We start from the raw sequence: 144,179 nt of genomic DNA on the forward strand, positions 1-144,179 counted from the left end.
AGTGCCGGAATTTTTTTTTTTTAATAGACTCATATAATTCCACATCTTCAACACGATCATTAGCAACAAAATAACTCCTCAAGATATATTACTTCAGTTCTACATTTGCTACCGCACATACTTAGCACGCATCAGTGAAGTTAACAAAGGCAATACAATACAGCTAAGTTGCTTGTTGGGCGAGTTGGTTGGACAGTACGTTAAAACAGCGCTAGAAACATGGCCAGATAGAAAGACAAACACGCAATGTGCGTTTGTCTTTCTATCTACCCGTGTTTCTAGCGCGCTAGTTAGACGCATCTGCAGCTCAACTTCGGCGTGCTGCTTTCACCATACAAAAGAAGTGGAAAGTTACTTACTGTTGAGAAATATAAGCTCCATATGACAGCGCAGCAGTGGTTGTAAAATACAGTGAGGGAAAGCTGCAAAATCAGCGTAAATGTTCAAGCGCGGGAAACGAAGACAGCACACCGAACACACACCATCGAGAGCACGTTGAGTGACCGTTGAGCATGTCGAAAGACTAGAAAAGATGAGTTGAACGATCGGTGCGCGCGGGTAGCAAGCAGTCGCTAGCGACTGCAGTGCCAAAATGGTTATAAAGCAAACCCGGCCTACAAAACCCAACTATTACAAAAACAATTATGAGTTTATTCTATGTTTTAATTTAATTTGTATGCTTTGCAAAGAAACAAGAAAAAAAAAGCCTGAATTAATGAAGCAATGCTGACAAATTGTAAATTACATCGGCATCGATTAGAGCGCCACCACGCAGCAGGCTTCAGCGTGCGGAACGATGTTTGAGCGTACGATCGGCTCTCCTGCTGACTGTTCTCTTGCCCAAGCAACGAACAACAGTGCGGCGGTTTTGTCGTGCTCACAGGAAAGCCGGAGTAGAAGCATGTCATTCGCGTGCCTCCCGTCCTCTTTCAGGACCCGTATGCTACCCAAGTGCGGCCTTACGAGCGGCAATACGGTGGTTTTCTGATCTTGGCCAGGCAAGCTGGAATGAAGAGGTATTCGTAGCATGAAAAAAGTGTTGCCATTCGCGTGCCTCCCCTCGTCTTTCAGGACCGGTGTGCAATCCATGCAGCCTTACGAGCGGTAGGTTAGCTGAACCGTAAATGACGGGGCTTCGGTTCCCGCTAGAACGAACCGCAGTTTCAAAGTTCGAGATTATTTTAAAGCGGTCTCTTACCTTCTGCTCCTGATTATCAAATAATCAAGTTGAGACATTGGAATAATGCAAAGCCGTCTAACAATTTATGTGCCGTAATTATTGTTTAATTCCGTGGCTGCAATAAATCATGCGTAGAGAATGTTTGCTGTGATTCGTGAACATTCTTTGAATAGGGATTCAACATTGTGAACAGGTGGAACATGGAGTATTTTTTTGCGGACGTTGCGGTTTAGAAGTTAGTAAACCCTTTCTACAATAGTATTTGTGAAAAGTTTCTGAATAAACATCGCTGAGAGGACTTTGGAAAAATATCTAATTGATGTCTCCAAAAAACATATCTGAGATGTCTTTGAAAAGGCGTCTTAGTATAGACGTGCTAAAGAAGTTTTCCAGGAAACTTCTTTCTGTCGACGTCTGTGAGACGTTTTGTTGTAGAACAAGATATTTGTAGCCTTCCAGAGCTGTTTAAAGAAGTTTATTAGACGTTATGTGTTTCGTGGGTATCGGGAAATGTAAATAATCTAGGGCTTCTGGCCAGAGTTTCTGGCCTAAACAAGGATGTCTCTTTAAGTAAGTAGTTCGACAAAAAGTGAGACGTTTATTGATGATGTCCAGAAACATCCAGTTCGAACGTAGCCTTTTAAAATCCTGCAAATAACAGCAATCGAGCACAGCAATAATTATCATCCTGCAAGAAAACGAGAACGGTGGAGCGCTATGTGTTTGAAAATATGAACAAAATTAGTACAACAAAAAGTACAAACAACGAGCAACAGCCACACAAATAATTTCAAGATAAATAACAATGGGCTGATCTGCGCAACAAAAAGCCAGACATCCGAAATATCGCCTGGCACCCCGTGGGCGCCAGATGGGCAACTTGATTTTATCTGTATTCGTTGTGTGTGTTTAAATTTGATGCCGCCACAGGCTTCTCATCATGAGAGTAATTCATCACGCTGATGACTCGCAGTGCGTCGAAGGAAGCATCTGCTACAAAGCGGTGATGAGGGATTCGACCTGATTTCGTCGACTGTTAATTCCAGCTTCAATGGCCATGCTGTAGAACAGGGACGATGCGTCAGACAGCAGCGTCTGCACGGTGTCGAACTCCCTGACTCTGCCGTCTTCCATCACAAGTATCCTGAAATCAGATGCATAAGCATGCAGTAAATGAATGGAAACGAATAACTGCTAAACGAAGAATTGTATAAGTTTTACTGGACGGACAAAAGTGAAGCGCCTATGCACAAATTTTGTGATAATGCAGAGTGAGTGATGATTGGAGAAGGTTAAAAACCGTGCCAATAAGGCGCTGACATAAACTTTACGCCAAGTAACGTGTTAAGAAAACAAGCATGCACTTCTACGCAAAGGCTTCCTCCCATTGTCGTAGCTGCGGAACAGTTTTCTTTTGTTTCCTTTCAACGATTTTGTTGCTGCGTTTTCTTTTTGCTTTCCAATTCGTTTAAATACATTCGCGCAACTGCAATTAGACTTCAATTCGCAATCAGCGTTCAGTGCTTGTATATAATTAGTGTAGAGATGGGAAAAAACTAATAGCTCTCGAGGATCACGTTATTTCTTTCATTACATCATTTCATTACAAGTACATCACGTTGGAAGCATTTACCTTTTACAGGCTAAAACAGACGCTTCGGCAAGTTGGTAATCCATTGAGGGTAAACAGCGCAAAGAAAACGAGGAGATAAGAAGTGCACAAACGAGCGCTGACTTTCAACTGATGCTTTATTGCTTGTGCCACGAAAATATATACTGGGAACAATCAACAAAAGAAAACGTAATGACACTGATATACATAGATACATAATATCTCCAGCTGCGGATGACAACAGCGGCGTCATTGCCTTGCGTTCAGAAACCTCAATTCCTTCGCTGTTAGAGCCACCAAAGCACTATTAACACAATCATCATCTACCCTCGCGATTTCAACGGATTCTAGAATGTCACGGATTAGATGATTGCGGTGTTTATCATTCGCGTATGTTCGAATTGTGGCGTGCAATTATCACAGTCCCTGCAGTGAATGCCGAGGTGCCTTTTCACTTCTTCTTGCACATTGTAGTGATGCTCTTTGAGGCGTTCATTGAGGCAACGTCCCGTCTGCCCGATATATTGTTTCCCGCAAGAAAGCGAAATGGAATAAACAACACCTTCCTTACAGGGCACAAATTGATTTTTGCGTCTAACTGTGCAACGTTGCGCAACTGACATCGCACAGCACACGGGCGATTGCCCTAGTGCTGTGCAATGTCAGTGCACTTTGAAGAACCCTACGTGGTCGAAATTTCCGGAGTCCTCCACTAGCCTGACTTGCTTTGGGACGTTAAACCCCACAAACCAAACCAAATCTTTCTTTCCAGTTTCACTCGCACCTTCCTCCCTTCCCTTACGGCGCAGTTGAGGTGTCCACAGAAACACATTGAGACAGTTTCCGCGCCTTTCCCTTCCTGTAAATCAATCAGCTTCCCTTACGGCGCGGTTCAGGTTTCCACAGGCCAAGTGTGACAGATACTGCGTCTTTCCCTTCCTGTGAACCATTTATTATTATTATTATTATTATTATTATTATTATTATTATTATTATTAATATTATATTTATTATTATTATTCATATTATTATTACTATTACTATTATTATTATTATTATTATTATTATTATTATTATTATTATTATTATTATTATTATTATTATTATTATTATTATTATTATTATTATTATTATTATTATTGAAAAGTTAGTGTTATAGAGGCTGTCACTGCAACGCTCGCAGCTTTCGCTCTAGCACTAGGTTCAGCCGTGTTAAAACGAGAGTGAGGTGTTCATTGGAGCGGTCAGCTCCTGGCCCTGATGGGGCTGGGATAGGTAGGTCACCACCGCATGACGCAGGGGCTATCCTGCCACCGAATGTTTATCTATTGTAGGCCATCATCCCCGCCTGGATGGTGCAGTTGTAAGACGCCCGACTACTGTGCCGGAGCACACGGGTTCGATCCCGACCACGGCGGCTGCGTTTCGATGGAGGCGAAACGAAGAGGCGTCCGTGGCTGTGCGATGTCAGCGCACGTTAAAGATCCCCAGGTGGTCGACATTACTCCGTAGACCTCCACTGCGGCTCCTCTTTCTCTCTATCCACTTTCGCTCCCACCTTCCTCCCTTCCCTTACCGCGTGGTGCAGGTGTGCACAGAAACAAGTGTGACAGATACTGCGCCGTTTCCTTCCTGTGAACCAATTAAAAAAATGTAGGCCGTCATTGCATCCGCTACCGCTTAGGTGGTAGATGACGACTGTGGCGGGGCGCGGTTTTCGCTCCCTCTTCTTTTTCTTCTATATTTTCTCTTCTGTCCGCACGAGGCAGCGGAGGTGGCTCAGCTACAGAGCCAGTAGCAGGCCCCTGCATTTTCTTTTCATTCTTCTTTCAATCGCAACAGAGTCGGGCTAGTTGGTATTGCATATCTAAATAACAGCGCTGGGAAAGAGACGAGACGAAGAACAAAGAAGCGCCTGTGTCTGTGTTTCTTCGTTCTTCTTGTTTCGTCTCGTTTCCAGCGCTGTTATTTTCATATACAATACCAGCTGGCCCGACACCTCACTCTCGTGAACCTCATTTGTTTTTTCTTCGGGCTCTGTTAATTGTTTTACCTGGGACCTTAACCTTCGCATCTCCCTCGCGGCCAGTGCGATCTGCCGGTCCCGGCCACTCTCCTTTTGCATCCCGAACAAAATAGTGCCACCTGATGTCCTTGCCATGTTTTGTGAGTTCGCACCTTCGACAGGATACGACGCCTGTGTCTGTGCTTCTCCGTTCTTTGTGTTTCGTCTCGTTCCCAGCACTGTATTTAGACATGTTAAAAACCCCGCCGTTTTTTCAGCATTGCAAACCAAAATTATTTGTCATAACGGCGGCTCATCAACTCCCTTTTGACGACCACATGGATGTCTTAGTAACCGCTGATTGAAAACTCCGTGTAATGATAGCTGCAATGTGCATGTGCATTCCCTGTCAGGACACTTTCGCAGTTTAACTCAGTTGCCGCGGAACGCAATGGCATGTGGAGTGTCGTAACTCAAGTAGAGCGCTATACTCAAGTGTGGATGCGAAACTCAGACGTGGCTGCGGATTAACTAAATGCCTTCACGACCACACGCACTATACATTGTCATACCAACAAACATATTTTGGCTTAACCTGGTTCCTGTCACTATTATGAAAGAACTCCTAGTTACCTAGCGTACCCATCACCTTGGCTGAGCCTCTAAGGCGCTCTAGTATTGATGGCGATGTCGCGAGCTTGATCCCCTGCCGTCATCAAACACATTTCTACAGCAGAGACACAAAAACTGTGATGTATTCGGGCCTTTATGCTCACCTTACGCAAAACTATATTCTATTACAGCGGTAGGGTGCTTCTCATAGTCGGGCCTCTGCACTGGCACATGAAAAGACATTATGATTAGTCATGTACCCTTTATAGTTTTTGTATATAACACAAGCCTTACAACATGACTAGAGAACCGTAACCCACATCAGATGACGAAGGTGAAGATCATCGAACGGTGATCATGGTAATCATCTGTGGGGGAAACCTACAGGCACTCCGTTTTTTGTCGGACCTGTACGACCTGCACGAGAAACTGTGACTTTCTAGCGTGGTTTTCGCCTACTCACAACTTTTGCCCTTTTGCTATTATTTCCTTCTCATCTTTGTATTCCTGTCTTCATTCGTTTTCTTCCAGTGCAGCATGGCACAGCGGTTGCTTTTCCCGCTTAACCAGTCAGCCTCAACTCATCTATTTGCGGCGATGACCCGGAGCAGGATCATCTATAATTGTTTCCTCTTTCCAGCCGCCTTTCCTCTTTCTTGTCTTCTCTGCCTCTTATGCTTTTCTTCACAATGAACGCATAGTGGTTTAAGTTCCAAGCTTACCGATCGTAGTCGAGGACTGTGTGAATGCGGTGGGCGATGGTGAACAGGGTGCACTTCGCGAACGCCCTCCTAAGCGCAGTCTGGATAAGGCGGTCTGTGTCGCCGTCCATCTGTGACGTAGCCTCGTCCAGGAGGAGGATCCTCGTTCCGCGAAGCAGAGCTCGGACCAGGCACACGAGCTGTCGCTGGCCTACACTGCGATGGAACGTCCAGAAGAGCATATGTATTACCTCAAACATAAAAATGTTTACTTGGTTCTGGAGTGCTCTTGCGAAAAAAACTTCATATCATCTAATGCCGCACACGCATTATCCCAATGTCATAAAACGTCTACCTTTTCATTCGTTTTGTACAATATCTGTATGACAATGTATACCATCTGAATTATATATTTAGGAAGATGTGTTATAAAACATACATGAGGTTGTCTCAATATGCCGTTCTTTTCCAGTAGATTATACTACGTTATGCGGTAACATGTGCAAGTACTAAACCCACAGGTGCTAGAGCAAGAGGTGCCAACACATGAGCGAGCAGAATATGCTTACATTTGTTTATTTATCCCTCCTTAATAGCACACCTAGGTCGTAAGCCCTGCTCAATCTCATTGAAAAATTGCAGAATTTCATAAGGTGGGTTTTACGATTGCTCCATATTCGTGCATGCCTCTGCATATAAGGAGTGCAAACCTATTGAAACACCTGCGGTATCATCGAACTAAGGAGTGTTTATGGATTACGATAGGACAAACGGAAGCTAACGTATGACAGTGTATGATAAGAAAACATAAGATTACTTCACTCAGCCTTTTTTTTTTTTCAGTAGGTTATACAAAGTTATATCTGGATGCACGGTTGATGAAATATTTGAAATTAGCTTCCCTTACATGGCTTGGAGCTGTAATGAGAAAAATAATCAGAAAGAAATGTCAAGCTTTGGTCAGTCCTCTATAATCCTTAGAAGCTGTTTTCAGCACTACGAAATACAAGGCTACCTAGCCCAGTGAGGAATATTCGCGCTATAATAGAGGACTACGCTCCAAAGCGTCTTTCCCCTACGCGCTATAAGAGAAAATGTTGCTCCTAATGCCACTCCGCCATTTAGAGGCCCAGAAATACTTAGGAGCGCAATTATCGCAGAGTGCACCCCGCCGAGGTGACACATTGTTTAAGGCACTCGATATACTGGACCCGACGATGTGGGATCGAATCCCGGCCGCGGTGGTCACTTTTTGATGGAGGTGAAAAGAAAATCGCCCGTGTGCTGCTCGATGTCAGCACACATTAAAGATCCCCAAATTTTCAGCATTTCAGGAGATTCAACTATGTCTTCTCTGATAGGCAGAGTCGCTTTGGAACGTTACACCCCATAAACCGAAACCAAGCCAACTTTTTTCGATTAAGTATGGTTCTGAATGTGTCACGTGCACTCCCCTTTCTTTTTTTTTTTTATGCTGAAAGAATCTCTAATATAATATAAATTAACATTGTTTTACGCCTGAAAGTTGTAAATGTTTTGTTCTAATATAATATAAGTTAACATAGTTTTACGCCTGAAAATGTTTTGTTGATGTCTACTACCAGTATCTTACACTATAAGGAATATACAAATTTAAAGAAAACGCAAATTACGGCACTAATTGCATTCAGTTTGCCGGGTGACACATGAATGCGTAATCATGTGTGAGGAATGGAGCATTTACTGTAGGTAGGGCTTCTGTTTAGGAAATATTTTAGCATGCAAGCTCAAAGCTCAAACGCACAGTCATGCTAACAATTTTTCGCTGGCTGCACAGTCATTCTTCTTGCTGTTGCTATCGAAATGTTATATATGAACAGCAATGCTGTTGCCACAAAAGGAGCTTAGAAAAGAGAATATACGATATTATTGTTGGGCTGATAGAGGGTACTAAGTCCTAATAAAACCTAACATCTGATTGCTTCAAGCTTTACTCAAATAGTGACTACTGCACTCCGTAGAACACTATACTGCATCTATTTTGTATATGCTGAACCACCAGTATACCAGTACTCCCAACGTATTAGCAGTACTCCACCAGTATCGCCAGATTACCAGTACTCCCCAACTAGCAGGAAAATATGGCTGAAGCGAATGTTCTCGGGAGACTGTGTAATATTAGCTGACAAAGGATATCAACATTGCTTCTCAAGCACTGGTTGATGGTAATGCGTGCTTGCTGTACAGGTGTTATCTGAACGTATTTTTCTGCCACCTTTATCCATAATCCCTCAATCCGTGCCCTCCTCGCTCACATCTACGCTTTAGCATACAGCCTTAAGCTACGACAATATGTGAAAGACCACTTGACATGGATATAAAAACGCTTTTAACCGAGCCCCGCGAACGGGGCCTCAGTCACTTGTAGTTGTAGCGTGTCCCACTCAAGACCCAGTGGTCAGGGGCTCGATTTCTACTTCCCTCTAGCTGTGGTTTTATCGCAATTCCAGTATCTTGAAGTTCCGCTCTTTCCGTGCCACAACAAAAGTTTTATTCCAAACCGGAGTTTTCTCCTTAGATCGCCGGTGCCATCTCTTCAATCTCCACGACGCAGCGGTATATTCCTCAGAACAAAAGTTTCGTAGACCACAGTTTGTAGCCAAAATAAAAAAGTGCTGTAATATTTTATAATATTGGTTACATTGTTCACAGACAAACGAAATTAAAGGAGTAAAAGTTTGCATTTACCGGTTTTGAGCGGGTTTTGGGGCTTCCTGTTGCAGGTTTTTTGTTTTTGATTTGCCAATACGACTGTGATAAACCACATTATCTATAGCGAAACAAGTGCACGCGATAAAGCATACAGCTCGTTCTGTTGAAGCGACGTCGTCGTAATGGAGAGTAGACAACCATGTGTTAGAAATAATAAGAACATAACTTCATATTGTTACGAGGCACGTCGAGATGTTAGGAGGCGATGGTACGTCGTAGCCGCAACAGTTCACCGTCAGGGACACACTCACTGGAGAACCAGACGTAGCTGCAGCGTCGTCTTTCTCCACTGGCCCAGCACTTCGTCATCGTCTCTTTCACTGCGTACCGTAACAATACCCCCCCCCCCCCCCCCGCGAAAGAAGCACGGCCCCAGTGCGTAGACTAAACAGGTGAGCGCGAGATATAAGGTTTGAGACGGGCGACATGCCCGACTTCTGGATGATGGTTTGCAGGAGAGTGGCGGTTCACAGGGATAATGTCGTACGTCACGTCGGTAAGTTGCCGCAAGACCTGGTAAGGGCCCACTAGCGGGGCAGAAATTTCTCGCACATGCCTACACGTCGAGCAGGGAGCCAGAGGAGTACGAGGGAGCCAGGAGGGTAGTATGCGTCACGGTGCTGGAGATCGTAACGGTGCTTTTGAGAACGCTGGGACGCACGAAGCCGGTCTCCAGCAATATGACGGGCGGCATCAGCGCAGGCGATGGCATCACAAGCGTAACTGCAGGAGGAATCGTCAAGAGGCAGTAAGGTGTCGAAAGGAAGTAGAGGGTCGTGGCCGAACAGTAGATAAAAGGTAGAGTATCCGGCGGTATCATGCCGGGAGGAGTTATAAGCGAATGTTATGAAAGGTAAAGAGATGTCCCAGTCACGGTGATGGTCAGAAACATACATTGACATCATATCGGTCAGGGTACGATTAAGGCGCTCGGAAAGACCGTTCGTTTGTGGATGGTAGGCCGTTGTGAAGTTGTTGCGCGTAGCGCATCAGCGCATGAGCGCAGATCATTAACAACTTTAGAAAGGAAGCAGTGACCGCGACCGGTGAGCAGTTGACGAGGAGCACCATGAAGCAAGATGACGTCATGCAAAATAAAGTCTGCAACGTCAGAGGCACAGCTGGTGGGGATAGCTCTGGTTATGGCATACCGGGTGGTGTAATCGGTCGCTACGGCAATCCATTTGTTCCCTGAAGCGGATGTGGGAAATGGCCCAAGTAGGTCGAGACCAACTCGAGAAAAGGGCCCAGTTGGAACTGCGAGTGGTTGCAGGGGTCCACTAGGGTGAAGAGACGGGGTCTTCCTGCACTGGCACAGCTCACAGGCGGCGACGTAGCGACGAACAGAGCGGTAGAGGCCAGGCCAGTAGAATCGCCGTTGAACATTGTCGTATGTGCGGGACACTCCTAGGTGCCCTGCTGTAGGAGCATCATGAAGGTGCGCAAGAACAGCAGAGCGTAGATGTGTCATGACAACAAGCAAAACGTCTACACCATCTGGGCGCACATTGCGTCGGTATAATGTGTTATTGAGCAGCACAAACATACTGATGGACGGATCGGTGCTGTCGTTGCGCAGGTGATCAATAATGGGGCGCAGGGAAGGATCACGACTCTGTTCGACGCCGATGTGCATCATGAAGGTGCGCAAGAACAGCAGAGCGTAGATGTGTCATGACAACAAGTAAAAGGTCTACACCATCTGGGCGCACAGTGCGTCGGTATAATGTGTTATTGAGCAGCACAAACATACTGATGGACGGATCGGTGCTGTCGTTGCGCAGGTGATCAATAATGGGGCGCAGGGAAGGATCACGACTCTGTTCGACGCCGATGTGGAGAAAGTTCGAAATGGACAAAACGCAGTCGTCAGCAGTATTGTCAGAAAGTTCAGGAGGGTCAACGGGGTGGCGGGACAAGCAGTCGGCGTCTTGATGTAGGCGGCCTGACTTGTACACAACAGTAAACGTGTATTCTTGTAATCGCAAGGCCCAGCGACCTAAGCGGCCAGTAGGGTCCTTAAGTGATGACAACCAACACAAGGCATGATGGTCCGTCACTACGCTGAAGGGCCGCCCAAACAAATAAGGGCGGAATTTAGTCAACGCCAAAACAAGTGCAAGGCATTCGCGCTCCGTAATGGAATAATTATGCTCGGACTGGGATAGAAGGCGGCTGGCATAGGCAATCACACGATAGTGGCCGTGCTGGCACTGGGCAAGGATGGCGCCAATATCATGTCCGCTAGCGTCGGTGCGCAGTTCTGTAGGCGCAGACGGGTCGAAGTGCGCCAGTACAGGGGGAGCGGTGAGCGCGGAAATGAGCGTTGTGAAGGCCTGAGCTTGTTCACGGCTCCACGAGAAATTCACGTTTTTCTGCAAAAGGGAGGTAAGGGGACGTGCTAGGTCAGTGAAGTTCCGAATGAAGCGACGGAAGTAGGAGCAGAGCACGAGAAAACTTCGCACATCACTTGTATTACGTGGTGTAGGGAACTCGCGGACTGCACGAACTTTATCAGGGTCGGGCTGCACACCATTTTCGTCAACCAAATGTCCCAGGATTTTGATCTGGCGGCGGCCGAAGCTGCATTTTTTTGCGTTGAGTTGAAGACCGGCGCGGCGAAAGACTGCCAGTATCGTAGAAAGCCGTTCAAGGTGACTTATGAACGTGGGAGAGAAAGCGACAACGTCATCTAAGTAACATAAGCACGTTGTCCACTTGAAGCCACGAAGAAGCGAGTCCGTCATGCGCTCGAAGGTCGCAGGAGCGTTACAGAGGCCAAATGGCATGACCTTGAATTGGTATAGTCCGTCAGGGGTGACAAATGGGGGTTTTCTCTCGATCCCGTTCGTCGACAGCTATTTGCCAGTAGCCGGAACGCATGTCGATCGAGGAAAAATAGCTGGCACCATGCAAGCAGTCGAGGCCGTCGTCAATTCTCGGGAGCGGATAAACGTCTTTTTTAGTGATCTGATTGAGGTGGCGGTAATCTACACAGAATCTCCAAGTTTGATCTTTCTTTTTGACTAAAACGACAGGAGACGCCCAGGGACTGCAGGAAGGCTCAATAATATTATTTGTCAACATCTTGTCGGCCTCCTTCTGTATCACGTGGCGCTCAGCAAGAGAGACTCCATAAGGCCTTCTGTGAATAGGGCTGGCATCACCAGTATTGATGCGATGGGTAACTACAGATGTCTAGGCCAAAGGTCGGTCCCCAAAATCAAAAATGTCGCTGTAGCTAAACAAAAGGTCGGAGAGAGCACTGGCTTGCTGAGGTGTCGAATCCGGTGCTATCATGGGAGTAAAAAAGGGGCGAACGAGAAGCTGATACGGGGGGTTCAGACAGAGGCACAGGCTTGAGGGCAGAAACTTCGCAGTCAGCCAACAGAAGCAAGTCAGCGAGTGCAATGCCTTGGGGCAAAACTTGGCCACAGCGGTTAAAGTTAAGGACGGGAAGATAGTTTCTGTTATCCGTGACGGTCAGGACAGTGTGAGGGAGTATGACGTTACGGTGGAGAACAACATCGGTGATTGGACAAGTGACGTATGTACCATCAGGAATAGCAGGAAACGGGGCCAAAGGAACATACATGGCAGCTTCGGGTGGTAGACGAACAAACTCGACGGAGCAGAGGCGTGGCTGGATATCTGTGCGGTCGGAGCAGAAAGGCAGGTCTAAGCGAAGGAGGCCACTTGAACAATTAATCAGGGAAGAGTGCGTTGTTAAAAAGTCGATGCCGAGGATCACATCGTGGGGGCAGCGGTCGATTACAGTGAAGAGCACAGGGGTACTTCGACCACAAATGCTCACGCGCGCAGTGCAAAGTCCCACGACGGCAGCGACGCCTCCATCGGCGACACGAACGGCTGATGAAGAGGCGGGTGTGACAACGTTTTTGAGTCGGCGGCGATACGAAGAGCTGAGGACGGAAATTTGGGCACCAGTGTCAATGAGGGCGGTAACAGGCAGACCATCTACACAGATATCTAGAAGATTGCGGCGATGAGCGAGGATCAGCAGAGGATTTTCGGGCCGGGTCGTCAATGCAGCTTCACCTCCGGGAGCTGCATTGATCAGTTTTCCGGGAGCGGGCCAGAGAAGTGAGGGGACGAGGAACGGTGAGGTAAGGGCGAGTGAGAATGGCGGGTGTGGGGAGACGGCGATCGGCTGGACATGCGCGGGGATGGCGGGTTAAGGTCACGAGAGGGCGTATCACGGAGAGAGGTTGGGTGTGGTCCGTAGGCGGTGCTGCGATCATGATAGTAGCGAGGTCGAGGTGGCGGAACCCAATGGCTGCGGCAATGGCGAGAAATGTGGCCGCCACGTGAGCAGTTGAAGCATATGGGTCGGTTGTCCAAGGTCCGCCATTCTTCTGGGTTGCGGTAGCGTCGGGTAGATTCGGGGTATCGCGTCGGGAAGGGCGCAGTCGGAGCCGCAGCAGCTGCCACCGGAACGGTGGGCTGGACATGGCTGTGCGGACGGCTGACCAGAGCTGAGGCTCACGCTCGCATTAAGGCCCACGTTCACGAATTCTTGGCGAACGGCAGCTTGGATCAGTGCTATAGTAGCATCTGCCGGCTGAGGTGTGAATGCGACGGGGGCCATTGCCTCCAGCTCTCTGCGAACGATTCTGATCAAGTTTGGCTCATGGGACGGCTGCTGCAGTGTTGGCAGATCTTTGCACGAGGACGTAGCAACTGTGTTTGGCAAGCTGTGGAAGCGGGGAGCAATACGACGATGTTTAGCTTGCTCAAACCGCCGGCATACCTCGAGGACGGAGTCGACCGTCGTACAATCTTTCCAAAATAGAAGGTTAAAAGCGTCGTCGGCAATGCCCTTTAAGATGTGGCCCACCTTGTCACAGTCGGGCATGGCGCTGTTCACTTTGCGGCATAGAGCTAGTACGTAGTCATGGTGAAATGCGCAACACATGCGACATAAAAGTAAGAGGGACACGTAACACGGGACGAGCGCAAACTACCAACTATTTATTGAAGGAAAAAGGGAACAAATTTATACTCTCGGCCACTCAAGCGTTCATAGCTCAATCGCTTACCACCCCTCCGCCATCAGAATTCATGAATGACATGGCTCAGCACGTATGACTGAACACCTTAAAACAAGGTTAACTAAAAATAACTGATAAGAACCTTAGCAAACGCAGTCAGTTGAAAGACTGACTGCGTTCGCTAAGGTTCTTATCAGTTATTTTTAGTTAACCTTGTTTTAAGGTGTTTAGCCATACGTGCTGAGCCATGTCATTCATGACTGACTGCGTTTGCTAAGGTTCTTATCAGTTATTTTTAGTTAACCTTGTTTTAAGGTGTTTAGCCATACGTGCTGAGCCATGTCATTCATGAATTCTGATGGCGGAGGGGTGGCAAGCGATTGAGCTATGAACGCTTGAGTGGCCGAGAGTTTAAATTTGTTCCCTTTTTCCTTCAATAAATAGTTGGTAGTTTGCGCTTGTCCCGTGCTACGTATCCCTCCTATTTTTGTGCCGTGTGTGTTGCGCATTTCACCATGACTACAGTAGACATTCACCAACTAGCCCGCCAACAGCTCCTGTTAGAGCTAGTACGTCTTGTATGTACGACAGATATGATTCGGTCGACGACTGTGCTCGCGATGCCAGGTCCTTTTTAGCGCCGAGCTCACGTCCGATCGGCTTGCCAAAGAGATCCCGAAGCTTCTCTTTGCACATGTCCCAGGATGTTAGATCTTCTTCGTGCGTCTCGAACCAGACGCGCGCCGTACCAGCCAGGTAGAAAATGACATTTGCAAGCATCAACGTTGCGTCCCATCGGTTGTGCTTACTGACTCGCTCGTACATAGCGAGCCAGTCTTCAACGTCGATGTCATCGGTGCCGCAAAAGGTTCCCGGATCACGAGGCTGCGCAACGACGACAGTGGGCGCTGGTTGTGCCGCTGTAGAGCTGTAGCTGCGTCGGACTGCATAGTGCTAGCACCAAGTTGGCGGCCACTACGGAGATCCAGCTTGTGGTATTGGTGTCTTACCCAGCACCTCCACCAAGATGTTACGAGGCACGTCGAGATGTTAGGAGGCGATGGTACGTCGTAGCTGCAACAGTTCACCGTCAGGGACACCCTCACAGGAGAACCAGACGTAGCTGCAGCGTCGTCTTTCTCCACTGGCCCAGCACTTCGTCATCGTCTCTTTCACTGCGTACCGTAACAATATCATCATTGTGAAGCAATTGTTTTCTCTGCCATTTTCAGGGTGGTGTCATGTCACGTTGCTGCCTATTTAGCATTCAGTTGTTAGTCAAGTTTCAGTCTAGTTTCCGTGAGAGATGGTTTGGTTTTATGGGGCGTAACGTCGCAAAGCGACCCAGGCTATGAAAGACGCCATAGTGGAGCGCTCCTTAACTTTCGACCACCGGGGGTTCTTTAACGTGCACTGACATCGCACATCACACGGGTGCCTTTGCTTTTCGTATCTATCGCAAGGCTACCGCCGCTCCCGAGAATCGATCCCGCATCCACGGACGCAGAATCAAGCGTCCTAACCACTGCACCACCGTAGCAGGGCAGTTTGCGAGAGAGATTTGAACCGAAGATATATATACCTCTAATTGTATGCCACTCATTTAAGCGCAAGTGTTCACTGATAAGTGAGGCAGCTAATTTAAAGAAACAGCGCTTCTTTGTGTTCGTGTTTGTGTTCATTCCGTGCGAATAGCTAGAGCTTTTCAAAATTACGCAGAGACAGCTACCGCGCCTTCTTTTATTGAGAAAGCAAACCAACTGAATTCATTTAGCCCTTTGCCTAACTCTATTCCACTTTTACTGTGCCTAAACTTCACGGAATGAGAAGGCCGTTAATTTCTGTGAGTCCGTAATACGTAGGCGCAATGTAAAGGAAGTATTGGCGTTTGTGATTGTCGAGACCAGATACCGGCTCACACGCACACAAAATGTATACGCACTTACAACTGCAATAGCGTTAGTCTCAAAGTGCCTGAAATGCCTGCATCAAATATCCCCCATGAATTCATTTTAAAGCATCGGCTGGTTATGGGACAAATTCATTCGCCAATCACGTGTACAGCCATCGCATACCGTGTATAGTTTGCTGCGATCAAGGGATATGAGTGCAACGTGTCCCTCGATCATGCTGTTTCTTTTTTTCCCCAACGAGTGGAACGATCCTTCAAACCTTTCGTTGAAGATCCCTTTGACCACAGAAACCCGTGTGGTTGCGTTGGCGTCTTCAATCCTTCCGCAGAAATCCAGATTTGTCCACAGTATCATGACGTCACAACCGGATCAACCCACGCGGAAATTTTAAGCACCTTACGATGCTCTTATTGAATACCCGAAACATAGGTTATGCCAAGTATGGACAGTGGATAACATTTCATCACTAATAGCAAACAAATTCGCCATTTTTCTCAAGTAGTTCACCCTTAAGAAAATCATTTTATCTGAAAAAATTAAAAGGCATTCAGATTTAAGATGGGTTTGGAACCCACAATTATCTTGTTGGGAGCCAGCATCGGTATCGACTAAGCAAAGCTCGGCTTTTTTTTTTCTTTCCTTTATTTTCGCAAGTATCCTGAAAACAAGAGATCACGATTAATTGCACGCCACAGCTAAGCTTCAGCTGTTCCATGTGAAGCTGATATACAGTTATTTTCAGGATGTAATTCAGAGGTCCTGCCAACAGTGTTGGATTAGTCTGCTCCCATCGAATAGACAAAAGGTTTTTGAACAAAATATGCACGTATACACCGTAGAGTGTTAAAGGCATTAGGCCTTAAACGCCTGCGTGTTTTCGACACACCGTGGAGCTCAAGACGCATAAACAAGTTAAATATGTATAGAGCGTATCTTTTTACCCTAGTGTTGAAACATATATCATTATAGTCTGGTGGGATTCTTTATGTATTGTTCGTAGTAGGACGTCCCAGTTACATCTCATGTCCCATTAACCTAAAAATAACGTGTTCCGCTGTCTCTGGTTGCTTACACTCGTTCGTTATCCCTGGGACAAATACATATTTATTTCTTCACGCCAGGTGTTGACACGCGTAGGCCATGCAAGGCCACCTTTTCAATCCAGCATGATTTGAGGGCTATCGCTCGAATGTGAACCAGCCCCCGACCATTTAACAAGGCTGGCGACCAAATTTGCAACTCTGCGACCTGAGTAAGCGCATTCTTCTCACTCTATTTGGAGGTTCCGTGCCGCAGCAGTTATCCGTGCGACGAACTCACCGTATGTTCTCCGTTCTAAGCTTTCCATTTCTTGTAGGGATGTGTGAAATTTGTTGCTGCTTTTTTTTTCGCGAGCGCTAGCAATAATAATGAGAAAGATGATTAGCTGGTAACGGATGGCTCGGCACTGTTTTCTTCGCACCAGTCGTTTAATATATATATATATATATATATATATAGCAAACAGCCCGCCTCAACATTGTCTTTGCCCACAAATTAATTTTCACAAAAGAATATCGGTGCAGCGTATCACTGCCGTTTATGGTTAGTGCGATTCCAGACCACTTGTCGCAAGAAAATGCCTTTTAAAATCGATGCGCAAGCGAGAGATGTCCCGCATTATCAAAGAACCGCGGAGGACTTATACTTCAGGTAACATTAATGCGGGCTTCTACGCAACAAAATCTCTCACTTTCTGACAACTATCGCCATGGTGATAAAAATATGGATCATGCTTTGCCATTAAAAGCCGCTCACATTTGCGGTGAGTCATGACGACCGAAAGCTCAATTTGCTCACAATTATCGGCGATCAATATCAAATAATGTTCTTCAAACGGCAGTGCATTTCTGGCCGTAATATGTCACAAAACAGATGCAAGTCCATAAGGAAAAACGAGAAGCTGAAGTATTTGTAGAGATCGACCATTTTGTGTGTCACATGCAGCCCTAAACGTGGTCAGCTCTCGTGCACCATCCCATCGAGGGGGCGAACATTATTACACAATTTCTCCTAAACCTCTTGGTACGCCTCCCTTTATTCCCCTGACTGCCTACCTCGTGGTGAGTGGGCAACGCTGTACCACATGGTTTGGGCGTGCCAAGTTACCCCTTCTCTAAGCTCACTCCCCCACCCCTGCATGGAGATTGGGAGGCCGCCCTCAGGACCTCTGCCCGGAGCGCCAGCAATGGCTGGATGGCTGGCTCGCCGTGCTGTTACTGCAGCCACGGCCAACGGGACCCTGGACTGCGCCCTCACTTTTGCGAGGATGGCTGGCAGAATCCAAAGATGCGGCAAGAGGTACGAGGACAGCGAGGCAGCCAGCTGCTGTGACTACCCTGGCCAGGAGACCCCTCAGCCAGACTGTCCCAGCGACTACCTGTAGCATCTCTGGCACATGCCTCCTGAGGCATGTGCCAGAGATACTAAAAGGCCTCCCAGCATGCCTTTTAGTGCACACCCCTCATCCGGTACTGTTGGAAGATGAATTTCCTCACAAAGAACATCGAGAGCCACGAGAGCTTCTGCTGCAAAAGGCTGACTTATCACTGTCTGATGATGGAACGAATCACTAAACCATGAGCGCAGCTCTCTTTGTCGATGACCCTTTTTCCCAGCTTTTCACCCCAGAAGAGCTGAGCACCAGGCCGGATGATATATTTCACCCGTTGGAAACCCGTGGCTTCCACGGCGGCACAAGGTATCGAACCTGGTACCTCCCGAAAGCGAGCTGGATGCTCTACCAAAACAAGCTCGGTGCTCTCGCTTCGTTCGGCCGTCACAAGGAAAGTGCTTGCGCCTCTCGTACTGTAGCACCAACCATGACCTACAACGCGCCGCGATCCGCGAAATCGGGACGGCTCATCTGTTCCCACATCTGTTGTTCCCGCGACATGCGTTGGACCCGCTGTGCAGACGGAATGTTCTTTTTTTATTTTTATTTTATGTTCACCTTCATTTCCTGATTCGGTTCGCCTTCGTTTGGCCCCTAAGTCAGCCTGGCAAGCACACGAACGAAATTAAGCATTTTGTATTCACCAATACATTTCATGGGACAAGCTTGCTGCGCATTGTGCAAAAAAGGCCAGCTGGCCGCCACTCGAACGTTTAGACTAGAATGCTATTAAATACAAGTTATCATAAATGAAAGTGCAGTAACGTCATGACATACGAAGGTTGAAAATCGCACGTCGCTACTATGAACTATCTGGCATTAAAAGAAATTAAAAACTTTAATTATTTAAAAAAAGAAATGAATGACTCGCATACTGACAAAGGTAAAAGAGACGCCAAAACAAGTTACTAAAACTTCAGCCTACCTGAGATTGCCCCCGCCATCCGTTACTTCGAGCAGCAGGCCTTTGGAGTCACTGGAGACCATCTTCGTGAGGTAGGACTGTTCCAGTGCCTGCCAGATCTCTTTGTCCGAGTGGGAATTAGTCGGATCCAGGTTCATTCGCAAAGTTCCTCGTACCAGGCTTGGGTCCTGGAAGTTGAACGGGGCTAGTGCTTCAAAGCATGCTTTAAACACGAAACACTGCGTCAGTGGACTAAGAATGCTTGTGCTAGGTGCGTAGTAGCCCTACTCAAAATATGCGTTGAAAAACTGTGATGAAATGTACAAAAACAGTTATAAACCATCTGACGCTCAGAGCTCACTAAATTTTTTCCTTTTTATTCTGGCGGGAAATTTAGACACGCACTTCCGAGATGAGCCTTGATTTAGTGGTTCTTTAAGGAAGCGCAACTCCATGTTGCGTTAAAATAAGATAAAATATGTCCTATTACACTATCTCGTCTGGCAGAATGACGGGCACGTTTCACTTTAATAATTTCGAAATAAGCCTTGAATACGAATTGAAAAAATATTCATGTTTTTAACCACACATATGGTAACACTATCTAAACTATGTTTGTTCTATACTAACTGTGCACAATATTTCAATGAAAAATTGTGCGTGTAATTTTACATTTTTTATTATACAAAATTTGGATTTGCCTCTTTGCGATGTGAACCCGTGTATGTGATGCAGGCTAATTATTTGGAATGCTTTATTTCTGCACAAGAAATACGAGCCCAGTTTATAAATATCATTATTAGAAACATTTATGCGTCAAATGAGCAACGAAACAAGGAGCGAAGTTCATAATAATATTTGGTTCACAGGAAGGGAAAGGCGCTGTATCTGTCACACTTGTGTCTGTGGACACCTGAACCGCGCCATAAGGGAAGGGAGGAAAGTGGGAATTAAAGTGAAAGGAGAGAAAGAGGAGCCATAGTGGAGGGCTACGTTTTGTTCTGCGAAATGACACTGGGAGGCAGGGAGGCAGTACCTGAAAGCCCAAACATACGCTTTGAATTTCGAAGTACCAGAGGCACATCCTCGCTGACGAAACTAATGACCCCGTTGCTCTAGTTGTGTTTAATACTGAGACCTTGAGTCGATCGCTTAATATTCATCGTGCAATTGTGATAATAGTGCTGGAGAATAAATAAATGGTGCCCCGTTTTGATATATCCTAGCTATAATGTTCAAAGCAGCAAGGAAGACAATGCTGAGAGGATATGACTCATTTTGATTCGTACATACACAAGTTTTTTTGTCGTTTTTCATTTGAAATAGACCTCATACGCATGAGGTTTAGGCGTTGCGAGCCCTCATTAGATCTTAGGTTTTCAGGAATAAGATGTACAAATTGGCTTGCTGTGGCATATTTCCATTGTTTCCGTTTCTTGATCTCTCTCACGTCGAGAAATTTTTTTGTGCGTTTGTAAATAAAACATTTTGCCTAATGATGAATGATATGCGAGATAGCAATTATCGAATGTTACTCATACGAAAAGCATGCCATCGGCTTGCAATACTTTATCACTTCATGATCTACGCAGCGTTCATAGTAATCTTTCTAGATTTTTTAAAACGAGATATAGGATACAAGAAGCGTTCCGAGCACTCATTGGACACGAAGGGAGAGCATAATTTTCTTAAGATGCTGCAATAAACAAATCGCGCACTTTGGTTTGGAAGAAAGTTTGTGGTGCATATTTCGGAGCAGTCGAACTGCACATCATATTCCATCCTGCCCACTTCTTGCACCGCGTCAGAGTTCCCACGTTTTCTTGTCCGAATATCCAGATGACTTCTTGTGATTCAGCATAGCATGCATCAGAAACTGTAAGGGATAACTGTTTCACTCTCACTTCAGGCAAGTAAAATCGAATAAACGTCAGGAGTACTGTACTGTTTCGTACGCACTGCACTTACGATCAATGACATACTTTGGCAGCTGCACACCATCCATACCCACCACCCCTCAATGACCACCATCATTAGTTATATGTGTTATGAGACTGATGATGAAAAGTATCCACTCAATTAGCGCACATAATGTCACAAACTCTCACAAAAAGCCGTGCCCGCGGATCGTTCAGCGTTTCTGTAAAAAAAAACATAAAGTTTAATTTTGATTACTCTGCATGTTTTCTTGCCATTTGGTTGCTGTCCTGTCTATACAGATTCAGACATATCATATTCAGAATAATGCTTGCTTTTGCAGTGATATCTGCGAGTAAGAACTGCTGTCAACAGCTTTGAGCCCGAAAACACAAAGGTACTTCATAGTAACGTCACTTCTCATCCGTTGCGCGGGTGTGGCTGCGGCGGTTGGTGATCACGGAAGAGGACACTGTGAACTCTGGTTAAATTTTTATCCTTTACCCGCATGTGACCTCTCTTTTCAAAGTTCTTTCGCCGCCTCAAGCCTCAAAATATGTGCCCGGATCTCGTTAGCAAAAGGAAAAAACGCGCTAAAAAGTAAAAGAAGAAAGAGATTTGACGACAGGAGAGAGCGCTAACTTCCAACTGGTTTTATTTGGGCAACTGTACTTACATATATAAAAAAGTGAAATCATATCACAGCGATCCAAGAATAAACGCGTGTTCACACAACCAGCGAAGATCCACTACCAAGCGGGGCAGAAACTGCTTAAATCTCAGATTGTCACTGAGGCCAAATGTCGCTTGCAGTACTACGAAAGCCGAGTGATGAGGACAAAGTTGTACCAGCAAATGCAGACAGACATAACCACATGCAGGACTGCGCGCGCGCGCGCGAACAACCAACACACACACACAAATGCACACACAAACACACAAATAGACAAGCACACGTAACAACGTAAAAACGCATTTCTATGGCAAAGCCAAGTTAGATCTAAAAAGAAAGTAAAACATGCCGTCGCAAACTAAAACCGATAAAACAACCAAAAGGGTTTATACAGTTCATTTGGTACGGTCCAGTCAATGGAGTACACCAAAGGACTTGAAGAAACACCCACGACCAAACGCATATTTGCACCTCCTCGCCGATCTTCCGGTTGCGCTGGTCGATTCTCGCTATCACGATCACGATCTCGCTCTTTCCGATGGCGGCGGATGTTTCGATATCGAGGGTAAAGCATCCTTAGAAAACACCGCTGGTCGGCTTAACTTTCTTTTGCGAAACCCATTTTATTCTGCAAGGATTGCTATGCTCAAATATTTACAGAGTTGTGCTTAAATTCTCTTAGCTGCTTAAATGCCTAAATGCGAAACCATTGCGAACTCCTGGCCTAGTTCCGTCGTCAGCTCTCTGAATTTGGTTGATTCTGCGAGTGTACAAGTGTGCTTTTACTTTATATGCGTTACTTTTTATTACTTGTGATTTTGTTTTAGTTTTAGTTCAGTATTCTTTATTTTTCTGTTTTCATTTCTGCGTGTTCTATATTATATTTTCTGTTTTTGTTGCTGTTTATTTTTGTTTTTACGCACCTGTTGCATTAATTTTTTTGTCAGACTTCAGCGTCATCCAGAGTGCTTACTCTAAGCAAAGAGAAATATGAACGGAAGGATGGTGTCTCGGGCTCATGCCTAAACGCGATTACTTTTCTTAATAATGTATAACAACAGAATGTGCGCAAACTCTGTCCATACATCCTGTCGAGACCTTGCAGTGATACACTCTGATGACGCCACTCACGCAGCAAGAAACTCTTTCACCTTACAAAAACTTCAGGTGAGAGGCGTTGTTCTGCCCCTGTCCACCCCGTCAAGGCTGCTGGCCGGCACGTTTCTTATCCCGAGGGCAACAAGGATGGAACTCATTGTTGTTGCAGCTGTGTCATTAAGCTATGCTTAGTCGCTAACGGTCCGCCTTCTGTCGCCCTATTAAAGCTGCTGGCTGCAGCACACTCTTTCTGCCAAAAGATAATTACCCCTCCCTTCGTCGTGGCGTCGACGCTTTAGGTGTTGGCAGGAGGTCGACGCCCGCTTGATGGCTCGTGAACACCTGGCGCATCTCTGTGAAAACTAGCTGGTCAACCTTAACAGCGCTATATCTACTTCCAGTTCATATCTCTCTTCCGGCAATCACATTCGTCTTGTTGAAGCCGCCAGTGCTCTTGATGTACTTAGGCGGTGAGTATCCTACTCTCCTACTCTATAATCTTTATATTATTAAATTCTTCTATTTTACACTGTGGGCCCATGATTCCTTAAGCGGTTTGACGGATTTCCAAAGCTCAATGACCACCAGGTGCAGACTAAAGCCTTGCCAACGGGGCCGGCACGAACATGTTTCAGACTGTTGGTCTTTCCTTGTTGCACACTCTACCTTGTTTCTTAGTTGTAGAACTTCGCGTCGTGGCCCTCTGAACTGATGAAGTTATCGGCCCTTTTACCAAGAAGCACATTTTGTGACTAAATCAAATTGCCAAATTGAATTCTCAAATGTAATGTTATCACTTTAAAACAATGCTCCCATCGACAGGGACGCCATCATTAACAGCTATGCATTTGCACATCTCCACTCGATCAACAGGGATGTAGTCAGCGCTCCCGCTGAGGTTGCCCAAGATACTATGGTTGCACGATCACAATAAAGAATACTCCGTATCACACAACACTGACATGTAAACGGCGCCGTCGTACACAGCAATTCGATCACAAACAATTTACACCGCTGGTCTCTTCCACACTTTTATAAGTATCTCCGGGCAGTATGCAGCTGCTTTTTATTGTAGTTAATAATTTCGCGCTGGTCGGTATAGGCCAGTTGTAAGCATGCGCCATTACTATGGCAACCGAAGAGGAGCAGCAGGTGCGGGGTCCGGTTCGCCGTGGCCGCTCTCCCGCAGGGGCCGCGCGTGGCGTCACGCGTATGAGCAGTTGTGTGCATTGCAAGATTATATAATCCAGAGTACCCCTTTTTCCGCAGGTTTCGCCTTTATCGTCCGCCTTTTCCTCCACTTGCGTGTGAAACAGTAATACGGGACTTGAAAAATTCCCAGCTTGCAGGCGCCGCCAAGCGACGGCCTCCTTGTTATTAAGCGTTCGGTCCGGTGGTGTCAGGGGCCTTCTGCTCAGTCTATAAAGTTCTAAGATTTCCTTATACGTATGCAGCCTCTTGTCCATCCCATTGCCATCAGGCGGCTCTACGGCTGCCCGGCCCGCCAACCAGCAGCAAGCTATACGCCTGGCTGCTGAAACCGCGAAGAAAGACTGTCGCTTCGCCAGTCTTTAGTCGTGGAGGCCCCGGCCTCCGTCCCATAGGCCTGCGTGTCGGGGGTGGGGAGTAGTGTACCTCCTAAATCGGTGGAAAAATAAAAATCTTAACAGCAACAGTTGTGTGGATGCGTCGGTACTCACATGCGCATGCGTAACCAGAAGACCCCACAGGTAGGCCGCGAATTTTCGCTCCGCCTCGCCGCACGGCGCTCAGTCACTCGAACCGAGCGTCGCATTTGCAGCATTACCAGATTTTTTTACCCTCACACGCAGGCTGCTATCACGCTCCTACTTTCGACACCAGGCGCCATCTGTAGGGCGCGCGCGGCCAGGGCACCGCGGGTCGCGTGGGCCATTAACGCACATTACCGCCTACGAATGTAGGTGCGAGCTGTGTATCTCTACTCACATTTCTCCCTGTTCCACAGAGTGCTACAGCAATATGATGCGCGATGTTCTCTCGGTGACGCAATATACGAAGGTAGTCTACTATGCATGGTTGCGAACTGTAAATCGCCGTTTATGTGCAGCAATAACGTTTTTGTTTTCTGTTTTTTTTTTTAGAAGGGGGGGGGATAAGTCCACATGTTTTTATTTGTTGATTTTGCGTACAAGGATGTAAAGTTTTGGACATGACTCCATGGTATGAGATTTAACCGGATCGACGAGCTTCACGCACAAGCTTTGTAGACAAAACGTGGTTTTTCGGCCAACAGTGGTTGTCTTTGGCTTTCATTTTTCCTTTAAAGGAATCTAAGTACGACTACCAGGGCTCCAAATTGTTATTTCCTTATTTCAGAGAGAATTCGGCGTGCTAATCAGTTGAGCGTAGTAGCTTTTTGCTGTTAGTATCTACCTCGGATTCACTGAACACGATTTCATTATTTGATACGACCCGGATCAAATGGCTAAGCAGCGCTTTCACACACACCGGTAACATCGAAATTAAATATACTCATCTTGTCGCTGCAAAACAAACGAGAGCTGGCTCCTGTGTTAATATTTGTTCAAGGAATGCTACAAATAGCGAAACGGGGTTGTGCCCTCCAGCGGTGGCTCTGTGCACGGTTAGGGCTCTTGACTGCTGAGCCCGGAGACATAGGGTCGATCACAGAAGCGACGGCCGCGCTTCGATGAAGACGAATATGAAGGTCTTGTGTGGTGTGGGATATCAGAGTACCCCATGGACAGTCGATAAATTTCTAGAGCACTCCGCGGCGTATCTCATATGCCGGATGCCACGGTTGTATGCTAAACTTCATATGCCATATTAAAACTGAGTTGTTATGCTCCAGATAGCATTTATTTGCTGCTGCTTCTTTGGCATGTATGATAATGTACGTGCAGGATATAAATTGAGAGGTAAATTATGCTTGACATGCAGGCGCAACAGAGTTCCAGAGATAAAAAGAAATAATCATAATGCGGCCGTGTTGATAAATAAAGCGCAACAAAATATGCTTGCCGTTAGCTTGTCAACTCAGATGAACACAGCGATAATTTGTTGATGTGACTTCCATAAAGCACGCAAAAGACAACACATACTAATCGGGGAGGTACGAAATAGCTGGCAGGAAGAAAAAAGAGCGCATTGGAAGGGGAATTATATGCGAGTCATACTGAAGAGTGATGTTTGCAATTGTTCACGAATATTTTATTGTCAATAAGGGGCCGAGTTGGCATATTATTAGAACAGGTGCGCGATGACCACCAGCACAGTTAACTTGGACGTCAAACTGAACCCCATAAATAACAAGTCGATTTTAACTCTACGAGAATTCAAACAAACTCGCCCGAACACAACCGTGCTGTGAAGATACTTTTTGGCAATGTTCTCCAGGGCCCGAAGGTTAAGTAAACGTAGCTACCATGCAGGCGCGGCCGCGGCGATAACGTACGTGGCCCCGCAGTTTCCAAGGAAGCGCCCGCGAGGCGGCGCGCTAATCGGCGAACAATGGCAGCGCCCGGGAGTGGGTAAAAGCCTAGTCTATAAAAGACGCATACGAAATAGGCGACTGTGTCACAAAATGTCACATGGATGCAGAGAAGAAGAGTCCAGCCGCTGCTAAACGGTGGTATAAAAAAGAGAATATTAAGTTTTCCAGCTGAACTGATTCCTCTACGTTTCTTGCACTTAAATATTTTTCCGACACTTGTTCGGTAGGGTGAATTCGCCAAATAACGCAGCTGATAACATCGGTACTCGTTGATTTGTGTGAATCACATTCCCAATAACCTTTCTGTGTTGGCAGGCCGCAGTCGGTGGAACAAAAATGTTCTAGCTGGGAAATGTTTCAATCCAGAATTCATTCCCTCAGAGCACTTGCGATTTGCGTATTATCGATAGTGAAGTTTCTCTTGCTTACGTCTGATATTACGGCACCCCGCCCATTTCAGGTCCAATCAGTTTATTTATTTAATTATTTTTCAACTTCAAGACAGCCTAATTATGCTCGTGCAGAGACGGCGGGTATGCCACCGAAAAATGGTCACTGCACTGACCGAAATATGCGTACTATCTTACAATGTCCGCAAAAAATGGAAAGTTTTCACAATAAAATAATGTTAACAAAAGAAGTATTAAGAAGAAATAAACAACGTTGAGAGCAACGATGATATCAGCCTAAATAGAAAATAATCGCTAGGTAAGAATCGATATCCGCGTCTAATATCTGCATGCAGCTGAGTCAGGGCCTCCACTGGCTTCATATCGAACGATTTAGTAGTCGCTTTGTGTCGCAGTTATTTTAATCCTGCACATAGCAGTAAGGGAGCTATACACAGCTTCCTTATAGTCTTCATGAGAAGCGTGAACACGCTTCTTTTTAAAACGAATGTTGAGGGGAAGATTTTTTTGGCCTCTGCATTTCTAGAGCGCGCTAGGAACCTTAGGCTACAACGAAAGCTTTCCATCAAAAAGCACACTTTTTGCTCAAGAAAGCGAATATTCGAGCTACAGCAAAACACCTTCACTCAGTTGCGCACTCTCACCTGCGGAATGACGGTGATGCTGCTGCGAAGTTTCCGGAGGGGCACCTGAGCAATGTCCACGCCGTCAATAAGGATTCGACCTTCGGACGCTCTGAGCATGCGCAGAAGTGCCAGAACAAGTGACGACTTCCCTGCTCCAGTGCGGCCCACCACTCCAATCTGAAATGGGGAAGTGAAGCAATACCACCGTCACATCGCTGTGATCCGGCTGCAGTGTGCGAATATAGGACCACTAGACGGACGCTTCGTAAAATGCTGGCCCGTTCTCTAGCCAGTGTCTTAAGGCGCGGCTAAATACGTCCTAGAGGGCACAAGGAGAAGCATGCGGATTTGTGAGAAATTCAGAATGAATGTCAATGGGACTTCAGTCAAGCAATCATTCAATATGCTGCATTTTCTAGTTTCCAGCAATTCCACATTGATAATAATAATTCGACGCGTTCTTCGGACATTCTACTTCTAAGAAGCTGGTTCACCGCGCTAACACTTCGAACAAAAATAGGCACAACACAAATCGCGCATTTAAAACTAGTTTTTAATGAAAGAAACGGTTCTTTTATACACGAAACCGTAATCGTCATCAGTGCAACATAAAGAAACGAGGGCACCTGAAGAAATTATTCGTCGTAAGCATTAATTATTATGCGTTCGAAAGAACCGAAAGAAGGAGAACTTGCAGAAGCCGAAATGTGTATCAGCAATGTATCTTTGTCGTTGTCTGAGAAAGAAGTTGGCTTGCTTAGACTGTCGTGATGGGTGTTTCCAGCAGTGTGCTTTTGATGCCTATGATGATTGATTCCTTCAGGTTGCCTCGTTTCTTTATGTTGCACTGATGACGATCACATTTCTGTGCACAAAAGAACTTCCATTTCTATCATTAAAAAACCGTTGTAAGTTCGCGCTCAGTGTTGTTGTGTTTCTTGTTGTTCTAGTTGTCAGCGCGGCGAACCACTATGAATCGCCAACAAGACCCAATTCTCGCCATTTTACTTTTACATTTTACACTGGAAGCAATAAGAGCAGCAGGCTCAGCGAATGGCTGAAAACAAAACTTCCAGAGTAAGTTGGATGGGGCCCTTACCACCGTCTTTACATTCCGCGTATATTTGTAATTGAGAGTCTGCCTTAAAGTTTGGCAGTGTTAAACACCTTAAGCGAAATTGCAAATTAGTTTGCAGGAACGGAAATGCGCCGCATCTCTAACATTTCTTGGTGGGCACCTGACCCACCCCAGAATAGAATGGAGGAGAAAGGTGGGAGTGACAGAAGAAAGAGAGAATTAGGTGCCGTAATAGAGGGCACCGGAATATTTTTGACCGCTTCGGTTGTAAAGGGGTTCGCGTTTTTTGTAATCTTCAGTTGGTTTGGTTCAAGGAAGGGAACGAAGGCGCAACCTCTCACACGTCTCTGTGGACATATCATACAAGTGGAGGGACATATGTCGTCGTTTAGAATCCCCTTCGCAAAATGACCTTTTACTTGACTAAGAGACGGATGCTACTTAGGAATCGAAATTTGAAGGCGTCACCCTGAACACTGTTTGCGTCACTGTTGCAATCCGAAAACACGTGAATGTTTTTACGACATTTTTTTCATCACTACGGTACGGCAATGGCAAAGATGTTTCGAACCCTTAACGTAATGTCCCTGCCTGACTTCAGCTTCTATTTCTAAGAACTGTACTTAAGACAGAAATATGTTCATATCAATATTAGAGCATAGATAGCACGTGTATTTTAAGAGCACATGATAAGCGGATGAGCGGTTCATTCTTACTTCATTGTTACAGCACTAATGCTTCTTGATACACTCAGCTGTCCAGCAATATGGTTCTCATTGAGCGTGAATGTTGGCAATGAATTATTTTTCGTATTTATCCTCCACAAAATGGGCAGTTTAAAAAACATACAAATACATGTCACATGGCAGCAAGGACCCGGTTGAAAACACTACAGACTTGTGTCAAAAATACGACAAAACATTTCATAATTCTGCTGTAAATGGCAGAATTTTATGTAGCTTCGTAGTACCTTTTCAACAAGGGCTCTCCGGGCGTCGCCATACTGGACGCTGAGCTGTTGTGTGCGCATGATGCTAGCACCGTGGAAGAGGCAGCGGACCCGGTTCACAACAGTCCAGAGAGGAGGTGTTTTGACATCCTCCTCGCCCTATGCAACTATCTATAGGTCCGCACTTCTTTCTGGCATACGTTTCTGTACTCTAGTTCTGTAGGACTTTTCTGTCGTTACTACAGAAATTTCTGACGTTACTGCGGAAATTACTGTTGTCACAACAGGTTCGCTGTCAAAAACCGCACAGAAAGTCTTTTGTCACCGCAAAAAAATTTCTGTATCTTTTTTTTATTAAGATCCTAACACAGGTGTCGTAAAAGAGAAAACCGTACGTTTTAGTTCTCTGCGAGTGGCGAAAAACGAGCAACGAATGCGACTTGACCCATATATTAGGCGCTGCGAAGAATACAGCTTGGTTTTGTCTGTCATTTAACTTTCTGGATTGATTTAAGATATTGTTCAACCCTCTCGGCTTCTTTACCGAACACTGACACTGGCACTTTGTTTTTCGCCTCTATATGAACGCGGCCAGCACGACGGCCACGAGAAACGGGTCCCCCGAGTCGACTACCGTACACCGAGACACGAGCCGGCCAAAAAGGAGTAAAATACTGTTCCATTTTAGCATGCACTAAAGTGATTTTACCTAAAATCATTTTTGGGGAAAGAGTCCAGCACTAGACGTCAGGTCCAAATACACAAGCGGCAGCACCCTCCGTAATATAGATGGTGTTTTAATAATATTAATAAATTTATTAATGTAACCCTGAGTGTAACAGCAGTGATAAAAAAGCACAGGTTTGCTTTAACCTACTTTACCCGACACGAAAAATAAACAGCGTAATTTCTTCCAGCCCGTGTAATGAATGGTATCGTAGCGGAAACCTTATGTCTGTATATTTTGAAGAAAAAATATGGCTGTGGGTGAAGGCATTTACAAGTTGCTCATCTGTGGCATTAAACAACAAACGCATTCGCCCTGAACAAAATAATTTGTCGAAATTCACTTCAATACGATAGGGTGAGGTTTCGATTTGTTACCCACCTTTTCCATGGGCTTCACAACAAATGTGATGTCGTTGAGAACATTTGGCAGAATACCGGGCCGGTAGGAGGCTGAGTAGTCCTGGAACTCAACCTTTCCATTGCTCGGCCAAGTGGACAGTGAATCCGCTGATGTGTTGTTTGCGCTCTTGGCGTCTGCAACGTCGCTCTGCGTTGGGAATTGAGATTACAGTGACCACAAGTGCTATACAGCGTGACGCTGTCGATTCTGCACTTTTTGGTTGCAAACAAACTGTTTCCGCGTGTACTCAATGCATTCCCTCCTATTACATGGGCGGTGTCATCATGAGCGACTGTGTGGTTGGAAGAGGAGGCTGGCGATGTGCGAAGGACGGGCCTGGTTGCCGGTTCTGCTCGAGTCCATCCCCCATCATCTGCTCTCGTGGCACTTGTGAATACTCTGCAGTTGACACCCCGCCTGGGTGGCGCAGTGGTTAGGGTGCTCGACTACTGTGCCCAATGACGTGCGATGGAATCCCGGCCTCGGTGGCCGCTTTTCGATGGAGGCGAAAAGCTAGGCGCCCGTGTGCTGTGCGATGTCAGTGCACGTTAAAGAACCCCAAGTGGTCGAAATTTCCGGAGTTCTCCCTACGGCGTCTCTCATAGCCTGAGTCGCTTCGGGACGTTAAACCCCAAAACCAAACCAGCCTGCAATTGACACTAGACTCAACAGGAATGCTCCCAAAGTGAAAGATATATGGAGGTACTTGCTTCCTATCCCACTCATGTCATGCTTTCATACTTTCTACTTTGTATGCTTTTTGTATAAGATACGGTCACATCACAATTAAAAAAGCAGAAATGTCATTTTGGCATTCTCTTGGTTTCAGGGTCTGTTCGCTTTCTTCATGCGTGCCTCACTGCGAGCTGCCCACTTTCCAACTTGTGTCGGCAAATTTTACACTTTTTAAATTTTGCAAGCAGTTATCCTCATTGCTTATAATTGCTATATGACGCATAAATAGATTTTCCACAATATTGAATACATTTTGTTTATTCTCTGATCAACATTGTGCTCCCATGTTCCATACGCACAGTGGGCTATTCTCTCGCTGATGTAATTGCCAACATTGTAGAATGGTATTTGCATGTGTTCATTAATTTCTGATTACTTAATAAATTTTGTTAGGGCAAGCGCTTTCGTGAGAGCAAAGTTATTTGAATTCTGTGCAAGAAAATTAGCCATCTTGCCTCGGGTGGAAGCTCTGCGTAATGAATGCAACGCTCCAAGGCCACGATCATTTGCAGCACGGTGAATAGTGTCACTCCCAGCGACATCAGAGAAAGTGGGACCTGAAAAATATAGCAAAGAAAAATACGCTGGAGGCACTTAAATCACTCTTATGTGCGGTATACGGGGAAAGCCTTTCCTGCGATTCTGCATTCATTGGCCGCTTTTCACTTTTTCTGCTTTCTTTTCCGTAGCTTTTCCTCGATTTTGCTTTTTTTTTACTCTTTGTACCATTGTCTCTCTTGGTTGTTTCTTTTCGTTTTTTATTGTTTTACTGTTTTCATTTTTTAGTACTTTTGTTCTCTTTTACTAATGGCTGGCTGTTTTCAGTGTTGTAACGCAATGATAAGGCCTGACATTACAGCTTTAAATGCTTTTGCATATTTTTTTGTGAAATTTCGAGTCCGTGGCTGTTTTGACGCCTGTATACTATATCGAGGCCATTGGCAAATTTCACGTCTAATCGAGTTTTTTTGCTCTGAATAATGACCTAATTACTCCACATCAAAGAAATTTTGCATACAGACAGTTTTTGCCCTCTATCTCCCACAAAAATTCTTACAACTCATTAATCAATTCATTTTTCGACAGCGATCCTCCGCGGACCACAAATCCTGTCTACGCTCATGAGCTTAAAAAACGCTTTTGCCTTACAAGGCGCAGAGTGACAATACCTAGTCTTGTGCGGACAGTGTTGTTCGAAGCTGAACTAAGAAAAATTCATCCTGTTTCCATCCCGCTCGGGTGGCTACATTCGGAAGGACGCGTTCTATTGAAGCAACCTGCGTTGAATATGTTCGCGTGGTTCTATCCCAACTGTATACCGACGAATTATATCTGTGTATTTTAACGCCTCACAGTCTATTGTGAAGCCCAATAATGGGGCTGATGACATTACCGAAGAAGTAGGCAGATCATATAAACCGTTTTATCATGGGCGCTGCCATTTTGTGTATGTGGCGCCATCAAGCGGCCGAGTATGAACAACCGCCATGCTGGTATGTGGGGTCTCATCCGCGGAACAGGCGACAAGTAGCGCAAATCGGCATTTTGGAGCTTTCGCATGAAAAAATTTTCTTTCTGAAAGAATCTAGCTGAAAGAAAAAAAAAATTCAGTAGCAGCGAAGCCATTCGGTCAGAAATTACAAAACATTATGCTTTTGATCAGGTCGGCTGAAGGCTACAAGCCTGATTACAATTAGTGTGTAACTTTTATGTGGAACAGAGAGGCGGCAGCGCACCACTGGACGCGAGGGCAGCTTTCGATCTACGTTTTATTCTTAATGACTTCTAGAGACGGCTTACCGTAACAATTTGAGGAAAGAAAGAAAGCGAATGTAGCCGTTTCTTGTCACGTTTAGGAGCAATGTTAATCGCGCTACATTTGATGGGTAAACCGATCATTCATAAACTCTTTACTGCTTGAGCGGCTACTGCGGAAGTTCCCACACCTCCACTGGGGTTCTATTCTTAAGTATCCATTATCCAATTTGGATCCATTTACTCTACCCTGGCTACTTTTGTTGGGTGATAATCAGGCAGGGTGTTCAAGCTTCCACTACCAGGCAATCACATTTCAGCATTGCCTACATAACTCAACCACCTGTTTGCCGATATGAGCGGGGAGTGGTGATGACTTTTCAACGGCGGGAGCTGCTATCCTGCAATTTCTCTAACTGGGCGTTAGTTGCGTTTGTCTCACGCTGCCGTCATGCTGACATCCGAATACAAGATAAAATGGACAATTGATACCTATGGAATAGTGAACTTAAATTATGTCCCATAATGACCTCAAATAAAGTTGCTTTTGTCAACAATTATATAGTTAATTTTTCGTCGCAAGGTTTGCTTATTGCAAGCGATTTCTGCTATTCCTATGATCATATTTTCATTTATTATCGGCAGCAAAATCTTACGAGATGCGTGTTTTGAAAAAACACGCATCTCGATATATATATATATATATATATATATATATATATATATATATATATATATATATATATATATATATATATATATATATATATTGTACTGTGATAGTCAGCACTTCAGCCATCGACATGCACCAGTGCGTTGTGCGACGAAGACAAAGAAGAAGTACGCTGGGCTCGCCGTTGCAAGGTCCTCTCCTCACAGCTCTCCATCTGAGCGTCAGTAAACGCCCCATTACAATTGGCGGAGGTGCCGGAAACGATCCCATTCAAACTGGAACTGCGAAGCCGCACACTACCCTCTACGACCGCCATGCAAGACGAGTCCACTTCGACGCTGCCGGCCCTTCCACCCACGATCATGTGTTCTGGCGTCGTGCGCCAGCGTGACCCTTGCCTCTTCAGTGGCACGGCCGACCAAGATGTCGACGACTGGCTGTCATCGTATGAAAGAGTAAGCAGCTACAACAAGTGGGATGACTCATATAAGCTCAGTAACGTCATATTCTATCTGACGGACGTGGCGAACCTCTGGTTTCGCAACCATGAGGCTGACCTGTCATCTTGGTCGACATTTAAAAAGAATTTCGCGGAAGTGTTCGGCCGCCCGGCAGTGCGTAAGCTTCGTGCCGAACAACGTTTACACGATCGTGTTCAGCGCGCTGATGAGACTTTTACCAGCTACATAAAAGACATCGTTGATCTCTGCAAACGAGTCGACCCGGCCATTCCGGAAGCGAACAAAATCCGCTACATCTTCGAGGGCATTTCTGACGACGCCTTCCAGATGCTGGTAGCGAAAGATCCCACCAGCGTTAGTGAACTCGTGAAGCTTTGCCAGAGCTACGATGAGCTCCGCAAGCGCCGCGCTTCTAGGCGCCGCTCCGGTGTGTGCGACGAAGGCGTAGCCGCATTAGCCCTGGGTGGTTCGCCAACTTCTGAAAGGAGCCCGCTGAATCAACAGATCAAAGATTTTATTCGTGAAGAGGTCGCACGTCAAATCTCACTCCTTCCCCATTTTCAAGACTCGGGCCGCCTCGTTCCTGAACTGGCTCCATCTTTGGCCCCTACTATACGCCGTGTCGTGCAAGAACACGTCGCTGATGTCTTGCCGTCCAACCCCGTGCTGCCGCCTGTGACGGCACCTCTCACGTATGCCGAAATAACGGCCAGGCCACCACCTTCGCCCACGTCTGGTTCCTATGTGCAGGTCCCTGCCTACCGTTCACCGCCGCATGCTGAGCCTTCGTTCCAAGCCCCACCCTCAAGGTTCCGCCCACATCCTATGAAACCTTGGCGTACTACGGACAACCTTCCGATTTGCTATGCCTGCGGTCGGCCGGGCCATGTTGCACGCCTTTGTCGCAAGCGCCTCCTGACATTCGACTTTACCCGTACAACACCGACTCACGCTCGCAAATGATTCCGCCCGGTTCTCAATTTGTCTCACAAGATCGCCAAACCTATGCCACTCGTCGATCACATTCTCCTCGGCGCCGATCGCTTTCTCCAGTGCTGCGACGTTCTAACAACACCGTTGAGGGAAACTAACAGTCGCAGTTCCGGGGGCAAGAACTGCGCTTGTTTCGAATTCCTCAAGTCCTCCGTGTCGTCCCGCTAATGTTATCAAAGTTTCTATAGAAGGCGCCACAGTTCTCGCTCTCGTCGATACCGGTGCAGCCGTCTCCGTCATCAGTGAAGCGCTCTGCCGTCGAATTCGCAAAGTGACCACTCCGATTTCCGACTTTTCGCTCCGCACCGCCTCATCACAGCACATTCACCCCTCCGCATCTTGCACAGCCCGTGTGCTCATTCAAGACGTCTTGTACCCCATCGAATTTATTGTTCTGCCAAACTGCTCGCATGATATCATCCTCGGATACGATTTTCTATCGACTCATCAAGCCGTTATTGACTGTGCTCGTGCGCAAATTGCCTTCGCCCCCCTCTGTGATGCCCCCTTCTGTGATACCCCTCCCCGCACAGCAAAACTCGTCGCCCATGACACCGACATTCCTCCGTTCTCTGGTGCCCTCGTACCACTGTCTTGTGAGTGGGTAACTCGTTTGACTGCGATTTTTACACCTTCCGAAGCCACCTCCCGTCATCCCTGCCTCCTTTTTCCATTCGCAGTTCTCGAAATTCAAGACGACAAGAGTGCACTTTACGCCTCGAACCCATTTTCTTGCCCAGCAGTCCTGCTCCGTGGCGAATGCATTGGACGTCTTGAAGAGCTTGATCCCGGTCATATCACCACTCTTGCTGACTCAACCCCCTCCTTCGACGTTAGTCTGTGCTCTTACGATGTTGCGACGGCTTCGACGCCCTCCGACGTTTTCCAACATGCTATTGATGCTGATCTTCCACTTGCGCAACGTGATCAACTTGTCGCCCCCTTGCGAACTTCGCTTCTTCATTCGACCTTCCTCAAACTGACTTGGGCCGCACGTCTGTCGTAGAGCACACCATTGACACCGGTAAAACCGCACCTTTGCGCCAGCGCCCCTATCGCGTGTCGGCTTCGGAGCGCCAAGTAATTGCTGATCATGTAGACGACATGCTCCGTCGTGGTGTCATTCGGCCATCCCACAGTCCCTGGGCGTCTCCAGTTGTGTTGGTACCTAAAAAAGATGGTTCCTTCCGGTTTTGTGTCGACTACCGCCGGCTCAACAAGATCACGCGCAAGGACGTCTATCCTCTGCCACGCATCGATGACGCACTGAACTGCTTGCAGGGCGCCGAGTTTTTCTCCTCGTTGGATTTACGATCTGGCTACTGGCAGGTGCCAATGGATGACGCTGACCGCTCTAAAACTGCCTTCATCACACCAGATGGATTATATGAATTCAACGTCATGCCCTTTGGGCTTTGCAACACCCCGGCCACATTTGAACACCTCATGGACACTGTGCTTCGTGGATTCAAGTGGCGAACCTGTCTTTGCTATCTCGATGATATCGTAGTCTTTTCTACCAATTTTCAATCCCACCTGCTCCGTCTGAAGGACGTTCTCACTTGTCTCGCTACTGCCGGCCTCCAACTGAATCTGAAAAAGTGCCGCTTTGCTGCTCGCCGACTAACTATTCTAGGTCATGTCGTTTCTAGGGATGGCATTCTTCCCGATCCCACCAAACTTCGTGCAGTTGCCGAATTCCCACGCCCAAAATCACTGAAGCAGCTACGAAGTTTCATCGGCCTGTGCTCCTACTTTCGCCGCTTCATCTTAAATTTCGCATCTATTATTGCTCCTCTTATCCAGCTCCTCTCCGGCAGCTCCGACCTCTCCGCATGGACACCTGCTTGTGATGACGCTTCAACACTTTACGCCGTTTCTTGGTTTTGCCTCCCATCCTCCGCCACTTCGACCCGAATGCGCCAACTGAGATTCACACTGACACTAGCGGTATTGGGATAGGCGCCGTTCTCACCCAACACAAACCTGGTATCCGAGACTATGTGGTGGCGTACGCAAGCCGCACCTTGACCAAGGCAGAGTCTAATTATTCTGTTACGGAAAGAGAATGCTTGGCCATTATTTGGGCCATCGGTAAATTCCGTCCGTATGTCTATGGCCGATCATTTTATGTGGTCACTGATCATCACGCTCTGTGCTGGCTGGCGTCCCTCAAAGACCCGTCCGGCCGCTTTGCTCGCTGGGCTCTTCGCCTCCAAGAGTATGACATTCGTGTCATATATCGCTCAGGCCTCAAGCATACTGACGCGGACGCTCTTTCGCGCTCACCGCTGTCTCCCTCTTCGTTGTCTGATGAGATCTGCGCCTACGATTTGTCTTCGCTTGCCACTATCGACATGGCCACGGAACAGCGGCGCGACCCGTGGATATCTACACTTCTGGACTTTCTTTCAAGTCACTCTCCAGGTCGTTTGTCTAGGGCGCTTGCCCGCCAAGCTCACCATTTTTCAATTCGTGACGGGCTGCTCTATCGCCGCAATTATCTTCCCGACGGAAGGAAGTGGCTTTTAGTCATCCCCCGTCATCTCCGCCCCGAAATTTGTGCTGCTTTCCATACTGATCCTTAGTGCGCCCACGGCCGAGTGTTGAAAACCTACACGCGCTTGCGTCTACGCTTCTTCTGGCGTGGAATGTACCGCTTTGTCCGCCATTTTGTCCGTTCTTGCCTGTTTTGCCAACGCCGAAAAACTCCTCTCAAGTCTCCTGCTTCGTTGCAGCCGTTGCCCTGTCCTGCCCGTCCGTTTGATCGTGTCGGCATAGATCTATACGGTCCCCTTCCTACAACTTCAGCTGGCAACCGCTGGATTATCGTGGCAGTGGATCATCTGACCCGCTACACTGAGACATCATCATTGCCCTCTGCTTCCGTACGCGACGTGGCTGCCTTTATTCTGAAAAACCTGGTTCTTCGCCATGGTGCCCCTCGCGAACTGCTCAGTGACCGCGGACGCGTTTTCTTATCAGATGCTCTTGAGCTCTCCTGAAAGAATGCCGCACCATACACCGCACCGCTACCTCGTACCACCCTCAGACGAATGGACTGACAGAACGTTTCAACCGCACTCTCGGTGACATGCTGGCTATGTACGTGAACACCCATCATTCCAATTGGGACCAAGTTCTACCGTTTGTTACTTACGCATATAACACCGCGGCACAGACCACTACTGGATTCTCTCCATTCTTTCTCCTTTACGGGCGCGAGCCACCCTGTACTATGGACACACTTTTTCCCTACCGCCCTGATGTTTCCGAATCTTCCCCGCTATCCGATGCCGTCACGTACGCAGAAGAATTCCGTCAGCTCGCCCGCTCTCTCACAACAGATAATCAGTGGCAACAAAAATACCTCCGTGATACCGGCGAAGCTTCGTCATATCTCCCGAACTCTCTGGTGTGGCTCTGGGTGCCCTCCACAACCCCTGGCCTTTCAAAGAAATTTCTTGCTCGCTACCACGGGCCATATAGGGTCCTCCAGCAAACATCTGCAGTCAACTACGTAGTTGAGCCCATCACACCCTCTGCGGACTTGCGTCGCCGTGGTCGTGAAACAGTTCACGTGAACTGATTGAAGCCGTTCTATGACCCCGCTGTGCTTTCCGCGCCATAAGTCGCCAGGATGGCTCCTTTTTTTTACCCGGGGGGAAAATGTACTGTGATAGTCAGCACTTCAGCCATCGACATGCACCAGTGCGTTGTGCGACGAAGACAAAGAAGAAGTACGCTGGGCTCGCCGTTGCTAGGTCCTCTCCTCACAGCTCTCCATCTGAGCGTCAATAAACGCCCCATTACAATATATATAAATATATATATATTTATATATAAATATATATATATATATATATATATATATATATATATATATATATATATATATATATATATATATATATATATATATATATATATACACATATTAGCGCTGTTTCACTAAAAAGGTTGACAACCAATTTATTGGTATATCGTTGCCTTCAATTGGGACATGTTCTTTCATGCTTGCATTAACCTCAGGTGACTGAATCGAAATAGTTCTTCTCTACCTGGCGGCATCTCGTAAATATTTGCCGCAAGGAATATCATTCGCTTGTTGCCCAAAGACTGCCATTGTTGCACGGGTACTCACTTTTTCCGGTCCCTACTCTACAAACACAGTGTTCGGAACTCGAACGAAAGGCTGCCAAAGCGAAACTATTTCGGTTGGGGCTTGAAATTCAGAAGCTGCTCGTCTTCGCCCAATTGAGTAAGTTGCAAGAGGAACAGTGTAGAGCGACACACGCGCATACCACCGCTGTTAATCTTTCATCTTCTGTTAATCATCTCCTTTTGGTCGTTATTGTTTCGTAATGCGAACAACTGAGTAAAAAAAAGATTGTGCTAACCGCGGCAGCTCTTATAGCAGCTAAACTGCGGCCGGCGGAAATGAAACGATCAGGGAAATGAAGGAAAGCAAGGGGCGAAAGAAGAAAAAGAAAGCACATCGCTCACATGAGCTAATCGGCTTATATACTTTGCGGCTATTCAAGGCACTCTGTGTGCAAAAGACTGCAACGTGTGCCCTTTCTCCGTAGAATGCCCTGCCGCCCTCGCTGCTATCCCCGCGTCCCCACATACAAGACAGGAGGAGCCACGCAGCGCGTTCCGGTTCGAGGCTATTTTCCTCTTCGCCGCGAAAACGGTCTATACTTCGTAAAGGAAATGAGCTTAACGGGAGGAGAAACAGTGACTATAGAGACTGACGTAGGACGAGAGCTAATTTAAAACTGAACAACTGTAATGAAAAGTACGTACTTGAGGGACGAAATGTTCCTGTCTCGCGATTGTTATGGAATGTCTCATCATAACCAAGAGATTACTGCCTATAATAAACTGAATAAAACAACTAATATTTTTACTGCGGAACAGTCAATATGTCCTTGACGAAATTATTATTTTCTATCTTATTGTCACGTGGTGACGATAGCAACAATCGTGCTCGTCGATCGTAGAACAAAGAATGCCTGTCGCACACGTCCAATCTCAATTTAAAAGCGGCTCAGAACCATCTAGATAAAGTTGCATAATTACTAGCACAACCTGGAACATTGTAGAAACATGCGCGAGTGGCCTCGGCGCTTCTTTCGCGACAGAGGAACTGATAAAGCAGCATCTCGCGACACCGAGCATTAACAAACAAAGAATACGAAATTGATATGAGTGCCAGAATCAGAGTGATAAGGCCGCATGCCGGCGGCTGCTAAAAACAACGAAGTTTTGAAGGTTTTGCGGCATTATGAACAAACTATCCCTCATAGATCTCTTTGACTAGCTGCGATGTTCATTGGCCAATGTCTATTTTTTCTGCACAAACCTATTGCCATTCGTAATATTCACCCTGCTTATACTAATTGCTGTCTTGATGTAATTTAAAAAAGCAGCCTATTTTCCTATTCTCTCATTGAAGCCGTGACCTGTTTGCGCTATGTAGAACACGCAACAACCCAGAGGGACATTGCCACTATGTAAATTGTCGTGTCAATGAAAGATAAATGGATTATGCCGCATCTTTTGATGCGCAGCACCACAGGCCTGACCAGCATTGTATAGCTTGCGAATGCCACCCACTTACCAATGTCTTCGTCCAGTGTCACTCTACAATCAAGGGTTTTTTCCGAGGTAAGGTTTCCGTTTAGACTTATAATCTACCAATTATGCAGAACTTACAAAAGGCAACGCCATCTGCATAAATCAGCGCTGTCCATCCTAGGCGCGATAATCATCACGTTCTTTCGCCTGAGAGGGCATCGATCCTCCCATTATGCTCTGTAAGGGCAGGGCAGTTTTTATGTTTATGAAACTCTTTCATAACCCCAAAACTAAAACTCAATATTTAGGGCTGTTGACTCTAAGCTCAGGGATCCAGTTATATCATGACCGCGGAGGCCGTATATCAATGGAGGCGAAATGCAAGGTGCCTTTATACTGCGCAGTGTCAGCACAAGTTGAGAAGCCCTGGTGGTCGAAATTTCATGGAGCTCCCTACTACGGCATTCCTCGTAACCTGAATAGCTTTGGCAGTTTCAACCTTATGCACCCCTACCAACCAAGGCGCTTCTAGCTCATCTATTCTTTTGATTGACGACAAAAGTCTTTTTTTTTTAGAATGAAAGCCTTAATCAATGCTGCTGTTGCTCGCCAATTTCATGCCTTCGATGGCCATGGCTGGACCTAGGAAACCGAGCATAGCAAAAAAAAAAGAACATCGAAGCGCAGCGGTTTCCAACAAAAATATTTATCTCGAAAAGCGAAGAAATCATCGTTGCCATTGCCGCAGCTGATCATATCAACATCCTAGGTCACTGGGCTTAGCTGCCGAACTGCATAGCCTCAAAAACACCACAGGCGCTGCATTTTGCAGACGCAACAACACTTTTTGTGTGCAAACTGTCTGTTCGTTTTCATTATCTAGCCGCTCTAACGCGATTTTGTTTCCCGAACTTAAAACTCTTGAGCGCCATCAGAGTTTTCGTTTTAGGAGTGCGACCAAGAAACGGTAAAAACGCCCATCGGCAGCTCCAATTACGAATTCGCACTCAGTACAGGAACTACGTTACTTGCCTAATTACCAATACAGTTATCTGTACATCTGTTCTCTCACGAACATTCAACCTGTAGCAGTAATTTCTCACATTATTTGAAATATCACCAAAGGTAAGCAAAGCCACGTTTTACCAAGCCGTCCGACCGGACCTATCTGGTCTTGAATACGTCTGCTTGACAGGGGGATGCCACGGTCTTTGAGACTTTGATTCCCATGCCATTTCTTTTATCTGAAAGAAGTTACCCGAGCAGAGCCATCTAAGTCCACTATGACTTGTGCTGTTGTGCCACCGCAGAATCAGTTGAGCAATTAATACCCGCCTATATCGCCTGCCAGCTACTACTCGCCAGAGTCTACCGTCTATTTTCGTTCACAATGCTGACGCAGACGCCTATGCCGGATTTTAAGAACGGCATGTTTTAACTCATTTGCTTTCCATGAATGTGCAGTGTAATATCGACGATTCTCTCACCGCTCCAGCGGAGCTAACAGCCAGACCTAGGCTGCTGGGGTCGGGACCTTCAGGACCGGAGAATGCTGTGTTGGCCAGAAGGGTGGACATCACTATCACGAACCCACAGGTGGACGTCAGTGTGCGTGTGAATCGATACACGGTGCCGAAGCACTGGAATCCGCGCACGGCTTTGTCCGTCAGGAAGCAGAAACGATCGCGGAACCACTCGCTCACTCCATACGCACGCACGCTGCTCAGTGCGTCCAGGGTTTCTGTCGTGTGCTGTAGAATTTCCGATGTGCCCAGGCTCTCGTAGTAGCGAGCGCTGTGAGAAGCCTTGACTGCGAGGCTCTGCAAGAGAAAGCAATTTCGTTTCAGAGAAAGGCCACTACCAAAGTAGTCCACTCATTTTGGCAGTAACGGAATGCAGTAGTCTAATGCTCGGTGTCGCGAGATGAACCTTTATCAGTTTCGTTGTGGCGCAAGATGCGCCGAGATCCGTCTCGAAGATTCCGATCACTCGCGTATGTTTCGATAATGTTCCTGGTTGTGCTAGTAGCAGTTTTCGACGTTATTTAGATTCTTCTGAGCAGCCTTTAAATTGAGCGTTGACGAGTGTGACGGGCATTCCTTGTTCGACGATCGACGAGCACGTTTCTTGCTTAGTTCTTTTGCGGGCGCAAGTCAGCCCAATAAAGAGTTCCTTCCCTGCACTATAAGATTCTTCATTTGTGTCATCGACCTTGTCACCACAACGTGACACCATTATTGAAGTTGTTTTCTAACGTTTGTGGGTTCTAGAGTGCAGCTTTAAGTACCCATTTCTCCATTGAGCAGCGTCTGCTCTGGCGTAAGTCTTGAGCAGCTATAAGCTGTCCCAGGGGCCACTCTATAACTGTGATACGATGACCCAGGACGTCACCTTCTCATAGTTGGCACTGACCGACATGGAGCGCAAGACTTTTATCGCCCCCCCCCCCCCCCCCCCCGAAACCCACCATGGCCATCTGAAACACAGAAGGCTCAAATAATTTTGTAAATGACAGTGGTTATTTCCTGAAGGCGCCCTGAAATCTATCGCGTCCTCATTTAAAGGTGAGTTTAGCTTTGGGCTTCCTTAGAAAGCGCGTACTCGCCTGAGCCGAACGTGTGGTCCTCGGCCTCCAAGCGCATTTCAACAACCGCAAGTCATTTTCCGGGTCTCCGACATCTGAGACAAATCCCCTACTCTAGGCCGCATTTGAGAGTCTCTATCCCCCCCGCCGGTTCCTCCACCCCGTTCCTACTCAAGATATCAGAGAGATGGATTTCGCCGCCGTGAGTAGTTTTCATCTCTACTCTAATGTACTAAGCAAGTCGTCACGAGTACGGACTCTACCGCACAGTGGGGAATACTCTTAAACCGGTTGTTTTTCACGCTAAAATAGTATGTAGGATGGTATATCGTCCACAGAGACCAGTCTTGAAGTCCCATAGCAAGGATGGGCGGTGAGCCGGGTAACATGTACCCTCGCTTCCTATATCGAGAACTCGGCCTACGAGGATTTAACAGACATGATCCGTGGCCCCGTTACGGAGAACAGCCACAGGAGATCCAGGACTATCTTTGACGTCCTCCATCACAGGTACAAGATCTATATCATGTGAATCATCATCACGTCGCTAAGTTTCCTTTCCTCGCGGGTCTCACGTGTAAGCATCTCCATCTTCCTCGTCGGCAAAACATTAGGGCTATGCCTGAAGGTGGCGTTGCAGAAGTGGGCCGGCACAAAGGGCCTCTATGTATGTTCAAACGTCGTACAATGAATTATTGCCCCCTCTGGACACAGTTCTGCAGTTTCCAGCGACGTTAATATAGTTACGATGATCACGAGCTAGCTACGCTCGTTGACACCGGTGCTTATTAGTCAGTATTCAGCTGAAAATTTTGTCGGCGACTGCGAAATTGAGTACTGAGTGGGGTGGCCCTTGAATACGAACAGCAAGAGGTGACCTCGTATATCCTATTGTCAAATGCACCACCCAAATCAGTATTCGCAATGAGACGCACCCCACAAAATTTGTTAATTTAGAGCATTGCTCAAAGGATATTATTTTTGGAATGGATTTTCGTTTTAGGTATGGCGCAGTGATTTTCACATAGGTCAGAACAAACTGACACTAATGGGACTTCAGAACTGGTCACCCTGAAGAATGAACGGTATACCATCCTATATACTATTACAACGTCAAACCCGGGAAGAGTATCCACCAGTGCGCGTCAGAGTCGGTAATTGTGACCACACGCTTAGTACCTTAGAGTAGAGATGAAAATTTCAACGATGACGAAATCCCCATCTCTGGTATCTAGAGATGGTAGGGGATGCGATACCTGCCACGGGTGACTTGGAACCTCAAAAGCGGCCTCACGAAAGGGACTTGTCTCGGAAGTCTGAAACTCAGCAAACGCCTTGCAGTGGTTGGAATGCTCTTGGAGGTCGAGGGCCACATATTCCGCTAAGACGAGTGCTCACCCTTTCAGGATGTCCGAAAGGAAGCTTGATTCATTTGGATTAATTTTTTGGCCAATTTTTTCGCTGTCTCCAGTCATTCCCACTCTCATAACCCCTTGCCATCAACCCATCCTTTTTACTTAGTCTGACCCCCTCCCACTATACTTCCCAGAGGAGATTAGGGAAGTCTCCCCGGGCCCGCTCCCCCAGCTGATGGCCGCTGTAGTAGTTTTCCTCCTTTATTTTGTCACCTTTAAATCAAAAATACTTTTCTGGGCGGGCCAATATGTTTATTTTTCAATTGACCTAATCTTTATCTACTCGCGATACAACAGTGGTGTGGGCAAAGTCTGTCCTTGGACTTCAATCTACCGCCTGGATTGGGTAGAACAACGATCAAAGCGCCACACCCCTATTACTGTTAAGGGTGGCAAGGAAAGCACTTTGATAGAAAGGAAGATGGAATGTGAAAGAGTATCTGTTGTGCATACCGTCGTCACACTCGCCGCTTCGGTGGCTCAACAAAGGCGGACGTCACAGTGCCCTTTCCAACTAAGACGCAAGCGAGCCATGACGGATGTTGAGCGAGCAGTAGGGCACGACGTTATGTCCCTCCTCCATCAGCTCTCGTTAAAAGATACTACGCCGTCATCTACTTTATGCCTAATTGACGCAGCTAACTTCTGACTCATGACGTACTGTTTCGAAGTGTGACTTTTGATACCACCCCTTCTGGTGACATGTTCTCAGTGCCAGGCGCTAAATATTTGACGGCAGCTCTATGTGAACAGTTGGGGAAGCAACACACAACGCAGTACTGCATTCCTGCAGTAGACACGTCCAAGCGAAAACATTATTGGCGCCCATCCATGAGAGCATCCAGACGAGAAAGATTTCTGGTAACGCAGTTATGCCTAACTTAGGCCCGTATATTGTAAAGATAAAATATAACATTCCAGTTGTATATTCTCTCTGACGTGGCGGACAAAATTTTGTAGGAAGCTTATAATTATTTCTCTAATTAATTAAAGCCTACTGATCAACATCTTTCATTATCCAGTTGAGCAGTTGGCACAAGTTCTAAGCCACAAACAAGAATATGCCACATGTATTTTTGAGAAAAAGAAATGCTCATATTCTAACGCCTTGTAGCGTGTGAAAATCCTAAGCTTTTTTAAGTACGGAAGCGAAACTTGTCATAAAAGATGCTCCACGTGATGCCACGTGAGGTGATAATTTCAGCAGTAGCAACTGCACCCAATTCAAAATGGGAGGCATTGCGCCACATCATGTATATTCTCCTGCCTCGCAGCTTGGTACATGGGAAAAGTCAGTCATTGCCAACTACGTGGTCATTATACTTTAGGAGCGACTGAGAGAAGCAAAGTCAATGACATGTCATGTCACAGTAGGCAGTTAGAATTTGGCGTCCTTGCTGCTCCATCAAGTCATCACAGGACGTCGCGTCTTTACCCAGCTTTCAGCTTGCCTCTGGCGGTCAGGTTTAGTTTTCTGCCGAAAAAAACCTATTTCTTTGCTTTTAAAAATAAGGTTATTTTCTTTTCAAAACCTGATATGACATTGCCTTGATCACGGCTTCGAACTCCCCATTTGAATCAACCATTCAACTGCAATAATTAAAAAATTTTGCAGGTTTTACTGACCTGAATAATTACAGGCCTTTCGCAGTATATTGCGCCTGCCGCGGGAGCGAGTTTGTTCCTGCAAGTATTTTTGGTGTACTTATAGACCCACAACTTTTAATTTACTTAGTTTTTCCTGAAACACTATGTAATATTTCCATGTTCTGTGCATCTAAGATAATACGTCCGTTTCCGGGACGATTTCTGCTTTGCATAAAGGTATAGTATATTCTAGGCACTATAATAAAAGGAAGACAGAAAGAAACATGTGACCGCCTGGCTGAGATGCCGACTTGTAATCAATCCCTCTTTCGCGCCATAAGCATTAAATCGCAACAAATAAAAGCAAACCGAACACTGTGCAAAGATATATCAGCAGTTTGTTTGGCCAAAAGAAAGGGTTAGTTTTTTTTTTTTTTGGCGTTTGTAAATAGTGCAGCATGCCCACCATTCCGTATCCAGCCAACAAGGCCACGAACACCGTGATGCCGACCACGATTGGAGACTGCGTTCCGACGACGGCCACCTTGGCGATGGTGACGAAGGTGTTCTGGACGCTCTGCTTCCCGCTGAGGAAGGCCCGCGTGTCGATGTAATCCATATCCGATGAGAAGCGGTTCAGGATACGACCTCGAGGGGATGCGTCAAAGAAGGACACCGGACTGTGTAGAATGTGGCTCAGCATCTCGTCGTGCAGTGACTTTGCCAGGCATTTTCCACTAACGGCGATAAGCACGCTGCCCACGATGCGCAAGCCAACTGAAAAGGAAGTGACGTTCAGGCAAAGCTCTTTAAAAACGTTGTTAATTTATACCTGCGCCAGCTTGCACAGATGCAGTGAAGTAGTCTCTCCCAATTTGCCATTATTTGTATTATAGAATCCCCAGCTTCATTTATCCTGACACGATGGCTCAGTAGTAAGAACACTGAGCTTCTGATCTCTACGAGGCGGGCTTCATCCCGGCCAAGGCGGTCGCATTGCGATAGGGGCAAAAACGCAGCGTGTCATAGTACACTAAGGTGTCAGTGCACGCTAAGAAACATCAGCTGATAAAAATTTCTGAAGTCACTAAGACATCACTTATAACCTTACTCCCTTAGTGAAGTGCAAACAAGAGACCGGCGAAGACTACATTGCAGCGTGGACCTTCTTGGAAAACCTAACTAAAACTTCGCTGGATTTGAGGAAATCAAGGGCGAAAAACTGCGACAGGTCTCCACATCGACTAGCTTCTAAGAACTACTGAGGGGTAAAAAACAAGCTAGAGCTTTTGGTCGAATTACGCGGCTTCTTTTCTTCTCACGACCCACTTGGAGTACCCATTAACCGTGGTCAGTGATCAGGATACATGCCAATAGGCTTCCCTAAAATCCAGCATTTGGAATATGAGTGAGATTAAACTACAAACACGTAGCGCTTTGTTAATATGCTGCCCGCCTTCTTAAAAGGACCATGTTATACGTGTGAGGGCCTATCCTCCACTACTATAGCAAAGCCCTTTTATATGGCTGCAAATAAACCGCCTGTTTGAATCCGAACCCGCGCAGTTCGTGCTGGTCACAGGCTCACTAAGCATCGACAGCAAGCACTTCGTGAGCATATTTCTCACCTAGTTAAAGCAGATCTCAGATTCGGTATTCACGTGCATATGTTTCTAACCTATATCCAGCAAACAGCCCATTAACAGCAATCCTCCTCGAGCTGAAGCTGCGTTTCACGTCCGATGTCATACCGTCTAGGACGCACAGCGACACCAGGACCTCCACCCATGGCGTTGATTGCTCAGATGAGCTCCCTCCACCGGCGCCGGCAGTCGTGGCGTCTGTCCAGCGCTTGATCCAAAGCTGTCCCAATGTGAACGCGCATCCAGCCGCCATGAATACGAGCACACAGACGGGCGCCGGCCACTGCGCCAGCCGCAGCAGGGCGCGGAACAGCTGACAGCCTGTCTGGCGAGAGGAAAAGCGCGGTGTTCTTTAGTCCGTATCTCTTACGTTTCATAAACAACTTTCTTTAGCATCCTGGAATGTGAGGCTAATTCCGAAGCAAAAAAATAAATAAAATGGAAGGTCTCTTAATGTCTGTTAAGAGGTGAACGGCGAAAGCTTAGTCATCGAAAGCCTATTTTCGTAATCGTGATGAATAATGCCTAGTCATTGTAGTCATCATCACTCATCGCTAAGCATTTTTACTCATTTTCAATCCGTTGCAGCAGTGTCAGTACAAGACGCCGTTTGACACTTGGTCCTTTCGTAGTCATTAGCAATTATGATGAGTCATGTCTAGCCATTGTAATCATTACCACTCATCGCTAAGCATTTTTACTCAATTCCAATCAGTTGCCGTCATTACAAGTCGCTGTTTGATATTTTGGTTGTTTCGTAGTCATCAGCAGTCATGATGAGTCACGCCTAGTCATTGTAGTGATTACCACTCATCGCTAAGCATTTTACTCATTTCCAAAAACCTGCGGTCATTACAAGCCATACTTTGAAATATTGGTAATTATACGTTATTTTTAGTCATTATTAATCATCATTACTAGTCATTAACATTAGTCAATAAATTTATTAATGTCCATTTATAACTTTCATTCATTACCTATAATCATAAATCGTCTACATTCGTGATCTCCTTCCTCACATGTCCGCTATTTGCGAGTGACATCAGCGCACAAATCGGGCGCACAGATACCGCGCGTTGATTTTCGCTACATGAGCCTAGAAAGGCTTTCGACGTAAAAGTACATTCTTCCCCGCAATATTTCGCTGTCGACAACGCCACGTAAAGAGACACTGAGCAGAAAGCGAAGTCGACCAGTATCGGTTGGCTACAAAGAGTACCATGAATCTAATTATAGTTGGTGCCGTCATCGCTCTTTTTTGAAAATATGCGTGCGTCAACACATTTTTTTTTCAGCGTGGATTCAGGGGGAATGCTACCAAGCCAATACTTTCAATATGTAGGCAACCCGTTTTCCTCACTGAGTTTGTCATGAGTTTGAAGCGTTTGGTAGAAAAGCTTTCAAATTCAACGTTTTGGCCGATAAATGCGTCCTTTGCCAACGGGCAAGCACCAGTAATAAATAAACAAAATGCTAGAGAATCAATTTTTGATGCAAATTGAATTGAATGCAAATTTCCCATGGTCTTTTTAACGGCATGCATGCGCATCATACCCACCGCGAGTTAATATTTTGAGCTGTTCGCACCTAGGGCCGTCTGTCTACCAAAATCATCGTTCTGCTCAATGCTTGTAGAAGTGACTGCTGCGCACAACACAAATAGTTACTAAAATCTGACGCACACTCGGCTATAGACCACCCGCACATGGGAGTGGCAGGGAACAAGAAGGCCTACAGGATAGCTCGAGCATACACTACTTTCCGAGTATCTGACGAGTCCATGGAACTTTTACCAGCACCTAAGGTATACTCGGCCATACTAGAAAACTATAGAGGAAGAATGCGATATCCCCCACCGCACAGTCCTCTCAACAGAGATGAAGCGGTCATTTCGAGACAACTACAGACAGATTCATATCCAAACCTAACATACTAATATACACATATAACATACATACTAATATAACATACACCATACTATATACGCGGACAGATGTCCGTGGTGCGACGAAAAGCCCAAACTATATCACATTACATGGGCCTGTCAAAACATAGACGTGGTCCCCAAGATTTGAAACCCGAGTGCGGAGCAATTGGAAACTCTGCTGTCCACCGACCGCTGCGAAGACCAGCAAGGTCTGCTGCAGCGAGCTCAACGGGTGGCAATGGCCAGCGGAGCCCTGGACTGAGGGCATCCGACCATTGGGAGGAAGTGGACGAGATCGACGGAGGAGACTCCTGGGGATGCGAAAAGGAGCTCGAAGACGCCTCAAAAACCGCCCAAAAATAACATAGGGCTGAATAAGGTTTTTCCTTCCTTCCTTCCTTCCTTCCTTCCTTCCTTCCTTCCTTCCTTCCTTCCTTCCTTCCTTCCCTCCTTCCCTCCTTCCTTCCTTCCTTCCTTCCTTCCTTCCTTCCTTCCTTCCTTCCTTCCTTCCTTCCTTCCTTCCTTCCTTCCTTCCTTCCTTCCTTCCTTCCTTCCTTCCTTCCTTCCTTCCTTCCTTCCTTCCTTCCTTCCTTTCTTTCTTCCTTGAAAAAAACTCGAATATTTCGGTTGTAATACGTACGCATTTTCGTGTGTCGATAAAAAATGTTTTTTTTTTGTTACTTCCTACAACAAACCTTTATTCTAACCGTCCTAATCTTACGAAAAAGCAAACCGCGTCATAACCTCAATCGCTTTTCTATTCCATGTACCCATTCGTATTCAGAAGAAGCTTGTTTTTATTAAGTTTCGTAATCAGGCTTTGATTTTCTTCCTAACCATTTCTTCCTGCCTCGCCAGTTGCATCCTTCAATCACCCACATATGTTTCAGGATCACCAAAAACACGCGAGACCACGTGATTGATACTTGCCTCCAGTGGACATTGCGCACTGGAACAATGTATCAATGAGCTAGCCCAGTTAGCTAAAAAAAATTATCCACTACATTTCTGGCAACGCTACTGCAGTGCTTACAAACACCTCATTCCGAAGTGTAATCGGCTCATTAAAACCAAAAATGTGACGAAGACTCACCTTTGTGGATTTGCCGTACTCTTCTTCAGTAATCCTCCCAACGATGTCGTTCTCTTCGATTTCCTCCGAGCCAAAACTGCAACCATTGCGTTGTGTCAATTTCCAACCAACGACTAAATTTAGCAGCAGGACCATTGGGTTGGTGAAAAAATTTTCCTTATCGGCCCCATTTCTGAGTAACCAAACTCGGTCTAATGCTGTTTTTCCGGCAGATATATGGTATAGCAAGGCTATTTAATATTTATTGCAGGCACCGCTGTTAAACACCATATGATCCACTGAGACCGAAGTCTGTCAGCAATTGCTGGAAATTGTCGCTTCATATGGTTTCACTGAGGTGACACTCTGGCCAACAGCCCTAATTCGCGGATCCTAACGACGTCGCAAACACGATCTGAGAGCGGCAAAGTGAGAGTCGTTGGGCATGCAAGCAGGGCAGAAGTGCCAGATTGCTTTCAAAATGTCCAGCTTGCGGGATGAAACCTTGCAAATGAGCCCTTGTGTTCATCGAAATAGGGCGGGATTGTTTACAGCGCACACATGTTATGTGAGACTCTCTTCGAAATATAATATCAGAAGTTGACTCAAATTTTTTATATACTTACTGCTCTGGTTTCTACACGGGCAAGGTAGTTTCATTTATTGACGTGTACAAAGCCAAGTTCCCCTAAGGACCTGGTGCTTAGAGGGCACCTGACTAGAATCGAATTACGAGCAACGAATAACGAATGTTAGCAAATCTCGGATTTGTACAAAATAGCTATTGATGCTTTTTTTCACCACGCAGAAATTATTTTCACTCAAAGCATGGTTAAAAACATTTTAGGAGGAACTTCAGCCCACTAAAGTGCGATGAGGTGAAAGCCTTTGTTTGAAAGGCCACTGATTACTGCTTTACTGCGTCTGCTTCTGTATGCTGTGTAGTGCGGCATTCGAGGAAGTGGCTAATGAAAGGCGCAGCACGACCGCCTGGATCGAACGCCTGGCTGTATCAGTTTTGTATACGTATGAATCGCGTGATGAAGGCAACGTGATGTGAAGTTGTGACCGGATGTGACATCACATCCGGCCATGACTTCACGTCCGGTTATGGGTGATGACGTCGCGAGTTGATGACGTCACAATCTCGCTTTATCCTGTGGAATCTCGCGATGAGGTGTGACACTTCTCGCGGAAAATTATTGAATTGAAGCGTGATTTCCGTGATTGATGTCAGCGAAATTATAAAACCACAGGACACAAGAAAAGCAGGATTTGGCGAACTGGAAAGAAAAGAGAGGGAAACAATTTGTTTTAGAAACCATACAGCAGCCTATGTTGAATAGATGCTCATGTGGGCCTTTCATCGAACATTCCCGCAACGTTTACAGAGAAGCAATATTTTCCTACATTTTCAGCGTTCCCTCCTGAAAGCAGGGCATGAGGACTTAAAAACAAGACTCTTACCCGGTTTTATTCAAGGAGTCTCGCCGCTCCAGAACTTCGCGAAAATTATTGGGCGATTCTGGGTCCCTGAGGAGGTCTTCCAATCTATCGTACACCCTGATACGCTTGTCATTCACCAGGACAAGTTTGTCCATGTGGTACAAATAGCGACCTTGGTTGCACACCATAATGCGAGTCTGAAACAGATGCGGGTGATTGCGTACATCCTCAAGCTGAGGGGTCGTGAAACATTAGCTACAACACACGCACTGCAAACGCATTCAACGAGGGTGACCTTCTTTAGCAAAGAGCACAGAAACACTTTTAAACAGCGCACCATAAAATTTCAATGTGAAATATGCTTAGGAGTACGGAGGACGAGGGCATTCCTTATAAATAATTAAAATTTTGCGAAACAGATGTTTCACCGGTCAGGGCATTACTACATTCATCTTTTATTGACAAGCGAGTTACGGCGATTCATAAAGGAAGAACGCTTAAACTGGTCTTCCAGGGACGAAATCAAGATAAGCAAAGCTAGGTAAGGCTTAAAGTTAAACCTTTAGGAGAAGCCATCATCATTGTCACCTTCAGCTTGCAGCTTCAACATGCCACTAGCACAGGACCAGGTTAATTGAAGGATTATGAAAGATGTATTTGCCCCGCTGTACTATAGGCGGGCTGATAATAAGGTAATGATTCAATTTTTGGACATATCGGTAAAAAAAAATCTGAATGTTTCACTGTCAGCCTGTATGTCTTTGTGATCTGAAAAATTAATGCAACTTGTCCCCCTGACCCAGTGAAACAATTTCATCCGCGAAAAGAATAACCAGATTTATTCTACCACAATCGGTCATTCTGTCATTCTGTCCCTCAGGGGCTCCGTGCTTTGACCGTTGGATTTCCTTCTGTATGTTACTTAAATCGTGGCATCAAATCATGCATCAGAAAATTTGCAAATGTCCGTATTATTTACTGCTGCTTTTGAAGTCATCATGCCCATAAAGGCATGGAAAATTTAAATCGCAGTCACTGTCGCAGCGGATGGCGGAGAAGATTAGTTTAAACAAACCAAAAGCAATATTATTCTCCCCAGACGACTATCGATAACTCAATTACATAATCAATAATGCCATCATTCAATTTCTCTCCTCGTGGGCTACCATACATCTCGCTTTCCGTGGGTGCGTAATTGTTGAAAACTCGCTTTGAAGGCAGGTGTTTAAGGCATGAATATTGTGTGTTTGAATCATGATAGCCAAACGGCCTCCACCTTTATGAGCAAATGCATGTTATATGCGACGAGAACTGGTATGACACTATCCGGAATGATATATGACGAATAGCTGCATCGAAATTTCGATATAAAAGTTTAGAAACGCTTGCAATGAGAAGTACAGGGGCAGTCAAAGGTTCCCAGGCCACAGGGTCTCTTTCTGGGCAGTATAATCAGGCAGCTGCGACGGCCCCAAATCTCAAAAATACCTATGGAGTGTAGAAGAAGCATTATTCTAACCTCCTAAATAACTGATATATCTTTAATGGGATCTCACGTGCCAGAGTATCCTTAGCAGAAGCAAAACCTGCGGCCTGAGAACTTTTGACTACCCCTGTACATACGTAGTCGGTTCGATTCGATATAGCGAGTCGCTTCCAAATTGACTGCCATCTGCTGGTAGCATACGGCATAAATGCGTGCATGCTATATTCAACAGCAAATCATATGGTACTACAGGATGGTGTAAAGACCAGCGGTTCCGTCACAGTTCTGATACACTCTCAGAAATTGCCTATGTGAGGCGAGTTTGATGAACTACGGCCACAAAATTGCCTAGCCAAAATGAAATATTTGTACCGTGGGCAAGAACTGCTTATTTTGTAATTATGTTGAAACTGTTGAACACATTTACAAGCATTGAAATAATGCAGTATTCTTTTGAGACGTCTTTCAGTGTGCCAAAGAAAGATTACCTTCTGTCACTGCACGACACTGGGATCATACCTAAGGGGGACAGCTGAACCTGTCATTATGTAATTTATCTTCTTGAGTTACACCCTGTCTGGCGGAGTGCAATGCCGCACCATAAATGCGACTCCGCAGCCATATCAGTGTACGAATGTTTGTAGAAAGTTTCGCAAAAGTAAATTATTTATAAATGAATTAATGCTTTTGATGACGATCTATTTAGGGCATCTAAGGATTTGATCCATATCAATTTTTTTTTTTTGCTGTGGCCTCAGTCGCGCATTGGTCATAGTGCATCACGTGGTTCATCGTAGGTGCTCGGATTGCTTTGTGCATCATGCGTCCTACTGGTGACATCACGCTATTTTTTTTTTTGTTAACTTTGGGATTTTTATGGCCATCTAGCAAGCAGGCATAGATTCCCAAGTCTTTTTATGAAAAAGTAATGCTTTATCATAATACGAAAAATTCCATTCGACAAAATTAGGTTTGAGAGGAAATTTCCACACGTGCAAACAGTGTGTAGTTATAACCACGTAATGTGTTTCGTCTGAAACGCAGAAAAAGATTAACTCTTCTTCACAAAAATAGAATAGAGTTAAGGTAGAACAAATCATAAAATGCATAATATCACATTTGTGTACAAAATTGGCGCTTCAAAACTGTCGGCATATCCTAGACAAGAATAGAAACAGCATCAGATGGACACACTGGACACGCCTCGAACACCCACCTTGTGGCGCAGGAGTCCTTGTTTCCCAAAGACGTCCCTGAAAACACGGCTGGCCACTACTGGGTCCAAGGCGCTGAGGGGGTCATCCAGGAGGTAGACGTCGCTCCGGCTGTACACTGCACGGGCGATGGAGATGCGCTGCTTCTGGCCACCGCTCAGGTTAGTGCCCTGGCGGTACGTGCAGAGGTAAGAGTACCGTAAGCACACGCATACTTACCTGCCGTTTACAAAGTTGTGAATTTAAAAAAAGACCATAACATCTCTTTATCCCAGTGTTTGGCTTCTGTGTTAAAAGGATAGAGAAAACGCGTGGCCGTATCGTGTTTGTGGCTCAACAGTTAGCTCATGCTATGCGGTATCGTGGTTACATCAATATATATACTGACCCCTCATGAGCTTCAACATTTATTTGCTCTATCGCGTTTATGATTCCACAGCTGGATGAGAAACGGTCACTTAAACTGATAAACGTTCTTAGAGTTGAAATATTTCTTTGGCCCTTCAATTGTATCATCGATTCCTGACCCACGTATGTGTGGGTGACCTTCAGCGAGTACCAGCCCGCCCTGAAATCCTTAACTGGCGCAAGCACAACCACTTTAAATGATAAGCTGGTATATGAAGCACATAAGTTTTGTAACAGTTGCCAAAAAGCAGTACACTGAAGTATTTCAGCGGATACCCGAGCATTGATTTATTCCTGGAAAATCATAGGCGGGTGCCTCGACTAGGCAAGCACACACAAATACCTCCTCTTCTGGCACTCCGTTCTCGAAGTGTCCATTATGCAGCGTTTGACATGCGCATTGAAATGAGCCAAAATAGTAGTTTAAATGAGCGTCATCATCATCACCGCCATCATCATCATCATCATCATCAGCAGCAGCAGCAGCAGCAGCAGCCTGACTATACCCACTGCAGGGCGAAGGCCTCTCCCATATTTCTCCACTTAGCCCGGTTCTGTGCTAGCTGCATTCACGTGACCCCTGCGAACTTCTTAATCTCATCCGCCCACCTAACTTTCTGCCGCCCCCTGCTACAATTTCCTTCCCTTAGAATCCAGTTTGTTACCCTAAGCGACCATCGGTTATTCTCTCTTCGTACTACATGCCCTGCCCATGTACATTTCTTCTTAATTTCCACTAGAATGTCGGTAACTTGAGTTATTTCTCTGACCCACTCTACACGCTTCCTATCTCTTAATGTTATCCCTACTAGTTTTCGTTCCATAGCCCTCTGGGTTGTCCTCAACTTAAGTAGAGCTCTCTTGGTTAGCCTCCACGTTTCAGCCCCATAGGTGAGTACAGGTAAGCTGCAACTGTTGTATACCTTCCGCTTGAACGATACCGGTAAGCTGCTAGTCATAATCTGCGGGTGCTTGCCAAATGCGCTTCCGTCCCAATCTTATTCTTCTTGTTATTTCCTTTTCATGGTCCGGATCTGCGGTTACTACCCGTCCTATGTAGACATATTCGCCTACTACTTCCAGTACTTAGCTACCAAATGTAAACTGCTGTTCCTTCCCGAGGCTGTTGAACATTACCTTAGTCTTCTGCATATTGATTTTCAAGCTTACCTTTCTACTTTTCCTGTCTAGGTCATCAATCATTATTTGCAGTTCATCCCCCGAGTTGCTTAGCAAGGCAATGTCATCAGCAAATCGCAGATTACTGAGGTATTCTTCATCTACCCTTATTCCTAACTGCTCCCATTCGAAGTCTCTGAATACTTCCTCCAAGCATATAAATGAGCATATACATGTCCAAAAATTTTACTTGATCAATTTCATCTTACGTTTGATATTTTCCTCCACTATAAATTCTGAAACACTGTAGCTCAACGCTTGCTTTTGAAAACGACCTTGACGAAACATTATGTACACAACATAGGCCACGAGGACAGCTCTACAATGTGTGTGTGGCCGTGAAGATGAGGATATACATTAGCTGCTATAGGATTGCCCACAGCACGGTAATCACAGAACATGATTCAAGAGAGACATGAACGCTATTGAAAAAATGCCGCTCTGCCTTCAGAAAGCTGTTAGGTTGTGGCTCACATGTGCCCTGCAGAAACAGGAGCTCATGATACTCCATGACAGTCGCTTCCTTGGGAAGTACCAGCTAATACTTCAATCTAATTACTTAGTGTTAGAACTACTTCTTCCCCTGATCGTTATCTCGTCAGTGTTACTAATATTTTATTCCCTGCTTATCATTACTAATATTATTTGTAGATCCTAACAATTAATATCCTTCTGCCTGTGTTATAGTCATTCTCGTGTTCACGTGTTCTCGTCCATTTTGGTATCTTATTCCAGCGCTCGTGTCACCGTTATAGGTGCTTGGTTGTGTGTTGTTTACGATTGTGCTCATTCAATATGACCGCTCATTTTTGTTTTATCTTCTGAAGTGTGTACTAAGTTGTGCACTCTGTGTTGCAGTTGCGTTGCTTTGTCAAACTGTATAACATCTGTGCAGTGGCCTCGTATTCTTCTCCAAAGCAGTAGCCAGCATCAATATCACGCACCCATCTCTCCTTATATGCCCATGTAAATAAAGAAAACGCCATTCAATTGAGTTACGCCCTGGTCGCCAGAGAATGCTGAAGCGACGTCGGCCTATTGGCAGTACTTTATTTGAACCTATTGATCAATAATTCTAAGCAATACTCTATAATAAACACGGAAACCAATTAAAAACAGCTCACAAACAGAAAGGTCAAAACGACAATATAAACGACGCCAGCTCAGACAGTTAACAAACTGTGTATTAAGCAGGCACATAATCTTAACTATTCGTGCCAACAAATGTACAAAAGAACTCTAATAAAATTTAGAGTACTGCTATTCTAAATACACGTTCTCAAGGCTGCTAAATTTCGGCTTCTTAGCGATAATGACTATTTCCTCATGCTTGTGTGATCCCCCTTTGCATATGCAATACGCTTCAATAACTATCATGCAGTCTGATCCTTGACTTTGTAGATGGCAGGAATTTTTTGCAGCACTTTTGTACACTTCCGTGTGCCTTTTTGAGAGTGAGGAATGAAGATTTATTCGGCCACTTAACACAGTAAATAAATACGCCCTAAACAACCGCCTGTCTGACTATAAAATTATGCTCCGCAATAGCCTTTTATTCGGAAGGCAACTAGTTTTATGTAATCTGCCATCAACCTTACGTCAAATTACAGCCATCTCCTGCTCACTTTCTTAAGTTCGGCTGTCGCCTCCATCGCACTTTGCTGCAAGTATTATCTCGCTTTCTGTAAGAGTGACTACGTCAGCATTGTACTTATGGCTTGTGTAGGAACAGATGCTTCTCGTCTTCTAAAATTCCTACAGGACATTAATAATGGCTCAAAATGATGGCGGAAGCAGTTGCCTAGGGTTAGGGATTGAATACATGGAGACTTTGATTCCTAACTTTAATTATTATCCAAGTGTAAGTGCATATGCGGTGGCGCAGGTCTGCTGCAAGTTTAAACAAGGTCGATCCGACAGTAGTTAGGGACAACCGCTCAGAAATTTGTAGCTGCGTCATCAGGTTACTGTCAGTGAGTAAAGCCAGTCTCTTGAACGTTTTAACATTCGCTTTTCTCAAGCACCTGCTCTATTACTGATTTAATTATCGGAAGCACTCTTTCGGAACATGCTACTATCACCAGGAGCCGACAGCCCGCGTCTCTTAGCTTAGAAGCACGGTCGTGTATTTACAGGATCGTCCAATCTTGACATGAACACGCCAGCTCTTGGCCGCTCTTTTCCATGGCATCATTATGCCTGAGCCGTCTGAGCATCGAACTGAAACAATAAGTCACGCGAAGCACCACTTCTGAGTCCTTCCGTGTCCACGCTACTTTGCTCCGATGTGCTGCCATGGCGTCCAAAGACGCCATGGCGCGTTGAAGAGAACAGCGATCTGCCTGCTTTTTCCCTCAGGGAACATGAGATCGCGTGGCCTAAACACTTTGCAAAACGCTGCCGCAGACTACTGGCAAGAATGAACGGCACCAAGTGCATATTCGGGAAGAGCAGTCTACGGTGCTTACTGCGCATGCATCTTGTACGATTGTTTGTCGCTGGCTCTCTCGGGAGTGCTTTGTAAAGCGCGGCAGCAACGTGGTCTCATGTTCCCTTTAACAGTGGACCGTACTGTATTTAATCAATGTAAGCAACACTTGTGCGATGCGACGCGGAAGCAATGTAAGCGTCAAGGCTGAAATTTAGCGATTTGTTTTTTTCGGGCACAAGGATCAGACTGCTAGAGCATTATTTGTTTAAGCACTTTGCATGCACTAGTGAGAAAACAGGTTTTTCATGTTTTTGTCTATACTTCGTTCTGCTGCACTATACTGTGTGTATGAGTTTCGTGAACCAATATTTTTACGCGACATCGAACAAACGTAATTCCCATATTAGGCCCCGAATTGTTGCTCAAAATTTGTGTCAACAACTGCTTTCCGCACTCGGCGATAGTGCTGGTAATGTTACGATTTCGTATTACGTAATGGGCGGCAATTTCATATATAGCATTGCATATTAACTATGGTGTTTGTGCGCGCCACTCGTAAGGAAACGTGAAAAGTGAGCGTACACATTGAAGGGTCAAAAACTGAGCATCGCTTGGTTAGACTCCGCTGTTTCATTCGAGCCATCAACCCATGACAAACATTTTTACTCAGGAACTTGTCTCTTGTCCTGATCGTCGGACACGCAACAAAGGGCAACGAGGAAGGAATAACGAAGCATAGCACCTCGACAAGTGCGTAAGTGTTCCCAGATTTCAGCCTCTATTTCGTTTGCGTTTAGGTTTAGGCTTATAGGGTGCGACGTCCTAAAGAGACTCGGGCTATGAGAGGCCATAGTGGATCTCTCCGGCAATTTCCGCCACCTGAGGCTCTTTAACGTTCACTGACAACGGACAGCACATGGGCGTCTTGCTTTTCGCCACCATAGAGAAGCGGTCGCCCCAGTCAACATCTACCACTGATTGAATTCGGCATATTGAAGAACGCTGCCTGTGCAACGAGGGATAACTCAAAGCGAGTCTATCGCAGCCAGGTGCAGTTTCGACGCTGTCATCTGACCTACTGGTCTTGATAGAACCGTTCGATGCCTCCGCTAGCGATAGTGCAGCAATGCAAAGGAAGGTCAGCATCATCCTCGATCGTAAACCAGGCTCCTCAAGGTTACAAGGTGCCCGCATTTCTGAGTATTGTAGGTCGTAGATTCTACAGTCTTCAGAAATTGTTGGTAGACCATGGTTGTGTTCTCTTAACAGCTTCGAGGTACTGCAGAATACCGTCCGTCAGGTATTTAGTTACCTGTCTCCGATTCCTTCAGTCATCAACGAGCGGGCCAACTTTTTAGAGCGACGACAGCACAAATGCCAGTCGATTTCTAACTACGTCGCCTAACTTCAAAAGCTCTCGCAATCACGTGGTTTTGCAAGAGCTTGAAACTATTCCTTACGGGAGAGCTTCTTATGTCGTCTTTTTGCGTTGCGTCATGCGCATAGACACTGTAAACACAAAAGTAAAGGGCAACAGCTCACGTAAGCTTTTTTGATGCTGTTCATTCGTTGATCGTCGTCATTAAGACAGCCTTGACTGCAGCATTTTGAATACAGCAATGTGCAGATGGAAACAGCTGTATGCAGTGAGGACAACCAACTTGGTAGCCACTCGCAAAAGTATTCGTGATAAAAAAAATGTAATCGTACCTTTTCACCAACTTCAGTCATATCACCATACCTAAGCTTGTTCATGTCGTCCACGAGTTGGCAGCAGCGTATAACGAGCTCGTAGAAAGCAGGATCCATCGGTTTACCGTAAAGAATATTGTCTCTTATCGTCATATTGTGCACAATTGGGAGCTGCGGGGCTAAAGCTACACGTCCCTGAAAAAAAAAACAAAAAAATGAAATGGCTACAGCTTCTCTCCCCCCCCCCCCCCCCACTTCTATAGCAGAGATTCAGATAACATTAGGAGCGCCATCTTGTGGTGCAGATCACAACTTGAGCAATGAAAGGGGAAACGCGATAAGATAAGCCTACGGCCTCTCACCGGGCCACATGTATTATGAAACAGCGTCACTGCGACATACCCCTCATCGTATTCCAAATAGCACTGCATCATATTTCTTCATGTTGTAAGCTGTACATCAGCAGGGAAGACTTGGCAAGGGGAGCTAGCTCAGCCCATTGATTGTTGTTTTATAGTTTCCTTGTTAAGCTTTTCCTCATCACAAACATGTGCGGAGGCATCGTTATTGCAACGGGTAACTTCGTTATATTGCGCGCAACCCATGAGCACATCTATGTCAATAAAACAAGACGCGTTCAGCAGCTTGTTAAAAACATCATAATCCTTCCCAGTGAAGTTTTAAGTAGCAGCTAAAATCGAATATATAATGACAAATTGCTGTTTGATTCGTGTCGGTAATCCATCTTGGTAACTATAGGGAAACCAAAAGCGAGGTAAATGAAAAGTGCAGAGATTTAGGTAGAATTACACCTCCAACTATCGGTCATCATGTCACACACCATTCTGCAGTATGCACAGTATGGAAGTGAGAGCATTTTTATGCAGACATGCCTACAAAAGTACTAGAATTTTGAATTTGGTGTCCTTTCGCTGCGTTTTAGTATGTTTAGACCCATTATAAATATTTGAAAATAAACTATTCGGTCCATTTTTAACTAAGCATAACGGGCTTACTAACACGCTGAATTCTGATCTAAACGACTTATGAAATACTGCTATCTCGTGAAGCTTAGTTTTGTACATTGTGTTTTAAGGGTGAGGTAGTAGAAAAATAAACCGATCGCAAATATAGACTCCAGCTGTACTCACAGATATATTAACTTGTCCTCCGATAACGTCTATGTCTCCCAGCATAGCAGCCAGCAGCGATGACTTGCCGCTTCCAACAAAGCCCACGATACCAACAAGGGACTTGGGCTGTATCTTTAGGTTAATGTCAGTTAGTTGGACTTCAGATTTCTTTCCAGATGACAGGGCCCATGAGAAGTAGCCTTTTTTTATTGTTACGACACCTGAAAGCGCGAAGCGCATGAAAAAAATATCCGGATGTTCATTACAGTGAAACCTAATTATTAGAGTGTAAACTCTGTTAAGCATCGCTACCTATACCAGTCTCACGCCTGCGCTGAAGCGTTGACAAACTCGGATCGGCACGCAGCCCAGCCTTGGCAAAGGTGAGTTAAGTGCTGCCGAAGCAGCTGCTACCCCCCCCCCCCCCCCCTTAACCAATTAATCAGTGGACGTTAAAGAACCGCAAGAGGTCGGAATTTTCGAAGCCCTCCACTACGACGTCTTTTGGGTCACGATAAAATTCGCAGTGCCTCATGACCACAGGAGGTGCAGTGTTAACAGTGGTTCTCGCGCTTAAATAAGTCCCTAATCAATTATATTTATACAGGCGTGAAATGCTTCGGCATTAGCGTCTCCTCAGCGGACCTTCTTCGGGCGTGCGAGCGGCTGGCGTGATGTAGTCGATTAGAAACCATATGACAGTATCTAACCTCTCTCCACTCTTATAATTAAATCTAGCAGTCGCGGTGTGACACCTCGTACAAGGGAATGTGAGGTACGCACTCGTCGACTGAGTAACAGCGGTCTTCCTTTCGCAACTGTTCGACTCCCACCCACGGTCATAGTTTCCCCTCCCACTTGCCTTTACCAGGCGTTCTCTTTCCATACTAGTCCGGGTGTCTCTACTTCGCCTTATATGTACTGAGGCTTCACATATCAACGCTAATGGAGGCCGTTTTAGTGGCAGTGGGCTTTCAAACATTTGCCTTCACTTACATTAATACTTAGCGCCTTTCTACGAAGCGAATAGCCTCACAGCCCTCGGCAGAACGTGTGCGTCAGCTGCCCAAGAAAAATGCTGCGCATTTGTATCACCCGTGAGAGCGATATGCTGCCAAATGTGATCTTACCAAACAATGCGCTTCACCCTTTCCAAGTGGTGCAAGCCAGCATTGGAGAAGCCGCACGCACAAGAGACCATAGGGGACGATTTTTATACTGATATCGCATTCTTCTTATGTCCTTCGTCTCACGCCGACATCGCCAGATTTGCCTTTGAACGCCAAAACAAGTGTAGGCCGTTTTTTGAGAGATAAGAAACAATGATGGATAATTATGCATTTTTCATTTCCGCAGCCAGAATCACTGCAACAGAAGGACATTACTCACCTGTGATGATTTAAGTGTACAAGTTTTTCATCTCTTTATATTAGCGCACATATGTACCCTTCTGAGTAAGTTGTTCAAATTACTATATTGAGTATACCAGTAAAAGAGGCGCTGCACTCAGAATCTTTCATCGGATTCCGCGTTTTAGCTACTGCGTTCTTGAGAGAAAAAAATTTCTCCAATAAAAACGTCTCGCCATTTAGCGCTCAAAATTCCCATTTCTAATAGTGTCTGAAATGTATCTGGCTATTCGGCCCGGTACATTGTTCTTGCCACCTCTCTCCAAGGAGTCACTGCATGTGAATTCTCTCATTATGCATGCATTGTTGCCATTTGCAGAAATTCTGAATAAATTCTTGGAAGCTGCACATATGAACGTACTGTTTTCCCGTACAGAAATCCCTCATAATGGCCATTATATCTCCAGATCCCACAAGGTGGGCTTGTAATCTCACTGAGAAATCTCTACGTCATGACTTATTTAGGAAAGCAGGGATGTATTAGGCGGGATCGACCTTTAACCTTTTCAGAAAAACATATCTGTCGAAGAGGATTCGGAATCACATATTTACCGTGAGAAACGAATATATACTCTCAATGCTGGAAGTTTCCCTACACCCGTACTATGGCCGCCAAATATTGAAGTACGTACTGCCACAGACTCTTAATTCTTCTACTGAGCCGTCCAACTACCCTATATCATAGTCTATGCACAATTGTTCAAGCAATACTGCACCCTCAATATTAGTCCTATTAATAAATGCACTCTCATACATATGTAAAGTCGTCGCTATACGCATAATAGATTTCGCTTGTTTTGTAACATGTTATCCACTGCTTTACTGCTTTAAAAACGGGCTGCTTGCCTTTTTGAACCGTTTGAAGGCTTTTTAATACCGCAACTGTATCATCACAGGCTTTGTAAAGTTGATGTTGACGCTCAAATAATTATTTGTAATTGTGTTGGTTATGTTATCGCCGCCTTTTTTTTATTTGTGATCTTGCGACGAGTTTCCCTGCCCCTATTGCGCTGTGCATTGTACTTCGTCCTCACCAACATCCAACTGTGTGGAATGGATTCATTTACACGTCTACCACACTGCCGCCCTAAGATGCGTTCAGCTGTCGGAAAATTAAGAAGGTGCTACCACTGATCTCACAGCATCGGACGCCATCTTCAAAGGTCGGGGCTTTGGTTCTGATCAGAGGGGCGTTTTTTACTTCTACGTTGTGTTTAATTATATTTCTCCCTAAATTAGTAGTGTTAATGTACGTCAATACCAAAACGTTTTTTTTTTTTAATTTCATGCTTTCTTTGGCCCACTGTTAGCTCCTCTCATTTGTGTATCATAACGATCCCCTCACTTCCCCTTCAATTTTCTGTTACGCACATACAGATATGTATATATAACTTTCGTATATATATGTATATATATATATATACGAAAGATCTTCAGATGAAGGTCGGTCCCCGGCCGAAACGTCAATATGTATGTATATATGTATGTATGTATGTATGTATGTATGTATGTATGTATGTATGTATGTATGTATGTATGTATGTATGTATGTATGTATGTATGTATGTATGTATGTATGTATGTATGTATGTATGTATGTATGTATGTATGTACGTGCGTGCGTGCGTGCGTGCGTGCGTATGTACGTACGTACGTACGTACGTATGTATGTATGTATGTATGTATGTATGTATGTATGTATGTATGTATGTATGTATGTATGTATGTATGTATGTATGTATGTATGTATGTATGTATGTATACATGCATGCATGCATATACATATACGTATGCTACGATATATTTTCCGTTGGCTTCCGCATTAGAGAGTTGAAGAAGGTAAGCACTTTGTAGACACACATTTATTGCCGACGTATTCAATGAGTGTCTAAGTGTTGCTATCCTTTTCAACTGCATATATAAATTAATCGTGGAATGAAAAGATGATGTTAGAAGAGCTATGGCATCCGCTCTGACGGTTAAGCTTCAGCGTCCCCTAACTGACTGGAACTATGAAGCCGTGCACAATTTTGCTAAACAGTGCAAAACTATGCTTACTCAACCGAGCTTTTGCTCATATGGTTAGGTTGAAACCACGTTTTAACCTAGAATAACAGATTGCGGAGAAGTATATATTATATACAGAGAGATATATATTATATATATACAGAATTATATATGCCGCTTTGTGCTGTCATCGTTGCGCCATCTTTCCTGGGTACCATGCCTCAAACCCCCGCCATTGTTTTCTTCTTGAATACCTTCAGGTGATTTTTGTGTCGCGCTGCATTTCTGCCCCGCTATTATTACGCTAAGACCAACATAAGCCTGTTGGAATTCATATTGTTCAGTAAAAGACCATTGACAAGTCATGACAAGCCCGCTGTACTCGCTAAAGGCTTAAGGCATGGTCATCATCGCACCTGCGATAAAGTCGAGATTGGAGATCTTGAGCTTTACATAATGGTCTTCATTCGCCTAGTCATTTATTCTTGCAGCGTTTTTAATAGCGGGCACAATCTCCATTTTGCTTTCAAAACATTGTACGGCATTTCGGAAAAGTCATTTCCAGCCGAAAATAAATCTTCCTAGTGCCTCCGTGTTGGTGTAAAATTGACATTGTTATACAATCCATGAAGGCTCCGATTTGGCTTAGGCTGTGGCGTTCTCTTACATTATCTAATCAGTCACCAGTTGGCATGCAATGGGGCGTAGTTGCTCGGAAATACCTTTCTTCGTTGAATCATATTTATCCAAGTCATTCTTGCTTTGCGGTTGCTCCCCTCCAGTACAGAAGTCAGCAATTCTCCTAAGGGCCAGAGAAGTCTGAAATTAACAACCGAAAAATACTGTCAGCCAGCGAATCAAGACACCCTGCTGTATTCAGTAAAAAAAAAGGAACAGTTTGATCAACTTACGTTTTCAGCATGTTAACGAGGTGGCCGGCCGTAGTGAACATTTCATATACGCACGCTCTTTAGCTTCTTGACAGGAGACTTAAGCTTTAATTAAGGGCTCTTTATTTCACAGATGATCAGTGAGATTAATGCGGATTATGCGCATTAGCATTACCTTTTTACAGCCCGCTACGTAAGTATGTGACAGTGTACGTAACCAGACGTGAAAATGTCAAGCAAAATCAAATGAAGTCCGAAGAGCGGGCACTGCATCGCTGTATCAAAGCGGCCACCGCATATGACTTCGCCTCCTCTCACCCTCTCTCCCTAGACTAAGTTCTCAACTCCTTTTCTCTTCCTCGTTCCTCCTGCTACCAACTGAGACTTAATTGGCCGCCTCTCCCTCTCATTGTTTTTCTCTCTTCACTCACCCTTCACTGACTCCAACCACCACGTTCTCTCCCCCCCCCCCCCCCCCCTGCCCCTAATCCACTGCGTTGTGCTCCGCACTCCAATGTGAGGCTTCAGCCAGAAAAGCAATGCCAATGACTGACAATTTTTTTCGAAGTCTGACCGCCACCTTCCGGTGCATTCACCATGTCACGTGATATATTACTATCCCGCAACACATCGACGAGTCAGCGCTAGTCCACTCCACGTGATGCTGTGAGGTAACCACAGGAGCTCTGAGTCTTCAGACCGAGGATCACGCTTCACTTCTCTCATTTTATTCACGGTCGTCACGCTCCGCTTTTAACTGCGTCGGTTAAAGATTTCAGCTTCTTTAAGCCTAAGGAGAACATGCAGCGCTGCACATCTTGTGTGCTACCGCTAGATGACTCACTAGCAAAGCAAATCATCTGACACTGAGGCAGCGATCGATTATCGAGAGTAGAAGTCTCTTTACTTGCTCTAGAAATATTCTGTTTTTTTTCCTGGTTGCATAATTTTAGCAATGTTGTAAAGAGTTTTGTTCATCATGATTCGATATACCCACGCAACGTCATCTGTTGGAATGCGAGTAGCGCCATCTAGTGAATAGATTCTGCTGTAATCTGGCATACCAACTTTACTTATAACAGAATCATACGGCGTACATCCACCTTCGCTAAATAAGGTATAGTCCTTTTTTGTATCCGAAATAAATGCTGCGAGCCAAATCTAGACCGCAATGTGCTCATCACAAGACGACGAATCATTTGACACAATCCGGAACGTCCTGCGACAAACAGTTTAGCGCGTTCGATGCTTGGGAGAGCAAAGGTTGCCGTTGAGAACACAGCGCGATGAATAGACTCCGACTCAACTGGCAGTTTTGTGCCCCGTGAACCGCCGAATCGTTTGATATCACCACCGTGTACCTTCTGCGCCAATCGGGTGGCCAAGCGCCAAATATGTCGGTTACATATAGCTAAGCAAAAGTATAAGTCTGAATTTATGCGGTTGTCGTGTAGTTGAGTGGTACATATACGTTGTTGCTATACGAAGGCCACGCTGGGTTGCCATCTTAAAATTACGGCTCATATGACCTTGGATTGCGGAAAATATTACATTGAGAAACTCAACTAGTAGAGCTCACGCTATAAAAAAGCCGCCCAGCTCGTGTATGCAGCCCGCGGAGAACCAAATAAAGCAAAGTTAGAAAAGGGAATGCAGGTTTCGCGGCAAACTTGTGCAGGCCACGTGCAGCCAAGTGGAAACTAGGTTAGAATGTTCACGTATCTAAAAAGAGCGCATAAACGCGAACACAGAAACAATATAAGGACAAAACAAGCGCTTATGCCAACTTGTTCAGAACTCAGCGTTGAGACTGCTCATGCCACCAGGGTGCTTTCCCAGTCTGTCAGGTTCGGGGGCGGAAGCGAGGCGTCTCGCTACCAGCGGGCAGCAGCCCCAATGGTGGTCTCGCCGGTGGCTTCCACCGAGATGAACAAGCAACTAGACAACTTTCACTCAGTGTCAAACATGGAGTCAGAAACTAAGTGCGAAAGGTGTCTCAGGACGCGGCAGCCCCGCTTTGGTGACTCGGGGCTTCCGACACTCGGCTGCTGAACACAAGGATGGAGGCTTGATACCGACCACGGCGGCTACTTTCGACGGGACGAAAAAAAAAAAAAAACAAGGCGCGGTGTTCTGTGCGATTTCAGTGCGCGTTAAATAACCCCGGTTGGTCGAGATTGCCAGAGCCCTCCACTACGGTGTCTCTCATAGCCTTAGTCGTGATTGTACATTAAGCCTTAAAAACCGAAGCAAACGAGATAGCACGCAGCAACGGTGACGGTGCCTACAGTGGGCGCGTTCGTGTGTATATACACCGGTCTGGGAGAGTACGCTACAAAAGCTTTGATTCGCCCGCCGAGCCCATTTCTTTCTCCTTAATTTCTTTCACACTCCAAGCAAGTAAACAAAAAGGCCTCGCTAACACCCGACAATTTGGCGCCGGGCGACAATGACGGCTTCATGAATTGCAACGAGCGCCATGGACGGCGCGTTTCACACTGCTTTCAAGTGCGGCGAAGCTAACTCAATAGCGCTTGAGAACAACACACTTGAGCAAGCTCTGGCCTCACGGTCTTAACTTGCACCTCAGTGAAAGAATAACAGATTTAAATGCTTGAGTTAATGCAAAACAGCTACGTTACGCAAGCAACGCAAAGATGAACAAGCTGATTTACCAGCCTGCCTAAGTTGCAATGACTTGACAAAGTTGGGATTGGTTTTTCTAAAATTGACTCATAAACGTAACGTATTATAAGAAATTTGGTACGCGCTTGTTGCGGCGTAAGGTCCGGGACCACAAACACCGATATTAAAGAAGCTACTCAAACTTAAGCGAAATAATTATACTAGCGCGCTAAAGTTGCATTTAGTTGATGAAGTCGGGGTTTGTTATTATAAAATCGACTCATAAGGTATTCAGAAACATAACTACCTAGAATTTGCATGATTTAAAGGGTCATAAAGTCAATACTAAAAGTCGTGCATCCTGCAAGATGTTATAAAAGCTTTTTACAGGGGAAAGAAAGGATCTTTTTCTCCGTCAAAATACTTCGCATTAGTAATTTTCAGTATAATTAACGCGAGTGCGTTAAAACCTGCTCTCCAGAAAATCTGGCATCGGCGTTATGGGCAAAAAAAAAAACAAACAAAAACGGCAGCGGTGTGGCTCGGCTAAGCCCAGTTATGCAAACGGAAGCTTTCTTACACTTAGATATGCCTTGTTACTGACCTCGTCGCTTCGTAAGCTGAAATGTGGACCTCGATTGTCCTCAAACTTTATTTTGTGGTAGAAAGTAATTCTTTCCTGACTACTGGTCCTTGTCGTGATTCATTGCTCTTCAACTTGCGCAAATAAATATTGCAGAACGGAAAAAAGTAATCTGCAATGGCTGCACACGCGTACATCATTTTGAGTTGATCGTTTAATTTTAGTTTAAATGATTACTTTCCCAAATCCTCTGTTATTAGCCTAGCAGTACAGCCTACCTTAGCCCCTCTTCTTCGTTTAAATTCAGCTCGAGTGACACATACTATTCTGTACAGAATGCATGTCACCAAAGCAGAGCGGTAGAGTGCTGTGCTAGGAGCAAAAAACAAAATTAGGCTTTATCCGACGGCTCTTACAGGCCGGTCCTCATTTGGCTGACAGCTCTAAGCAACCGTTCTTGCAGAAAAAATAAAATATTGTCTTTGGAAACTGGCATCGAATGCCTCTTCAGCCATGTGCATAGTTAAGGTGCTGCGCACATTCCACATCGATTCTTGGCCACATTGTGTGGTTCATTTTACCACTTTTAAAGAATTCGGCCATACGCAGGAATAGGATTGCATCAGCGCAGTAGCATATTCCACCATTCCGAGGTCAACGTTTTCTTTTTTTTTTAGGGGGGGGGGGGGGGCACCTGCAACATACTCACACTGAATTCGATTACTTCGTCTGGTACATAAGTGTTCTGGTGATTTATATATCACTCTATTACGAGACATTCCGCTACTATATTGCTGCGCGAAGCAACCCCACGATTTACGTTTGTTGTCTCAAGCAATGCTGCCTACTAAATTTGAACTCTAAAATTTCAGAGAGCCCATTCACGGCAATGTTATTCTCGTACTTTGCAATGACCAGTATCATTGCAGTTCTTTCCGTGCGCCTGTGAGTAGAAACTGAGGCCAGAGAAAAGCGGTTGGAGAGGATGACTTGGTGCTGCACATATCTACCTTAAGCGCACTAACAGTTTACGCGAAAGCCGCATAGTCTTCCCGTTCATATTGTCACCGTCAAACAGCCAGAACAGCCAAAGTAGGTTCACCCAGAAGGTGGGGTTAATGAGCGAACGTACGTGGGCAAGGTGGCCGGGAGCACGAGAGAGGAAGACGAAGAACGTCAGGGTGACTAGCAGGACTAAGGCAAGCTGAAACGTCCGGTAATGAAGTCTGGCCGCATTACGGTGCCACAAGATTGATAGGAATACGGCAACATTAACTGCTGGTCTAGTGCGATAGCTTAGCTTTAAGACCCTCACTTTCACATTTCGACGCTGTGCGTGAGGTCATTTTTATAGTTATGCTACTGGAAAAATGCTAGTGACCAGGTGGCTACATGGTCGGGCAACGATTAGATAATAATTTGAGAAAAATTACCAGAACACATTTTAATACTAAATCAACTAGATCTGCCAAATTTGGCAGCACTTTTGTGAAGAGATTCGAACCCACGGGGACCCTTCTTTACTGAGTCAAACGCGCTACACCTAGACAACGCCGGCATCTTAATGTGGCCTGGTTAAAACGACACTTCTATATGTGGGGTTGTTTTTATGCGGTGTAGAAGATTGCGGCTGTGTGCTAATTTGCATGTATACGACACGAAAACGGTACCGAAGTGAAAAACCAGTGCTCCCGCACCTAATTCTCATTTCGCCCTAACCACCCTTAAAAGGTCATCATTCCTGCAGGCGGTTCAGCCGCCGTAGCATCACTATTTCGGGATATTTTATAGACAAAAACGTGCGCTTCAAATGCAGCAACGCACCAAAGCAAAGAAAGATACGGCTTTTTTATTTCTACCCCCTTCCCTTCGTTGTACACCCGTCCTGAAAAGGTACGCCTTACCTGGCTTGCTAACCTGAGTGCCGACGCACTGGTGCTCATAGGTAGGTCCGTCATGTAGAGTAGCGACACGCAAGAGAATGATAGCACCGGTGTCAGCATTACGTCGGGTGCCAGCAAGGACAGAGTTGAGAACATGACGATCATGAGCTGTGAAGAAGCAACAATAATGTTTGATTTATACCGAAATTCACCTTTCCTTCATTTCGATTTTCAATCGGAATGACCTAACGCTGCTAGCAATCGATGACCCCGCCGCACTATTACAGGTGTGCTGTTTAGCGCATACTGACAGCTTCGAATGCTTGAACGTAACGCGAACGCATACTGATCTCAAGGACGCGGTTTTGATCCCGGCCTCTAGGCAGAAAGTAATACACCCGTGTGCTGTGCAATGTCGATGCAAGTTGAGGTGCCCCAGGTGGTCGAAATGATCCGGCGCTCTTCACTTCTGTGTCACTAATAGCATGAGTCGCTTCGGGACGTATAGACCCTACAAAACGAAACCGAAACCCAAACTTCCACTCCTTTTCATGGTCTTGATGGCTATAACTCTAAAGTAGACGCCGGCAAGAGACCTGCTAACACCTCCTTTGCGCACGTAGACCTCGTCTGGAGCGGCGCGCATTCACTGTTCTCTTCGGCGCGATCGTTACACATCGCGGCTTATTTCCATCATCTGCCGCTAGCTGCAGCGCAATACCTCTAACCTAACCCCGACGTAAGCCCTTCTGCCACTCTCCCTTCAAGCTCCCGTACTGCCCTTTTCCGCTGATGCACTGCTCATCCTCCAGAATCCCTCTCATCCACCTTTCATTGCAATGAGCATGGCCAGTTCGGAATGACCAATAACGAGCACAATTTGTAAAATGTGACTCCTAGTGTCATTTTTACATGGTTTGGACAAACGTAAGCAACGCATGAGCCAACAATGTTCGCCCGATCATGTTATATGCGGCGCACTTGGACAAGCTCCACTTCTCCGTGCACTCAAATGCGTGCTCTGCGGTTCTTGGCTCGCTTTTATGCCCCCGTCCCTTTCAAGATGGCATCATGGAGGTTTCATTCGATGGGCGCGCCTTCCACTCCAGCAGCTTTTTATAAATTCCTTGGATTACTGCATATCTGGCGGTGTGAGGGCTCTTAATATTAGATATCTAATACACATGTCTAATAAAGTACAAGGAGACAAAGCTACGGCTGCTGCACATTGGTGAGTAATAGTAGGTGTTGAGCGAATGTCATGGCTATCGATTCCAGGCGATGTGCTTGTTTTGTTTCTCCTTTTTAGTCAATACGAAGAATATTTGACGGTATGGGATTACGCTATTTTTCGAGCATTACAAAAAAGCGTCGCGCTCTTCGTTCTTTACTAATTACTGTTTGATTTCTTTCGTATATATACATAACGGTGCCACTCATCTCTTTCGAGGACAATTTTTTTCGAGCGTGCAAAGAAAATGTGTAAAAATTAGCAGCCGTGGATCGAATACGTATTAGTCGCCGACTGCGCTTGAAACAAACCACTGAGCTTGTAGAAGAGTAGATGCAGTCCATGACGGCATCCAGCATGTTGGCACGTAGAAGCCACTTCAGCTCCAGGTCCCTGTAACGCATCACGTTCTTCAGCAAAGCGTCTTCCCAGGCGTACATCTTCACCACGCGAATTGTGGAAATCAGGTCAGTGGTGGCCTTGAGACGTTCGTCACGAGATTGAACTGCGTGCACCTGTAAGATATTTAAGTTTGCTCTTCGCTATTCGGTGCTGTTTGTTATATCGGCTTGCATGCATTGCCATTTAATAGTAGCGCAAAATTGCGTCTTTATGCTTTACTTCCTGTAGCAGCAAGTCCATTTGAAATAATGCACGAGAGGTAATTTGCAAACCGACCCTATGTCCAGCTCCTGCACAAAATATAAGCCCTTTGCTGCGCTGCCAGCGAAGATATAAAGAATTTTTAAACAAATTCTTGAAAAGGGCTTTGAACATAGTATTTTCCCATATTCTGCAACTGCTCCATAACAACAATGCGTCAGAAAATCCAACCGCATCAAGTTTGTAGTTTGTAGCTATTTTGAAAAAACGCACCCATTGCTTTTCTATGGCCGTCTTAATTACTCTTCAGGAGCGCATGTCAAATAAACTTGAGAACACTTTTCAGTTTATCGGAAACTTAGGCCACCTTCTTAAATACTAATTCATTAAAGTATAGATAGTCCCTACATACCCGACAATTATTTTCAAAATTTTAGAACGCTGTCCACTCGTACTGACTTCCAACTTTCACTACTGTGCACGAGCACAGGTCATACTTTAAAAACACAGTTTTGATGAGCACCACAAGCTCAGACCATGGCAATCGACATGTGCATGATGGTATCTCACAATATACCTCTGTTACCCCGCAGTAAAGAGTCTCTAGATAGTTGGACTTGGTAGCACGACAGTCTCGTTTCACGAGAGCCTCAAAGGCTTGGACTGGGACTTGTATTCGGGAATAAAGCCTTTCTTTTTTTTCCTTTGTTAGTCCGATGTTATATAACTGGTTAGGTCTCAACGAGACGAGTACCGGTAGACAAGCAATATTCTCATGACGGCGGCCATTATCTACGGGTATATGCGGCACATGCTGATGCAAGAGAACAAAAAGCAAGACTGGATTACAATTGCACACACACGCACCACCGACATAGTTAGTCCTAGCACATGCAAGAGTTCTTATAATGGTCGCATCATGTATGTTCAGTCTTTGTGAAAAGTGTAGCGGCCACGTGGTTTACTTTTGAGCCACTTCATGCGGCTTGGAAGGCATTTTCACTGTTTCTAACCTCTTCATGGTAGGATTATCTTTGTCATACCCTCTCCAACGCGAAAGACCTCCGCTAATGCTGAATCAGCGCCACTATGCGGCTCATAAGCAGAAGCCGAAGCTGTACATAAACTACAGATATCACTTATATCAATGCACTGCCGTGCATTGCTCTACATTCATTGCATGGCTATACACGTTGGATATTCGCCCCGCCGTGGTGGTGCAGTGGTTATGGCACTCTACTACTGTGCCCAAGGATGCGAGATCAAATCCCGGCCACGGCTGCTGCTTTTCGATAGAGGCGAAAAGCAAGGCGCCCGTGTGCTGTGCGATGTCAGTGCACGTTAAAAGAACCCCAGGTGGTCGAAATTTCCGGAGTCCTCCCCTACGGCGTCTATCATAGTCTGAGTCGCTTTGGGACGTTAAACCCACCAAACTAAACCAAACAAGCTGAATATTGTGGTTTCCTCATTTATCCATACATTTTGTTGATTCCTAATCCTGTGTAACCCTCATGTAATGTCCCATCTGGGGGCCCTTGAAGTTCTAATAAATAAATAAATAAATAAATAAATAAATAAATAAATAAATAAATAAATAAATAAATAAATAAATAAATCATTTTATTTACATTGTTGGCATGCCTAGGTTTGCATTGTAATAATGAAAATATGCGTCCTCCATACGAGATAAAAGGGAGCCCTCATATCACTTTGAAAGGGCAGCGCTGCTCACTGAAGTGTCATTTATGAACAGGTAACAGCCTACTTATGCTCAGCGTGCGTGGATCTTTTACAAATCGCAGGCGCTACGTTATCAACTAGTTGTTGTTTCAAGTTGAGCCTGAGTTATGCTCTGCGATGTTTAATGCCAATTTATTATAATGGCAATTTTCTGTTGTTTTTATTTTCGTGTGCGAGAAACGTGATCAACAAGATACAGTCGCAGCTGACTGCTGCAATATTTAGCTGTTCCGGTCCCAACGATACTTTTTCATCTACAGATATATCGTTCCGACATTAAGGCAGGCTGCTGGGCTCTGCGGCACGTTAACGTTTCGTAACTCAGCACCACACATGAAAGTGCGAAGAGAGTATAGACGCAAACTGATTTAACGGCTTAAAACCTGATTAGGTATTCGGTACTCGTCGTGTCTCTTTCCTGCTTGTCTGGTATGTTGCGCTGAAGGTCGAAATAGTCGAGCATACTTTTCGCCGCGAAACGGCACACCTTTATAACGTGAAGTTTTCTTTTTGATTTTGATTAGGGCGTCATTATTCAGCTCCCCTATCAGCCCCTATGTAGCGCTGGTTTCGCCTCACAGGCAACTATTCTTTGAATGTATGGGCTACCAAGTGCGAGGTATTAATTCTTCTATTTTTAGTGAAGGACAATCACTCCGTTATAGTAACCTTTCCTATCAGCATTGGCTAGCGCGAGTTCTGAAAAGCATCTGAGATCATTCACGGCTGAAGCGTAGGCTTCTGTATTGGACTGAAAGCGGAGCTACGGCAAACGCAGCTTACTGCTAGCTCCTTACTGACCTGCCCGCACCATATCCCGAACTTGATGTTCCACAGTCTCAAATTTCTCCAGACATTTAGACAAAAAAATAATATCCCCAGAATATCTCTGTAATGCCTTCGGTCACACCATTGTAGCCTTGAAACACATTCTCAATAGCCTAAAGTGGAGCAGTATTCTCCCCGATTGACTGTCCCCGTTAAATTTCCAGTTTTATTATTATGTTCCCATCCGTCTGCAGTGTCATGGTTGCATCAGCTAAACGAAATTATCAACCAACGACAATAAGACACGCAAAAAAAGTTCCCAAAAACCTAATTGCGCTAGAAATTAAGCACTTTTTACTCTTTTTCTCCCTCTCAGCTGTTAGTTGAAAAGGGCCCAATATAAATAAATCGTAATGTCGGAACCCACTCCAGTATTTCCTGCCAAGAAAACCCTATGGCCAGTCACAATACCATTATCGATATGGCGCCGGAAGATGAGCCCCCCAGGTTGGAAGGCGTCCCACAAGTTACTGGGGATGAACAAAGGGCGATTCCTAGTAGCTCCAGGACGAATGAAGCGGCTGGGCTAAAGCCAAAAGGACGCTCAGTTGTGGATGTGTCGGGAAGCGACCGGAAAGTCCGATGTTGCAAGGAGATATATCACATAGCAACATGGAATGTAAGATCTATGACGCAAGGTAAACTGGATATCGTCAAGCGAGAAATGGACAGATTGAACATTGATATCTTGGGTATCAGCGAGCTCAAGTGGACCGGAATGGGAGAATTTAACTCCGGCGACCATTATGTCTTTTATTGTGGCCACGAATCCAAGAGAAGGAATGGGGTCGCTCTCATAGTAAACAGAAGAATGGGCAAAGCAGTGCTAGGGTACAACCCCAAAAACGACCGAATGATTTCACTTCGGATCCAAGGTCACCCTTTCAACATAACAGTTATCCAAGTCTATGCACCGACCACTGCTGCTGAAGAAGCTGACGTTGAGAGATTTTATGTGGACCTACAATGCCTTTTAGACCGCACCCCATCATCAGACGTCGTTTTTCTCATAGGAGACTGGAATGCTAAGGTCGGGAGTGAAGAAATATCCGGAATTACAGGCAAGTTCGGTCTTGGTGAGCCAAATGAAGCTGGGCAGAGGCTAGTAGAGTTCTGTCAAGAAAACAACCTGACCATAGCGAATACTCATTTTCAACAGCACAAGAGGCGCCTGTACACATGGATTTCACCGGACGGTCTGTACAGGAATCAGATCGATTATATTATTTGCCGGCAGAGATGGAGAAGTGCTATACAAGCAGTAAAAACAAGGCCTGGGGCCGATTGTGGCACCGATCATCAGCTTCTTGTTGCCAAAATTAAGCTTCGATTGAGGAAAACGCAGAAAACTAGAAGGCCTTTCAGGTATGATCTGGATCAGATTCCATTAGAATATGCTGTGGAAGTGAGGAATCGATTTCAAGAATTAGATCTAGAAGACAAAGAGCCCGAAGAGATGTGGACTGATGTTCGTGATATAATACAAGAAGTTGCTACTAAGGTAGTTCCAAAGCAAAAGAAATGCAAAAAAGCAAACTGGTTATCTGAAGAGGCTTTGCAAATAGCTGAGGAAAGGAGAATGGCAAAAGGTAGGGGGGAAAGAGAAAGATACAAGGTTCTCAATGCGGATTTTCAGAAAATAGCAAGGAGAGATAAGAATGCCTTCCTGAACATACAGTGTCAAGCAGTTGAGGACAACAGCCAATTAAGGAACACAAGAGCTCTGTATAAGACAATCAAAGATATCAAAGGAAGCTTCTGTGCTAAGCTGGGCGTGATAAAGGACAAACGAGGCAAGGACCTCACTGAAGCCTCAGAGATAAAGAAGAGGTGGCAGGAATACACAGAAGAACTGTACAAGAAGGACCCGGATGTGCAAGCCCAACATAGGACGGTTGTGATTACTGATCTCGAGCCGGGCATCCTGAAGAGTGAAGTTGAATGGGCCTTAGCCAGCCTTGCTAAGAACAAAGCTAGCGGAATTGATGGTATTCCAGCTGAGTTGCTTCAAAACCTCAACCACGACGCTGTTAACACACTGCATACATTATGTCAAAAGATTTGGACAACCCTGCAGTGGCCACAGGATTGGAGGAGGTCAGTTTACATCCCCATTCCAAAGAAAGGCAGTGCCAAAGATTGTTCCAACTACCGCACGATCGCGCTTATTTCGCATGCTAGCAAGGTGATGTTAAAAATCCTGCAAGGTAGGCTGCAGCAGTATGTGGATCGGGAGCTTCCGGACGTGCAAGCTGGGTTTCGCAAGGGCAGAGGAACTAGAGACCAAATTGCCAACCTTCGCTGGATCATGGAAAAAGCAAGAGAGTTCCAGAAACCTATTTACTTCTGCTTTATTGATTATGCGAAAGCGTTTGACTGCGTAGATCACAGCAGATTGTGGCAAGCTCTCCAAGAGATGGGAGTTCCAATTCACCTCATCTGTCTCCTCAGGAACCTTTATGAAGGGCAAGAGGCCACAGTCAGAACTGGTCATGGTCTTACTGATTGGTTTCCGATTGAGAAAGGGGTGAGGCAAGGCTGCATACTGTCGCCCTGCCTATTTAACCTATATGCAGAGTGCATCATGAGGAAGGCCGGTCTGGACGAGTCTTCAGCTGGAGTGAAGATTGCTGGAAAACGTATCAACAACCTTAGATATGCGGATGATACCACTTTAATGGCAGAAAGTGAAGTGGAACTCAAGAGACTTCTGATGCGCGTACAAGAAGAGAGTGAGAAGTTTGGGCTTAAACTGAACATTAAAAAGACGAAGATCATGGCGTCTTGCCCTATCAAGTCCTGGAGCATCAATGGACAAGAAGTGGAAGCTGTGACAGATTTTCTGTTCTTGGGCGCCAAGATTACCTCGGAAGGAGACTGCAGCCATGAAATTAGGAGACGCCTGCTTCTGGGAAAGAGAGCAATGGTTAGCCTTGACCGCCTAGTAAAGAGCAGAGACATTAGTCTGTCAACCAAGATCCGTATAACCCGTGCTATGGTCTTTCCAGTTGTGATGTATGGATGCGAGAGTTGGACTGTGAAAAAGGCTGACCGCCGAAGAATTGAAGCGTTTGAATTGTGGTGCTGGCGAAGACTCTTAAGAGTTCCTTGGACTGCCAGAAGATCAAATCAGTCGATATTGTCGACCATAAACCCTGACTGCTCATTGGAGGGTCAAATTTTAAAGTTAAAGCTCAGCTACTTTGGTCATCTGATGAGAAGAGAGGAGTCGCTGGAGAAAGATTTGATGTTGGGAAAGGTTGAGGGTCGCCGGAGAAGGGGTAGGCAGCGAACGCGATGGTTAGATGGCATTCTCGAGGCATTGCAGATGAAGCTATGTGATGTTAAGAAGATAGTGAGAGACCGGAAAGCGTGGCGTGACATGGTCCATAGGGTCACGAAGAGTCGGACACGACTGAACGCCTGAACTGAACTGAACTGAATGTCAAGGGTAGTCTTATGTCGGAACGCATAAGAAAATTTAAACCGGAGCACCAAGCAGGTTCCTTCTAAATTCTCTCTCAGTCCTGCGGTTGCGAAATGAAATTGAACTCGTCGGCAAGTGCAGGACAGCACTTATGCGGGGACAGCTTCTTCATTTGTAATTATTCTCATGCATATGTACGCAAAGTGACACATATGAAAGGAAATAAAGTAGGCGGACAGTACATATGGACATATGTTATGTTGAGGCAGAAAAGGAAAGAAAAATAAATGGCTGCACTCGCTACCAATAAATGTTTGGTCTGGTTTGGTTTGTGGGGTTTAACGTCCCAAAGTGACTCAGGCTATGAGAGACGCCGTAATGGAGGACTCCGGAAATTTCGACCATCTGGGGTTCTTTAACGTGCACTGACATCGCACAGCACACGGGCGCCTTGCTTTTCGCCTCCATCGAAAAGCGGCCGCCGAGGCCGGGATTCGATCTCGCGTCCTTGGGAGCAGTAGTCGAGCGCCGTAACCACTGCGCCACCCCGGCGGGGTCCATCAATAAATGTGTCTCATCAGTCTACAAAAAGATGTCTGTTAGACTGTTACCCGTTTCATTTAAAATACAACCACACAGCCTGTTGAAGTCAAAGTATAAGCACCTACCAGTCGGTAATGTTGACAATGTTTGTCGGTGTAAAAATATAGCGAATAGTAAAATTGCTGAGGCTTAGTTGTAAAGAGGGCAGTACGTTTTCCAAAATGATAGTGAGAGCGGGAGATAGAAAATGGTCCGAGGGCAACACAGGGCATACGCAGGGAAACCAAAATGCACCCTTTCCGTGTCTATAATTCCCTCCCTCTAGAGATGGTGCATTGAGGTACCCGTGCACCAATCTATTGACGGCAGAAAAAAGGGTGCATCAGTGCCAGAACGTACCCTTTTTAGAACTTTCTGGCGGGAGTTAGCTACATAGACACAAAGCACCTTTGGAAAGTGCAATTTTGTTTGCAGAACATTTCTCACTGCGTTCTTAACTAAGGTCCATATTCCTAGTTACCTACTATAAATGAGATCGCATGCTCAACTTACCCAAATGTGCTTCTGAAGCAACGAGGCTAAGAAGGGCATTAAGAGCACACCAAGATTCCACGCGGCGCAGCACAAGGCTGGCCCGGTACCGATGCGCACGGCCAGCATCCAGTACAGGAACGGAAGGGACAGCACTCCGAAGAGAGGCACGGGAAACACGAAGCAAAAGCTGCAGATCATCCAGCAGTCCACGCTGAGCAACGATGTCACCTGACCAACCGGATAACGAGCTTTGCTTTGGGCCGACATGGTGGTCACCTGGAACACAGCGTGACACTCGCATCTCTCAGGAATTCTGCACAACTGATTCGTCAGGGGCAACCAAACGCCAAAGTCCGCGTGCAACTCTGCAGCGTCGCACCAGCGACAGACGATCACTACGAACCTTTGTGAAGAGAATCCCCTGAAGCATACCGCGTGCACGGGCTCCAAAGTTGATCAGTAGGTCCATCTGGTAGGTCGAGACCAGAAACTCAAAGGTACTTGTAGCAGAAAACAGCAGCACAGCGGTCATTATTTCCGCTTTGCTGGTGCTCTCTATCAGCAACCTGCAAATTACGAGGTAAAAAACTAATTAAAGTTCCAGCTTTCATTCTAACCATGGAATGCTGGGAGTAAAAAAGAAGTAAAACAATTTGGTCTTCAATTATACTGCGCCATTTACGCGACAGCGTTCATTGCTCCGGACTGCCAACTCTCCTCCCTTATACTTCTTCCCGTGCTAGTATCTTGCTACACATATAATTGCTGATCTAGAATTTCTTCACTTATATCTCACGCATACCTTTAACACACAGTCGTCTGGGGAAAGACACCTAGCGTGGATATAAAGCATCGCCTAACCAAACCGTATGAATGTGCCTATGAGCCCTAGAGCAGCGTGCCTGACACAGAAGGTAAGAGTCGTGGAATGTTGATTCTGAGATCACACTCTAAACACGAATAAGCCTATAAGGGAGTAAAAAGGGAGTAGCATGTCATTTAGCGAAGTTCTTAACAGGGGCATGGTGTTCTCACAAGCCCTCGGATATATTTTAACCAATTACTATACGGAATGCTATACATTGGAAACAGAAGCATATTCATTCTCAAATAATATTTGTTTCATTTATTTAGCAATTAAAGAAAGCGTTTAACCACTGCAATGGAAGTTTTGACGTGGCGCTTCCTGCGACGCGAAGCAACACACGCTTGTGCAACGCTGCCCTAGGACGGCCGCCACGTCCGCAACTGACACGCCCCTCTCTCACTGTCTTACTCTCTAACTGGTGCATCATGCTGTCGCTCCGCCCCCTCAGTGTTAGATCGCGGGATGTAGGCTTCGCCACTTTCCCTTCCTCCTCTCAAGTTCACGGAGAGATGGATGGACCGAGAAAGAGAGAAGCTTCTACTACAGCTCCGCGGCTGCTCCACCTCCTCAATGCTGAGACGCGCGCGTAGCCACCTTCTCTTTCTCCGCTTCAAGATTACGAAGAGAGAGAGAGAGAGTGAGCGGCTTCGGATAGACCCCGGCGAAATCCGTGATTGCGGCTAGTAGTGCTACGCACTAAAAATTAGCTTTTCAAAAAATGTCTCGAATGGCCTCGTTTCAGCATAAGCTGTTTGGCGCCCGTTCCTGGGTTTCGCGTCGTCGTCGACGTTGCCGTTGTCTATAGTAAGTAGTTTTCTGTAATTGTACATACATCTCTTGCTCGAATTCTTTGTCTCAACCTGTCGAAAAGCTCAAATTTCTAATTAGGAAGTACCATAATCATCGCCAATTTTTTTATTACCTGGACGAAAAGTGTGTGACTTCGAGACACACTCTCACGCCTGTGCGGGAGAACACGACTGTTGCTTCCCACCGAGACGCCTTCATGCGTGGTCTGACGAAGGGTCTGAAGCAGCTGTCAGCAAAGCGGAACCGCCTGATCGTGCTGCACAACGGTAACGAGGACGGCCTCGTCGACAGTTGCTTAGACATCTTCGGCGGCAAAACAACCAGCGACTACCATGCGGGCATTGACAGCACCCGCTTCAAGAGGTAGGTTTATGCTGTTCTGAGGAGATTACCGCTTGGAAGAAGCAATGCCTACGACGGGCTTCTCGCAAGGAAATAGTACATGACTGGTTAACAACGAAATGGGTTATTTGGCATCAAAAAATGCTGAAAAAGGATCTCCTGAACCATGTAGCTTCTTTAAAGCTGCCATACATAAAGTACTGTGTTTACATCACAGACGAATGAGTAGGGTGCATTATGCTGACGCTTCCGCCTTAACACTGTGAGCTCAATCCATGGTTATCATATAAGCGTGGAGTGGTAGCCAGAAATGCCACATTTAAGGTGACATATTAACAAGTTTTCCTGAGAAAAGAAGCCTCCAAGGTGACAGCAAAACACGCGACAAGTGTTGTAAGGCATGTGATCGATATTAAAATGAGTTTATGAAAGAGAGCAAAGGCAGCGCACATGTGCAGCCCATCAGCATCTGTATCGGTGAGGATGACATGGACTCTCAAGTGGTACATTCGATGTAGAGCCCCTAGACGATTTGTAAGGCTAGCACCTATTCACCAGTGCCCTACAAGTACTGGAACTCCATTGTCCCAGTGCTGACCGTCTTACTGTTGAACAAATATCGCTCTAATTTGCTGTCCTTGATTCAGTAGTGTGTGATGTCTAGCTGGTTCTGCAAGATTGCCTTCAGATAGAGCACTGACCACGAAAAATGCTGCTGTGTGTTTTATTCCTGACCCCATTTGCTCAGCGTCGTATGTATGTCGTGTCTCTGGCTCAGTTCCGACTGCATTCAGATACAGCAGCCAGCACTACAAAAACTGCTTCATTGTTCCATTCTTCACCTCAATTGATGTGATTAACTTATTGATGTGTGTGCCATATACATAGCCTGGTGCTCACTAAATTCAGGTATAGCAGTGAAAACAAGTAAACCATTTTGACTTTTTCATTCCTAATCTGATTATCTCAACAGTGTCTACCTTGATGCTACCTCAGCCAATATCGCCTTATGATGTAACAGCGAGCACGAAAAAAGCTATCTCAATGTTTTATTGACGATCTCATTTTCCGTGATCATTACGGGGTAAAATAGGCAAATTTAATGTCAAATCAGTTTAGTTCCCTTCATGAAGCGCCACATTTCTTGTGCGGCGTTATAAAGGGAATAAAAGTGTCATTCAGAATGAGTCCTTTTCTGGAAATACACAGTACATGAAAGAACGAGATGCATCCACTTCACACCTGCAAACTTCTTAACCTCATCCGCCCACCTAACCTTTTGCCGTCCCCTGCTACGCTTTCCTTCCCATGGAATTCAATTTGTTACCTTACGCGACCTTTCTTCGCGCTACATGCCCTGCATATGCCCATCTCTTCTTCTAGATGTCCAGTAGAACGTCATTAACTCGAGTTATTTCTCTGACCCACTCTGCACGCTTCCCATCGCTAAAGTTAATTCTGCAATTTTCCGTTTCATTGCTCTGTGCATTATCATCAGCTTAAGTAGAACCCTTTCCGTTAGCCTCCACGTTTCAACCTCATAGGTGAGTACAGGTAAGATGCGGCTGTAATATTCTCTTGGGCGATACCGTTAAGCTGCTAGTCATATTCTGCGAGTATTTGCCAAATATGCTCCATCTCAATCTTGTTTTCCTAGTTATTTCCCTTTGATCCGCAGTTACTACTTGATCCGCAGTTACTACTTCCAGTGTGTTACCTATTGTAAACTTTTGTTCTTTCCCGAGGCTGATGAACATTACTTTAGCCTTCAGCATATTAATTTCAGGCCTACCTGTCTGCTTTTCCTGTCTAGATCATCAACCATTGTTTGTTTTTCATCTCTGATTTACCTAGCAAGGCAATGCCATGAGCGAATTGCAGATTACTGAGGTACTCTCAGTCAAACCTTAGCCCTAACTGTTCTCATTCCAACTCTCCGAATACTTCCTATAAGCTCCTGTGCTCCTCTTCTCTTCCGCTCCTCTCGTTTCCTATACTTACTCTCGAGGAACTCCACAGAAGTAAAGAAAGGCGACTGTCTGTCACCAACACATGCAAAGTCCTCCACTACTTAAACCGTACCGGTCATCGCTTACGAAGGGAGGAGTAAAAGCATTTGTGGAATGATCAACTCTCAGGCTGCTTCCACTACTGAGGCACATGAAGTTCAGAGGACCGCGACAAAGAACGCTACAAAGCGATACACAAAGAGAATCGAGCATAGAGTGCTTACTTACTCGATCGCTGGTATCTTTGCGAACAGGCAGGCGTAGTATGCCACAGTTGACAACACTATTCGCAAGATGTCCATCCTGAGCACTTTGAAGACGGTGAGCATGAATGCTGTGCGGCTTCCTGGTGCACTTCGGCTTGGAAAAGCGATTTGAAACTCGACTCAACATACATTATGGCATTATTAAGGAGGCATCTGCCTTTGACACCTATGTTTTAAAATACGTGATTCTTCAAAAAGAATACCTCTTATGGGGCATTCATTTGTAGCACTGCACGAAATCGAAACTACGTAACTACACACGATCCGCGCAACGACACGGAGCAAGTGACTACAGAATTTCTCCAGCCATTTGCCAAATAAAGTTTACATACTGGGATTTTTCGCCTAGCACAAGAGAGAAATAACCACATAGGGAAATAACCACACCATAAATAACCACAGAGAAAGAAAGTAAGAAAGAATATATGAATGAATGAATGAAAGAAAGAAAGAAAGAAAGAAAGAAAGAAAGAAAGAAAGAAAGAAAGAAAGAAAGAAAGAAAGAAAGGAAGAAAGAATGAAAGGTAAATCAGGAAAGAAAGAAAGAAAGAAAGAAAGAAAGAAAGAAAGAAAGAAAGAAAGAAAGAAAGAAAGAAAGAAAGAAAGAAAGAAAGAAAGAAAGAAAGAAAGAAAGAAAGAAAGAAAGAAAGAAAGAAAATGCTGCATCACACAATGAATGGACACATCAGAGGATTCATAAAGACGTGCTTTTTTTTACTCGTCATTATTAGGTGTTGAATTTCTTAACCTCTGCAGAAAGGAAACTGACTGTTTAATATGCACTACTCATTATTTCTTAACGCTGCAGGAACCACCTCCCGAGTTTTTCTATTAATCTTGTTACACAACCTGGTCGTTACCGTTTCAAATGGTCGTCAATTGAAAGTTTACGCTCTGTTTTTCCGTGTCACGCATGACATGTGTTCACTGTGGCCAGCTGCTGCTTGTTCTGAGGGTAATTAATAACTTAAACTAAATTTACATATATTTTGTTCCACCCCTGCGTTTGTTATTGATAATCTAACCGGCTAGGAAATGTGAATATCCGAACCAGTGAATAAATCCATGCTCAAGGAGAGTGAACCCACGTAACTGGGTACAAGAATCCGAATCGTATAAACACAGGAACTATCAACTGTAGGTTCTGAGGAATAAATAGTTTTCTTGTCTTGCTGAAAATACTTGTAGACAAAACAACAGGCTAGAAGCGCTTTACGTACTCCGAATTAAATACTGTGTTATGAGGTATATTTTAATGCCTAAAGCAACGATTGAAAAATCAGAACGGCAAAGCGCAGCAGCGCGCATTTGGTATTTCCGCTGCTGCCTTGCCTTGAGGGCCTATTTTGCCTGCCAACTTCGTTAATGTTTACTGTAACATTATATTTAGAGCTAAAGTTACGATTAATTTCTCTAGCGTTAATCACTTGCGATAGTCTTTATTCACTGTCGTCGCTAAAGATCAAGTAGGGTACAAAGTTCAAAGGCTCAAAGCCTAACTATAACTCGTGGGAGACTAGCCATGCATATTTGCTATCAGTACCTATAATAATTAGCGTCAATCTAAATGGCTAAATCTGTGTAATCTCATTTAGCCAGCGCCTTCTAGTATAACCGTGCGATGTCACAGGCGTTGCTTGACTACGCGATGCCATGTTTATCCAAAATGATGCACAATTCAGCGAAGCTGTCAGCAAACATGAGGTGACAGCAGCAGCACTCATGTCAAAATATTTGAAACATAAAATGATGGCGATCTTATTTGGTACGACCATACCGTCTGTGCAGTATACTTACCTCGCTGAAAGGCAGGCAGCGAGAGTTCGGACCAGTTCCTTGCAACGCATTCCTCTACGCAGCACTGGTAGTTCAGCCGTGGCTGATGCATCTTTATTAAACGTTTCTTTGAACAACCTGCAGTCATGAAATAACGGCAATAATGCATTGCAAGTAATAATGCAATTGGTGGTGCTAGTGTACATTGGTGCCTGAAAACTTAACAGTGGTTTAGCTCCGGTTAAATCTATTTGAGTTGCGAAAGCAACAGCTGCATAGCTACGCTTAGGCATAGCTTAGGCTTAGTGATGCGCAGCTAACGCCGGCTGTGGTTATGATGTCACTCTTCCGGCACCGGCGGAGTACGCTGCCGCGACGGAAGCTCCGGCGCACCAGCTGCTGCCTCTGACATCACACGGCTCCTCGCGCATGCGCAGCTTGGCCCACGCTGTACCACGCGAAATGGCTCGACGACTGGCGTAATGTTGCTTTCGCAACAATATTTTAGTATTTCCTTAAATAAAAAGACCCAGACGTCTATAAGTGCTATCTGGATATGTGGTACCGCCTGTGAATCGCCACTAGAGAGTTGAGCTCGAATTTTGCCTATTTTACCTTCATAGCTCCCCCCCACCCCTCATAAGAAAAAAAAATCCTAAATGCGACTGGTTCCTTTGACACTAGGCTCCTGACCCAAATATCCCAGGTTCGATCCCGGACGTGATGGCCGTATTAGCGTTTAAGCACTAATACGCTCACCGCCGGTGACCAGGAGTCTTTTTTCCATTCTTTCTTGTTCGCACCGCTGATTTCCCATCACTAAACAACAATCGAAGCGGATTCGAAAAGATCGGGTGCGAACCCGGCGACTTGGATTCAGTAGACTAGTGTCTCAAGGCAGGACAGTCAACTTTTGAACCGCTGCGCACATTTCGATAAAATCTTCACAAATTTCTTATCTTCCTCTTATTAGAATATGTTCAAGTTTTATAACCTTAGCGCAAAAAGAAAAAAAAAACTTGTAGCTGCGATAATAAATAATTAGCTTAGGAAAACTATCATTTCAAACTTTCATGAATATGTACGGACTTTTTGTGCTTAGATAAATTCTAGATGGTTAATTGTGCAGGATAAGGTCAGTTGCGTGTTCCTTATGATAGATTTGTAAAAATATAAGCACTTTATAAACGAGAGCGCTAAAAACAAGCATTCTAACTTGGGGATACACTCCGCGTTCAGTTTCATTCCCACTATGAGGCTGCGTCTTGAAATCAGCGTTCATAGGCGCTTTCGGTACTTAGTGAATTCCATCTCACAGAAAAATAAATTTTAATTTTGCCACTGCGAACACGATACGCAAACTGGTGATAAGTTTCTTTCATGCACGCGGAATCCAAAACAGCAGACATTTCTAAAAACCCTTTTTTTTTTGTGCGTGTACGTAATTCTAGGATTTAGTACCGCATCCCCCCGTGATGGCTGAACCACTGCGATGGGTGCTTTCGCTCGTTGTTTAGGCAGGGTTAAACATCCCCCATTTCATGAAGCTTATGCCGCATCACGCTACAAGTAGGGATAGGTATACCAATGGCCTCCATCATCAAGCACGTCGTTGCGCCAGATGCCACAGTGTAACCTCTGCCACTTGACGCTGCGCTTTCCAGATGGGGCCGCATGGACAGCTGAAAGCCTGACTTGGATCAGGACATAAACACCCCACAGTCGATTCTTCAATTTTAAGTAATGCCTGTTCCTGCTCGAGAAGAACATACCGCGTTACAACAAGATAACTTTAGTGCTAAAACCTGGTGCACTATAAATGTCCTCATTGCAAACACGTCCAGAACGAAAGTTATTAGATTTTAGAGCGCAGCTCTTTGGCGTCCGTTCTTGGGTTTCGCGTCGGCGTCGGCCTCGTAACCAGCTCCGCCCCCCTTTCATCCCCCCAGCGCTAGCAGCGACCGACTGATACCGCTGGATGCCGCTGACGCCGCTAGAGAGTCAAGATAACGTGACTGCATAGAACACCATCGCCGCCATGCAGAAAGAGGAGGGGAGGGTCCCCCCCCCCCCCCCTGTTCCTGTGTGGCGGATAGGGTGCTCTTCAGTTGCCGACGCGCCGGTTATTTCACGTAGGCCCCGGCACGTCGACGAATACGTGACCACCTTCCCACGGCTAGACCTGGTTCTTGGCGCTGCGGAAGCGAGGGTATCATATTGTTTGCGTCGGCATCGGCGGCGTTGTCCCTGAAACCAACTCCACAGCTGGGGTTGACTCACTATTGGCGTCAGCAGCATCAGTCAGTCGCTGCTATCTCTTCCCTCCTCCCTTTATCGCGTTGTCCACTTGCTGCGCGCGCTTCTGCCCACATCGTTTGCCGCTGGGTGTACACGCCGCCTCCCTCCCCCCTCTTCCTGCGAGTCTCCGGTTGTCAAAGCGCCGGCTCGAACTTAATTCCTTTCTTCGCTCCTCCTCCAATGCAACCCCTGTGGGGTGGCAATCAGAGAGCCAGATCGGTGGCGGCGGATCTGTATATGTGCACCGCCCGAGCCGAAATTGCCGCTGCCGTTCGCCACTGCGAAATTATCTGCCAGTTCTTTCTGAGCCATGAGCGAGACGAATGTTGACATAAAGACAAACAGGAATTTCTTCACACTAATGCGGGAGAACATCCCGTTCCTCTCGCTCGTAACGCGTCCCACGGCTGTGACAACCTCGCGAGGCACTTGTATAGATCTCGTCTTTGAGAATCAAGCATTGGTGTACCAAGTCGAACATATATCAGCCTATTTCTCCGACCACAAAGCTTTCTTCATGACCGTCAAGAACTGTTAGTGGAGTCTTTGTTAAAGGAATACGTGTGAAAAAATAAAAAAAAATTCTGTGATAGCGCATACATGTGTTGCTCGATTTCTTTGCCTCAATCTATCGAAAAGGTGAAACAGCTTATTTGCTGCGCTCAAATTTCGCATTAGGAAGTAACGTAATCGTCGGTATTTTTTTTTACAAGCACGCTTTTTTTTACTTTTATTATTTTGGCCGCGGTGATAACCTCAACAAAACGAAATAAAAAGAGAACGTGCACTCGTACACGAAGTTTCATCAACGTGTGAACTGTAGAATTAATGTGTAAGCAATAACAGGGTCGTCGTGCAAAAAGCATCTATACAAACTGTGTACAAAATGTTCTACAGAAAGGAGTTATCCGAATTGACGGTAGCTGCTAACTCGGGATTCTCATTTCAGATTTCCGAATAAGGAAAGAACGAGCTAGTGTGGGTGTGTAGAATGTGAGATTCTGAAGATTGGGCAGTCCATTTCTAACTAGCTACAGCCAGTTCACAAATTCAGCAAAGAGTATACAATCATATTGTAGTAAAACGAGCTTATGGCCAATTTGGTTACTTAGTTTCCACACAGCGAATTTTCATGTCGTGTGTTGTTTTCCTTCCATTGTGCTCGCTTTTTTCGCGCTGCAGTTATGTGGAAGAAATGCGATCATTGTACGTACGGCATGAGAACCGTGCAGGCTTGTCTGGCAAGCAATGAAGATGAGTCTTCGTCGACTAACGCCTGTAAAAGAAATGAAGATAGTTATATTTAAATGTCGCTGCACATCCTTCAATGATTTAAATTATTTCTTCAAGTAGAGTGATTGCAGAGCACACTCAATCATCCCGTACTTGAGTGGCTCGAAAAGCGAATCTTGCATTGCAGAGCTAGCCAATGTGCATTAACGTAAACAAGATACCGTACAGCTAATAAAGGAATAAACTGATTTCTAATGTTCCCTTACGCAATATTTCCCAAGCTATGTTTCTGAAAGAGATTACACAATCTATTAATTATCGGCACATACAATAAAATGTCAAAAGCTGCTCTGTCGGCTTTTTGAGCTACAACAGGCCTCTTGAATCGAAGCCAACCAACAACTTCCGACATTGCGAGCACGCAATAGTAACTATTAGTAAACATTTTAATAACGATATAACACTGAATTGTGCCTACATTCTTCGGATGCAGCATTTAGTATATTGCACTTTCTCTCACCTGCCATATTTGGGGAGTTGCACAATCAGGTCTTACTTTAATGCACAAAACTTTTCCAGGAAAAATGAGGACCTGCCGCCGTGGTACGTAATATGAGAGTAATCCCCACCCACCACATCTCGTTCTTATGCCAATAGTACTTCAAAATAATCAACAGAAACGTTTCAATGCTGTGGTGGAGAAAATGTCTTCAGTAGCATAACAAGCTTGAAAGAAAAGCGCATCTAGTCGGAAAAACTACAGAATGCTTTCTGTTTTTACAACAGAACTTCTGTGTGGTTTTTGCAAAGACACCTGTTGTGATAATAGAAATTTCTGTAGTTACAACAAAAAAGTACTACAGAACAACAAGCAAAAAACTACTACAGAGAAAAGCTGCAGAACTACACAAAATTGCTACAGAACTAAAGAAAAACCTTGCGTTTACGACGGAACTACAGAATATGTTGTCGTATTTTTTACATGGTTGTGTAGTTTTTTTTTTTCGAGTGGGCGCTACACTGGCATGGCAACGAAAGAGTGCGTCCCTCTTCCGTTTCTTTGTCACATCGATGTTCGTTTTTACTTTTTATGCATGAAGAACCAGCCAGCCTTGTATCACGTTCTACTGAACGTTAAGAGTGTCTAGTGCGTCCTTTACACGTCGCGGACGTGATGCTGAAGCCTATAGCGTCCCTCACGGTGCACTTAGTATGGCGCCCGCCGATGACGAAGAAGCCAGCGCTAGTGTACGCAAAATGAGCGGCGCTAGTAAATATGTAATAATAAATGTGTCTTAGTTTGAGCACTCCGATGTTATTGTCGTTTGACACCACCATGATTGGGTACTGTCGAAAGGCTGTTTTACAATCCAAATTTTTGTATTAGAATCTACACCTTTGTCTGCCTTGCTAATATACGTTTTCTTAATCACTTGCCTACAAAATGCGTGGTAATCTCCTTCGTGCGTTATGAGTTCTCCTTTTTATTTTGGTAATTTTCGTTTTTTTTTCCATCTCTTTTCCTCAACTATCGTTGATTTTTTTTTTGCGATGTGAATATAAATGTAAAAAAAAACACTCTCTGTATCCCAATTCTTGGCCGATCTCCCATTGTGGGTGTGTGTCACCTGTTAATAGCATAATGATAAAAAAACGAATAAGCCCCACACTGAATAGTTTCGGGATTGTTCTATCCTTGCCGTAGCTTCAAAAGGATTGTAGCTGCGCTAGTAGCCTAGATTTTACAGCGCAGGTCGGAACAGGGGGTGATAACACATTAGAAAAACGCCCAGCTTTCCGCCTTGCATATGATGGCTGTCGTTATGATTACGGCACAACTTATTTACAGCATTCCACCTTTTGTCAGTTAAGGGCTAGCCGGTTTTGATGCAAGGTAGGAACGTATGAAAAGAGCACTACTCTCAAGCAACTGATCATTTTCTTAACAAGCGAAGCGCTTGAACAGGAAAATCATGATAGTTGCTACAGAAATTGCGCAGCAGCATATGTTTTGCAAATGAGACGCCTTTAGGGTCCCTCTTACGTGAGGTTTTTCTGATGTAGCAAATACCAATGGCTTCGTTAACTTTCAACAATATTTCCGCTACTACTGCAGCTCTTTCATCTGCATTCAGTAGTTAACTTACAGCACGACCCACGCCCACTCAAGCAGTGCCAAGTGCTCATGTATACCAGCCCAGAAGTTAGGTTCTATGTTTTAGTTTTGATTTTCTTGTGCGTGTGCTCCTTGAGGGACATGTATGCATGGAATTCATTGCGTTGTTTAACCTTGTTTTCACCGGCACTCTTCTCGGATGGCCACCTCGAATTATTCGTCCTTAGTTTTCTCAATAATTATCATCCCTCCAGAGTAAAGATCCCATCGGAGGAAGAGCATTTTAGCATAAAATATCCAACTGGATGACCGGCGAACAGATGCCGGCAGCGATAGCAAACTTGTGAGCAACATTTTAGGCCAAATATGGATTAAAGCTGTCATATTAAGTTCTGATGCACTACTGTACGTCTCCTAAAGGTCAGACATGGTTACGTACAAAATCAAACAGTGTTTACGATCACCTAATACTAGAATTATAAGGCTTACGTTGCTTTTCATTAGCTACAACAAAATTTCGTACTCCTTGGCACCCCCTTCCTCGCAACCCTTTCAAATTTTACGCGACAGCGGATTGATTTATTTGTTCCCAAAAACCGTCGTCGTTACCTGGCATCGCGCCAACATTATCAATGAGAAAAAATTCCTGACTAGTCGACAGTATAATGACCTCACAGCCACATGACCTTGCGTGAGAATTTGAAACATCGCACATCCAAATAGAGCTAGTAACTTTGGAGTAAGCCCGAACAAAGCCAAAATTGGCGAGGAGGTTTCTCTGATGGTGGTAGTTCATAGAAACCATGTAAGTTAGTAAAATAGAATACATTTCAGTGGCGTTTGAGCACAGACCTTATGCTTGTCACGTGGGCAACGATCTCATAGGCCTCGAGTGGTCCTTTTAAGGCGAGAGCCTTTCCAGGCTCATAGAAGGAAATCCCGTGCGCGAGAATTGTGCGCGAGATCCGTGCGCGAGATCTGTCATACTCAGGGAGATTGCAAGGGATTAGTTCTTGTGTAGCGCTCCTGCCATCTGCAATGCCACACTTGAACACACGCCAAGAAAAGCCACGCGACATGAGCGATGGTGTACCGTCGAAACACACTTGTCGAGAAAAAATAAACAGGTACTGGGCCTTTCCTTTCCTCTAAACCGATTATAATTATATTGTTACGTGGCAAGGTTAGTGCACGAAGGTTAGTCCAGGATGACGCAGTACACAAAGCACAGAATAACAGCAGCGGTAACCTTCTTCTAGCACAGAACGTTGCTGCCACTTTGTCGTCTTCTGTGTCACTCCTTCTGATCGTTGTCTTCTTTTACGTCCAGCGATGCAGGGAATATATGTCACATTACCCCCCCCCCCCCCCCCACGAAAAGCACAGTCCCGGTGCGCACTAGGACGAACTACTGGAGGGGTAGTACAGCTTCATTCTGGCGACATGAACAATCTCGGTGCGTGGCATAGAGGACTGTCGCGGCGGATGTACAGGGGCAACTTGGGATTGTTCTTGGTCCCAGCAAAATGGAGCGTCGTTCTTCAAAAGATTGGTGAGTGGACGAGCCGTCTCCGCAAAGTTAGGTAAAAACCGCCGAAAATAGGAGCAAAGCCCAAGAAAACTACGCACGTCACTGGTACAACGGGGTGTAGGAAATGCACTTACAGCATGTATTTTGTCAGGATCGGGTTGAACGCCACGGGCGTCGACCACGTGACCGAGCACCTTGAGTTCACGTCGGCCGAAGCTACATTTCTTCGAGTTCAGCTGAAGGCCAGCTCTTCGGAAGACGCCAAGAATGGCATCAAGGCGTTGGAGATGGCTCTCGAATGTAGAAGAAAATACAATGACGTCATCTAGATAACACAAGCACGTCGTCCATTTCAAGCCGCGCAGGAGAGAGTCCATCATGCGCTCGAATGATTCGGGCGCATTACACAGGCCGAAAGGCATCACCTTGAATTGATACAGGCCATCGGGAGTGACAAAGGCGGTCTTCTCTCGGTCCCGTTCGTCGACTGCAATCTGCCAATAACCGGACCGAAGATCAATGGAAGAGAAATAGCTGGCACCGTGTAAGCAGTCGAGGGCATCATCTATCCTGAGGAGCGGGTAAACGTCTTTCTTTGTAATTTTGTTGAGGTGTCGGTAATCAACGCTGAATCTCCAGGTATTGTCCCTCTTTTTAACAAGCACGACAGGCGACGTCCAGGGACTGCTCGAAGGCTCTATAATGTTTTTTGCTAACATCTTGTCCACTTCATCTTGTATGACGCGTCGTTCAGAAATGGCGACTCAATAAGGTCTTCTGTGAATTGGGCGGGCGTCTCCGGTGTCGATACGATGTGTAACGAGGGACGTTTGTCCTAAGGGGCGGTCACCAAAATCGAAAATATCGCAGTACGAATTCAGAAGACTCGTAAGTGCTGTAGCACGGTCAGGGCGCAAATTAGATGCAACTATTCCTGATATGCGGGCCTCCAGAGATGGGGATGGTGCAGGCCGTGTCGACACTTTAGCAGTAGGGTCAGGCAAAAGAGCGGCAACTGTGATGTCAGACAGTGGGGTCAGTTCGGCGAGAGTAATGCCCTCAGGAAGAACGTGCACAAAAAGGCCGAAGTTCAAGACTGGAATATAAGCGCTGTTATTGTCTACGTGCACGATGTTATGAGGGAGAGCGATTCTACGCTGCAGTGTCACGTCGGTTATAGGGCAAACAACGTAGTCGCCATCAGGAACGGAGGGGAAAGGCGACATGAGCACATACACTGCAGCTTCTGGTGGCAGACGAGTAAATGTAGAGGAGCGGAGACGGAGTGTTGAGGTATCAGAGGCCTGTTTGTCAGGACAGAGTGGCAGGTCCAGATGAAGCAGTGCAGAAGAACAGTCAATGAGCGCGGAATGTGCAGTTAAAAAGTCGAGTCCTAATATAACGTCGTGAGTGCAACTGGTGAGGACTGTAAATAGGACAGGGATAGGGCGGTCGGCAATGGTAATTTTCGCAGTACACATACCGATCACAGTAGCTGTATTGCCATCAGCAACACGAACGGTAGATGAGGAAGCGGGTGTGAGGACTTTGTTGAGGCGTTGACGGAGCGAGGAACTGAGGACGGAAATGTGGGCGCCAGTGTCAATAAGGGCAGAAACTGAGACTCCGTCCACAAAAATGTCAATGAGGTTACGTCTGGGTGCGAGGGTCAGTTCCGAGTTGACAGTCCGGGTCGGTAATGCAGCGTCACTCCCGGGCGCTGCACTCGCTAGTTTCCCGAGTGTGCGCCGGCGTATGATGGGGAGGAGTTGCGACGAGGTAGCGGTGAACGAGATTGACGAGACCGTGGAGATGGAGATCGGCTGGAGTGACGGACACTTGAGACGGCTTCGGTGTGAGGTTCATCTGGGTGAGCAGGGAATTGTTCAGGTCCATCATATGCGCGGCGGAGCTGTTCGAGCTGTTCAGGTTGGGCAGGGAAGCGTCGAGGTCCGTAGTAGTACCGATGGTCAGCGTTGTAATAGGAACGAGGTGTGTGGAAGGTGCGACTGCGGCAATAACGGGAAGTGTGGCCGGCTCGACAGCAAATAAAACATATTGGCCTGTCATCTGAGGTGCGCCACTCTGCAGGACTGCGATTAACGTAGCGACGTGGGGGAGCTTGGCTAGTGGTTGCAGCAGCCACTACAGGAACAGGATGCGATGGTGACGAGGGCGGTACGGGGTTGGAGGAAAGACCAACGTTGGCAAGTTCCTGTCGGACAACAGTCTGTATCATGGCCACGGTGTCAGGCACTGGAGAGGGGAATGGTGCAGGAGCTAATGCCTCGAGTTCTCGCCTGACGATCCGAGTCATTGTTGCGGACTGAGAAGGGTGTTGCAGAGGAGCCAGATCATCGCAGGTTGATGTGGCTGCCGTGTTCGGAAGGCGCTCAAAGCGATGTACCAGGCGTCGTTGTTTAGCCTGCTTGAATCTTCGGCAAACTTGAAGCACCGACTCGACGGTAGAGCAATCCATGCAGAAGAGGATGTCGAACGCGTCATCTGCGATGCCCTTGAGGATGTGCCCTACCTTTTCACTTTCCAGCATGGAGCTATTCGCCTTGCGACACAACGCGAGCACGTCTTGAATGTAGGCCAGGTAGGACTCCGTGGTGGATTGGGCGCGAGACGAAAGTTCGGTTTTGGCTGCGAGAGCCCGTCCAATGGGCTTTCCGAACAAGTCGTGAAGCTTTTGCTTGCAAATTTCCCAGGTCACCAGCTCGTGCTCGTGATTTTGAAACCATGTGCGAGCGGTTCCCGCCAAATAGAATATCAGATTGGCCAGCATGATGGTCGCGTCCCAATGATTGTTCCGGCTGCATCGCTCGTATTCATCCAGCCAGTCGTCAACATCTGTCTTGTCTTCGCCATTGAAGATGGGAGGGTGGCGGATGTTTGTGAGGATGAGTGGTTGCGCCGATGTTGTTGCGGTGGTAGGAGCTGCCTCAGAGGTCATAGTGGCCGTTGTTGACGTTGTGATCCCAGGTAAGTGGCGGCCGCTGCGCAAATCCAGCTTTCGGCTGCTTAAATGGATTTATGTGTGCACACGGGGATCTTTGATCACCTCCACCAAGATGTTACGTGGCAAGGTTAGTGCACGAAGGTTAGTCCAGGATGACGCAGTACACAAAGCACAGAATCACAGCAGCGTTAACCTTCTTCTAGCACAGAACGTTGCTGCCACTTTGTCGTCTTCTGTGTCACTCCTTCTGATCGTTGTCTTCTTTTACGTCCAGCGATGCAGGGCATATATGTCACAACATTTAGCACTGCAACGAACGCCGATAGGAGGCAAACGATGAAAGGCAAACAATAGGAAAGGAAGGGTAGGCTTCCGCCGCTCTCCTCTTAAGAGACGTTTGGGGCAGCGGGGGCCCATGCGTGGCGTGTTTCGCTTGTGATCGCGGCACATCAACTCGAACCTCGACAAAAACAGAGCTACTGCATTCCGCGAGTGACCCGACATCTGGAGCCACGAGTTTTATCCATGTGGTCCCCAATTTTACTGATTAGGGGCTGAGTTTCACCCGCGCATCGCGGTAGCGGCGCTAAGCCTAACCACGGCGCCGCTTCCCACCGCTTGGTTGGTCACCTCTCTTGCTCCAACATGACTTCTACCTTACAACGCGGCTATGACCCGTCCGAAATGTCATGGTCCACCATTTCAACGACCGAAGATACTGGTTCATCTGTCGTACTACCCCTTGAGAACGAGAACCTTTTCAAACTTTTACAACGCCGCTTCCAGCCCAGAACCGGACGCAAGGTGGCGGCTGGCACGTCAGCGGCCTCCCCACCTCAAGCCAACAAGGACGCTGGCGTGCAGCCCCACGCCCGTCTTGTCCAAACTACTGACCAACAAAAACTGCAGCAGGCTAGCAATGGCGTCCACGACTCATGCCACACCCACACCCCAATAAATTGTTGTAATCCTCAAGCCCCGCGTCATGGCAAACTTGGTATTCTAACATGGCGTAATGGGAGCGGCTCTCACCGCCTACCTTGGCAAGCAGGCGGCAGCCACTCTCAACATCATCCCGGCATGGGACTAAAATCTTGTCGTAGTAGACACCCAGGACCCACCCACAGCGGACCACCTAATTCGCGACTTCAACTTGGACACGGACAAGGGACCCCTTCCTATGCGTGCACATTTGAAACAGACCGGCGAAATGTGCCGAGGTGTGATCTCTGTGGCCAAACAGGAGAAAAGCATCATCCTGAAAGACAGATTGCAGTGGCTATCTGCTGAGCTCACAGAATTACGCAAGCTGGGAAGGACGAACGTCACGGTTCTCACTTTTGGGGGGAACATGGTGCCGCGTTTTGTGCATTACAATTCGGAACCAGCTGTCGTGCGTGAATACAACCGTACGGGCACCGGGCAAACACGTGTCCTGCCCCGGACCCCTCAAAGTGCGGCCTGTGTGGCCATTGTGTGGAACTGACTCCAGTAGGTCCAGCTCCACATGAATGTAAACCGTCGTGTGTAATCTGCGGACTCGCGGTGCCAGTGATAGCACGAAATGCGGCAAACACGCCGCCAGCTCACGTGACAGTGACGTCAACGATTCTTCATCCAGCAACCTGACGTCATCGAAAGATAAGAAGAAGTAAAGTCGCTTGATTGAGGGGCTTTAAGAAGAAGGCGCCCCCACCGCCTCCAAGCGGCAAGGATGACAGACACTTCCCGGCCCTTCAGACAACCTCCTTGCCTCAGACAGACGGCGCTGCCGGCTCCCATGCCTCCGCGACGCAACATAAGTAGGTGAGCAGCTGAGCAGAGGTTGCCTCCTTTCCTAACCCTCCTCACCTTCCTTCCCTCCTGCGGCCCCGCGTAGACGCCGAGAGCCGCAAACAAATCGAGCTGCTCAGGGCACAGAACGAGCAATCTCTCGCTAAGATTCAAAATTTGGAAGCTAAACTCACAGCCGCATCGAGTCCCCAGAGCTCAGACGCCGTGGAGAGTGAGCCGGAGCTGCCAATGACCGCTATGGAGGCGCGACTCGCCTCCCAACTGCAAAACATGATGGAGGCCGCCATATACCGCGTCGCAGCTAAATGCTCGTCAGTGGTTCCCGCAACTGTCACCAAATACATGCCGAATCATCCCAGAACGAGCCGTAAAACTGGGAACCTTAAAAATATGCCCCATCTCGCAAAATACTCCCGAATTATTACGGATTCGGACAACGAGGACTCCAACCCCGCACCTACTTCAGGTGCCGGCTCCTGGGCGGCGTCTGTACCAGTCTTCCTAAATATCACTCATGGCGGGACAACCTAACCAGCAGTCCTTCTCCCAAATCATGTCACTAACTATTGGTAACGCAAGGTAATTGTAGGGGCTTCAAGAACCGCCAATAACTCGCGAATCTGGCCTCTACTTAGAAACATTCGAAACTTTGCCCGGCGTGGTCGCCCTCCAGGAGCCAGGAGCGGCGGCTAAATTAACAAACTACACGATGTTCCACCAAGACCCCTCGTCCTGTCTGTTCGTACACAAACCATACACAGCCACAGAAGTGGATTTGTATACCTAGTACTCTCCTTTTCGTATGTCATGGTGACGATCTTATCCCTCCGCCGCTCAGATCCTCCCATGCACATACTGAACATATACTGCTCCCCCAAACTAAATTGAGTGACGTTCGCGGACGTCTTTAGCCGTGCGCTGAAGACAGCGGGTCGAGACCCCCTCCTGATAGTGGGTGACTTCAATGACCCCAGTCAGCTGCGGGGGTATTCTAGAGAGGAGGTGCAAAGACGCAAATTGGCGGAGCTAGTGTCCACACTGGGCCTCACCCTACACACCGACCCCGTTTACCTAACACGTGTAAGTAACTCCGGACACGTGTCCGGATCTTACCTTCACTCGCAACATACGACACGCAGACTGGGTTAACTTTAGGAAACCCTCGACAGCGACCACTGCCTTCACAATACCACGATCTACATACGCCCCCTCAAGCGTCCTACCACACAAGCCCACATCAAAGAAATTTTGCATATATATATTTTCACGCTCTATCTCATACACCCATTTTTTAGTAATAACATCACATCATTCTTCGACAAGGACGGTGTGAAACCTCTGCGGACGGACACTTCAGCGCAGACCCATGAGGATATAAAGGATTTCGTCTTTGTGGTAGACGTAGCCGGTATAACAAGCAAAACTGTTTATTTATACATCAGGTAATGGCGCCCGTCGCTCTGCTTGGCGCGGTCACCCATGCCGGGGTCTCCCGGCGGTCCGCCTGGTTAGCTTGCCGCTTGAGGCGCTGCCGTCAGTGGCGCCCACAACAGTCTTACGCTTAAGTTTCGCTTAAGACTATAGCCGTAACAGCAGATTCAACTCTGACTTTTCATACACTGATCTTTTCTTTTAGTCGGTTTGATTGTTGGGGCAATGAACACGAAGTATATTCCTCACGTCTAGGTGGACGCCTTACAATGAATCGCAAACATTTTACAGTACAGTTTTCGTCGGTTCGAATCTGTAAAGCAACCTAGCCTCCAACTTGACTAGGAGGTTGCTAACTAGCAATTGAAAAGGTGTGACGCCATCCTGAACGTTGCACCAAGAACGGTTGTGTCGCTATTTTGATACGGCTACAGCTTTACGAGGCCTATATGCTATTATATAACAGATAACCCATCACACCGTCGTTTGGCACAGCACAATTTTGTAAATCAGTCTACCTCAGTCACCCCTTATGACTATAGTTTTGAATTAGGCGTTTCACATTTCAAAACTGTGTCAAAATACTCATAAAACCCTATCTTTTGTGTGCAGTAAAACGTTGTGTTCTCGCAGCAACTCACCGCTCTCGGAGCCGGCTTCTTTAAGACTAAGTCTTGCAGCTCAGCTGCAGCGAAGTTTCCAGCCAGAGTAGCAGCGACGAGAAGAGTCACAATCATTCTGCTGTTTTCAAGCGGGATTACTGATAGCGTTATATCCTGAAAGAATGAAATAAAAACAGGGATTACATTTTACTTCAATCATTATTGCCCCTCAACAATAAATAAAATTTGGGCCTCACAAGATAAGAATGAAACGCTGGACATTTTAAGCGTCATTGCGCCTGCACATCATTACACTTGATGTCATCTTTTTGTCCACAGATTAGGCGCATTCATTTAAATAACAAATTTCGAAGTTTTAAATTACACTTTCTAAAAACACGTTTTTATCGTAGCCTAAATATCTGGCCTGGTCTTTACTTCAATGTGTCAACATGCTCTGAGCATGCTGAAATGCTTAACAACCGTTATGTTACCGAGTCACTGTTGCCGATTGTCCCTACTCCATTCCCTCATCTCGCCTCGCCCTAATTTCCCCAACAAAAGTTTTTTCGATACCCCAAGACCAAGACTCAGAAAACCAACAAATCAAGAAAAAGGGAGGGTGGGGAACCGGGGCGGGGGTGCATTGACGAGGGCGGGGGGGAGGGGAAAAACACTTGGGAACAAAATTAAGGGGTGGGGGGCCTCTAATCTAATCTTTTTTTAAGATCTTACAGTGCCCAAGCTGTCCACCAAACATCTCCGCAAGAAACATCCAGGCAATACAAACCTGGCTCCATCTGCCCCCTCCACACAGCAAAAGCTTGGCCTCCACTACGATCCTGCTCCGATCCCGAAAACTACAGTAACTAATAATTGTTATCAGCAAGAATCATGTAAAACGCGATATAACTCCACTGAAACATCTAATCCAGTAACTAACAATTGTTATCAGCAGGAATTATGTGAAACGCGATATAACTGCAATGAAACATCTAATCAAATAAATCCGCTATGACTTGCCCGTTCCCGTGGCGGCGGCTGGGCTGGATAGTAGATATTTTTTTTTTCCTTTTTATTTTAAATTTTTTATTGGAGCAATCCCCGTTCATTTTTCTTACTATTGGCTTAAGCCCGTTATACCTAGTGGCACGGGCAGAGGCAAAATATTTTGTTATTTTTTTGGGAAGCCTCACCATATTATATGTCCCTACTACAGAAGGTACTAAACTCAATGCAGAGTGCCAAACGCGTCGAACACTTACTGTCGTGAGCAAAAATTTCAGCGTCACCAATGCTCCGGCAAGACGTCACGTTGGGTACAAGACCATTTGATAAATAATTTGACAACCCCATTGACGGTGTACCCCTTTCTCCTAACCTCTGCTCTAATCTCATCGTACCTCCAATTCCTAAAAACATGCACCCTGAGCGAGACCAGGGCCGCAGAATAGCCAGGGCTCATGCCCTTCACAGACAATATAGCGAGGATCCAGAGGTGATCTACGTGGACGCAGCATAATATACGTTGGGCTCCCGTATGGTTCTGACTGTAGCCGACAATCAAGCAAAGCTGCTTACTTTCAGCTCTATAATCACCAATTCTACCACAGAGACAGATGAGGCAGCGATCGCACTTGCTCTCATCTCTACATCTGCCACAAAAACTGTCTCTGACTCCAAATCTGCGATTCTAAATTATGCCAACGGCTATATATCCCGCACCGCTGCTCGCATATTACGCTTCTGGCAGTTCCGGCACACCATAGGCCTCATTTGGGCGCCAGCACATGCTGGCCTCCCTGGCAACGAAGAGGTTAATTCCCTAGCCCGAGGTCTTACATTCCGGGCTAGTGAAACGGAGCCCTCTCTACAGGCCGGGGAGCGCCTTCTCTCTTTCCGTAATATTCTCTTGTACTACAGGGACAAACGAAGCGAATGTACACCCCCCAGCCCCCTCTCTCACCATAGCGCAGGCCGTACACTGGCGAAGCTTGCAGATTTGGACGGCTCCATGCCCTACACTTCTACATGCCCGATACCCAGACCAGTTTTCCTCATCATGCAGACTCTGCCGCAAACCAGGACACTTCATACACATCCTTCTTACATGCCCCACCTTTCCTCCTCCCCCATCACCGAACGTCGCAGAGTCCTACTGGGAGTCTCTCATGAAGAGCACTTCAAGTCAAGAACAACGAAAGATTATCTCCAGTGCTATTAGGAGGATTGCTCTTCAAGGACTTTCTTTTGCTTTATAAGGGTGTCTCCCACATAATAAGGGATTACCCAAGTGTTTGTTCAATGGCAATAAAATGTTTCTACCACCACCCTTGCCTTTACCAATCCGTGCGAACGTCCTTGCATGGCGTTTCAGAACGTGTGCGACTTAGGATTTATGGGTTTCTAAGGTTTCAATTTACATCTCAAAGCAGCTGCCCAAGTTGCATCTCTTGCCAGCTCGATGACATACTTCACGCAGTCGTGACGTCACAAAACCCGTCAACCAATCATTGCTCATGTAACATTTTGCCAAATACTACCTGCTGAGGCACGCTGGTAATTTTTTTGCTCACTCCAATTACAACGCCAAGCCATTTTTTTTCGCGGAGTGTGCACTTTCATGTAAAAATTTAATAGCATTGTAATTACAACAGACACCTTTAGCAGACCGTGTTGCGTGTTACCGTCTGCTTTATTGGAGTTGCGTGATGCCTGCCACCAGCAGTGCTCCCGCACTGATTGGTTCCGACGGAGTGGTCATGGCTAAGGATGGATGGATGGAATATAGGAGCGTCCCCTTTGAAACGGAGTGGTAGCAGTAGCTATCATGGTCATTTTTCTCCATACATCTTAATTATTGATTTAGAATTGTTAACTAAACCATCATTCTATTTATTAAATTTTGCTCCTACATTACTAACATTATGTCACTTCTCTGCGGGCAACTAGCGCCATCTGGCGCCCTCAATGTTCGCTGCTACGCTTCGGGACCAATGAAGCGCGTGCACATTTCCGGTGGCAGGGATCCTGTAAATGCAGTAAAGCAGAAAGCAAGGCGCAGCATGGTCTGCTAAAGGTGTCTAATACTAACTGGTTCAGTTAACATTGACCAGAGTGTCCAATGTATTAATAGTAGCTTAGCAAGCATAAAAGCGATTTGAAGAATAGGATAGACTCCCATTCACAGCTCCGTTGTAAAGCCTACGGGGGAAAAGAACTTGTGCGAAGCAAGACTGATGGAAACAAAATATTAAAAAGGAGTAGGGATTAGATAGCCCGGTAACAGCTGGAGGCATGCTATATAAATGCAAAAGGTAGTGAATTGTGCAAGCAAAACCATCTACGTACTCCAATATACAGTATAATAATGAAAGGGCGTTCTTGATAAAACGTGGTGAGACACGTGCGTGCAAACATTTTGTGCGCTGATCAGATTACGTGTCCTTCGCGTGGATGTTTAGGTACCTCCTCTAGATTCTTATTCCTTATATTCACTTCCCCCCACTGTAAATAAACAGTGGCAAGTAGCACCTGTCCTGTCTGTCTATCTGTGCGCGCTCTGTTTCGGTATTTAATCTCTTCAGGGTACACAAATAACTAACTCGTAGATATGTAAATATGTAAATATGTAGATATGTCGATATGTAAAAAGATATGTAAACGATCGAGATATGTGATGAACTGTAATTTTCATTCTTCGAGGCAAATGGCGTTTTGCGTGCCAGAACTTCTCGCATGCATTTGAATGAGCGGGCAAACAATACTGAGAGGGTGTGATATCGACTGTTAGACAAACCTGACAGCCTACTTTTATTTACCGATTGTCTTCTGAAAAAAAAGGGCACTTTAATAGCAAGTTCAGCGTCTTCTTTCTAAACGCCATGTATATTATATTCCTACTTTTGCTGCAAAATACTTCCTTTGTCCAGATCCAGTATATTTTTCCATTTCAGCCACTTTGAAATGAACCGAATGCGTCATAAATAACACATTTTGATCTAGCGTACCGAATAGGGTCAAGGCATTCACCCCTTTCTCTATCAGTGTCGCCCAACACTTCTTTTCCGCCCCTAACCGAGTTTTTACAACTCTGCCCTCAAGTTGGTTGAGGCCTCCTGCAGAGTAAAAAAATTAGTTTTTCTCCATGTAAACGCCATAGCAGTCCACGTAAAATGAATGAGGTCGCCACCTGTCGACCTTTGCTTCCTGGGGAAAGCAATATCTGTTGCAAAACATCACTCGAGCTAGTGCCCCGTTTACTTCCCACAGTGCGGATGCCGGCTGCGCCTCAGCCGGCGCTAATTTTGTCGGAGACAGCACGAATATTTAATGAAGTGATCAGTTCTAAACAGTATGATATTTAGACAGTTTTGGTTTTGGCGCTTAAAGTCACTGAGCCCTGCGATACGTTACAAAACGACATTGCGCCTGTGCTTCACTCAGTACGTTTGGGAAAGACTGCACATTTCTATTCAAGAACACAATGAAAGATAGGAAAGCTGAACTTTGCATAGCGGGGAGCGTGTACATTCGAAATAGCTACTGTTTGTGATGGATGTTTAAGCGTGCGTGCGCTAAAACGTGTTTTCGGCGTAATTTAAAACGCGAAGTGTCATCGTCTGAAGCCAGCAAAGCTTAAAAAACCTCAGGGGGTGGAAATGCTCCGAAAACTTCCGCCACCGCATGTCTCCTATATACTGATTTGGTTTGTGACATTAAAGCGAATAAACCAAATGGATGACACCAAGTTGGTCATAGGTATTTGTTGTGGCTGGGCAGCGTATTTACGTAATATCAGCAGTGCTCATTCGCGCATGTTGCATACACGATCACGGAATGTGCGGTTGTATCCAAAATTAAATTTGAAATCCTTTGACTGTTTCCTATTTAGGCTTAATTCAAATAAAAATTAGTCTCTCATACACACAAATAAAACTGCAGCAGCATTCTCATTGTCATGTAACCTGAAGTTTGTTTGACCCGCCGTAGATGTAAACTAATTTCATTACTAGAATAAAAATCCTAATTATTTTGTTTCCACGCACAAAGCTGCCTATCTCACTGACCTTTCAGCTCACTGGCGTATTGACTGAGGTTGTTTATAACCATATCACCACAAAAAATTAAGTCTGCGCATTTTCAAGCCAGCTTTAGGCAGACATTGTTACCCAGAAAGAGTTTGTACTCTCAAACCAGGGCGTCCATCTGCAATGTCACTCTTCGAAACTCCTGCATTCCGAGTGTATCCATGCAGATTAATCGTCAATCCATTCATTATTTTCTATAAACTTTGCACTTGAGCGCATGTTCAGACCATTACACCCATTGGTCGTCAGCGTTTTCTAGTACATTTTTAGCTTAAGTTCGAGCAGCAAATGAGTAAAAATGTTGCAGACCTCGTGGCTCCTTCGTGGCTCCTAAGCAAAGCGTGCAAGCTATTGTATAACCCCCAAACAACCAAAACCTTTTTTCTTTGCCGAGTGCCTTAGATATAAAAATTGCCATGCTTTGAACTGTTTTGGCCCTCCTGATCGGGCCAGCTTTTGGCCTGCAGCATAAATAAATAACAAGATATTAAACAAACCGACGACTTATAGGGCAGGACGGGTGTTCACAATAAATATGCACTTGACAAAGGCAACCTGCCAGCCGCAGGAACTGATGACGGAAAATGGAGCAGACTTCATAAAAAGAAAAAAAGATAACAGTGAAACACGCAATTTAAAAACAATGCAGGTTCTAGTTCCGGACTGAATTGTCAACATGCATAAAAGCAGAGGCACAGCTTTCCGCAACCGCCTTTCAACGTCAGAGTTTGAAACTGAACTGGAGGCTTTGTTCTCTGAGGCAATGAGACCGTAACAGTCTGAAGAAGTTTGACAAATGCGGTGCTAAGCCAAGCTGGAAAGAGCACCTTCAGTGGTTTTTGCATAACGTTGTTGCAGCGTCGTGCCCTAATTGCTACGCTAAACCTCGTTCAGACTTCCATATATGTGAGGGTGGAGGGGTTAAGAGGGTAAGGGAGGCGCAAAAGGCCATTCAGCGCATTGCTTATTCTGTATTCAAGTTGCTTGCCCACACGGGCAACCAATAAATTTTAAAAGCAGGTTCAAATTACTTGAAAGCTTGATGGGCAATAACGGTGCAACCAGAGGCTTTCAATATATTTCTACGTACCACATTTATATAACCGCGCACATCGTAAGGTGACAAAAGTGTGCTAACCTCCACCTGAAAGGCCATCGTAGAGAGGTTGAAGGCGTCCAATACATAGGCCGTGAAGAGCAGACCAAGAAGAGCAGCAGCAAAGGCCGAAGGTGGGAGGCAGCGCCGTGTGCGGCGCCACAGAAGGATACCTACAATGGCCTGCGTAATGGCGAAAAAGAAAATTGGGCACCTACAGCTGCCAACACACTGCTCTTATTTATTACAAGAAAGTTCATAATTGAAGTAAAACTAAATTCGCAGCAAGGTCCTCGAGTCCCCACTAGATTTCACCAAACAAGGCGCGTTGCCCAACTGAACACGTGACAACAGTGTAAGGGCGCTTTCTTTTAATCTGCAAGAAGGAATTAGACAAACGAAAGAACTGACTGGAATACAGCGAACAGAAGCACAACTATTACTACACTGAACGCCTTATTTTGTTGTTGGATAAATAAAAATGTGATTGTTCCCTCATATAACCTGCCTACTTCCTCGATTAGGCCCACTAAATGTTAAAGCCCATTGTTGAGAAATGTGTCCTTGTGCTTATCCATTAAACTCACCGCTGGCAGGTGACTGAGCTGAAAGAGGGAAATACCTTTCTCCACTTCCAGAGGCGAGGAGAGGGGAGTACGAAAACAGAGCGGGCCGATGACTGTTCGGAGGCAAAGCGAAGAGAAGGTGTCGCGACCCTGCACGTGCCAATAAAGAGGTCGCTAAAACGCTTTTCATGACGACTTTCTCTTGCAGTTGGTCCAATTCACTGATGACGTTCATATATGAAAGTTTTGTCTGACTTCGCGAATCCGGCGACCTGATGCGCTACCGAAGCTGCACTGTCATTGCCAGTGTCCTTGAGGCAGCCATAGCCTATCTGAAAAACATGCATCTCCGATCAACTAGCCGAGCCATGTTCAAGTTTATTATAATGGTGATGCTTTTCAGCGCTGCTGCTATTCCTACGCTGCAGTTTTGTGTCGTGTACAATTTTCGCAAAATTCCGTAAGCACTCTTACGGCAGCTGGCGCTGCTGTACCAAAGGGAATATCTTTGAAAACAATACTTATACCGCGTTCCACTCTTCTACGACCGCTCAGCCTGAAGTTCAGGTATGAGATACACATCTACACTTCATTTGCGCTCTAATGGGCCACCAGGTGCATTCATCAAAAGAAAGAACTACGATTCACATTCTAACTCCCAATACGTCCCACCTATATTGTAACTACGTCCTATGGAAAAACTGTTCAGTGCGCGCTACGCCCTTGTCTCACACCTGTGTGTAGTGGAAAGAGACATGCGATGGCTTGAACATGTCTTCAAGGGCATGTGTCGGTAACCCTCCAACCACGGTCTCTACAAGCGCACTGGAGGCATATTATGTAATATCTAGACACTAACGTTGTTTCTCTGCCTTGGCGTTCCAGTTGATCAAAGGTTTTCAAGTTATAAATATATCCGTGGATTCTCAGATACTGTAAACCGTAGAGTGACGGTGGTCTTCCTGCCATGATCAAAACAGCAGTCTTTGTTTTTCCAAGTCAGAAATTCAAAATAATTCTTGAGTGCGTATACAACACAAGTACTCTTCTACGCTTACTGTCAAGATGATTGTAGAAGCTACATCTCTATCATAGTTGAGCTTCTCAAGGCATGCCCATAAGTCATATATCGAAAAGCAATAAAAAAAAACGTCAAACTCACCAGAGAGATTGCCGTGGAAAGGTCAGATCCACCTTCACGAAGTGCAGATGTGCTCATGCAATCGGATCCTTCCGTGTTTTTCAGCACCAAGCAGGCTTTACTTATTGCCAATACAGTGGAGATAACCAGCAATGCCTAAAGAGTAAATTGCAAATCACCTTAAGTTATTCATTAAAAGATTCATTTGCAATATTCGCAACAATATAGGGGCACATTAAGCGAACGGGCACCATTAAAATTGTTTTGGTTGCAACGACCCTTCAACTTCTTATAGTGCGAAATCAATATTGCCGCGAAACCTTCAAAACTGTATTTCTTGTTTTTTTTTTAGCAGCCGCCGGCATGCGGCCTTATCACTGTGATTACGGCACGAGTATCAATTCTGTATTCTTTGTTTGTTAATGCTCGATGTCACGAATGCACCTTTATCAGTTTCTTTTTCGCGCAAGATGCACCGAGATATGTCTCGAAGATTCCGACCAGTCGCGCATGTTTCTACAATGTTCCAGGTTGTGCTAGTAATAGTTTTCGACGTTATCTAGATAGTTCTGAGCAGCCTTTAAATTGAGCGTTGATGTGTGCGACAGGCATTCTTTGTTCGACGATCGACGAGCGCGTTTGTTGCTATAGCCGCCGCCCAGTTGCTTAGTTCTTTAGCGGGCGCAAGTCAGCCCAATAAAGAGTTAATTTCAGTACTATCAAGCCTGTGTCTTATTTTGGTGTCTACGGCCTTGCCACCACTACGTGACAATATCATCATCATCACCATCATCATCAGCCTGACTATACCCACTGCAGGGCGAAGGCCTCTCCCATATTTCTCCAATTAGCCCTGTTCTGTGCTAGCTGCATCCACTTGACCCCTGCCAACTTCTTAACCTCATCCGCCCACTTAACTTTCTGCCTCCCCCTGATACGCTTTCCTTCCCTTGGAATCCAGTTTGTTACCCTAAGCGACCATCGGTTATCCTCTCTTCGCACTACATGTCCTGCCCATGCCCATTTCTTCTTAATTTCCACTAGAATGTCAGTAACTTGAGTTATTTCTCTGACCCCCTCTGCACGCTTTCTATCTCTTAATGTTACCCCTACCATTTTTCGTTCCATAGCCCTCTGGGTTGTCCTCAACCTAAGTAGAACTCTCTTGGTTATCCTCCACGTTTCAGCCCCATAGGTGAGTACAGGCAAGATGCAACTGTTGTATACTTTCCTCTTTAGCGATACCGGTAAGCTGCTAGTCATAATCTGCGAGTGCTTGCCAAATGCGCTCCATCCCAATCTTATTCTTGTTATTTCCTTTTCATGGTCCGGATCTGCGGTTACTACCTGTCCTAAGTAGACGTGACAATATACGTAACAATATACGTGGCAATACGTGATCACTACGGGTAAACCAGAAATACAGGAGGCGTGTGGAAAGCCTCGATATTTTACCTCAACCTTAGACCTTTGGTCTTAAAGTCGCTTCTCTCTGTGTTTGCTAAAGGTAACCAAATTAAGTTACGCCGACCTAATGCTTCCGTATGTTATATTAGATGTGCGAACGTTAAACCTCTACACTTTTCATTTTCCTTAACATGTCGCACCACGTGAGTGAACAGTTATGCGAATTTAAGTGAGCGCGAAGGTAGCGCATGGTATGACATGGTGATAGGAAACAGTAGCAGGTCGCAGTAGATACGCCACGGATACTATGCAAGAGTAATTTCTTAAAGATTTCTTCAATCATTGAACTTCAAATTTACAAAATCTCTATCCGTCCTAAACTAGAATATGCAGTATATGTGATCGTAGCCCTGGTTATCTAACTTCATTCGAAGCTATTGAGAATCCACCTGCTTGTTACATGTTCGGTGATTATAACCGTAACGCCAGCGCAACTGACATGTAACACACCTTATACCTTCCAACTGTCTAATTGAGAAGTCAAATACATCGACTATGTCTGCTACATTAAAATGTGTCATCACAGTACTCTTAATGGTCGGTTCAGCACCATTCTTAGACGTCACGACGTCGGAAGATCCATAAATTGGATGTTTCACATGCCGCCCGCATGTCTTTTACAATTATTGAATTGGATCACCTTCCCTAGGAGCTAGTGTCTCTAACGAACTACAACGTGTTTCAAAATGCTCTCAGTGTTCAATCTGGTGATCCTAATTTGTTTTGCATTGGTTATTATAATTTAATTTGTACACGTATATGTATGGCTGTGCCTGCCTCTCCTTGATCTTGTCATTATTCCCCTTCACTCTGTAACGCCTGATCTGGGCTCTGAAAGTATTACAAATAATTAAATAAATAAAATTCCCTCGAGTGCCGCCCGTCTGATTCGGAACGTGTAACAGAGTAGCCAATTGGCAGGTTCTGCAGGAGTAGCCTTGTGCTTTTTATATTGCTTCGTACTCACACGGGCGTATTTTGCACAGTACTATAAATTCCAGGAATCCCTTGCTCACGGTCACTGTGAAAACGTTTCGCGTTTACTTACGAATGTTGTTCTTCAATGGTTATCTTTAAGATGCACGGAGAAAAATAAAGCAAAAAAATATAGTCCATTAAAGCAGCCACTTTTAATTTGACACATACGTAATTACAACACTTGATAAGCAGACACGAAGTAACCGACAAGCTTCTTGCGCGTCTAGTAAGCTTATTCATTTCGTACGTAAATTTTTTTTTCCTTTTGTTTCGTTTTGCAAACTACTACGGCATTGCCTACTCCACCGCTTAAAGTTCACCATTGACACTAACCACGTAATTGAGTTCATAGACACTCAAATAGCTGTGCAATTAAAATAATGTTCACGATTATTTACGTGCGCCACCACTGTGACGTTCCTGAAATATTCTTTCCTTTTTTCTTTTTTTTTTTTGCTGTTTGCATCCAACAGTTTCTGACAGTAGCCACCTAAACGCCATTATGCTAGGCCTTACGCTTTGCAGCCTTAATCCTGAGAAAACTTGAGCATGTTGATTGGAAAAGTGAATGCCAGCATTATCTGAGGTGGTGTACAAGAGGGCACTAGGTTACAGCACCGAGTGTGAGTGAGGGGTCTCGTTCTGAGAAAAATTTGCGAAGGAATCAGTAAAGTGGTATCCACGGTAACATGAGACATGTGGCATAATCAAGGAATGTTCTCCTAGCATAAACTTTAGTAGAGCACTCAGAGGTCACAAAACATTTACTAGAAGAGCACTGCGCATAGATCATCTTTGGCGTGCAACAGATACGCTACGACCGCTTAGGCCTGCTTTATTGAGTGCTTTAGATGCACTCAATAAAGCGATGTGTTAAAATCCGCCGACCTGACTCCACTTGTGCACTTTCTTATCCCGCAAGTAAAAATACGCGGCTAAACTCCTGCAGGAATAATTTTAGTAGCGACCGCAAGCCCTGCAACGACATACGTAAATGAGAAATTCCTCCTTTTAACACAAAATTAACTTCGACTTAGCCGAAGCTAACCCTGAACCTATACTACAGCCACCCATAGCTAAGTGTCGCTTCAAGAGGTTTCAACTTAATAGCAGTACTCTGCTTGCCAAGAACATTTGCAAAAAAAAAAAAAAAAACAGTTTTGGAGACATTTGGGCACCGCCTTTTATTCTACGATGCAATAGCGCGAATGGTATTGCTTGATCACTAATTTCTTCATTTGTGCCTCTATTATGTCCACATACTGTCGTAAGCTAATGAATCATGTTAAAGATAAAAAGCCTCCTAGTCGATAGGAGTAGCATGTCTGACTGTGGAATAGAGTCCGAGAAGATTCATTTTTAACCTCAGTCTCTCATCTCAGAGGAGCTGCCCGAGTTGGTAGTTCTTGTCAAACCGGCCGTGTCTTGTAGTCTTATGACGTCACACAACCCAACGGAAGGATCCTGGCCACCTTACCTGCCAGCGCGTGGTTGCGATTTTTTGCTCAAAACGTCGACGCCGGCCACGCCGGCAAAGGAGAGGGTGGATTTTCAGGAGAAGGGCGGCATTAACGTTGTCGCGTGAAAAACACTCAGCGGACGTATGACGTACTGTTACTGGTGTAATTTGGCTCAAGAGAGCGAACTATACGGAATAGGATCGCTAAATACGGAACTGACCAAAGAAAAACGAAAAAGGGACCGAAAAAGATGTGCGCGAACCGAATATCTCAAAAGCTGTATCACCTCCTGTTTTCTCTTTAGTCCACTTTACTCTGCAGTATGTTCATCATAAATGCAGCACATCCCTTCAAAGATGCCTAAGTTTCTCCACGGCCGGTCTCGAGGGAGAGCGCGCGCTCTTTCTTACGGCCTTCTCAATCGCCGCGGGAGCAATGGCAGCTTTTCTCCTTCAGTTACGCTCTCCGCCGCCGCAAGGGACCCGACCTGCTCACTTTTCGCTCCGCATCTGCTTCTGCGGCGGCAGGTGGCTTTTGCCTGGTTTCGCGCTTTCGCTCGCGGGTATCGCGGGTTTCGTGGTGAGTGCAGCCCCAAAATGAAAGAACACGGAAGGTAGATGTTGCAGCGGCATGTCGTCAGCGTACTACACACGTGAACCGAGTCTTTATATAAAAACACTCTCGCTCAGCAAACGTTCGACAAGCATATGACATGCATTGCGGCTTGGTAGCTACTTTTGTCCATTTTAATCCGAATTTCTCCCAGGCCTGCACAAGAATAGCAAAAAAAAAATAAATCTGAATGAGCAGTGATCACATCGAACCTTCTTCAAGGCTAACATTACAGCAACTCTTCTGCAACAGCAAAACCGTCTTTCAGCGCTAAATGCGAAAGCATCCATATGTAGCACCGAAGATGAAAATTTCATACAAATGAAATGAAAGTTACATAATGGTTGCATGATATTATGTATTAGTATAACAGTGAATGTAAAGACTCTAAGGTTGAATTTTCAATGTTATTATTTATATATTAGCAAATGTGTTGTATTTAAACATTATTTTAATTTTCCAAATAAACGCTATTTTAATGACATTTTACATGATAATATGCTTATTATAAGAACAATAAAGATATGGTTTGATATTCATGACATCACTTGTGCTGGAAGCGGTAAAACGAGGCTAATAAATGACGCAGCTGGTGATACTAGATTGCAGTGGCTGATAAACGAGTTCACTTGATATATCGAAAGCATCCAAGAAACTTCTAAAGCGTTAAAGAAGGAAACTTTCACTGAAGAAATATTTCAAGAAATGATGTGCATCACGAGTCTACTGCACAAGTGGTAGAATACCTCCTGGGGAAAGGTGTAGGCTCCGTCCTCACCAGGAAACCTAATAGCGGCCCCTTGAGGCTCTCTTAGGGAAAGTAAGACTAATGTGCGGAGAGAACGACATGGTAGATGCGGGCCGTAAGAGCGGCACTTGACCACGTTGTCAAGATGGACGTTTCATCTTAGAGCAAAATCAAGGCAGCTTTTGTTAATGCCGAAGAAATCATTTCTGCTCGGTCGCAATCATGCAGTAACCGAGCAAATGAAGAAATTGCGGTGGCATCTCCTGTCATTCCATTACAGTCACATTTTCCAGTTTAGCTTACGTCGATGGATACTTTCATAAGTTAATCAGTGACTTCGGGTGTGACGCTTGCGCTATCTTTCTTTAAACTAGCGAAAGAAACTAGCCCCATGTACACTCTTCTATGAGGACAAGAATTCTAGTGGATTGCATTATCCGAAGCCAGTTTATTGCCCTATTGGGCAAGGTTCTCTTAAAAAAAAAAAGAAAAAAAAGCTCTCGTGCACCGACCACACACAAATGTTCTCGATCAGTATATTTCAAATCCCGATTCAAGCAGCACAATTGAGAATTCGCGCCATTGATGAGTTGCCCGGAAGGAATTAACAACAGCCATGCTATAAAGTCCGCTTCTTTGATATCTGAAAACCTTATCAGAATTCTTCTTGCCAATTATGCCAAGAAAATGACAGACAGGAATTACAGGCCAGCTCCCTAATGAACAAACCGTCCAGGAAGATATTGGGACTGAATTTTTAGCCGCAGGCCACATTTTGATGAATTGATGAATATGCAGTACAATGTATAACCTTGAAGGACAATATTTTAATTGTTTGCCGCTCTTTTCAGTTATGCATAACTGGTTATGCCCATTTCCTTCATTAAAGGTTGTTGTTTACCTATGTATTAAACCGACTACGTCTGTTATACACCTGCGTCAGTAGCGAGACTATACATATACATATTCTAGTCTTTAAACCGACTAATTTGTTTTGAACGAAGCAAAAACAGCCCACTACACTAGACAACTTAAATTTTAACTATATGCGTAAATTTTGTTCTTTACTCTGATCTGAGACGCGCTATGAATTTTCGCCGGTGCCTCTTTTGCTCTAAACGAAAACAGAAGCGTTTGATAGAATCTCCAGCCAACAGTTTGCCATGCACGCATGTCAAGTCGCGCTGCACCTGCTTACAGCTTTAGAAGGAACACTGCATGGCCTGATAAATTTATTTCTGTACAAAATTTAGGGGCAAAAAATATTGAAGTAAGTGTACCAGCTTCATTCAGCCGTGGTCGGACGCACTGACGAAGGCGCGCGCGCGCGTGAGCGGTGTTGACTATATTTGATTCCTCGTATACCACAGATCTTGGACGCTGATTACGGCGTCTTTGTATAAACCATAAGGGGTGAAATGTCAGGACCTGCCGGTTGCAACTGACGCGGGCGGAGCGAAGAGCGAGCGCGCGCTTCCCTTGCGCGTGAACGGCGGTAGCAGAAGCTCTGCAGTGGGACAGTGGCGACCTCACCGATTCGCGGCGGGAGGTGGAAACAGACCCCATTGTTGAGGCCGCAAGAGAAGAGAAGCGTGCTCTCCCTCGAGACCAGCCGTGGTTTCTCGGTGGCATAAATAAATCAGTAAGAGTCCCGTGGCGTTTAGAAATGCGTAAAATGTGCAGCTGATACCTCTCCTCTCCGGATTTGCAGCTTTCGCACTCAACAATGAAACCACCAAATTATCCACGCGAACGGAGGATGTAGGGCATCCCTCGAAATCATCGAATCAGCCAGCTGTGGTGTAAAGGATACGATCATTTTCCTGTCTAGCAGGTTGCACCTGCTTGTTGTGCTGAGGTAGCCGGAACGCGTTGTCACAGGCAGCGCCGGCCGTGGAGTTGAGCTTGTTGCGTGGGAAATATGGGGGACATCGACGAGGTAACGAGGCCAAGGAAGGTGGTGGCGATGGCTACCCGCTCGGCATGTACTTAGGCCTCGTCATTTATGTGCACTGAGATCGCACAGTACAAGATCCCTTGCTTCTCACCTCCGTCGAAAAGCTGCCGCCCATGCCCGGATGGTTTTTTCCCCCTTTGGTTTTTCGTTTCTCTATATGCGTGGTCAGCTCTGAGCTGGAAATGCGCCCAGTCACTTGCGTAGCTGTCCGAACAGTATTCTTAAGCACGGTGAAAAGAGCCCTGGCTTGGAACTTTCTCACTCTGCTGTCTTCCCTGCCGCATCACCGCAATAGCGTTAGGACCACGTTGTGGCGTTGGGAGCGAACCGCCATGTACACTTATCTTGCAGGTGATGGGAGGTTACGTGGCCGGGCACTAAATATTAGATTGATTATGTGACATAAAGAATAAAAAGTTTGAAAGGGCTGCCAACTCAGGTGCACATTTGTGAAGGGAGGGTGGCATAGAGCATTAGATTCTGCGGGAGATAGCTATGCCGTATAGACTGCGTAGGCATGTCCATAATTCGGCTTAGAAAAAGCAGGGCTTTATGTCTATGTCAGGTGGTCGTTTGAATACGACCGGTATACATTGATAACATTGTAGCTCAAGACTATGCCAATATGAAAGTATGAGATATAAAGGCATAAAATAAGAGGTTGGTAAATATGCGGGCAGAGACGCAAACAAGAAATCCCCATGGAAGCCACAGACGGTACTCATTAAAGCTGCCGCGTCGTACCCTTGAAACCGGTGCTTAAGTCTGCATGAATTTAAGTCTGCTCGAAAGTCTGCATGAATTCGCAAGTTCTAAGTTACAACGAACCAACAAGCCAAACAAGCAGCTATTTTGCCAGGTGCTCAATAACAACTTAAGCACGTTCACAACCTTTCAACGAAAAGCTCTAAAATTCCCAGCCACTACTCCCCCTGCCGCTCACCATCTGGGTAACGTCGAGAAGCGTCCAGTAGGGACCGTGCGGCACCTTTGGGTAGTTGTTTTGGGCTGTTTGCGCCGCCCCGAACAGCACGAGGACCGCCAGCGAAGTGCATTTCAGCAGGAAAGACGCACATCGGGCCGGTTCCAAAGCGTCCATCACCTGCATGATGCACGTAAAACACCTGCGGTTTACTGCTGACGCTATGGCCTATAGATTTCACTTTCTATTGACATTAATTTTATAATAAACTTCCCTTCGGTGGGCAAGTGAGATAAGTTAGAATTCAAGGATAATGTAGGCGCAGCTGGTACTGAACAGGGCTCGCCGGAGGGATATGTGAGAGGTATTAACCGTGCAGTGGGCGTTGTCAGGATGATGATTGTTGTACTCCTTTATGGTTACTATTTATTCAAGTAGGCGCACCCTAGGTTTATTGTGAGAGGAAAGAGAAAGGGAGTTGAAAAAAAAAGATACAAACACATTCATTGGTTGCATGTTACTATATATGCCATAAAGGCAGTGATTAAGCATTACGAATAATCGTTTACTGTTCGAAAACAATGTCAGCGAAAAGTTGTCGGTGGACGGTAACTTTCTTGCACATTTCAATGCAAAAGGGTGTATTGTTAGCGGCTTCGTTCGTGGCATTAAATGAAAAGATCAGCGAGAAGTGTGCATTGCCATAACTTGTTAGTGCTCTGTGACAGTAACTTGTGCGGTCGGCGCCCACCTTAAAACTAGGCACAAATTGCTGTACGACTGGCGTTGTAAATGCCTTTGGCTTTGGTGACAGCTGTGCCGCATTTCGGAATGAAATACGAATGTTCATATGTTTCAGTCCCATGGCCGACTGAAGCAAGCTCTCCGCGAAATCAAACTCATGCAGGGCGTCCGGTATTAGAAGCTACGTGAGTGGCCGACGAACATTACGTTCCCTTAACGCGCCCTAAAACTATTATCACACAGTGAGCGCGTATGTCTGCCGCTATTTAAAATGCGAATTACAAGACGTACCCAACAAATGGCACCACAGTGTAATAGGTACCTGTATCCCACACTTGCACGTAATTAACTACCAAAACTAAACTTCTACAAACGTCTCAGAAAACACGCCCTCTCAGGCCACTACTTCAGCGCTGTAACACCTACCTCAAGGATTCGGAAGTTCTTTGGGGGAGAAAATAATTCCCCGTATATTCGTTATCGTTGGAAACGATCATTGCGGCTGAGTAAGTTTTATACGCAAGAATTTATCATTACCGCTACACGGCGTACAATACGCAAGGCCAGAACGCTTGGCTAGGCACGGTAAAGCAGCAGTCCACCTCCTGCGACCTGCCGTTCGCTCACATCATCCAGGGGATGTGGTGGTAGATGGCTCCCGACTTCCTCTAAGGCGACCACAACGTCCTCTGGCGCACCAGATGAGCCTAAACACAACCTCGCAAACAAATAAAGCCCGCAGAATGGGAACATTTTAAAGCTTCCAGAGACGCAGCTCCTTTTACTTAACGCAATGTTTGCAGATCATTCGGAACACCAGAGATCATGGCAAAGGGACCACTCTGCTGCAAACTCCAGCTGAAGCTCCGAACACCAATCTAGCAGCCTGCTTAAACGCAGAAAACACTTATCCTGCACCAGCGGAAGCAGCCGTTTTACACAGGAAAACAGCAAGGCGAATCAAGGAACGTACCACGCAGGTGCACGCACAATCTGAAGTCATGGCTGACTCGCAGCAAATCAAAGCATGCAACTCGATAAACCGATTAATAGTACACTGACCAATATGGCGCATACCTCCTTCACGATATACCTACGCAAAATCCACAGATGGCCCCAACGCAGATACGAATAATTGATTATGCTAGATGGGCAACAACTGAGACAAACCCATTGCGAACACTTAAATGCCCTCTGCTGTAAAATCTTCTTACGCACTTTTCAAAGGGGAGCTTAAAATGTCGATAGTAGACTAGTTCCGGTAAATCAACTGGCACACGCCCTTAACACACTAAACCATACATCCGAACACGGGCCGCGCTATGTCTCTGACCCTCTTCCACAAACTCGTAACTGCAAAATTATTCCAATCAAACAAGCTCACACTAAAAGCAGGTACCCTAAGCACCAACAGGAAAACATCTGCACTAGTCTTTCTCCAAAAGCCATGTAAGCCTGCAGCCAGTGTCCTTAATATTTTGCAGTGTATAAACCATGGTACGGATGGTCATGAATTTAGGAAGACAAGTAGACAAAATCGAATCACCAGCATTTAAAAGTTGGCTTCAGGAAGTGCATTCCCAAAGGAGATGTATTATTACCAGTAATAGATTTTATAACCACTGTGTAGCTTAAACAGTGCAGCTAGGTACTACAGTGCGCCGGAATCACGCCTTATAGACCGTTTTACCGAGAACAAGCAGAAGAGGAGGTAAATGCTCTCTAACCAGATTTCTTGCGCCGGCCCATTGTTGCCAGTACCGAGTGGGCTGTGCATTCGCACGCTTCATGCATAGCAGAGCGGGGTCGCACCTCGGTATATTGTCGTTTGAGAGACTTACATACCTTTATTAGCGCCCGTTTTAGTGGTAATGTCATCGGGACAGCAATGCATGATCGTGGACTGCACAAACAATCAAAGAAATTGCAAGATGATTGCAGAGAGCGTATGCGGGAAGCATGCATCGACAGCCGAGTTCGGATGTGATATGTTTCTGCTTCACTGCTTTCCAGTCTATCCTGATTTATTTCGCCCACGAACGTTTTATATAAGCCAGATAGACTTACTACCAATGACGGACTCACGAATATGATGCTCTTTTCACTTCCTCAGCCGTAGTAACCACGCGCGCCGGGCAGGCCGTGCCTTCCGCAAGCCCTCCGCGCCAACGATATACGGTGGATCTCTTCCGCCTACGCAAGAAGAGCGTGCTAAAACCTGTTGTTCACTTAAACAATAGGCCGGCAGCAAAAAAAAAAAATCCTTCTTGCGGATTTCTGACCCATACTGTGTTATTAATAATTGCAATACAAATAAGTTACGCAACACATTGCCGCATGGTGCGGCGCGTGGCTCATCGTCTGCACGCTAGCTCCGGTGCTAATGCGTCACCAAAATTTACATCTTTCTTTTACTGATACAATGCGATCGGCAGTCAGGCAGTTCCATGAGAGGCAATTTACTCTAGCGCTGAGCAATTACAAATTGCGCCGTCAAATGTGCCTTCGATGCGAAACAATTTAGGCCTAGCGACGACAAGGGAGTAGCGCTCGACGAGAGTGCCGTAATCCGCCGCGCCAGCGGGCGGCGCCGCTTTCGGAAGCGCTGCTGTATGTGCTGCGAATTTGTTGTCTTCGTTCATGGTGCAGCTGAGAGCGCACGTTTTTCGACGTTTTGCTCAACAATACGTCGTGCAAACAATGCTGCTACGACGTACGGGACGGGGGTATACGATGTTGCGCCGCGGGACGAACACCAAGGCTGCATAAAAACGTCGACGGATGGTACTTCAGACAGTATACTTCTTTTATGTGCTGGTCTTGAACCGTGGTTTAACTTGAAAGTATATATTGTTGAAGCAGGACAGCTCGATCGCATATCGAAATGGGTCGCACTTCACGTTGAATCAATGCGGCGATAACTGAAAAGCATCTTTCGTAGTATCTGCATTCCGCGTTCTGTAGCTACCCGTACGGTTCATTCGCTATGTGTTTGTGTGCACAGTTACCACTGCGATTAAAAATTTAATCCAAAATACATGTATCGTGAAAGATCCAACAGATACATCCTCACTACGGAAGTGGAGCGCAGTCCTTCGCAGTCACCCCGGCCGCTAGTGCTGTTTCCAACAGCTTCCGCCATGCCAAACGGATTGTATACGGTTTGCTGGCGCCCTCAAACAAAGCACAAATAGCACCAAGGTGTCGGATAGCTTTCACGAGCACCGCGAAAGAGCGCTTTTACACTGCCGCACCGCAGCATCAACACGCACAGCACAGCCCAAGATGGCGTCGAGAGGAGCCGCAGCGGACTTTCCCAATTTGGCTCATACGGGGCGCCACCATCAAACTAAGATGGCTGCGCCCAGGCATCGAAACTAAAAAGGTCTATAGACCTCCCCTCTATCTCAAGTAGCCCCACCCGATTCCAACGCTTCACAAAGGCCCCGTAGAAAGTAATATGGACCGCACAAGACACAAAAACCGACGCATGGAACAACCATCTCTAATCCAACGGCTTTTGCACCTTACTTTCCTGTATACCGATGATGCGTGCACTGTTATGTCTTCAGTAGAATGTACAATCACCACCTCTTTCCATGCCATGATATCGCAAACTTTGAGACCGCTCTTCCTCCGTAGACAATTGTCATTTGGTTATACTTCCAAACCTAGTCGGTCTACAGAATTTCGTGAAACTCACCCCAATACCACCCGTATACTCAGTGTAGCCTGATTCTCAAGCAGCTATGAAAGCCATTCAAACAGGCCACTTTCAAGCTCACCTTAGCGAATAGCTGATGGACGCACTGCCTGAACTTTCCTCCAGCCTACTTCTGAATAGATCGGCTCTTGATTATGCATGGATTGCAAGTAATGAGCTGACAGCTCTTATCCCTCATTCAAACTTTACAGTGGTCACAATGGTGATGTGACAGGCTAATTGGTATTGCATATCAGTATACGAGCAGCGCAGTTTAGAAGCACACACGAAAAAAGAGACACACACACGGGCAGTGCCCGTGAGTGAGACTAATATAGGTACTGATATACTGTTATACTGATCACTTGTAAGCCCCGCGCCCGTCGTACGGATTCAAAGCATTTAGGTATCGAAAGCAAATCAATATGCACTGTGATAATTCTTCAAGAAAATAAAATACACCATTCTATCACCCCATCCCGAACTCTACACTTCGTCCGTTCGTCTCTTACGCAGAGTTCCGCTTAACGGCCTCTGTATGTCGGGTATGGCGATCTGTATCAACCATATAATGCCGAATCGGGTTTGTCTCTCACCGTTTGTAAGAGAAACTCACCTCTTTCGTCAAACCAGCCACCGCTAGCCGCTGAAAACGTACTGCAAACTCAGGGGCAGTCTATCTATTTCGGCAAATGCGTTTTCAAAAATGGGCCGACACAATTGAGGATGCACTTTCAATCAAGGGTGATAGGATTACCTGATAACGTGAAATGATTGCTCTTTCGTGCATACGATGAAACGCACTCAATCCTCTGGCACGTTTGTTTTTGAAGGCTTATAGGTGAGATGAAAAACACATCTCCGAGCACCTGTTGCTGATAGTAGAACGTACCCTATGCTATCGCTCACCGGAAACACCTGCGTCAACGAGCTCTGCCCTCAGGCATTTAGACTCAGTGTTCCAGCTCTACATTGGAGTCACTTTCTTTTTTGCTGGATGAAGGTGCGACAGGAACAGAATCGTTTATTACATTTTTTTTATATTAAAAACGCCCTACAATGTTTCTAGCAATGAATAAAGTCAGCAAACAAAATTCACCGGAAATCAAAGCGACGTATTTTGAGAGAAAGACGCTAACGTGTGGCTCAGATTTTGGAAATTCTTTTTGTACATGACCTGTGTTCAGGCGCAGAAATGGAAGTTGCTGTCTTGGTATTCTGCAACAAGACTGCCATCGAAAGTCATTTTTTTTTATTGTAACCGCCGTACTACAAGCCCACTCCTCATGTTATACCCCTTAAATGGGGCCTTTGAGAATTCAATAAATAAAAAAATAGCATGGTAGTCTGAATCTCCTTCCATTCATCTATTTAATTCATGTTCATCAGATGGCGACTACTTTCCCTTTCGTTTTTTTTATTTTGCTTCCTTTCCAAATCATAAGTTCCCGCAGGATCGTGTGTACGAAAGTCATCGCAACAAACGGGCCAGGCGTTCGGAGTAGGGCTTGCACGAGCAGAGCTAGAAGCAGGAGATTGCTGAATTTCATGGAAGATAATAGCCTCAAAGCCTTCTCTAACTTATGGATGACCCCGTTCAATGACATATGAAAACTTTTTGAATTGAAATTAAGAACCAGTTAACTTGAAGCCCAGATATACAGGAAGAAATAACTCTCAGCACTCGCTTTCTAAGTCTTGCTTGGCTTAGTTATGCATAGTCACGTCTTGAGACGCCTAACTATATATGTAAATCTGCTTTAGTCTATTATTAAGGTGTACGCGGCCTTAATAAATTGAGTAGTGCAACTTTGTCCCAGATGGTAAAGACAACACCGAAAGCATAGCTTCAATACTTCAAAAACTGGCGTAATCAGGTACCGAGATAACGCAATAGTAATGGTGTACGAAACATCAAAGCAATCTCCACAGCCTACCACTGCACCGGTGGCGGTAGCGTTTGTCTCCACGTACGCAGGAGGTTGCTGCTGTGGCGTATTGGTAGAACACCCGCCTCACATGCAAGAGGACCGCGGTTCGAATCCCGGTGCCGGATTAAAAAAAATTCGCTTGTCAATGGAATTGCATAAACGGGTTTGGGGTTGGCCGGAACCGAGGTTGGCCACCCTGGTGCAGCAATTAGCCACAACTTCCCATGATTAGTCCAATCGAACCCCGGCTCTTAGTCACCAGTGGGTGCGGAGCAACTGACCATGGCGCCGGTCAGACCTGTGATGCAGCGGGTGTGCTAAGGATGTCTGGCTCCGCTTGACAGGCCGCCATTGGAAATTGACCCTGGCAACGTTTAATGCAAGAACCCTAGCTAGTGAGGCTAGTTTAGCAGTGTTGTTAGAGGAACTAGAGGGTATGAAATGGGATATTATAGGGCTTATTGAGGTTAGGAGGCTGGCATGTACTGTGTTATCGAGGTCTATCGGAGAAGCTCGAGTTAGGAGCAGGATTTCTTGTCAATAAGGATATAGCTGGTATAGAGGAACTTTATAGCATTAATTAGAGGGTGCTAGGCAACGTAATTAGGCTTAACAAGCGGTATAAAATGAAGGTTGTACAGGCATGCGCATCTATATGTAGTCATCATGACCAGGCAGTCGAAAGCTTCTGCGAAGATGTAGAATCCAAAGCGGAAATTAAAGACGCAGTAGACTGTACTAATGGGCGATTTCAATGCCAAGGTAGGGAAAAAGCAGGCAGGAGACCAGGCAGTAGGTGACTGTGGCATTGGTTCTAGGAATAGCATGAGGGAGTTACTAGTTGAGTTTGCAGAGCGCAATAACCTAAGAATCATAAATACCTTCCTCAGCAAATATAAGAACCGAAAGTGGATATTGAAAAGTCCTAACCGGGCCAACTAAAAATTAAATTGACTTCATACTGTGTTCTAATCCCAGCATTATGCAAGATGTAGAGCTAATCGGGAAAGGGCGAGGCAGTGACCACGGGATGGTAAGGTCTCGAATTAGCCTAAATGTGAAAAGTGAACGAAACAGGTTAGTAAGAAAGAAGTCCATCAAAGAATGGGTGGTGAGAGGGAGAGCAGAGGAGTTAAGGATCTCGCTATAGAGCAAATGTTCAGTTCTAACCGAGGATGAGATTAGCCTAGAAGCAATGAACAATAGTTTCAGAGATATGGTTACTGAGTGCGCTGTAGAAGTAGTGAGGATACCGGCAAGCTGTCTAAGGAGGCGAAAAGTTTCATTAAGAAACGTCAAAATATGAAACCTTCCAAGCCAACAGACTAGACAGAACTGGCAGAGATATAAAGCTAATCAATAAGCACAAAGTGGCTGATACAAGGAAGTATAACATGGAGAAAACTTAGCATGCTGTAAATAACGGAGGAAGCTTTAAAGCAGCGAAAAAGAAATTGGGCATAACCAGATGTATCTGCTGAGCGACAAAGCGGGCAATGCCATAACGAATATAGATAAGATAGTCAAACTGGCCGAGGAGCTCTATATTCATCTGTGCAGTAGACAGAACATTCAGGACAATGATGGGATTGGCAGTAGGGAAAAGCAGCCAGGCGCTCCACCAGTGACGAAGGATGAGGTTAAGAAAGCTTCAGAAACTATAGTTCTACATAAAGAAACAAAATTTTGATAAAGGTGTTAGGCAAGGAGACAAAATCTCCCCAGTACTATTCACAGCTTGCTTAGAGGAAGTATTTGGACACTTGGAATGGGAGCAGTTAGGGATAAGGGTAGATGAATACCTCAGTAATCTGCGATATGCCGATCACATTGCATTGCAAAGTAGCTTAGGGGATGATTGATGACCTAGAGAAGAAAAGCAGAAAGGTAGGCTTTAAAATCAATATGCAGAAGACTAATGCAATGTTCAACAACCTCGGAAGGAACAGGAGTTTACGGTAGGTAGCGAAGAGCTGAAAATAGTAGGCGAATATGTCTACTTAAGACAGGTAGTAACCACAGATCCGGACCATGAAAGAGAAATAACAACGAGAATAAGATTGGGATGAAGCGCACTTGGCAAGTACTCGCAGATTGTGACTATTAGCTTACCGATATCGCTCAAGAGGAAAGTATACAACAGTTGCATCTTACCTGTACTCACCTATGGGGCTGCAACTTAGAGGCTAAAGAAAAGGGTTCTACTTAAGTTGAGGACAACGCAGAGGGCTATGGAACAAAAAATGGTGGAGGTAACATTAAGAGATAGGAAGCGCGTAGAGTAGGTCAGAGAAATAACTCAAGTTACCGACATTCTAGTGGAAATCAAGAAGAAAGGGGCATATGCAGGACATGTGGTGCGAAGAGACGATAACCGATGGTCGCTTAGGGTAACAAACTGCATTCCAAGGCAATGAAAGCGTAGCAGGGGGCGACAGACAGTTAGGGGGGCGGATGAAGTTAAGAAGTTCGCAGGGGTCAAGCGGATGCAGCTAGCAGAGGACCGGGTTAATTGGAGGAATATGGGAGAGTCCTTCACTCTGCCGTTGGTATAGTCCGCCTGATGATGATTACGGTGGCGTATTCAGCTATAAATGAAAAAAAATTACAAGAGTTCAACGCTGCTGAACCAAATAAGGAGCGAAAGCATTTGCTGCGGGTGACCGAGCGTTCTTCTACTTCTGTTTTTCTTCTTCCTCAGCCCATATATAAAGCCCCGCTTTAAACCCTATGAACGTGCCTTAGTGGCCTATAGAGGTAACGTGAATGCCAGGGTCCTAGCAGGCTAATTCTGACATAACTGTCTCTTGTGAACTGAGAGACCCAAGTTGACAGCTCCTGCCAACTGAGCCGCGGCTCCGACCGCGTCACGCCAACCGCTTCAGTTGGGAGCCCATCCCTCTTTTGTGTCACCTGAGGTGTGACGTCACAGCGTCACGTGGGTAAGGCGTAGCTACCGCTGCGCTACGCCGACTGCTTGCGTTGGTAGCCCAGCTCTCACCCTAGTGTCACTTGGGTGTGACGTCACAGCGTCATTAAGACACGGCTACCGCCGCGCTACGCTGAAGGCTCGAAACCTAGAGTAGTGTTGCTTTCGCAATAAAAAACTAAATGATACTGTGGCCTAACCTAGTGCGATTGAAATTCCGACCGCCACAACCTACGGGCGGTTATTATCAGCTCCGTAGGAGGAATACATCGGCTCAGCCGAGCCGCCGAAACAGGATTGCGTTGAAGAGAAAAACTGAAATATTACCGGCAGCTGGCAAAAGAGCTCAGGAAAAAAGAGTGCCGGCAGTGTCACATAATTGACCGGTTGCAGTCACGTGACATCGATGTAATTTTTTTGATCTCCCCGAGTCGGCATGGATCGGTCAACTGTTCAGTCCGCGTGAGTTGCAGTATCTCTACCACGTGACGCTTGTTTAGGTGGTACTAGAGTTGTGTCCATTTAATATGCGTTTCACATGGCCAGCAAACCAGTTTAGACAGCGGTCCTAAAAAGACGCCTCTCCCAGTAAACGACTTCCAATTTATGATCTCTGTTAACGGCATCGCTGATAAGGGAGGCAATCGCGTCAGCTTCAACGCCGACTACATGAGGAGATTTCACTTCATGGCACTGAGAATTAATTTCAGTTGTCAAAAGGGACGCACACGCAATCCAGGCAGCCAGAAAGCGAGCCATCAAAACTGTGGACAGCGTGCCTGACGAGCTCAAGCATCAGTAGGTGAAGTTTTGCTGTATTTATGGGGGAGATAATTTTGCAGTTAACAGGTCGAAACAACGCTTCTCTTTAACAAGCCACTCCTCGCAAATTTATTATACTGTTCAAATAAGATGCATGCGCTTCCTCTCCTCCTTCGACCCGTAGTTCAACTTAATAGCAGTGTGCTATCAATGGTTGCGGTTTAGTGCATTTTCTTTGCGGAGGTCGATAGACTTGGTTCCCACGCTCAGCTATGCATCGGGGCAAATTGACTGGACCCTGCAAAGTCTACTGACAGAATTGAACTAAATCCCGTTGCTGCAATAAGCGGACGATATCATTTCAAGTTTTCCATTAAAGCTGGAGATTGAAGGCTACGCGTACTCACGCCAATATGCGTCCATTCAGTCGCTTGGTGAGGCCTCTTGAGCTTGTAACACACCCGTGAACCGAGAACACACTGGCTGTCGAGCTCTGAAGGATTGATTCACTTGTAGCTGTGCTTTCGAGTCCAATGCGACTGTCCGCCTTCCCGTGGATGCCGGAGCGCGCGGCGCTCTGTCTGCTTGGTGCTGCTACGTGAATACTCTTGAATGAAATGTCTGTAAGCCCATTACACCGGATGTCGAGCCATGAGACGTATTCGCGTAGCGTATTCTGCAATCTCCAACAGACTTAGCGGCGTTCTTCCGGCATCCGCGGCGGGTGACAATTGCGTTGGAATCGAAATCTCGCCGAGGTTTGTTCCAAGCTGAAGAAGCCAATAGCAAAAGTATAAATGGACGCGTTTTTAAATCGGGAAGGAGTGGCATTGTGATTTTGTCAAACAGCTTGCCGCTGTTAGTCTTTTTAATAAGGAATATCTCTTCCATGCTCGTTTGTATTGTTTCGTCGAAAAAAAAATAATTTCAGACAAGATCTACAAGAAAGACTGCCGGTGCCACATTTAAAGGATAGCGCACACCAAGAAGTACGGAAAATCATCTGGAACCACATCCACGACTTGTTAGGGGTGCTCAAGAGCAGTGAAATCGATTTGTAGCATTCGGGTAAGGAGATGTATAGACATCTCTCTCTCTCACCAAAGAAAGATTCGTGTGCGGTACCGCACCCAGACTAACATGGACTCCACTTTTATCAGCCTGGCGCAGGAATGAGCGTTCTTGATTCCACTACTGAGTCACGCTGTTTCATCAACCTAAAATGCATGACTTGTTTTCGAATGCAGTATGCGTAGGCTTCAGTTCAGGAAACTTAACCTCTGTATAATTTAAGTGGGACCATAAGGTCAGTCCAGCAATCTACGTGCTTGTTTGTACTGTACACACATTTGTTATCAGTCTTGTTTAGAGCGCTAAATGGTGTGGTGTGGAACAAATCACAGAACAAAGCTTTTTAAGGGCAGTGGGATCGTTGCTTGATTTTATTATTGCTGCGTAACTTCACTTCAACTCAAACATTCTACGTGACTCACTGAACAAACTGCAACATTCTCTTCATTTTCTGTGCAGAGAACCGCTCGAGAAATTGCATACACTCCTGCTCACTTTTGCACTTTGTGGCGTTAATTGAGGGTGCCCCCACGCAGGCAGGACGGAGCTAGCAAAGCAGTGGAAGGCTTCTGTCCCTGCTTTTACTTGCCGGTAATGGAATAACTAGGTGTAAATTGTGTGAGTTAAAATTTACCCTTCGAGTGAAAATTCATTTCTAACTGCGCCGTCAGTCTGTTTGTTTGCTTGATTTTGTTTATTGGCCGCCTGCTCCGTATGTTTTATCAGGGTGTACTCATCTCTCACCGTGCCCATCTCTTCACTTTGATGTTTTATAATGTGCAGCGTTGAACATAATTGTTTAGAATAAACAAGTACAACTGCTATAGTGTGATACGCGAGAAGAGGAGGTTAGACTCTGAAGCTGTAAAGAAAAGAGGTGGTCTCCACGAACATGCCGGGAACACACTACTAATAAAACATTGTAACTGGCCTGCCAAGCCGCAGTTTCTGCGTGCATAACTCTCTTCTCTTCGGACTACTGGCAGTCGGAAAGCAATGCAATGATATCTATCGGCTTTCTGTCTCGTTGGCGTACCAAAAAGCAAGAACTCTAAGCAGTGCTCCCGGGCTTTTATTTTTGCCACGACACTCGCGGTAGGGCATCCGAGACTGCTTAACGCGAACCTGCCAAACGTGTTCACTAACGACATAACCATAACCAGGCGACAGTGTCACTTTGATGATTTGAAAGTCGCCAAACATTTCATAGAAAACCTGTAGTAACAATGTCTCAATTCGTGACACTCGAAAAGGCGCAAGCAAACGGCTATGCGGGCTGCTGATCCTCCTTAGACTAGCTGGCGTACGTAGTTGCGAGAAAGTAGCATCGATTTCGTGGAAATTGCCAATAAGCCAAATATAAACCAAGACCAACAGAGATGAAAACATTTAAATCAAAAACTAAAACACTGATGGAAAAAAAATGAATGGCAGTATCACAGGAACAACTTTAATATACATGTTCCTATGGCGGGAATCGCTGTCTTGAAACTTTCCGGTATCATCTTAAGAAAACGTCTAGCTACAAACTACTTCATGAAATTGAATGCCGAGGAATGAACGACCGGGTGTAAGTATACGAGTGGCAGGCTGTGCGCTTAACGCAAGGAGTAGCCCTGTAAATGACCGATATCATCGTGTGAGTAGTAAAAATGATGCTCAAAAGATGAAAATTTGCTGCTAACTCAGAAGTTTTCTACTCTAGAACGCCTTTTTTCATCAACTCCTCAATTGGTAAAGCGCGGGTATTGTGAGAACATAAAATTTTTAGAAAGAATTTTTTTTATATTGAAAATGAAATAGGCTTTATCAGGTTCAAAGATAGCAGGCCTCCCAGTTCCTCATATTAACAGAGACTTGTACTCATGCATGCGCACGCAGTTCTCATGTTCGGTTTGAGGGTATTTGTTCACAGACGATGGCTACTGCTACTACGGTAGTAAAGTTACTGCGCTCTAGTATCAATCACAGTCGAAGAGAAAAAAACAACAAAGGTGAGCAGGGCGCCTAAACGCTAAAGGATACAAACCATGAAGACAGTGTAGTGCACATTTACCTATGTTGTGATACGATGACTACCTTTTTGATAATATCTGCCGAACTACGCTCTCCTAAAGTACGGCCGAAAGAGTAGCACTCTAAATATATAGCCAGAAGCATGCGTGCGTTGCTTTTTACACCATACACTTTCAACAATACGTGATTTCTTGCACTAAACCAAGATGCAGTTTCGATAAGAACCTGAAAATTTAGCAGAGGGCCATATGGGAGTGTTTGCATCAGCGTCACTACAGCTGTCACCTCGGAAGGAAGGGGAGAGGCGTGAAGTGCACAACAGTGAAGAAGGAGCCGCTTAAGTGGAAGCGAGAAAGTTGGGAGAGAGCCTCGCGGCGAAAACGAATTAAGATAGCGAGAAGAAATTGACTATAGGCGGAGCAGTGGATAGAAATACCTCAGGGTATTGAATGATTTTTCTTGTTTTTGTTATTCGAACTACAAACCAAGGGCCCTCATCTCAAAGGTTATATGGGGAGGATGGGATGAGCATAATAAAAATGGCTGAACAATGAATAATAATGAGGTCATGTCAAAAAACAACACAATGAACTCAAAAATAAAAGGAATACATGGGTGCTGAGCTGTATAAAACAGACTGTAAAGTTATCTAAGGGGGAAAGTAGGAAGGCCTAACAAAAAGGACAGCTGTAATCGATATAGGTGCATACAAACGAAGGCGATGTAGAAATAGAGGTCTCATATTCGGATATACGGAATGGGCATACTGAAGAGACTGACGCTGTATGACACAACGAAAACAAATATCCGTGTTTAGTTGCACTCATTTTCTCTTTTGCTTTCTGTAAAGAAAACACATTCCTGCTTGGTGAAAAATCTTCTTTTCGCTTTAGAAAGCAAAATAGAAGCCATGAATGCGAGTAAAATTCGCCTAGAATAAACTAAAAAATTTCAATAAAACGCAAAATTAGAGAGCGAATGCTCTTGGAATTGAGCTGGGTTAATTTTAAATAAGGATATCTTGTTTTGCTCTCTTTTTGTTCGTGGTGGGAATGATGTCACAAAATGAGAAGTACGCTTGATCAGGAACGACGGCCGCAAATTTAAATTTTTGTGAGATAGGTATGCACATTGTTGTGCGTCGATAGAAAATTGTTTATGACAGGCTCGATAAGATGAAAGGAGTGGTGGCAGTAGTTGAAATCAGACTACATGAAGATTTCATGGCATGTGACTGAAAACGAACGCCAGACAATTTATAGGTTCTGGTTATTTCTACGTTTTTGCAAGTGAGAATAGTGGATATGCTTACACTGAGAGTAACCTAAACTTAGTTTTAGCGGCATTTAGGGACATCACTAAGAAGGACACTAAGCTATGTTATTGCGTCGAAATTTGACTGTAGATTGGCATTCAGCATCAGTATAAAGTTCGTTAGAAATCATACAATCACCAGGTTCGGAACTTCACAAAACCTTGTGATTCGTTGATATGCATTTAAAGAAGAAGAGGCACTTTACCTGCTAACCTAATGAACACCCAATACTACGCTACCTAGAGGTGACTTGAAGTCGTAACACGATAGACACTCTTGAAACCATGCGATATGTTACCTGCTCAAACTAAGCGACAGCTGTTCTGTGGTACAGTCTGTGACAAGGGTCGTCTTTACGTCGTGCAAATTTAGGGCTTCAGGAGTGGCACAAGTGCTGCATTACACTAGCAAACAATGCATACCGGCCACTTCTGGCAAAGACGGTACGCGTTTGCCTTCGACGATAGCGAAGCAGAGAGACATGTGCGCAGTGTCTGGCTTGTTTGTGGTGACTCTGGCTAGCCTTGACCTCTGCCGAAAGGAAGCAGGTCTCCGCTACGTTTCTCGTCATGTGCGCATGTGTGTGCATGTAGTTAGCCACAGTTTGGATGCAGCTGCGACGCCGCTGCAACTATTGTGGAATGCCAATTTTTTTTCTCGAAAGCGCAAGCTGGCAGTGCCTAACCACCGTCAGCGACGGCCCCTGAACAGCTGCGGCACGAAACGTCAAATCGACACGCGCTGCAAAGCGGCCAAAGGAAAGCTGCAGTGGGTGAGAGGTCGAGAGTGCGATGCGCCAGTAAAACTGAGGCGCGACAGCAAGCAACAGCAGTAAGCTCAACGCTCCAGTAAACTAAGCAACCTGTCAAGGTCATAAATTTCAGCTATTACTAGAGGATGTGCTCTGGCTACGTGACAGTGCTCTGTGTACCGTAACGCCCACACGCAATCACTTATCGCCGTTCTTCATTTGCTAGCTATGGCAATGAACCGGAAATTTTTCTTCTCTCTTCCGCGGTTATTTCCTTATTATCTCGCTTTGCAGAGAGAGAGAGAGAACGAGAGGAAAATTTGATTTCAATAAACGGGGTTAAGAATTTCAGACAATCGACAGCCTGGAATACGATACCAATCTGGCGCTCTAGCTCAGTTAACACGAGGCATGCGCTTCAATGGAAAAGCAGGGAGAAGGCATAATGGCGTAAGAACGTTCTAGCTGCTGCCGTAGGGCAAACAGCTATTAAAACAAAACCAGCCTTCAAAACAAAAGATACTACATGATCTTCTACGACCGCACATCTTTTTTTTTTTTTTTAGAAACGGCTCTCGTTTTTTGAGAAGTTAACGAATTTAGGAATGGTAAAATTCATACTAACACAAAAAATACCGTCTGTATTGTGAAACACAATAGCACACCTGGTACGGACAGTGGGGAATGAAGCGCTCAATTAGAACGTGTACATTTCCACATTCACAATAATACCATGTACGCCATAATACCTCAACCTGAACTTTATTAAGTAGGAAGGCATACGCAGCGAATAATTAATGCAATTTGAACCTTCGCGTGGGCGCGCTCTAAAATAAGCTCCAAAGAATTAGTCTCTTAAATGTTCCATAAGAGGAGAACGGCGAAAGCCTAGTCATTGAAAGCCCACTTTCCTAGTCAAGATAAGTCATGTCTATCATAGTAGTCATTAGCACTAATAGCTAACCATTTTTGCCCATTCTCAATCAGTAGCAGTCATTGCAAGTCATATTTTGACATATTGGTGATTACAAGCCATTTTAGTTATTATTAATACTAGTCATTAGCATAAGCAAATAACTATATATCTATAACTTTTATGCATTGCGGTATCAATCATTTTCGTTCTTAATCTCCCTTCTCACACGTCCGCTATTTGCGAGTGACGCATCAGCGCACAAATGCGACGTACGGATGCGACGCACACCTACCGCGCAGTTTCGTTCTGAACCTAAAAAGGTTTTCGCCTTAAAAACTCATTAGGGTACTGCTCCATGATCGGATTCGCCACCTTGCTTCTCACCAAGACCCTTGACGTTTAAGTTCTGTTATCCTGTATTCCATGTCCTGGAATTAGTAGAGCAGTGCAAAATGCGAAAAGGAATTTCGATATATGCGAAACTGGAAAACGGTCCCGCGGAAATTTTACTGACTCCAAAGGGTTGGTGGAATTACTCCGATGCACAGCCATGCGTCGCAGTCATGGCTCAGCTGGTGGATGCGAGTGTACATCCTTTGTTAAAGGGCCCCTAAAGCGCTATTTGCCGTAATATTCTAATCCAAGAAAACCATAGAGGTGCTATTTGTGAGTAATCGAGTCAGATTTCAAAGCTTCGCGTGAAGCCTATAATTTAAAAATAAGTTTTAGAAACCGCACCTGGCGACTGCTCACAACCGATTTTGGGGACATCCTCGCGAGCACCGCGCGCACTCTTTCCCTTTGACGTCACTCGCTCATCGGACGCTCCCAAGTTACGCGGGCGGGGTGTGGTGTGGTGGGGCGCCGTCGTGACTTTTCTTTTTCTGGCGCTCCGACATGAGCTGAGTTGAAGGGAGAGAGGAGGACCATCATTTTTGTTCGCCCTTATGTTCCGTGCTGATGAAGCTAGCTTGAATATGTTTGAATTTCAGAGAGGACTGATGGGATACCTGTGGCTGGCTCGTCTTGTCTAGCTTTAGTAAATCGCTTTTATGTACCCTTTAGGATGAAAACCTTACTTGCCTCATGCGTAGCGTGTAAAAGAAAGTGTGCCCAAGAAGTGGCATAAAAATAAAAGACAAATAAAAGTTCTCTCTCTCTCTCTCTCTCTACTGCTAGAACTGGGCTGTCGAGTCACGGCCGCAGCTAATTTCGTTCACTCAAACCACGACTGAGGGCACCACAATCGCAGCACACGAATGCGTTAGTCCCGGAATTTTTTTTATTTCGCGGGTTCTTTAGAGCCTGGAAATAAATGGAATACGGGTTTCAGAAGGTGCTCTCTAACTGTATATTGCATGTATTGGCTAAAGGCAATATTTTATTTATTTATATTATTTATTTCGTACTGCAGATCATTGTACAGATGCAAGCAGAACAAATACACAAGAAGATATTACAAATACAAAACCACAGAGTAAAATGAACAAAATAAACAAACTGAAACATGCAGCATGACTATGCGCTGTCAGTCATTGTGCCGGAAAATTAAACTCTGCTATGATGTGGGATGACGCGGGAAAAAGGGAAATGTTAATGTGTCAGTTCGAGCAAAGTATGTAGTAAGGGCACTGGGATGATGGTGACGTGTAGGGCGTGTAGTTAAAAAGGACACGCAGGGTGCAGAATCAAGCGCCAACTTGTTATTTATGAGCAGTGGAAGGAATTCTCGACGGATATTTTTTCTCTTTACCTCAAGGGGTTGGATATTGTCAATATTCATTAGCGCAGACGGGGAATCGCACAGCGAAAACTTGGAATAAATAAATCTTATGGCTTTTCTTTGAATTCTTTCAAGTTTTCTAACATCGGTTTTAATATAAGGATCCCACACCACGCATGCATACTGGAGCTTAGGCCTGATTAAGAAATTATAGGCGAGTAATTTACAAAAATTATCTTGATTACTAATTCGTTAATTGAAAAACAAACAATGCTTGTGGTGCGCCAGATGGCTGGCACCTTTATACAAGTGGCTTATCTGGCCTGCCTCTAATGTTTCGTTTTTTAACCATTTGGCTAAAGTTAGTTTGCACATTCAGTATAGCGTGATTTTGTATCAGAATTGTGACGTACCCGTTCGCTGTGCCACGTTTAATGCAGCGTAATACCATTTAGCTTCCCCTTTAGCACGCATTTGCTATAGAAGTTGGATACTTGTTCGTAAAAGGTGTTCCAAACGACGACACAGAGAGCTGCATTGCATGCCGTTTATTGTAGGTCTAGGCTTCCACCAAGAAGGGAGGCAAACGCGGCGCCTTTCTTTTCCACATAAAACAAACCAAATAAAGGCATTGAACACTTTGCCGTACTCTGTACAAGTCTTTCAGAGCTAAACCGCCAAGCAAAACCATGTGAAACCAGGCCAAATACTGCTCGTAATCAATACTTCGTAATCAGTTTAAGCGAAGCTAAACCTCTGCTAATTTTTGTACCAGTGCTTACGTATGCGTAGGGCCAAAACGGTAAGGAAATAAGCATGCAACCGAAAGGCATCTATTTAGTGGTGTCACGGCAGCACACTTGTGCAAATAGAATGGCAACGTCACGATTTTCTCTCGCAAAGTGACGATTTTTGTTTCTAAACCTTTCCCAAGCCATAACGCCTTTCAGTCAGTGCCCTAGACGATATCAAGAATCTGACCGCATCTTTGAATGAAATGCGCACCAAAAAGGCAGCAAGCAAGTCGCCAGTGCTTGGTGACACCTGTAGTTATTTCGAAAGCTAGGACCGCTATTAGGCTCGTTGAACAGTCAAGGCGTGTCATATACATCTTCGTTCCGTCCATTCTCTTGAAAAAGTTTCAGTGAAAGTTAAAAGTATTTGGAATGTGTTGAAAACGAAATCTAGGTAACTAACTTTTCGCGTACCTCCTTGCGCTGAAAAGTTTGCTAACTACCAATCCTAGGCTTTATCAATACTAATGAATTTATTTTCAGTTAAATTGCTATTCACCACTCTGTTACCGCATATAAGCTCCCTCAACGTAAAGTGTCGCTTGTTGCAGTGAGCCAGCGTTCTAAGCACGGTGATAAGTGTGGTGTCAATAAGTTGTCGATCTCTCTCTCCTCAAACATTATATGTCAATGCACTCCTGAAATACTATTGAAAATAAAATAAGGCTACCTGCTCACATGCAATCTTTCGATAATAGAAATCATCCAAATTTCGTTTCACATCAAATTGTTTTTATATATGCAGACCATGGTGAATGCTAATCCTTTTCTCAGCTTATCTCGGCTATGAACGGTGAGGTCACTCACGGTTCTTAATATTTTAGGTAAGGAACATCTAAAAGCAATCAGTCCACGCCCGTAAATGCCATGTCCATTATGAACAGCTGAAATGTATTGCCCTATCAAGTCCTGGAGCATCAATGGACAAGAAGTGGAAGCTGTGACAGATTTTCTGTTCTTGGGCTCCAAGATTACCTCGGAAGGAGACTGCAGCCATGAAATTAGGAGACGCCTGCTTCTGGGAAAGAGAGCAATGGTTAGCCTTGACCGCCTAGTAAAGAGCAGAGACATTAGTCTGCCAACCAAGATCCGTATAACCCGTGCTATGGTCTTTCCAGTTGTGATGTATGGATGCGAGAGTTGGACTTTGAAAAAGGCTGACCGCCGAAGGATTGACGCATTTGAATTGTGGTGCTGGCGAAGACTCTTAAGAGTTCCTTGGACTGCCAGAAGATCAAATCAGTCGATATTGTCGACCTTATATAAACCCTGACTGCTCATTGGAGGGTCAAATTCTAAAGTTAAAGCTCAGCTACTTTGGTCATCTGATGAGAAGAGAGGAGTCTCTGGAGAAAGATTTGATGTTGGGAAAGGTTGAGGGTCGCCGGAGAAGGGGTAGGCAGCGAACGCGATGGTTAGATGCCATTCTCGAGGCATTGCAGATGAAGCTATGTGATGTTAAGAAGATAGTGAGAGACCGGAAAGCGTGGCGTGACATGGTCCATATAGGGTCACGAAGAGTCGGACACGACTGAACGCCTGAACTGAACTGAAATGTATTCGAGCTGCATAGAGGTACACGGGCGATATACTGAAGTCTCCACCCTTTACCAACCCACCGAAATTCGTCCGAGCAGATTTTAGCTATTTCGCAGGAGATGGCAGCCTTGCACGAAAGGTACGCACCTTAGCAGGCTTGTCACTTCCACCGCCTTCTCTTTTCCTCCTACTTTGCTGCCTCCAAGCGCTTGTGGAACCTTCTGGCGTCCCTTTGAACTACATACGTATGTTTCAAATACAAGACCATATGTTCGCATTCGATGACCTTGTGCGCCTCCGATATTTCGCCACGTGTTTAAGCGCTGCTTTTTGCAGGCATTGATCAGCAGAGTACGCTTTCACGCAGTAGAGGCACATGAACTCAAGAGAAATGCTTGTAATGAATGTGTAACTGTGCAGTTTCCGGGGCAACAAAGCACTGATACAATTCTGCGTGTAACTCACCTGTTGCTCGGTTCTGTATTGCTGACGAAACCTGCGAGTGCCAGATGGCAGTCAGCGCCGCCGCGTAGTGCGCAATCAGCGAGTAATTGCCGCGGAGAGTGACTATATGAGATTTTACGGTAGAAAAGAAGATGTCTACACAGTATGAAAGAACACTAACGAAGACAAGTTCACTTGTCGTAACGTTGGCTCGGCTTGCAAACTGAGGCTACCCCTCTACCCTTGATCGGTGCTCTTTCATACGAGGTTTTGAAGCCTCCAGCAAAAACATTAACTGAGCCGCTCGATTGGTCGTCCGTTGCGATTTCGGAGGAGCGCTTTGTCCGCACTGTAGAACGGGTGGCGTAGTCTTGACACAACACCAAGTACATATAGCTGGTCTGCGAACTGTGTGCCCTATTTCTAAAGTTCGGTCGTTCCTGCATAAAGTAGAGATAGCTCAAGTGGGTACACAGAGGAGCAGAAAAACGATGTGGGTTCCAAACTATTGCTTTCCGATGGGTGACGAAAAGTTGAAAAAGAGACCGTCATTTCTGAGATTGTGTATCCACACGTGGCATTTCATATACATCGATGCACAAGCAAACAGAAAATGTAGCAGAACTGTCTGACCGTACCTAATTATGATACAGTTTTAATGATGACACAGTCATTATCACAGACTAGGTATGTTCCCTGCCTCACCAAAGTATCCCCGTGCGCCTAAATCTACCTCGACCTGTGCGCCCGGTCTTATTAGAGCGAATCTACAAACTTTCATCTCTTCGACTTTCTCCTGTCCTGCTCTTGAAAGCCGCTATCCTGAAGGACTATAGCGTTATCTAGTTTTTCGAGTTCGTTTTCTTCCTCTTCTTTTTCGTCGTCGTCGTCTTCTTCTTTTTCGTCTACTTCCTCTTCTTTGTCTTCTTCTCGTCGTCGTTGTGTTCGTCTTCCTCTTCCTCGTCGTCTTCTTCTTCCTCTTCGTCTTTGCGGCTGTTCAAGGTAATTCATGAGTCCGGCCACGGACTACACGACGGGCCGAAACCTGGCGTAGTATTGCTATCGCAATAAAAGTAATGCCTCTCATTTTAAAGCCACAGCCCTACTCCGTGCAAACGTCGAGCACTGTTCAATGCCAATAGAAAGACCATTTACCAACCTTAAGGTCTAACCAGCGCGGGTTTGGAGCTCATGCTTGTTCTTCTCGAGTTTAAATCTTCAATTCCAAACTACAGTGACATCACTGTTGATCCACGACCTTGGAATCATGACCCTGGCTTTTGACTTTAAGCAACGTCGTCTGAACAAATACTACTTCAAGTGTCGTCAGGTAACATGGCTAAGCAGATATTTGTCTTTGGCTTGTAGGGCATAGCGAATTACATGTGGTCGCAGAGTTGGGAGAAGCTGCTGTCGCAATTCTGGTCCATTTCCGGGTATGAAGGCTCCCAGTCCACAATATAAGGGGAAGGAAAAGTGAATTTAAACAATATTTACAGCCATGGTACAAGGCACAGCACTAATGGCACGGGAGCCGAACTGGCTACTCGCGACTCTCTTCGCACAGCGACGACCAGGGAGATTCGCCAAGTCCGCTCCAGGCGAGCAGCACTGCACTCAAAGACGTTCATGAAGGTCTCGCCCGACAAACGGCAGCGCCTTCTTTTATAGGCCCCGAAAGCCGTTGGCGTTTGAACTTTCCACTCCGGAAGCATAAATGGTGGCGGCCGAAGAGGTCCAACAGCGAGTGCGCTGGGCTCCCGCCGCGGTGTGTGTGTGTGTGTGTGTGGGGGGGGGGGGGGGGGGAGGGTAGAGGGTCTGGCCCAGGCATGTTGTAATCATGCCTGCCCGCCGCTGGGATCGGGATCATGCCCGCCGCTGAGGCTTCTCCTCAGTGCGTAGAAATCGTACGGCGCAGCACCTTGTCTTGTAAAGGGGCAACAGGCGCTCACCGGCACCCGCTCGGCTCCAATCGTCCACAGCTGCAGGAGCCGCGGGAACCGCGATTAGAAGCCCTATCATAACACTTCCAACAATGGTTGCTCGTTCGAGGTGAAATTGAGGAGGTCAAGCGTTCGGCGAGGCGAGCGATGCAGAGGTGCGCTCTGTATCGCTCGTGCCGCGCTGCCTCGTTCTCTTAGACACAAGGCCGGTGTCAGCCATGCGCCTCGCTGCAGGGCTCTCCTTAAAAGTTACGTCGTTAGAGATTTAGGAGAAAAGAAGGGTCCGGTAAGTTCAGATGAAGGGTTCGTGAAGAGCCATCGAGTAGACAGCGCAAACTTAACTGGTCGAGCCAGGCTGCTGCACAACAGCTTAATTATAGAGGATGGCCATCTGACAATGGACATTGGGGGCAGTGGAGGCCATGGCCCTGTCGCCCACGACTGCAGTGTTACCTACTTATACAAGTATTATCGGTGCTGGAATTTTGCAGCTGATGTCGGTGGGAATGTGGTCCGCCGAGTATGCCGTCATAAGCACGGGTGTGGCCGATACCACTCCGTCCACTGAAAGCAGCTGTTTGCGGCAAGACAACTCCTACCGAGTGCACGATGGTGGCTGGATGTTTGGAAAATACCACAAATGGAAGTACCTCTTACTGTGAGTGTGCCGTAGTCAGGGCAGGGACGATGTTCTACGCGATGACCTGCAGCCTCTGTTCGATGTTACTTTTCATCGTGTGCCGTAGCTTCTGTGGCTCCAGCTTCACGTCTTCCAAGTTGGTGGGAACGGCTGGCTTACACGACTCAGGTGGCCCTGATGAAGCGTGCGAGCAGGGCGGGATGGTCACTGTTGTTGGCACCACAAATGTGGCAGTCGACACAATGGAGACGGCTGTGGCAATGATGGCGGAAGTTCCTGGGGCTCAATGTCTGGTGCTTGGCTGAAGCAGGTGTGACAGTCCATAGCGACTGGTCAGTGCTGAACCTGGTGGGGCATGGTCGGCTGTGGGTGGCTGCAAGTGGATTGCTGCAGTATAAGGTCATGCATATGAGCATAGCCTCCTTTATACACTCTGTGCCTACCAACACCGCGCTCCGCAGCCGTCGCCGCCGCTTCTCCTCCGTTGACAAGTTACGCCGCTGGCTGCCGAGAGATGGCGAAAGCGACGTAGGGTCACCTCCGCCAGGCGAGTGCCGGGTGCGCCGTGAGTGTGCCGGGTGCGCCGTGTTGCAAAGCGGTCCGGATAGCCACGCGCTGCCGCTGTCTCGCTGTTTCGTGGGCTGTTCTGTGTGTGCAAGGTCATGCTTCTACTTTTCTCTACCTTCGGGTGCTGCAGGAATACAGCACTGCACCAACTGGTAAGTGCCAGCTTTGCTTTGTCCTTCCGGCGATCGCTGCGTAGTATTAAGCTGCTTTGAGGCTTGTAAAAAATAGTGACAGCACCAATGTGTTTATTAGGCGTCAATACTGCAATAGTAATGTTAGATGCGTGCCTGAGCTTTCTGGACTGCAATGATAATTGCTTTCCTTCCTAGCTCGTCTGCGTAGTGTGTTAGTGCGCGCCTGCGAAGCTTTTTTTTTTTTGCAGTATACGCTAATTACGAAAATTTGTGATAAAATAGAAACACAAGATTTACCTATTGTGAAGATGGCTACTTGTGAGTTAAACCAAATCTTGCAAAGCCTATATTAGTTTCCCTTCTCGCACTCAACCGCATTAAGGCCTGTGAGAAATAATGACAGCACCAGAAGTGTGTTTATTACGCGTCCAGTAAGGTAATAATAATATTAAATGTGCCCGTGTATTTTCCCCTTCATGGATCACTGCCTTGTCGTGGCGGAGGGGCTTGCGAAACTCGATGAAGTCGTGAGCTCTGCTGTGTAGGGCCACCCAAGATAGACAGGTCACGGCAGAGAGTTCTGACAAAATGTGATTCACTGGAGAAGGTAATGGCAACCCACTCCAGTATTTCCTGCCAAGAAAACCCTATGGCCAGTCACAATACCATTATTGATATGGCGCCAAAAGATGAGCCCTCCAGGTTGGAAGGCGTCCCACATGTTACTGGGGATGAACAAAGGGCGATTCCTAGTAGCTCCAGGACGAATGAAGCGGCTGGGCTAAAGCCAAAAGGACGCTCAGTTGTGGATGTGTCGGAAAGCGACCGGAAAGTCCGATGTTGCAAGGAGATATATCACATAGCAACATGGAATGTAAGATCTATGACGCAAGGTAAACTGGATATCGTCAAGCGAGAAATGGACAGATTGAACATTGATATCTTGGGTATCAGCGAGCTCAAGTGGACCGGAATGGGAGAATTTAACTCCGGCGACCATTATGTCTTTTATTGTGGGCACGAATCCAAGAGAAGGAATGGGGTCGCTCTCATAGTAAACAGCAGAATGGGCAAAGCAGTGCTAGGGTACAACCCCAAAAACGACCGAATGATGTCACTTCGGATCCAAGGTCACCCTTTGAACATAACAGTTATCCAAGTCTATGCACCGACCACTACTGCTGAAGAAGCTGAGGTTGAGAGATTTTATGCGGACCTACAATGCCTTTTAGACCGCACCCCATCATCAGAAGTCGTTTTTCTCATAGGAGACTGGAATGCTAAGGTCGGGAGTGAATAAATATCCGGAATTACAGGCAAGTTCGGTCTTGGTGAGCCAAATGAAGCTGGGCAGAGGCTAGTAGAGTTTTGTCAAGAAAACAACCTGACCATAGCGAATACTCATTTTCAACCGCACAAGAGGCGCCTGTACACGTGGATTTCACCGGACGGTCTGTACAGAAATCAGATCGATTATATTATTTGCCGGCAGAGATGGAGAAGCGCTATACAAGCAGTAAAAACAAGGCCTGGGGCCGATTGTGGCACCGATCATCAGCTTCTTGTTGCCAAAATTAAGCTTCGATTGAGGAAAACGCAGAAAACTAGAAGGCCTTTAAGGTATGATGTGGATCAAATTCCATTAGAATATGCTGTGGAAGTGAGGAATCGATTTCAAGAATTAGATCTAGAAGACAAAGAGCCCGAAGAGATGTGGACTGATGTTCGTGATATAACACAAGAGGTTGCTACTAAGGTAGTTCCAAAGCAAAAGAAATGCAAAAAAGCAAACTGGTTATCTGAAGAGGCTTTGCAAATAGCTGAGGAAAGGAGGATGGCAAAAGTTATGGGGGAAAGAGAAAGATACAAGGTTCTCAATGCGGATTTTCAGAAAATAGCAAGGAGAGATAAGAATGCCTTCCTGAACATACAGTGCCAAGCAGTTGAGGACAACAGCCAATTAAGGAACACAAGAGCTCTGTATAAGACAATCAAAGATATCAAAGGAAGCTTCTGTGCCAAGCTCGGTGTGATAAAGGACAAACGAGGCAAGGACCTCACTGAAGCCTCAGAGATAAAGAAGAGGTGGCAGGAATACACAGAAGAACTGTACAAGAAGGACCCGGATGTGCGAACCCAACATAAGACGGTTGTGATTACTGATCTCGAGCCGGGCATCCTGAAGAGTGAAGTTGAATGGGCCTTAGCCAGCCTTGCTAAGAACAAAGCTAGCGGAAATGATGGTATTCCAGCTGAGTTGCTTCAAAACCTCAACCACGACGCTGTTAACACTCTGCATGCATTATGTCAGAAGATTTGGACAACCCTGCAGTGGCCACAGGATTGGAGGAGGTCAGTTTACGTCCCCATTACAAAGAAAGGCAGTGCCAAAGATTGTTCCAACTACCGCACGATCGCGCTTATTTCGCACGCTAGCAAGGTGATGTTGAAAATCCTCCAAGGTAGGCTGCAGCAGTATGTGGATCGGGAGCTTCCGGATATGCAAGCTGGGTTTCACAAGGGCAGAGGAACTAGAGATCAAATTGCCAACCTTCGCTGGATCATGGAAAAAGCAAGAGAGTTCCAGAAACCCATTTACTTCTGCTTTATTGATTATGAGAAAGCGTTTGACTGCGTAGATCACAGCAGATTGTGGCAAGCTCTCCAAGAGATGGGAGTTCCAATTCACCTCATCTGTCTACTCAGGAACCTGTATGAAGGGCAATAGGCCACAGTCAGAACTGGACATGGTCTTACTGATTGGTTTCCGATTGAGAAAGGGGTGAGGCAAGGCTGCATACTGTCGCCCTGTCTGTTTAACCTATATGCAGAGTGCATCATGAGGAAGGCCGGTCTGGACGAGTCTTCAGCTGGAGTGAAGATTGCTGGAAAACGTATCAACAACCTTAGATATGCGGATGATACCACTTTAATGGCAGGAAGTGAAGTGGAACTCAAGAGACTTCTGATGCGCGTACAAGAAGAGAGTGAGAAGTTTGGGCTTAAACTGAACATTAAAAAGACAAAGATCATGGCGTCTTGCCCTATCAAGTCCTGGAGCATCAATGGACAAGAAGTGGAAGCTGTGACAGATTTTCTGTTCTTGGGCTCCAAGATTACCTCGGAAGGAGACTGCAGCCATGAAATTAGGAGACGCCTGCTTCTGGGAAAGAGAGCAATGGTTAGCCTTGACCGCCTAGTAAAGAGCAGAGACATTAGTCTGCCAACCAAGATCCGTATAACTCGTGCTATGGTCTTTCCAGTTGTGATGTATGTATGCGAGAGTTGGACTGTGAAAAAGGCTGACCGCCGAAGAATTGACGCGTTTGAATTGTGGTGCTGGCGAAGACTCTTGAGAGTTCCTTGGACTGCCAGAAGATCAAATCAGTCGATATTGTCGACCATAAACTCTGACTGCTCATTGGAGGGTCAAATTCTAAAGTTAAAGCTCAGCTACTTTGGTCATCTGATGAGAAGAGAGGAGTCGCTGGAGAAAGATTTGATGTTGGGAAAGGTTGAGGGTCGCCGGAGAAGGGGTAGGCAGCGAACGCGATGGTTAGATGGCATCCTCGAGGCACTGCAGATGAAGTTATGTGATGTTAGGAAGATAGTGAGAGACCGGAAAGCGTGGCGTGACATGGTCCATAGGGTCACGAAGGTTCGGACACGACTGAACGCCTGAACTGAACTGATTTTCTGGACTGCGATGCGAACTTCCTCCCTGGTTAGCTCGTCTGTGTGGTATGTTACATGTGCTCCAGCACGGTATTTTTTGTTTCGCTAACTGCGCAATTCTGTGAAAAAAAAAAATAAAAACACGAGCTTTGCCTATTGTGACGATTATTTTGGAGTGATCGAAACAGATAGATGCAACGCGTATATTTGTCTTTCCTCATTTTTCTAGTTAAATAAAACCGTTTGTACGACGCGCTGAATCATTGAAAGTAAAAGCTAATACC

The 144,179-nt window shown here is 45.7% G+C and overlaps 1 protein-coding gene across 1 annotated transcript; it reads right to left on the bottom strand.

Annotated features, from left to right (window-relative positions):
- Positions 1 to 1,802: 1,802 nt before the first annotated feature.
- Positions 1,803 to 86,362, bottom strand: LOC146179759 (ATP-binding cassette sub-family C member 3-like). The gene is made up of 21 exons (XM_084579331.1): positions 86,313 to 86,362; positions 84,478 to 84,609; positions 80,624 to 80,786; positions 80,239 to 80,496; positions 72,857 to 73,060; positions 71,336 to 71,482; positions 66,056 to 66,152; positions 61,936 to 62,138; positions 60,803 to 60,979; positions 55,077 to 55,244; positions 52,396 to 52,571; positions 50,950 to 51,025; positions 48,038 to 48,254; positions 46,753 to 47,063; positions 42,188 to 42,520; positions 31,691 to 31,792; positions 30,480 to 30,647; positions 27,363 to 27,521; positions 19,146 to 19,312; positions 6,132 to 6,326; positions 1,803 to 2,324 (listed from the first exon to the last, which is right to left on the bottom strand). Exons 1-21 carry the CDS (start codon positions 86,360 to 86,362, stop codon positions 2,174 to 2,176), a joined length of 3,654 nt encoding a protein of 1,217 aa, XP_084435457.1. The 3' UTR covers positions 1,803 to 2,173.
- Positions 86,363 to 144,179: the final 57,817 nt, after the last annotated feature.

Source organism: Amblyomma maculatum, chromosome 9 (genome assembly GCF_055883805.1).
Source record: "Amblyomma maculatum isolate TAMU_Amacu chromosome 9, ASM5588380v1, whole genome shotgun sequence".
In the NCBI taxonomy this organism is placed as follows: Eukaryota; Metazoa; Arthropoda; class Arachnida; order Ixodida; family Ixodidae; genus Amblyomma; species Amblyomma maculatum.

Bases quoted from the DNA above. Each gene is read 5' to 3' on its own strand.
- LOC146179759 (XM_084579331.1), bottom strand. From the start codon at position 86,362: ATGCGTTGCAAGGAACTGGTCCGAACTCTCGCTGCCTGCCTTTCAGCG. The intron at 6,327-19,145 runs GTAGGCTGAAGT...GTTCCATCGCAG, and splicing joins GATGGCGGGGGCAATCTCAG to TGTAGGCCAGCGACAGCTCG. The intron at 2,325-6,131 runs GTAAGCTTGGAA...ATCTGATTTCAG, and splicing joins ACAGTCCTCGACTACGATCG to GATACTTGTGATGGAAGACG.